Genomic DNA, 121896 nt, shown 5'->3' with positions numbered 1-121896 from the left:
CTCCCCAGGTTGTTTTAAGCCTTTTAAGGCAGGAGCGGGTGACCACCCTGCTACAGCCTCCTTGGACAGTATCCCTAATGGCCTGACTGCAGTATAGGCAGTAGGTGTAGTTGAAGTCCCAAACACTCCTGCTAAAAAGATGTAAGTACTAGGCAGCCATGGAAACTGGACACAACCTACGTCACTGATGATTTCCCTGCTGAATAAGCCTCCATGACTTCGGAGCCCAACTGTGCCAAGCAGCTCCCCTATGTTCCATGCTATGGACTGATTTTATGCCCAAGTTTCGGTCCAATTGCCAGGGGCGGCTCCAGGCCCCAGCACGCCAAGCGCGTGCTTGGGGCAGCATGCCACGGGGGGCGCTCTGCCGGTCGCTGGGAGGGCGGCAGGCGGCTCTGGTGGACCTCCCACAGGTGTGCCTGCGGGAGGTCCACCGGAGCCGCGCGACCAGCGGACCCTCTGCAGGCACGTCTGCAGGAGGGCCACCGGAGCCGCGGGACCGGCGACTGGCAGAGCGCCCCCCGTGGCGTGACACCGTGCTTGGGGTGGTGAAATTGCTAGAGCCGCCCCTGCCAATTGCAGGAACTAATGCTTAGTAGAAATCACTTACATTTATTACTAGGATAATATTAATTTTTTTCAGTTCAATACAACAGGGTGTTGTGGCACATCTCTTCATAGAACATGTCCCCAAACAATCTTCATAATTAAATAAATGGTGAGCGAGGAGGAAGAGTCTTAAAATACTGAATCGCTTAATTTTCAGGAATGGGAAAGACAATGTAATATATCCAATGTAATATATAGATATACACTCTATATACACATGCAAGTTATGCTGTGCAGAAGGAAATATATTTATTATTTCTCTTCTAAGATGAGTTCTAAATTTGTAAACATTGCTCTTCTACTTCAAAAGTGGCTCTTGCCTTTTTGAATAAGGTTAATATTTCTTAAACATTTAATGCATCAGGGAGCTGATCTGAAGCCCAGAGACATCATAGGGAGTCTTTCCATTAACTTCAGTGAGCTCTGAATTGCATTCTGTGTCTTTAATATCCTGTTAATGGGAAGTGATCAAACGCCTTGTTTTTTTCTCTCTTCTCTTGCTGGCGCACGCAGCTGGTGAATATGAGCAGCCCTCTTCGTTTTCGTGGGCTTCTGATTTGCAGAGTTTATTGTCCATAAGCAGTAACCTGAGAGGCTTGTGGGGGCCGGTTCAGTCACTTCAATCTCTCATCACCATTTTACACAGGGTGGCCGTTTCAGCTTTGAAAAGGCTATTTGGTGTCAGAACTTCGTCTGAATTATTCAGGCACTTTTCAGAGGTTAAACAAGAATTCCTTTACTTCTAAATTATTAACTATAGTGTATTTGTATGTGTGAAGGACAGTGAGGTATAAAGACAATGAATTGCATATAGCAGATATCTTTTTATTTCTCATAGTTTTTCAAAAGTAACCTGGATATGCTTGGGGACCATTCTTTCTGAATGTATATTCCTACATATATGAATTTCCTGTGGTTTTAAACTCTTCTGCTTATCAGAAAAAGTTTTTGGTTAAAAAGACAGACCAATCTTGAAATCTGTAAGATTCAAAGCAGTTAACCTTATTGATATGGTTTCAGTGACATGCTGGAATTAATTGATTCCATTACCTGTAAGTAGACTTTGAGTTTTCAATAAATGAATATAACACTAAGGGAAGGAGGGAAATTTTGTCCTATGTTTTCACTGGGGATCCATTCAGATGCCAGGATCTGCTTGCATGGATCCTGGTGCGGGATCTGGGCCTAAAGGTCAAATTCTGTTTGTCTGCAGAAAGCCTGGATAAAAGGGAGTCATGGGAGTCGTGAGATAAGATGGAATGCTTCCCCAGAAACAGGGCTTGTGGGAGTCCATTGGTAAAATTTTGCCTCCAAATTAAAGCAGGGTGGAGTGATTTCCTTGCCTCCTGAGTTCACCTCTCCCTGGATGTCATGAGATTTTTCCCACTAGAGATGACTCTTACCACCAAGAATCATAACAAGATTGCCCCAAGCATTACATATTTTCAGTATCCTTTCCCAAGGTAGGATACCTCAAACCCCTGTGCCAGGCATTCACTCCTCTCTTCATTTAAATTACACAGCATGAATGCTGTTCTACACTACTGAGTATATTTCTGGCCAAGTGCATCTTATTATAAGTTTCTTTTCCAAGTGGTGATGCCATTTTCCTTGGTTGTGAGAGTATTTTTGTTTTACAGAGAAACAAGTGGATAGGTTCCAGAGTTCCTTACTTCTCTTTGCAGGCACATGCATACCCAAGGCATGGAATTTATCACCCACTGAAGGGGAACATTGTGTGAGCCACTTGTTCAAATATTGGCAGCACATCGCTGGCCTGGTCACCCATGCAGTTCAGCTGTAGGTGTTTCTGTAGCCCTGAGCTGTGTTATTCTATGACACACTGTGTTTCCTGCTCTCCCCCACCTAACACATGATCGGTGGCCAGTGGATTCACACTTGTCTCTGATCTACTAACCAGGTCCCTCTGCAGTTCCACAGAGAGACTAGGGTGGTTTGGCTTTAGAAGTGTTAAGGCATAAAATAGATAGAAGGTCCTTTATAAAAGTGGCCAGGGCTGCTTTATTCCATGACGGCTGCAGCTGCACTATTCAGTGGGATTGAAACAAATCTAGAAAATCACCAGGTTGTGGCTGGCCTTTACGCTGGTGCGTGCAGGGGGAAGATACAAAGAGCCTTCCTGTTCCTCTTTGCATGGTTCATGTGAGGGCCAATGCTGAACAGCTGAAGGGGGATAGCAATGGGTGTGTGTCAGGAAGGCTTTCTGTCTTCTTGAGTGTTGGTCCTGTCACTTGAAATGCCCCTGGGACAGTGTGCCTCTGCATCGCCACCAAGACAGGGGCTGTGCCTAGCAGGCACAGCCAAGCCCCAAAGTGTGTGTGGAGTTGGGGGGTGGTGGGCAGAAATAAAGATTTTGCATTATTGGGTATGTGGGAAGCAGGGCCAACTCCTGGGTTTTTGCTGCCCAAGCGGTGAGAAAAAAAAGAAGAAGCTGCGATGGTGATCGACGGCAATTCGGCAGTAGTTCCGCTGCGCCAGCGGCACTTTGGCGGCAGGTTCTTCCCTCTGAGAGGGACCGAGGGACCCGCCGCCGAAGAGCCCGAAGTGCCGCCCCTTCCCCTTGGCCGTCCCAAGCACCTGCTTGCTGAGCTGGAGCCTGGAGCCAGCCCTGGTGGGAAGGTTGGTTCTGCAACACAGTGAGTGGCAATATACCACAGTGGACATATCATGAATCCACTCCGCTGCTGAGCTGGACCTTTTCAATGTTGGTCTTTCCGGAGGTGCTACTGTGGGAATTGCTTGTTCACTCAGGGCTGTATGTATTTATGCAGATATGTATATGTGTGCAGCCCATGGGTGTGTGTGTGCAAGGAGTCTCCCCCTCCAATCTTGCACTGTCTACATAAGAGACAAGTAGAACTGCAGTCCTCTTTGGGCAGGAGTTCCTCCTGTGCTGTGGTTTAGTTCTGCATTGTAGTTCTGCTCAAGGCTATTCCTAAATGTCATCCGCTGTCTGTGATGGATGTGGAGCAGCTCTGTAATAACTGATGAATACTGTATGATGACCTGGTTATTGGAATGCTTACTGTATGAATATTTGGTTTAGTTTAATAAGGAAAACAAGCAGAAGGGAAAAATAATGGCTGAAGGTAAGTCCCTTCTTTGCAGACATTTGAGGGCTGTTAAGAGACGATGCCAGGACACGAAAGGCCTGTGATCACAGATCAAAAGAACCATTGCAGGTTTATAAAGGAAATCTTTCAGGAAAGAGGGCAGTTCGGGCAGGCAGATTGACATGGGTACCTGCTGGGTGTGTGTGAAAAAGTTAAGCCTGCTAGGTTACCATCAGGGAATAGTGAGCTTTTGGGTAAGATAGATATGCATGTAGATTGTTTTAAAACCCTTTTCTATTTAAAAGCTTTGTTCCTACTGCAAAATAAATAAATAACATGTTTTGTTTTGTTTTGTTTTAAGAAGACTGTCTGATCACTATATACCACTGCTCACAGATTCCAGAAAGGAAGAACTCAGTCAGATCTGCAAGGTAAGCATAGTGAATACACAGGGTGTTGTAGCCTGGAGTCTAAGAGTGGGAGGATGGCGGTATTCTGCCCAAGGTTTGATAAAGGCCCATGGCATGCCATGACATTTTTAGTAAGACATACATGCAAGGCATGACCTCACATGTACGGTTCCTTCAGGCCCATCTGGGGGCCAGATGGAATCATCCAATGGGCACAGTTGGTGAGAGTCACATTCAGAGCTTTCATGGGCATGCATTGCATACATAGCGTGCCACCAATAAAGGTACAAGGCATAAAACCTTTGGGATTCGCTCAGAAAGACTCATAGACTTTACCAGGAAGGGGACTGAGGTGTAGCTAGCAGGGGTGGCTCCAGACCCCAGCACGCCAAGTGCGTGCTTGGGATGGCAAACCACTGGGGGCACTTTGCCCGTCGCTGCAAGGGCAGCAGGCAGGCTGCCTTCGGCGGTTTGCCTGCGGAGGGTCTGCTGGTCCTGCGGCTTCGGCGGACCTCCCACAGGCACCTTCCGCAGGCAAGCCGCCGAAGGCAGCCTGCCTGCCGTGCTTGGGGTAGCAAAATGCCTAGAGCCACCCCTGGTAGCTAGTCCTGTAACTGTGACACTATCCTCAATTAATTGTGTGGTGTCTTGCTGAAAAGAACTAGGAGAATGTTTGGTCTGCATACATGTAAATCGTTAACCAATAAGCTGTTAACCAATAATCGTTAACCAGTAGCTGGCGCACAATAATACATAGCATAGATCCTGGCAGAACTGTTTAGAAAATTGAATTTCCACCATGGGGAAAATTTTGTTATTTTGTCATTCATTTTCATTAAATGAAATGTCCTGAAAAATATTGATGTGGAAACATCTAAGTGAAAACTTGAAAAATGTAATCAAAATTGGCATGTTCCCTGGGAAAATGTACATTTTGGGAAATGACATTTTCCAACAAGAAATACTTTTGCTGGAAAATTTTTGACCAGTTGTAGTTCCTGGCATCAGCAGGACTAATAAAACTTGTTATTGTGTGCACTGCAAATGACTTCCTTTGCATGCAAGTCTTTAGATCAGGCCTTAGCAAAGGGGAGCTCCTATTTCTGTGTGTGAATGGATAAAGCTTGCATGTGTATGGTTGTTTTGCTTTGTTTTTTTCCCTTCATGTTCTGTGGTGGCTATTTGTTTTTAAGTCTCTCTTGTGTGTTGTGCTACTGTTTGAAAACATACTAAAGAAAAAACTGTGAGAACAGCAAGCACTGTCCTCCAGGAATTCTAAGTGCAGGGGAAGGGATTTTTCCATTGTTTCTTCCCTTTCATTGACTGACTATTCCTGGGGATTGTATTTCAAAATCCAATGGTGTCTCTGCACTTTGGATGGCATGGGGAAGGGAAACCTTCATTTTCAAGGGAGGGGTTTTGACATAATTAGACAATATACAGGGGTCTGGGATTGTATCTATGATATGGTTTATGTACATACTGTGCAGGAGAAAGGGAATAAGTAGCTTCTCTTTTTGTTGTTGTAATGTATGTTCAATATCTTGAAGTTTTCTGAATGATTCTCAGGAAATTGTTTGGGCCCTCTGTATCATAGCACACACTAAGGCCAAGAAATATCCTTCTTCCCCCCCGCCCCATTTCATGTGGCCCATAAGACAAAACTTAAAAAAAAATAAATCCCAAGCAGTTTATAAGAACTGTCTTTTGCAGCTCTGTTTATAAAGATTCATACAGCATCCCCAGAACAAATGGTGGTGAAGGGTTTTCTGCACTAAACCCAAAAGGGGCATTTGGCCTTTTTGGTGATTTTGAGAAAAAGCAGCAGATTGTTTCCTGGCTCAGAGGTGCACTCGGCCTTAGGATAGGCGGGCGCAACCATCGTCGGCTTCAGGGTTGGATGTGTTTGCAAATAGCTTCAGGGAGGAATCACTGCTTTAGGCATTGCAATGGCTTCCATGCTTATAAAGTTGTGCTGGAGGGTGTTGACGGCTGCCATCGGGCACATCTTTGACCTATAGTCAATCCCAGACCTTGTAGCTTTTGGTTGTGTGACCTTCATTCAGGTCAAATGGAAGAAGCAATTAAGCTCCTTTTCTATAGAGAAAGCTAGCTGGAGAAAACAGAAGCTACTGCCCAAGGCACTAAGCTCACATGCAATGCCAAGCAGCCGCAAAACTGTAAGGAAGGAAACTGCCTGGTGGTGTTTGTTCCTACTGTGTTCCAGGAAACAGGACACCATGTACTGTCATTGTAAATAAACAGGATTGCACCAAATAAACACCTGAATAATCAATTTCTCCTCCTAATGGAAATAACCGGACAAGGCCGTAGATACTGGCTAGCTATTCAGGCTAAGGAGCAACATTGTCTTACTTTACGGTCCCAATTCCCAAGTCAGGAAATACCTGACACTGTTAGTAGACCAAAGAAACTGATGGGAGCACTCACAGCATTAGATGGAATTGAGCCTCAGAAAAGCACAATTCCTCCCTTGCTCCGCCTTGCTCTGGGAGGAGTTGGCAATATGTTGCTTTACTCCTTATGGGTTGTAGCTTACTCCTTTTGTGTGCCTACCCAGCTACCCTGGTCTCTGCCACCTCCTCCGCTCCCACTTGCTCACAATGGAGAAGATATCAGGTGTTCCTGTTCTCCTGCCCTGTGCAGCTGGGGCCAGGGGCGGCTCTAGAAATCAGGCTGCCCCAAGCAGCGCGGTGCGCTGCGCCGCCCTTCCCCGGTCCTGCGGCGGGTCCCCTCTTCCCGCGGCTCCGGTTAAGCTCCCGCAGGCATGACTGCGGCAGGTCAACCGGAGCCCGGGACGAGCGGACCTGCCGCAGGCATGACTGCGGGAGCTCAACCGGAGCCGCGGGAAGAGGGGACCCGCCGCGGTCCTGCCGGCGGCAGGTCCGCTCGTCCCGGTGGACCTCCCGCGGGCATGACTGCGGCAGGTCCGCCAGCCCAGCCTCCCGCCCTCCCCGGCGGCAGGGGACGCCCCCTACATTTTGCCGCCCTAGGCACCAACTTGTTTTGCTGGTGCCTAAAGCCGCCCCTGGCTGGGGCCACAATCTGGGCAGCCTGTATTCAGCTAAGCCAGGTGGGGGCTCACTTTTCTGTGCAGCCAAGTAAAGAGCAAGGGATTGTCTAGCTCAGAGAGCGCACATTTATTTGCTACCTTAGGTTGTTATCAAAGACGATTGTGCATATGTTACCTCTGCTTACAGCCAGTTCATGATAATTTTGACATTGATTGAATTTCCACGGACACACTCGCAAATATTCCTTTTATTTGTACAAAACCAGGCTGTGTACTGAAACTGGATCCATTTCAAATAACTACAGACAAAACAATGTGGAGCCAGGTGGCAAATACTCCCAGTTGCCTGTATCACCGTAACTTGGATCTCCCTTCATCCCTGTTCTCAGCACTCACCTCCCTCAGTTAGCCTTCCACCACTCACCTCCAGTCCTTCATCATCTGCTTCTGCCCTCAGGCCTGACCCTGTGCTCTCAAACTGAAGAGGAGATGAAAAGTGCAACTAATTGTGGGGGAGGATGGGAACTAACAAGCATACACAGCTTTACAAAGTAGAGCATGTGATCTTATTCATTGTTACCCTCTCCCTTCCCGCTTAGCACTATTTGCCTCTGACATTGTTCACTGTATTCAATTGTATTTAAGGTCCAATCCTCTGCAGTGCTGAGCCCCTTCAAGTCCCAAGCATTTCACAGCAGGCATACAACAGCTTGCAGGGACGAGCCTTTAGACAGTAAACTTTGTGGTGCAAGGATCTGTCATACAGTTTTGAAAGCAACTGGGCACCTACATTTGAGTGCTATGTAAATATTTATTGATAATTATACATTGTTTTCTGTTTTTCTTTTAAAGATTTTATATCTTAAGCCCCCTCCCTTTTAAAAAAAGCTTTCCATTTCACTTTTAACTTTAACATTATTTTGCACCAATACAATCAAGTTGAGTGTCCTTTCCATTTCCCTAAGGGACAGATTGTGATTCTCTTCCCTGTGTTGAATAGTACCTTACAGCATGAGCAGTCCCACTGAAAGTCAGCTCTGGCTCATAGTAACACGATGGTACAATTAAGCACTGTTAGTTGTAACAATAATAATTTAAAAAACTCCAACTGTATATAGTTATACACTGACTTCTTATGGCACAGATTTTAGAGATGCTCCCCATGAAAGCAGAATAGATGCACACAGTTTTTGATATGTGAAATATAGATGAAAGAAAAGACTGCTATCAGTGACTGAGCATAATGAATACATGTTTGGTTTTATTTCAGACAGCAGCTCTTTCATACGCCATGGCTAGATACTACCATCCTTACTCACATTGGATCCTTGTTCCTTCTATCTGAGGTACTTGTATGGATCACCATAGCATGTGTGCACCTCACAATCTTCAATGTGTTATCCTCACAATACCCCTGTGAGGTAAGGAGTTGCTCTCATACCCATTTTACAGATGGGGAATTGAGGCACAGAGAGACTAAGTGACTTGCCCAAGATCACATAGGAAGTCTGTAGTGGAGCAGGGAATTGAATGCAGGTCTACCAAGTCCTAGGCCAGTACCCTAACCACTGGACCAAAAATGAATGGTTCTAGTTGATAGGTGAGATGCTATATATATATATATATATCATGGGTATGGGTATTAGACCATGGTCTTATGTTAAAAAGAATGATGATGTAATTTTTAGAGCTGGTCAAAAACATTTTTTTATTTAAAAATAAGGGAAATTTTTTTCACAAAACAATTGTCCTATCTGTTCTAGTGGTTTTTATTAATGTTGAGAAATTAACACTTTAAGGGCCGGGCTGGAAACCCTTACTTCCACTGAATATATCTAACAATGTGAAATATTTTGATTTAAAAACATTTGTAAAGTAAAAAGTGAACTTTTAGCTCTTAAAATCCTTGGCTGCCTTTTTAGCAATAGCACTTTTTGGCTGCCATACTTTATACAGCAAAGTTTACTGGAAGGCACAATTATTCTGTCCTTCAAGCAGGTCAGAATTCATGTGTAACTGCTGACCGGTTTTATACCTGGTCTGTAGTATAAAAACACAAAGACAGTGGGACAAATGTGAGCTGACCTATGTCATTAATCTAATTGGGGTTGCATAGGATGTAAGCAAATAAGAAACTTAAGTTGATATATTGTGTACAACTCATATGGAGCAACAGGGTGCACATACAAGGCCATATTCTGCTTTCAGTTATGCCAGTTGCACTCATTGAAGTCAATGAGTGCAACTGAGAGCAGAACTTAATATGCTGTATCTGGCTTCCTTTATCCTTCTGAAAAATACTGTGCTAGTGCTTAGGAATTCCTCTTTAAGATTTTAAAATGTCACCTTTGACTTCTGTATTTCAAATCATTGTCTGGAACATGACATATGCAAACTAGGGGCCCATTTCTTCAAACTCAGATTTGGATAACTTGAGTAATCCCCTGAAAAGTTACCCAAGTATGTGTTTGCAGAATCAGGCCTTAAGTAGGCAATAAAGCCACATGTCAGCAAGGTACTTAACACATGTCTGACTTTAAGCATATGTGTAGTCCCACTGACGTCAAAATTCTGACATTTCACAATTCAGTTCAAGGGCACTACTCATTTGCTTGCAGTTAGACACATTTGTGTGAGTACCTTGCTGAAACGGGCCTAAAACACTATAACTAAGGGAGCCATGAGGTACAGATTAACAAACATTACAGTCAGGGTCTCTGGAAAACTGGGGTGCATGAAAATGGAGGCTCTTACAGCTTTAATGTCGCTTCATATTTGTTGTAGTCTTCATTTCTTAAAAGACACTGCTGCTTGCCTTCTCTCTGCCAGCAGAACCATATATTTAATGTGTCACCACTGTTCCCCATAGGGTTGACTGGAATGCCCCATTGAAAAGGGGCCTTACTGGGCTGCTAAAAGTTCAGTTGGCGGTGCAGCAGGGCTAGGGCTGGCTTCGCGTGGCTCCCAGAAGCAGCTGGCATGTCCAGCTCCTAAGCAGAGGGGCGACCATGGGGGCTCTGCACCCTACCCCTGCTCTGAGCGCTGGTTCTGCAGCTCCCATTGGCTGAGAACCGTGACCAATAGGAGCTGTGGGGTGGTGCCTGTGGACAGGAGCAGTGTGCAGAGCCCCCTGGCTGCCCCTCCACCTAGGAGCCAGACATGCCGGCCGCTTCCGGGAGCCACATGAGGTAAGCGCTGCCCAGTTGCAGCCCCTCCTGCACTCCAACTCCCTGCCCCATCCTGGAGCCCCCTCCCATACCCTGAACCCCTAATTTATGCCCCAATCTTGGAGCCCACACGCTCAGCCAGAGCCCTCACCCCCTCCCACACACCAGTCCTCTTCCCCAGCCTGGTGAAAGTGAGTGAGGGTAGGGGAGAGAGAGCGATGGAGGGAGGGGGGATGGAGTGAGCGGGAGGCAAGGCCTCAGAGAAGGGGTAGGACCTCAGGGAAAGGCAGGGCAGGGGATGGGACAAGGATGTTCAGTTTTGTGCGATTAGAAAATTGGCAACCCCAGTCCCCCAGCCTACTTTTACCAAAAAATGGAGTCAAATCCTGTTTATTGCCCCCCCTTTTTTTGACAAAACTCCAGGAGACTGACCACAAGATTGACAAGCTTAGAATGAATTTACAAAATTTTGTAAATTAGGGGGGAATTGTTTACAAAGCCACTTTGTTTGTGAAATATCCATCCAGCTTTAGTAATGAAGATGATATATATAAGCTAATGGCCCAATTCTGGGAGTTACACCCATGTATGGCCCTAGTTCAGGAAAGCACTTAATCACATGCTGAATTTTCACTACATGATGAAGTCCCATTGCCTTCAATGGAACAGAAGCATGTGCTTAAGTGCTATCCTGAATAGGGATACTTTCCTGAATCTTGGCCCAAGGGAGGGCAGAATTAGGCTCTTGAGCATTCAGTGCAATTACTGTGGGTTCCATGGACTTACCTTCTTTGTATTACTCTAAATATTATATTCTATTGTTGCTCTTGAAGGTGAAATTTGACCATCTCCCAGAAAAAAACAGCAGAATTCACAAGTGGCTGCACAGTCTTTCTGACTGCTGAATCTTACACACAAGACACACTGGCATTTGAAATTTACACGTTTTTCACATTTAGACTCATTCTTTATCTCCCTCCAAAGACCTTCCCAATATGTTCTTTGTATGGCAGTAATGGTGGTAGACATATGGGAGGGCAAATCTTGACAAGATGACGCACAATGCATTCCAAATACCGTTTAGAAATCCTTTGTAACCCTTAACTTGTAAGCTCACACCTCACATGGACATTTCAAAGCTGCAAACACAAAACCTGATTCTCCTTTTGCTCACATAAGTATCAATGAAGAGTAACTCCACTAAAGTCAAGGAAGTTATATTAGGGTGAGAAGAGAATTAGGCCCAAAGTCGAGTAATAAGAAAAAGGAAATATAAATAAGGAGGATTAATCATTGGAATTTAAAACAAAAGGGATACATTTTACTTTGTCACATGTGTGTAGCCCTAATTAATTAATTAATGCAGTGAAGTTGGATGCAAAATTTGGTCTTCTCTGTTTTGGAACGTAATTGGGTTAAAGTGCCACTGTCTGGTTAAAATTCATATAGCTAATACGAAAAAATTCCTGATGTCTTACTAACCCTGTAGTTTATTAAAATGGAAAGAGGATTTTTAAAATCTAGTTTTCCATCATTATAACAATTTGTTTACATTTACTCTTTATTCAGCTAGGACAATCAAAATAGACTAGTCAGTTTTATTTTCTGGATCTTTTGCCCTAACACAATGATCCACAGCTTGGGTGCAAACAATGTACATAGACACAAAAAATTCACAATCAAATATTATTGTGAATTGTCTTCTTACAACCTCAAATTTTGCATCTACATTAAACAGACTTGTGACATCATGTGACATCATGGTATTCAGCTAAAACCTATCAGCTTTATACTTTGTGGAAAGTTTATAGATGCTGTTATTTTCAGTATCTCACACACATACCCCTCCCTTTTTTCGTATATTGCCGTACACTGTATTTATGCAAAATCTAACCTTAAAATCTCAGACTTTTTCCCTGACCTGGTTTGGTATGGTGGAGATAATACTGGAAGATTCAGGTCTGTAACTTTATTGGTATGCTTGAGTTGGACTAAGTTTCTCTTAATCTTCATGTTGTTGTTGAAAAAGGTTTTTGGGTTTTCTTTAGATTGCCTCAAACTTCTTACCATATGTGTTTGCTGTTGGGATATAGGGAAAATTGGTGGTCTTGAGCCATTGACCAAAAATGGAGGGGAACCACGTGTTGGTTGATGTGATGTTCCCATACATGAAATCTTTTTAACTATGGTGTCTCTCAAGGCAGCTTGTCTCAGCCTGGGCAAAGGGGAAAGCTGTGGTGTTTCAATCATTAGTAGATTAGGACTTTCCTTTTCTGAGTACAGCCATGCTGGAGTTGGAATAGTCTCATCCATTGCTTTGAGAAGGTCTTTAAATCTTGTATCTTGATGAGGCATAGGACTGTGGTCTATGACTCTATTTTCTGTTAGAGACCGTGGGGTTATTCTGCTTGTACATGACATTGCTGATCTTTGAGACTGGTGGTTTGCAGAATGTGTTGGGTTATTTGCTAATGTATGAGGTGGTTTCTCAGGAAGATATGATTTCCTCACATCAGCTAAGTCTTTATAATCATCCAAATTCTCCTGCAGATCCAAAAGTGGCTGATTCATTGGCTCATATGAAGTATTTTTATTTGGTGATTTAGGAGGTTCAAGATGAACCCATTCTCTATCTGCAAACTTGGAAACTAAATGGAATATAGAATGGATAAGATCAGTTCACGCTGAAATGAAAGCGTCAATAAAAGTAACAAGTTATTACTGAAAGTACCTCCCCTTGGGACTGTGAATTTTGCTGACTGTTGGTAGAGTTTTTAAAAAAATCTTGATATAATGCCATGTTTACACATAGGCTTTCAAAAGTAACTAGTGATTTCAGTGGCCAACTTTAGATGCTTTAAAGGGTCCTGATTTTCAGAGGAGAGGTGATCAACACTCTGAAAATCAGACCCCTTTTAAAATGCTGGCATTCAAGACTGAGGCACTCACAATCACTAGTCACTGTTGAAAAATTACACCTGTGTGTAACCATAATTGCTTGTAAGTGGCGTAAGGCTCAGTAGCAGTGATGACATGGCATAGCTCACATCCAAATGAGGAGGAAGCTATTGATGCTAAGATGGAACAGAAAGTGGACAGCTGGGCATAGTGTTGCCTACCTTTTTGTTATTTCTGTATGGCTATTATTGGGGCTATTACTCAGCATTTATTAAAGATGGTATGAATATAAAAAGTATTTAGGTGCACAATGATCGAGTCAGAATCAATTGACATTTATTGAGAGGTCAAATTCAGAGCGAGGGTCTGACTAACCATGGGTCTGCACCTTGCACTTGTTATTTACATCATTGCAAAGAAAGTGTAAACTACCACCTTTCTGAATTGGTGCAGGGCAATGGAGAGTGTAAGTGAGTGCAACCATGTTGAAGTTAACTAAGTTGTGACTCTTATACCAGACCTGGATTCAGCCTCAAAGTCTAAAGTCACTTTCTATCTTTCTCTCCCAGAATAATCAGTGTTTTGAATTTCTTGACCTTGGAGGTTCCTCACAATCCTTCGTAGGAAAACAATGGAAATGACTTGGAGAATGACATGTAATGGACAGTTACTTATAGTCAGTATATCCAGAGTAACAATTGGGTTGATGCTTAGTTATGGCTATTCTTTCCTACGTATACGTTTTCAAATTGATCACCAAAACTTGTGATCAGGAAGGAATTCCTCCAAGAGTGTAATGGCAAGGCCCTTGGATATATTGAATGATTTTTTTTGAGCATTGATCATTATCTATTGGGCATATCTCACCCAGTGAATTTTTTCTTGTTGCAGAGGAGGGTGGATATGGGTGGAACTTGTTCTTTCCCAACACACTCCTCTCTGTTTCAAAGATGGTGCTCAACCACTGACTTCAGTGAGTGTAAGATCAGTCCCTAAATCTCCTTCGCATTGACTTAGATAGGGGCGCGCACACTTTCAAGTCTTTAAAAATCTGTTCTGAGGTAACAAACAGAATGTGCCTGTAGCATAATGGTGGAGGTAGTTCTATGAGGGGAAAACTGTGTGAAGCTGGAGAACTAGAGCTGAGCTACATTTTTTGAACTCCCTCCTCCCCCTCAAAAAACAAACAAATGGAAAATTTCTAAAAAAAAAAATCATAAAATGTTTTCACTTTTTACTGACTTGCGCTAAAGGAACATTTTCAGGTTAATAAGCCATTAATAGATTTCAGTACAGTACCTTCTGGTATATTTTCTTGGTTATCCAAAGTAATTGCAATTTCATCTTCTTGAATGGCATCTGGGATTGCTGGGCTTAGTGCAGAAGGAAATGTCTTATTGTCATAGTTGTTGAGGTTTTCTGTTGTGACCAGTTCAGCCTTTTGGGAAATCTGAATATCTGCATCTTGATTCAGGTTTCTAGGAGGTTTACCACCACATTTTTCTATTACATTTTCCCTCTGAAAACATAACAGTCATAATTCATATTGTCTTACATTGAAAAGAAGCTTGGACGTACAAGGAAATGAAATACAACAAGCTCAGACACGTGCAAATGGAAATGTGCATCTTCCTTCCCCACCAGTCCTGCAGAAATCCCCTCCCGCCCCGTGCAATGTAATACAGAATGAGCCAGCACAGAACTTGTTCATTGGTCTCCCTCTAATCCCCGAGATCCACAGGGTTTGTGAGCTGGCAAGCCCTGCTTCCTGGCAGAACAATTAGGGAGAGGTCTGCAAAGAGACCCTAGTAGATTTACTCTCTCTTAGCCCCCTCCTGCTGTTTTACCTGCAGAAGGGGGTGATCAGAATCTGGAGTAATAATTCCTCTTGTCCATTCCCTCTTTGCATCTTTTTAAATCCTTGGCTTTAACAACCTCATGTGGGAACGAGTTCCATAGTCTAACTTTGTGTTGTGTGAATAGTGTTTCATTTGATCACTTTTGAATTTTCCACCTTTCAATTTAATTGAATACCCGCTTGTTCTTGTGTTATGAGATAGGGAGAACAGAACATCCAGATCTGCATTCTGTAAATTATTCATTATTTTGTATACTTTTATCACTCCCTGGACTATTTGTCTCCTTTCTCAGATAAATAATCACAGACTTTTCAATCTCTTTGTATATAAGAGTTTTTTTCATGCCCCCAATTAACCCCTTTCCTGTTCTACAGTGCTGCCGAGGAATCTGTCATCTACTCACAAGCAGAGCAATCTATAAATGCAGTGATCCTACCTCAATGATCAACGTAAAGTGTGGTTAGTCCTGTTCTTAATTCTAATGATTTTAATTTGAAAATAGTTGATTTGCAATATTTTAAGTGAGGGAAAAAAATCAATTTCTCTCACTTTTAAACTTTGGTTAACTTCTCCCCCACATAGGGGGTGTCTCACCTGAATGAAAACAAATTCAAAACACAAAATGAATGAAGAATGAAGAATGAAAAATGTTGTTTCTTTCCAAGGTTTTCACCAAGCAAGCACTGCTTTTTTTTTTTTGACCAGATCTGCTAGTAAAATGCTTCAAGTTGCAGAGGCACCTGCCTGTAGGACAATAATGTGCTTTATTTTTTAAGTAAAAAACAAGTGCTTTATTTTAACCTTTTTTCCTCTATTTTTCTTAGATGATTCCACTAGTTGGCTGCAGCCCCATGATAAGCAGCAGTAGGTGGGAACTTGGAACTTGCTGCTCCCTCCTCCAAAAGGAAGATCCAAATCGAGGTGATGCTGGGAAGCCAGCGGAGGGATGAGGTATACTCAGGCCAGGTTACTGGGGTGGGGGTGTAAGGAGAGATATTAGGGGTTGTTGGAGAGGCAGAAGAAAAGGAAATGAGAGAGGATGCTCTGAAAAGAACATTGGGTTTAGGAATGGGAGCAGCTGAATGTGGAGTGAGAACGAAAACAGACTGGGGAAGGGAAATTGCTCAGGGCTTGGCTACACTTGAGAGTTGCAGTGCTGGTGGAGGCTTTCCAGCGCTGCAACTTAGTAACTGTCCACACCTGCAAGGCACATGCAGCACTGCAACTCCCTGGCTGCAGCGCTGGCTGTACACCTGGTCTGCTTGGGTATAACGAGTGCAGCGCTGGTGATGCAGCACTGCTCGTCAGGTGTGGCCACACACCAGCGCTGTTATTGGCCCCCAGGGTATTAGGAGATATCCCAGAATGCTTTTAACTGATTACTCTCTTTGTTTTGTTATGCAGCCTCTCTTTGTTTTGTTGTGAACTCGGGGCTCCGGGAGCTGCTTATCTAAAAAACAAACACAGCTCCTGTTTGCTGTGATCAATCTGTAACTCACTGTGAACAATCAAATGAGATAACCCCTGTGAATGAGGCAGGCAGGGGGATGAGTGTTTGCTTGAGGACAGAAACAGCGGGGGCAGGGGGAGCAAGGGAGTCCGTTGGAGCAGCTGCTTATCTGGTCTGCAGGCTGTTTGCAGTTAAGAGTAAGGGGTCGGGAAAATTTTCTGATTTTGCAAGGCAGGGAGCTGATACACAGTGTTGGCTCCAAAAATTCACTCTCTCTCCCCCGCTCCCTGTCACACTACACCCCACCCCCCTCTTTTGAAAAGCACGTTGCTGCCACTTGAACGCCGGGATAGCTGCCCATAATGCATCACTCCCAACAGCGCTGCAAATGCTGCAAATGTGGCCACACTGCAGCGCTGGTAGCTGTGAGTGTGGCCACACACCAGCGCTTTCCCTACACAGCTGTACAACCAGCGCTGTAACTCCCAGTGCTGCAACTCTTAAGTGTAGCCAAGCCATTTTTGGGAGGGGAGGGGGAGAGACAAGGCAGCTGTGGACAGGCAGGAGAGGAGAGAAGCTGAGCTGGAGATAGCTTAGTTGAAAGGATTTGTTTGAACTCTTTTCCTCCTTGCAACTGCCCATCGGGCTCCACAGCGCTTTTTCCTGATCAACTTCCCTGCCAGCATCCCACTGTTGTATGCAGTATTGTAACCATGTTGGTCCCAGGGCATTGGAGAGACAAGGTGGGTGAGGTCACATCTTTTATTGCGCCAACTTTGTGGAAGAGAGAGACAGGCTTCTAAGTTCATACAGAGCTTAAAGAAGAGCTCTGTGTAGCTCAAAAGCTTCTATCTCTCACCAACAGAAGCTGGTCCAATAAAAGATGTGACCTCACCCACCTTGTCTCTCAAACATCCCACTGAACAGTTTCCCTGCCTCATTCTTGCTGAGCATCTGCTCCCTGCTTAGTTGCTCCTCCACTCAGCACCTTCCCTGCCTGGACCCACTGCTATTAGCAACCTCCTTCCTTTTCTCAAAGCAAGACCCCCACAATGACTGTTCTGTTTCTCAGCAGCCTCCTGAACTTGTTGAGTTTTGACTAGGGATTAGAAATACATTGTAGGGAAATCAGGACCTGGCAGTCTGAGTAATGGGGAGAAAGGAAATCCTGCTGTTCTACCATCGGTGCTTTAGCTCTTGAACAACTAGGGTTCCCACCATCAAGTGTGATGGAGTGAACTGGCTCGCTTGTTACTTGCATTGTGACTCTGCCCCCACCCTCCTGCTGTTCAACATCCAGCCAGCAGAGGGCTTTCTAAATCCCAAGGGTCAGAAAATGGAAGTACAGCCTGAGGTTTGAGGGGACTGGACTTGGAACAGAGCTGGAGGCTGCCTGGGCACTGGCTGCAGAGGGAAGGCCAGGCAGCAGGCATCCTGAAGGCTATAAGTCAGACACACACCCTGTTGCTGGCACGGGACTAGAAGTATCTTCAGCAGAAAGATACAGAGCTGGGGGCTACAGGCAGAAAGACGACGTAGAGAGCCCCCCAATGAGACTTTGACCTTATTACCACTGTGTGTCTAGCCTGCCCTTAGGGGGTTTGAATTAGCAACTGTTGGTCTATCTGATGTTGTAACTAGGGCTGTCAAGCAGTTAAAAAAATTAATCGCGATTAATCGCACGATTAAAAAAATTAAGCACGATTAATCACACTGTTAAACAGTAACAGAATACCATTTATTTAGATATTTTTGGATGTTTTCTACATTTTCAAATATATTGATTTCAGTTACAACACAGAATACAAAGTGTACACTTCTCACTTTATATTTATTTTTTATTACAAGTATATGCACTGTAAAAAACCAAAAGAAATACTATTTTTCAGTTCACCTAGTACAAGTACTGTAGTGCAATCTCTTTATCATGAAAGTCGAACTTACAACTATAGAATTATGTACAATAAAACCTGCATTCAAAAATAAAATGACGTCCACTCAGTCCTACTTCTTGTTCAGCCAATTGCTCAGACAAATAAGTTTGGTTACATTTGCAGGAGATAATGCTGCCCACTTCTAGTTTACAATGTCACCTGAAAGTGAGAACAGGCATTCTCATGGCACTGTTGTAGCCAGCGTCGCAAGATATTTACCCGCCAGATGTGCTAAAGATTCATATGTCCCTTCATGCTTCAACCACCATTCCAAAGGACATGCATCCATGCTGATGACGGGTTCTGCTCAATAACGATCCAAAGCAGTGTGGACCGATGTATGTTCATTTTCATCATCTGAGTCAGATGCCACCAGCAGAAGGTTGATTTTTGTTATTGGTGGTTTGGGTTCTATAGTTTCCGCATCTGAGTGTTGCTCTTTTTAGACTTCTGAAAGGATGCTCCACACCTCGTCCCTCTCAGATTTTGGAAGGTACTTCAGATTCTTAAACCCTGGGTCAAGTGCTGTAGCTATCTTTAGAAATCTCACATTGGTACCTTCTTTGTGTTTTGTCAAATCTGCAGTGAAAGTGTTCTTAAAATGAACAACATGTTCTCGGTCATCACCTGAGACTGCTATAACGTGAAATATATGGCAGAATGCAGGTAAAACAGAACAGGGGACATGCAATTCCCCTCCCCCACCACCACCCCCAAGGAGTTCAGTCACAAATTTAATTAATGCGTTATTTTTTTAATGAGCATCATCAGCATGGAAACATCCTCTGGAATGGTGACTGAAGCATGAAAGGGTGTACAAATGTTTAGCATATCTGGAATGTAAATACCCTGCAATGCTGGCTACAAAAATGCCATGCAAATGCCTGTTCTCACTTTCTGGTGACATTGTACGTAAGAAGAAGGCAGCATTATCTCCTGTAAATGTAAACAAACCTGTTTGTCTTATCAGTTGGCTGAACAAGGAGTAGGACTGAGTGGACTTGTAGGCTCTGAAGTTTTACATTGTTTTGTTTTTGAGTGAAGTTATGTAACAAAAAAAAATCTACATTTGTAAATTGCACTTTCACAACAAAGAGATTGCACTACAGTACTTGTATGAAGTGAATTGAAAAATACCGTTTCTTTTATCATTTTTACAGTGCAAATATATGTAATCAAAAATAATATACACCTTGATTTCAATTACAACACAGAATATAATATATATGAAAATGTAGAAAAACATCCAAAATATTTAATAAATTTCAATTGGTATTCTATTGTTTAACAGCACAATTAAAACCGCGATTCATCATGATTAATTTATTTGAGTTAATTGCGTGAGTTAACTGCGATTAATTGACAGCCCTAGTTGTAACATTGTAAAAACATGTTTTTAATCTAATGTCCCATGAAAAACGTTGGGTATAATTTGTGGGAAAAACAGGTCTCTCAAAGCTTGAATGCATTTCGTAAGTTAGTAAAATGCTTGGAAAAGTTTGAAGCTTACCAAACTTCTGTGAAAGTAGAATAAATTATATTGTAAAAATAAGAATGGATTAAAGAAATGTTGTATGTACCTTTAAGCAGAAATAAGAAATGTTGAAATACAGGTGCCAGGAAAAGAAACATTAGGCATAAACAATGGTGCTAATGGCAAAACATTAACAGAAGATGGGTAGTAGTTAGTAAGGGAATAAAATATGCATGCCTAACCCAGGTAAACTTATCTGATTCTGCTTCTCTTGTTAAGTTCTCATCCTTTTATCTGTATAAATAAGATAGTTTGTGTCTTGCATGGGGCTCACATTATCTGGGTGTTATTAGCAGAAGCGCTGTGCTAATAAAACAGAGTGGTCTGACAAACTGTGAGTCCTGAGTCTAACTTTGACACTTCAAACTCTTAGGTTAGTCCATGCCTACTACACATTTGCAACACCCAAATCACAATTAAATAAATTGTCTTTAGAGTGTATATAAAAACAAAATAAAATATGTTTAATTTGACAACATATTGTTAAAACCACACTATATCAACTGGGAATATGAGATGTCATAAGTGTTTTAGGCAAAGCAATCAAATAGTCTCCCAGGATTTTACACACTGCTTGTTAAGAAAACAAATTTTCATCTTATGTTTTGCAAGCTGTCACCTTATATACAGTACATCAGAATACTTGCCATGACTGGTTTTACTGCCAGACCTCTTAAGAGCTAATTGGTTAAGCACCTGGGCAGGAAGCCTTTTGGCAGAAACACTGTTTTCGACAAGGGCTAGCTATAAAGTTCTGGATGGCAAATTATAATCATTAAGGCTCTCTTCTACAAAAGAACACACATAATGCAAATACATTGCTTGGAGAAATTACCGTGCATGAAAGGACGGGCCATGTGTTATATTTATCCAATGGCTTATGGCTCAAATTTGAACATGGAAAGAATCTTTTAAGGGTCAAACTTTCAACAGGCTTCTGTAATTGCACTTACAAAAATTGGACTTGCGTCTATTTGCTTTCACCAAAACCCTTATCTTCATGTAGAAGAGTGTAAAACCAGCATTTGCAAACACAGCTACTCATTCAACTTATATAAACACAGTTTGTTGTACATGCAAAAGAATGCACTTGCAATTTTTGCAGTTGCAAATTAGAAGGCTTGTTGAAAATTTGTCCTTAAGAGTTTACGTTTTTCTTTGATTTTGGTGTGGAAACACTTTTGATTAATCTATTGATTGGAGCAGGTTGAATACTACAAAAATAATGTTTGTGAATATTTGTTTGAATTGCAAGCAGTTATTTGGTTTGACCATGTTACTGTCTTTTTATGATATGCCATTCATGAACATTGTTGCCAGTGTTTATGTTAATATTTGGTGAATCTTTTAGTTCTTTTTGGCCAGAATTTTCTCAAAGGAGTTAGGCACTGAAGTATCATTGAATTTCAGTGAAAAGTTGGGTGTTTTATTCCCTTATGTTCCTTTTGAAAATCTCAGCCTCTAGGAATATCCATGTTCAGATGAAAGCAAGAGTACATGCTGAACATTTTCACCTGATCCAAAAACAATGGAAATTTGTCCTCAATCAGGCCATATTTGCTGATTTTTTCTTTGCTATGCATTGGTTACTCTCCTAGTTTTGAAACGTTTTAGGCTCCAGTTCTGCAAACACTACTTTGTGTGCTTTCATTTTTATGCACCTGTATATTCTTATTGAGCTCAGGGAGACTACTCTTGCACTTACAGTAAAGCACATGCATAAATTTGCAGATCTGGGGCCTTTGTTATTCAGCTGTGGATTGGAAACTATATTTTGTGATTTAGTGACCAATCACAGACTGCGACTAACAAATAGCAAATATTTGGCTTTATTTGGAATAAAAAGAGCATCTATCTGTCCTCTTTAGGCACCTTTGATGAAATGTGACATACAAACATTAAATACCCACATCATTATAACTAAACTGCTGCAATATCGTCTCATGTAAATTCCAACCAGAAGACCAGACAAACTAACAGATGAAAAATCCTCCCTCTCCACCAATTAGCCACCCTCATGCCTCTCCCCCACTTTCAAATACTTATGGGGCGTGAGAGTGGGTGAGCTGGAGTGAGTGCTCTGCTGTGTGCTCTACAGGCCTTTGGATTTGGGCTATTTCAGACCAAAGCAGAAAGGCTGCACAGAGAGAATGTTGCAGTGAAGCTTCAGAACAGGTACCTTTGCAGGTGTTGGCAGCACAGTCCAGTGGCACTGGGCCTAGGACTCAGCAGACTTGGGTTCTATGTCTGGCTCTGACCTGCTGTGTGACCTCAAGCCAGGGGATGGATCACTTGATGATTACCTGTTCTGGTCATTCCCTCTGGGGCACCTGGCATTGGCCACTGTCAGAAGGCAGGATACTGGGCTAGATGGACCTTTGGTCTGACCCAGTATGGCTGTTCTTAACATAACCTCTCTCTGGTTTTGTTTCCCCTACTGCCCTTTGTCTGACCTGTCTCTTGGTGTATAGCAAGTTTTCTTTCTTTCCTTGATTATACTTTTATAGTTTTTGGCCTGAGTTTTGCCTTTTTGTAGACATAAGCATAAAATAGCTGTTGCTAAAGAACAGGCAAGGGAATACAGGGCAAATATGACCATATATTTAAAAAAAAGGTTGATCTAGATGATACATATTTTAGGATGTTAAGGGAATTGGCAAGTGGACTGTATCACTACTAGTTATGATTTAAGAGACCTCATTGCGAGGAATGATTAGAAGAGTTAATCATGCGTATGGCTTGGACAGGTAAAAATTAAAAGGTGAACATGATCAGTTACAAATATTTTTAGAGCATAAACACCAAGGTAGAGAAATTATTTATGGTCTTGCAAAAGGGTGTAACTAGAAGTAATGGGATGAAATTAAGAAACAAACAATTTGGGCTGAATATCTGGGAAATATCTACCAGGAAGATCTATTGAGTTATTGAATAGTCTCCAAATAGAACTGGTAGAAGGCTTGAACCTAGGAACTTTTAAATGTACACTTTACCAACCACTTATTAATGAACAATAGGGAATGGATCTGCAATGGCAGGGCTATGGACAAGATGGGACTACTCATTTTTTTCCATTCATAATTTTTGTGATTCTGTTATTCATATCTGAATCAGCTGCTAAGCGAGTCAAGGGATTCTTAAGTTACCTGGCTTTGTCCCCATTGCAGTAGTGACATGTGCCCTGTTTAAATTTATGACTCATTTTATTGCAGAACACATATACAATTATAGTGAAAATACCTATTATTTTTTCTCTTAATCTGATCAGAAGCCAAATGCTAGTGAAGTGTTTTCATTACATTAATTCCCCCATGTAGGATACATAATGGGAATCCACCCATTTAGGAAAACTAGTTTCAATGATGGCTTAAGAAAAAGTGATTAAAATAATGGGAATTTCCTGTGAAAATTCCTCTATTTATTCCTTATTTTTAATAATTTTATTAAAACGGAGTCCTGTGCTTCTATTTATTTTTTATTTGTAAATGTGTTGGAGGTATTTTGGCCACTTTTAAATATGATTTCTAATAATTTAACATCTGTAACTAAGAACTTACTGGTTTAAACTTTTATTACAATATCTTTTGGTGATTATAATTTTTAATTCCTAATTGTTCCTGCCCTCTCCCTGGAAGAATGGGCTATGCAGGCTTCTTCCTCCATTTTGCTGAGTAACCTTCATGAACTGGCTCTGAAGCTGCTCCGAGGCCTATGGATGGGATTCCTTCCCCCACTAGGTCCTGTTACTCAGGCTGGGCACAAGGTTTATGAGTTGAACTTGAAGCATGTATATATTAATTAATCTAAATGAGATTGTGAAAATGCTTTTCTGGGCCAGCCTGAATGTGCAAAATCCAATCTGCAGCTAAGCAAATCCTGCCATCATTTGTGCAGGGTGCACGTGTATCCAACCCACCCCTTCTACACCATGAGGGCCTGATCCCACACAAGTGAAGTCAGTGGCAAAACTTCCCTTGACTTAATGAAGTCTCTAATTTGCACTAGTAATGGGAAGGAGGAAAAGGTGTCTAAGGAACGTAGCTGAGACTGTGGCTGGCTTTCTTTTATCCATTTCCTGGAAGCAAGTCTGGTGCATGTGACAGGGTGCTTATGATGGGGTGGGGGAGGCAAGGCTAAACAGCCCTGGGGGTCTCTTTTGGTTTGTGTCCTATGTTCCTAAAATCATATACTTCAGAGCTTCCGCTGGTCGCCTGCAAGGGTCAGGAAAGGATTTTGCCCCCCTCCCCCTCAGTGTATTCCATTTTTTTGTCTCTTTTCTCTGAAGTACAAGGGATGACCATGGCTGGAGATGGGACATTGGACAGGGAGGGCCAGGGCTCTGAAGTGGGCCCAAGCATTCTCTCTCTAAGGTGTGCTCTCACGTGCTCAAGGTCTAATTGATTGCCATATGCGGGGTCAGGAAGGAATTTCCCCCCACATCATAACAGCAATGTCCTTGGGGTTTTGTTGCCTTCCTTTGCAGTGCACGATATGGGTCACTTGCCAGGATTATCTGCGTATCTCTGAGTTAGGCCTTGTCTGCGCTTGCAGCAGTGTGTGGGGTATGTGTAGCACATGCTGTAGTGAAACACAGGCTGTGTTCGCACTGTGGTGTGTAGCTACACCCAGAAGTGAAATGGTCTGGCAGTAGGAAGGCAGTGGAGAAAGGCTCCAGCTGCAGGTGTGTTTTCCCCCTTTCCCCACTGGTAGAGCCATTGCCCACTCCCAGAGCCTTTCACTGTGCCGGGGAAAGACTGTCGCTGTCTCATTGCTGCTAGATCTATGCTACTAAAAACAGGAGTGTAGATGTGAGAGGCACTGCTTGGGTGCATTGAGAGCCATGTAGGGTGTATACCCCAAAGTTCTGGCATGTCTGTACTCTGCTCACCTAAGCAGTGCCTGACCATCTACTCTGCTGTCTATACTCATGCTGTACTCCTGGGGGAATTCTGTGCCTCCACTCTCATTCAGTCCCTGCCCCAGTCTGTCCTCCCGCACTAGACTTATGAGCCCTGTCTGACCCTCCCAGTAGTTTCATGCCATCTGTCTCTCCATAGTCCCTGTCTCCTGACCTGGCCCAACAGGAGCAGTGAAGGCGGCACTTCAGGCTCTTTCTCTTCTCTAGCTGGCTGGGAGTGGCTGCTCTGTTCTAGCACCACAGCATGTCTGGTGGGCATAAGGCAGAACTGCAGCAACTTCCCAGCCAAAGTTATTTTCTGCAGAGGCTGGCTGGGAAGGCTGCTCGTTTTAGTGCTATAGCGCCCTCTGGTGAGCAAAAGGCAGAACTGCAGCAACTTCCCAGCTGAAACTATTAACCTGAAAAAAATAAATTAAAATATGTGCAGCACATTAATTATGTGTGTGCGCACTGGTCCAGAATCCCTCCAGGAGTAATGCTAGCTGGCATTCAGTGTCTGCGCTCTGTACTGTTCCATAAGTATAGACATACATTTAATCATTTCCCTGCCATTGCTGGGACCAGTAGCGCTGGAATTGGGGGGGAGGGACAGCGGGCCATGGCCCCCCCACTTTTAAAAGTGGGAGGGCTGTGCCCACCCACTTTTTACCAGCTGAAGGGCAAGCAATGGTGTGGGGAGGAGGTGGAGAGGAATGACTGGGGGGCAGGGTTTTGGGGGAAGGGGCAGTGCATGGGCAAGGTCTTGGGAGGTGGTGTTGCACAGGGTGGGGTATGTTTTAGGTGCCTGTGGGCCCCCACCACACTTTTAGGGCACTTCCACCACTCCTGACTGGGTCCTTGGCCACTGGTGCACCTTGATCCTTCTTGTTCTCTGTACTACAGTATAGCTTCCTGTGGGCTGTAACACTTTGGTCTAATATCAGTTGTAGGGTTTAGTGTGCAGGTACGGAGTGATCTTGGTGGCCTATGATATGCAGGAGGTCAAACTAGATGATCTAGTGAATCCCTTCTGGTGTTAAACTCTATGAAACGCTTCACAAACTTTTCAGGTACTCCACAACTTCAGGAATGTAGACCTGCACAATAGGATGCCAGGAGTGAGCGGGACAGGGAGTAGTGCTGCCATTTGCTTAGATAACTCTCTTTCCCTTGTTCATATGACCGCTTTCCCATTCCACCTCATGCAGGATCTTGCCTAAGGTGTTTGTGATTTGACATTAAAGAGCCAGATGCTCAGCTGGCGTAAATTGTCATCAGTTCTTTGACTTCAGTTGAGCTATATCAGTTGAGGATCTGCCTAATAGTCTTTCCACAATAGCTAGTTTTCAATTATTTATAATTCAGCAGATACAGTTTTTATTTAAATGAAACTATCAGGAGAGGTAAGGACCCCTGCATCATGACCTGCCAAATTTAGATTTTTGGGAAAAAAAGAAGAAGAAAACCAATTTTTTGAGTTTTGAATAAGACTATGTGGGGCTACCTCCACTCCTCCCCATGGTGAGATGGAATTAGAATGGAAACATGCATATGCTAGAGTAACTCCAGGGCTATGTGCTGGGATGCAGACCTAGACCTACTTAAGCTCTGCTCACTAATTTCTAGAGCAGTCAACTGGACCATCTCAAAATACAGTTTGTCCGAGGCTAAGACTTTGACTGGGATTCTAATCTCTGATGTGCATTGTTTAGTAATTGAAACATTCCCTACTGCACTTGTATGTTAGAAGTTGGAATCTGGCTTCCTGTCTGCCTCATTTCTGCCTGAAGCAAAATTTTTATGACTGAACTGTGAACCCCTTAGTAAAAATGGTTGTAAAAGAAAAGCTTACAGACTTTTTAGCTAATTGTGGCCTCAGCAATTATTGCTATATAGTATTTTCTAATCTTAACTTCCTTCTCTCAGTTAGTCGGAGTTAAAACCTGAACCTAAACTACAGTGGTAGAAAATCTACAATGCACACAGGAGACAAGAATGGAAATGTGTAACTTTTCAGACTCCCATTCACTTTAGTGAACTTAAAATTAGGCCCTCACTGACCAGTCACAAAAGCAAGGTGGTGTGAGGTCAGGCAGAAATGAACTTTCCTTTTTCTGATTGGAAAAATCATCTCTTCTATAAAGAAACAAATTCCCATTAACATTGCAACTGTCAGGTCCAATTTGATTGCTTGCAGAGAAAACAATATACATTTTCTCTGGGAAAAAATCTGTTACAGTAATCACCTCTGAGAATGCCACGAATGAGTCTCTTTAGACTGTACATGTGGCTGTACTTCTGTTACCAATTTTTCCATAGTTTGCAGCATTTGTGCTATACATAATGTATTTAAGGCTCACACAAGCCCTCCTATTGACTTTGTTGCTCACATGAGTAGAGTGAACAGAGGTTGGTCCTTAACATGCTGTTTATGAATTGATGTCTTACCTTCATTGTTTTGTGTTCTTTTTGATACTTGGCCAACTTCTTCAGTAATAAGCAATAAGAAGCCATGATAGAAGATGGTTTGTTATTTATCAAAACATTGATAACTTCTGAAAGCCTGAGCTCCATTGTTTCTGTCATGTAGTTTAGAACAACAGGGTTCAGTTCATCAGGACGAAGTCTGAAAAATTAGGAATGCTCATTTTAACAATAACAACAACAAAAAACTCAAACCAAAAAATGTACAAGTGTAGTTGTATGGATTTATAAGTGAGCAGTGCAGTCATCAGTGGGCTATAAGTAATTTGACAGTCCGGATACTCAACATACTTTACATGTACAAAACTTTGAGATACAGAGTTACATAACCTTAAATATTCTGTTGGACAACCTCAAGTTCATTGCTGGGCTAAGACTCAGTTACAACATTGTTAGATATTCCACTGCTGATGCAGAGTGGATGGATTAATTTGAAAGGATGTTCCCCAAGATTAAGATTGCAGCATGACAAAAAGCTAGTTAATGTTCTGTCATGATCTCGTTTGTTTGTTTGTTTGTTTGTTTGTTTATTTATTTTTTGGTCCTCAACATAGGAGTCTGGGAGGGAGTGATACGGAGAAAATCTGTGTGTGGAAAAGGATGGGAAGATCTGAGGAGGCTGGAGGATCTCGAGTAAATAAAAGATCTTAGGGAAGTTGGAGAAGATTTTTATACATAAAATTACTCAGTAAAGCTACAATTAGAAATAACTTCCAAATAGACATGTAAGTGTTTTCATAAGCAGATTGAATGAATTTGGAGGGGGCACTTTAGAAATGTCTAGATATCTGGTTTAAAAAATTCCAAAAATTCTTTTCCAAACATTTTTATAGTATTACCGGAAGCAGGGACAAAGTCAATACAGCTGGTTTGAGCCTCACCATAAAGGAACTGCAGGTCAGATTTTTTTTATCTGTTTCATGGGTGCAAACCCACTGACTTCTACAGAATTGGGCCTAAACATTTTCCCTAAATCAAATGATTCTTAGTTAGAAATAATGAAAGCTCCATCACTGAAATTAGATCTTTTAGAAGAGCATGAAAATACTAATATGAAACACTAATTACTAAAACTGTGAAGGTGGAGAATTCATGTATAAAGTGTCATATTACCTCTTCAGATACAGATAGTTAAGAAATAATAAGACAGTGGGCCAAATTTTATCCTCAGAGTGGGAGCTGCGTGTGCATATATATGAGAAAACAACTCGCCTGAAAAGGCAGTGTTTGGTGGTGTCTTGCATCTGTTTGCACACGTCTGCTGTTTAATAGGTGCAGTGATTTGACTGGGAAAACATGAAGTACAGTAGAGCCCAATTTTGCAGATATGTGAGATATCAACGTAGCAAATTCAGCATAAGTTTTTTCAAAATCTCTGAGATGGGAATATACTGTGTAATTTTGTAGTGAAGAAATAACTGGAATCAAACATTCTAGAAATTTAATGTCACCAATTAAACATATCCAGAAAAAAATTAATGCAATATATGCACATAGCAACATAAATGCATTTTTTGTGTACTTTTTATGTAAAGCAGAGCTAAATTAATGAAGGATAAAGTAAAATTTTACTAATTATTGGTAGTACTAGGATTGGCCAAAGTCTCTGAAACTCCACGGGGCAGATACAAGTAAATGGAAGAGAGATTTGAAATTACCTATTTTTATATGTAATAGAATTCAGTGATTTCCCGATGAATACTTCATTCAGCCATTTATCTTTCATTGCGTCTTTAACAGCAGGCCGCTTAGCAGGATCAGGTTCAAGTAAGGAATGCATGAAGTGCACAGCTCCTGTACAGAAATTCAGATGAAATGGCTTGACCTCTATAGTAGTGTCTGTTTATTCAAACAGTGAGAAGTTACTCATGTGCAGAGGCACAAAGTCAGCCCTATTCTGAGGATCTCGGGCATGGTCAGGTATTTAAGTGGGTTATATGCAGAGGTGCCTGGGAAAAGATTTTCCTGTCCTATGAAAAGTTTTGAGATGGCAAAATTTTTTCCCATCCCAGATCAAGATGAAAAGTCAAAATCTTGAATTTTTTTGCAGAACAATGGCACAAAAAATATTCCAGATTGGGTGGTCAATCAGAATGTTTCTTTTTGATAATTTTGAAACGTTTTATTTCAATTTCAACCTTTTAAATATTTTAAAACATTTTTAGTATATTTACTAATATTTTGAAGCAAAAAGTCATGTTGAACTTATGAAACTTTTAGTTTTGAAATTGTCAAAACTATTTGACAATTTCAAAACTTTCCAAAATTTTTCAAATCAGGAGATTCATCAGAATTGACCCATGAACAGTGTGAGTTTTGACGAACTGGCATTTTCCTTAAAAAATATAATAATTTTTTTTTGTTCAAAAATTTCTGACCAGCTCTAGTTATAAGTCTTGGGCTGATCCTCTGCTCAGTAGTAATTTCACTCACACAGTAAAGCTAATCTCACTAACAAGATTTATTGTTTTGTGTGCTTTTGGCACATTTTAGCACTCATGACAGAGTGCAACTAATAATTTGGCTTCATCCATTTGTAACACGCACAGATGAAGTACATGTAAATATCCCTGTCTGTATATAGTTCTGCTAATGGACCTCAGTCTCCTCTTTAATACTGCTAATATTCCATTTTTGGCACATTCCTGAGCAAAAAATGCTAAATGGGGAGTTTTAGAAGTGGAAAAAAATGTTAGATGAAGATTAGACTAGGACCATAACATTTATTTCACCTGTGACCTACCTTAGAAGAGCTCAGGTCTTCAGGTATGAAAACCTTGTTCATTACTTCCCTAACATGTCTAACATCCAAATAGGAAGGTTATCATTTGGAACAACTGAAATTTTCACACTGTCCCACTAACAATAGCTTTTAATGTAGAAAAATAGAGGATGAGATAATACACTTCCTGTTAACCAGCCCCTTTATGATGATTAAATGACATAAGAAAGCATTAGAATGATGAACATGTATGGTATTTATCCCATCAACGTTCTTTGGAAGCAATCATTTAGCTTATCATGTTACCTCAACATTGTAATTCTGAACTAGATCTAGACAGATTCAATGATCTGGAATTCTTCACTGCATCTATACATCTATACAGAGTTTGAGCTCAGGCAGATTCTGCTCATCCTGACCTCATGCAAAGTTAAAGTTATGCAACAGTGGAAAACTTTAATATATGCCAGTGGTGAACTGGGCAAAGCAGAGTCTTGCTCTACTCTGTGTCCTGCCCTTCACACCCTGCCCTTGACACGAATTGAAACCAATGGAGTTACACTCATAAAATTGCTGTGAGAAAACAACCCAAACCTGTAATGTGCAAGCCAGATGATGCTAAAATGTTATCAGTACAACTGGAAGGAGAATGTAAACTAAAACCAGAGGTACTGAATAAAAGAATTGTCGAAAACCTAATGCCAGTGAAAATAAATATTGGACTTCTAGCACCAAATTCATATTCACCAATATTATCTCTGGCTTTTAAAACCTAGGGCCAAATCCAGAGCTAGTGATTATGATAAATGCCTTTTGAAAATTGGGCCTAAAAGTCTCCATTGACTCTGCCTCACTAATGAAGATGATAACTACAGCTGGTGTAAACATTTTGAGTTTCAATTTTTTTAAATGAAAAACAGGGACCGACTTTTCACAAAAAGTTCTGTTGTCAACCAACTGTAGTTATAAGTCTGAACTTTGAAGAATTATGCTTAGAGCAAAAAGTGAGGGAGCTCTTTCACACCACTTATCAAAGGTTTTCACAACTCTGCTTTTGAGTGCATTAAACAGATGGCTTCCTAAACTGGCACACAGCCCACTAAACGAAACCCCATGGGTTTGAATCTCATTTGCACTTAAGGCCACTTTACATCACTCTGGCAGCATAAAGGGTCTTTAAAACGAGTGTAATTTTTATGTCCGCTCCAACTTTCTTTAAATGTAAATGAGAATTGAGCTCTGTGATCTCTCAAGTTTAGGCAACAATGTTATCGTCTCTCTCATCTCTGAGGCAAGATTGAGACAGTCCAGATAGCACAGGATCTTGCCCATAATAAACAGAACAAAGAAAATGGAAGAGGTGGCTCTTGTCCACCATAGGAATATGATCACATTACCTCCTGATAACATGGATGCTAAACACGGTAATCACACTGTCTTCCTTATTGTGAGGTTCTTACATTAACTTTGCTACTGAGGTTAAAAATGTTATCTTATCTATATTATGTATCTCTATATAAAATAGGAGTGGGTTACCAGAAGAGATATTGGATGGAATGGGGCTGATCTCACTGTTGACCATCTTTTGATGTAGTTGCTTGATGTTGAATGGTTCCACAATGAAGGGCAATGTGCCAGTTAGCATAGCAAATGTGCTAACACCTCTGTCAAGGAAAAACACAATAAATACATCAGAGCTACAGATAACTGTGGTAAATTCAGGAAACAAAATCCATGGTTCAGGTTTCTGAGTCTTGTCTTTTGACATCAAGAGCAGGTTGAAAATCATCTCTAAGTTGTGATACACATAGACTCACCAACTGAAATTATTATCTCTATGTGAATGCCATTTAGCTTTAGAAAAGCATTCTACAGCATAGACAGTAAACGAATAAATTGTGGGTGGATGGGAATATTAATCTGTTTGAGTGGAAGATGCGGGATGAATAGTATTGGAAGTGGAAGTCTGCTATTTCTTCACAAAAAAAGTACAGCACATGCAGTGACAGTGCACCATTCTTAGCCCATCCAAACCAAAGGCTTTGGTTCTGACATGGAATGACCACCCAACAGGGAGTAAGATGATCATTCAGTCCTTGGAGTATTTGCAGATACTACCAACCTAGGTGTGTGTTAGCACTTGTTGTCACTAGCAAATTTCATTAAAGGTCATAGATTCAGTGTGGGTAAATATCCACGTGTCTGAATGCTTATTCAACTGTCTTCAGTTTTCAGACTTGGTCTGAATATCTCATGTGAACAGGCCATTTCACACTATTCATGGCACTTCCTGAACTAGTTGGGTCAGAAAGACCACAACATCAGCCTGGTATTCTGTCATTCCTGCTTCCAACTGGACCAGAAAGTACCAAAGACTGTGAAAATGAAAAATCTGATCAAACTTTATTGACCGGGAAATAGGCTTGATTCACTTCAAATTTCAGGCACTTCTTATTTTGTTAGAGGTATACTTATTACTGCAGATAATTTTGATTATGATACATGTGATGCAGACAACTATATTTGAAGACCATTGTCTTTTCTATCAGAGGGGTAGCCGTGTTAGTCTGGTTCTGTAGAAGCAGCAAAGAATCCTGTGGCATCCGAAGAAGTGGGTATTCACCCACGAAAGCTCATGCTGCAAAACGTCTGTTAGTCTATAAGGTGCCACAGGATTCTTTGCTGCTTCTATTGTCTTTTCTGCAATCACACCAAAGAACGGTCATGGGATGGGATGGGTGACCTCTTCTGCTAGTTACTAGCTTGGACCAAAATTGAATCAGCCACCTCGAAATAAAAATCTTTATTATCCTCATTACCCAATCTTTTGATACAGCCAGTCCTTGAATGTAATATTTTCCCAAAGTGTCCTGATTAAGCTTTCAGCCAGAACAATATTAGTAGGGGGGTGTTGGTGAGTGTGTATAATATTGCAGTGAAACAGCATTGATGTTCACATTGATTTAATTAGTGGCATCCAAATTTCTAGATACACAGTATAATCTCATTGAAAATGGATTAAATTTAGCTGGACTGAAAGTGAGAGGGGTCCCTAAATATTTTCAGATAGTTGGAAAGAACACATGTTGTGCAAATGGATGTGTAATGGCATATAACATTATGTACATTTGTCTTTTAAACATTGTGAACACTTCCTTTGCCACGCACTTTAAATTGATGTTGATGATATACATGAGTGATGCCTTTATGACCAGCAATAGTTCTTTTCATCAGCTTACTGGATGTGAAATCCCCAATGTATGAGAATTTGGGAGTGGGTGGGAGCTACAACCATAATATCTTTTAAATATATATATATTTCTAAAAAGCAATGCACAAAATGTAGTTACTTAACAACAATGTATTTAACATTTGAAGCTGGAAATTGACTATACATTATGCTTAAAAATTTATGGTCTATAACAGACTGCTGCTCTTCCGTCTTGCTGAAATATCTGGCTCCATTTGAATATAGCAGCTGTTTTCTTAATTCAGCTGATGTATGAAAGCTAATAATTTTCCATTCCTCCAAAGAAGTTTAAAATCTGATGCACAAAACCCATGTATAGTCAAAGCTAGAGCTGGTGTTTCCTCAGTGGAATCCTAGTTGTATTAGTATTCAATCTGATTTGGTTGTCTGAACATGATTTTGCAACTCTTTGTTTCTGGTGACAACCATTACCTATCAATCTGTCTCTATAAAGTCAGCACTTTTACACAACCTAGTTGATATCCTTATTTCATGATAGTTGAACTGAGATAGAAATAACATCATGAGAGTTAAAATTTCACTCTGTCAAAGCTCTTTTTCCATGCTGAAGGTCTCAGCAATAACAAATCAAGTTGTAAATTCATTTTTTATGTCTTAGACACAGAAAAATGTCTAAATTAAATACCAAAGGCCACATATAAGTTTTATACAACTCTTTGTGTGTGACTCACTGACAGAATTACATCAGTAAATGGCTTTAAGTTTACTATTTTGCATTCATTTTGCAGACATCTCAAACACGAACTAAACTAAATCAGATTTTAGGTGCTGACAACATTCTCTGGGAGAAATTCAGCTGTGTAACTCCTTTGTAAATTTAGAGTAGCACTCTTGAAGTCAATGGCAATACTTCAGATTTTTACCAATGTAACTCAATACAATTTGTCCCTCTGTGCTTAACTTTCTATATCCTGTATGTTTGCGGGGGAGCAGGAAGGGAGAGATGTAAAGAGTCATGATTAGGCCACAAAATACTGTTATATGGTATGTCTGCCACAACAGTTCTCAAGAACAACTGTGCAGTTAGTGTATGCTATAAAGTCAGTACTGTGAAGGTCTAATTTACACTCTTGGTCACCTGCAGGTATGTAGCTTGGCAGGGAACTGTCTGCTTACATACATTTTTATACTTCGGTTATCTCCAAAGTGTCCAGCAATTCAAATGCAAATTATCACTCAGGGACTTGTTAGCATCCTGGTGGACTTTAAGTCCAAAAGCCAAAGAACGGATGTATTTTTATATGTATTGTAACATGTAATATCTGTCTCTGTCTGTCTATCATTAATACCTGTGTGTTTCTATATGCACGTATATATATGGGGGAATTCTGCGCCACTGCACACGTGCATAATTAATGTGCCGTGCATAATTTTTTTCAGAAGAAAATAACTTCTGCTGGAAAGTTGCTGCAGTTCTGCCTTTTGACCGCCAGGGCCCAGTGTAGCGCTAGACCAAAGCAGCCACTCCTGGGTGGGGACAGTCCCAGCTGCCCGTAGGGAAGGGAAGAGGTTGCCTGCCCAGCGCCATGCCTGTGGGACCAGCTCAGGAGACAGGGGCTATGGGGGGACAGACAGCGTGAGGCTGGGGTGGGGGTCACAGGCTGGGGTTCATAAGGGCTGTTGGGGGAGGACAGATTGGGGCAGGGGCTGAATAGGAGTGGAGGCACTGGGCCACATAGGGATGGGGAGAGGGGGTGCAGGGCCACATGGGAGAATGGGGTTGGCTGAGTGGGGGAACAGAGACACACGGGGATGGGGTGCAGGGCCACATGGGGGAGGGGGTGGCTGAAGGGGCATAGAGACACATGGGGACAGGAAAGGGGGTGCAGGGGCACATGGAGAAGGGGGTGACTGAGTGGGGGCACAGAGACACGTGGGGATGGGGGGAGAGGGTGCAGGGCCACAAGGGGGAAGGGAGTGGCTGTGTGGGGGCACAGAGACACATGGGGATGGGGGAGGGGGATGGATGAGAGGGCACAGAAACACATGGGGATGGGGTGCAGGGCCACAAGGGGGGTGGCTATGTGGGGGCGCAGAGATACATAGGGATGCGGGGAGGGGGTGCAGGGCCAGATGGGTAGGTAGGTGCCTTAGTGGGGGCATAGAGACACTTGGGGTTGGGGGAGGGGTGCAAGGACACATGAGAGTGGCTGAGTGGGGTGCTCATGGGGATGAGGGGAGTTGATGTCTGAGTGGGGGTGGAGGAACATGTGGGGGGAGGGGATGCAAGGACACATGGTGGCATAGGGACACATGGGGATGGGGCAGATGTGCCTGACTGAATGGGAGAGGCTAGGGGTCAGCCAGGGTCTGCATGCGGGAGGCTCCCTAACAATCCTTCCCTCCCCCACAAAAAAACCCTGTTTGATATTTCTCTCACCCACACCCAACAACCCTCCAGGTTCACTCCTATGCTCCTTCCCTCTTTCTCAGCTTCTCTGTTACCCCTGACTCCCCCAGGCCTTCTGAGGGTGGGCTGTGTGTGCAGGAAATACGGTTCTGTATTGTAGTTTAAATGAATTATTCAATTTATTATTCAAAATATTATTCAAATTATTATTCTGTATTTATATGGCTAGCAAGGAATCTATTTCACAATAAACATTTGCTGCATATTTTTCATTGTCTGTATTGTTACAGACATACTTGCTGACAGGTATTTTGAAATAAATTACCAAAATAATGGAAACTCATGTGATTATATTGTGTTATTTTGACAAATAAAATATGAAAAAATTTGCAGAATTTTAAAATATTGTGTGCAGAATTTTTAATTTTTTGCTTCAGAATTCCCCCACGTGTAATATACATGCACAGGTAGATGAATAATTCAGGGAAGTCCTGTGGCCTGGTTTATACTGGAGGTTGGACTACATGATCACCAATGGTTCCTTCTGGCCTTAATCTATAAGCTTTTGACCTGGGTCCATTTTCTATTTTTTTTTCTTGCTGAAAATTGGGTTTCTGGTGAATGAAAAGTTTTGAAAATGGCTTTTAATAAAAATAATGATAAAGAATGTTTGAAAGAATTGTGAAAAATGGAAAATGTTGATTAACGCTGACAATTTCCCACAAAAAGCCATTTTCAGTAACAAAAAACCCTTTCTGTTTGAAAGAAGTTGACCATCTCTAGCTACTAGCAAATGAAAATAGTTTTATGTTAGTGAACTTTTTCAGAATAGTGAATGAGATGCAAGTTACTTATACCAATAGATTTTTTTCAATATGTCCTGGCTGAATATGATGTATTTGTAGACTGTCTGTTATTGTTAGTAGTTATTGTTCATAGTATTAAAATATGGTCTATTCTTATAGTATCAAGTGTGCATGATGCCTTGCAGATAAATAAAATACATGGTCATTGCTCTCAGGAGTCTACAGTTTAGGGACCTAACCCTGAAAAGACCTATGGCTGGACTTACTCTGATCAGGGCCTATGAGTTATTCCACTGACTTCAGTGGAAATATTCACAGTGCACGAAGTTAAGCCCATGCATAAGTGGCTGCATGATCAAGGCCTAAAAGTAGCATAATGTCATAATGGCTAGAGGTTGCCCCAAAACATAAGTGCCACCAAATCCTGTATTATCAGAGTCTAAATCATTCAATTTCATAACTTTCTGATGAGTATATTTTTATAGATCTACTTACATGGACCAGACATCCACTTTTGGGCCATATTTCTTATGAGCTAGGAGTTCTGGGGCAGCATAGGCTGGGCTTCCACACTGGGTGTTCAACAGCTCCCGAGAGAGACTCTCAAACTTAATAGTATTGCTCAGTCCAAAATCTGCCAGATTCACAAAAACAGAGAGTTTGTAGTCTCCTCTGGGACTTATTTATCTTTGACATTTGGCCAAAGACAGGGAAAAAGATACAGAAATTATACACTGAAACAAGCAATGTTATGAAGGAGGCGACTAGGTATTATTCCCATTTTCCTTTACTTCTTTTTTAGCATTTATGATTAATATTGTAACTTTGTTCTTAAAATACAGCACAGCACTGATTGCTGAATGTGCTCTAAATTTGTAAATAGAATAAACATTTTGCACTTAGGGCTTGTGCACTTATACCATACATGCAACTTCCTTAAATTAGAATATTAATTTAAACCAATCTAGTGAAACTGATGCCAAAGACTATGAGCAATCTTAGTTCAGTCTAAGTGGCCTATTTCACTTTAGCTAAAGTTGAGTAGTGTGATGATTCTAGGGTGAGCTGTACTTTTGATGCCCCTCCCTCCACTGTCTCCCCATGAGCGCCCTTTCAAAGCAACGGGCTTGTACGTCACTCAGGGTTGATTTTCACAATTCAACCCACTCTTACAGTGGAACCCCAAGTCACACTACCCCTGTTAAACATTGTATTACCTCAGCAGGCCCAAATGGGTTTTAGCCTGCTGTACACTTCCCTCAAAGAATCTGGGACCTGTATAAAAATGTAATGTTCAAGACCACATTGTTAAATAATACTTTGTTTTGATCTATCCGTAAGAACAGAACAGGGAAGAAATGGCAAGACAACGAAAGCCTAAACTTTTCTCTATTTTCTTCTTTAAATTTGACATATCTCTCAAACGGGTAGGCCCAACAAGCCTGGGCACATCGTCACACCCATTCTCCTAGGGACCAAGTGACAGCCTGCTCCTCTTCAGACCCTCTGTTTCCCTGTGTGCTCAGAGGGGTAGTTTATAACCATTTTAAAGCTCTTTGTTTAAGAATTCCCACGTGAATCTCCCTGAGGACACAAGACAGGGTCTTACTGCTTCCCATCCACGGGATAAGCCAGACACCTGATTCCACATGTGGGGAGGTGAATTCCAAAGGAATGAACTCCTATATTGTCTGGTTGAGTACCAGCCATTGGGGCTATCTACAACCATTGAGTTTGATTTCTGCAGGCCAAAGCTAACTAAGGCTTTATCTACACTAGTGACTGTACAAGTCCATGCATGTGGTTGTGCTCTAATTCCCCTGTTGTGCACATCTAAACTCCAGAAACTTGTCTGAAGGTGAGTACAGGGTGAATAAGCTAGCACCTGCCTTGGCTGTGGTGTGGACCCAGACCCATATGCAGTGTGGACGGGGGGAAAAGGGCATGTACCAGGTCTTCAGGTTGGATCGTCCTCCATCCCCGTTTCCATAATGTAATGAATCCCTTTCTGCCTGACCCTTACCAAGCTATAAAAGCCCCTGTCCCCCTGTTTTCACCAGCAGTACTGAGGTGCACTGACCACGTCAGAACAGTTTTCTGCTGCACTGTTTTGATCTGAAAAAGGGAACATGGATCCTGCTCCAAGAGCAGCTGCTTGGCCTGCTGACCACACCCAGTTGCTGATCAATGTGTGGTCAGAGCATACTGTCCTCCACAACTTTGCCTGGAGTGACAGGAACATTTGCCTGTACTGGGAAATGTCATGGAGGCTGAAGAAGGTGAACACTGAGCAGACACCAGGCCCATACCGGCAAAGCACTTGAGGCTCCTGTACAGAAGGTCAAAAGATTCAAACAGTCATTCCCGGAGGGCTCGTTGTACATGCCCCTTCTACTATGAGCTGGCCCAGGTGCTGTCAAGGGCTCCCAGTACAGACCCTGAAGTGGCTTATGACCCCCGCTCCTCAACCCCTCTGGACTCATTGACAACTCAAGGAGAACTCCAAGCAGAAGCAGGAACCAGAACCCAAGGCTAGTAAGTTACAGTGGACCCCCCCACCCTGCCGAGCAACAGTCCCTCTTGCTCTGGTGCTACATTCCTGATGTTAAGCCCAGCCCCTGCTTCATTTCAACCCTTAAATGGCCCTGAGCAAGACACGGCTATAAATCAATTATTTTATTGATTTCTGATGAACTACTAATGCAATTGGCAGATGCTATAAAACAGATTATTAATGAACAATCATTGTGCCCTGTGTCTGTGCGTTTCTTGGACAACAATCAGGAAGTGATGGTCCTGGGGCCATGCCAACTGGAGGAAGGGAGTGGGTGGGTGGAAGGTCCTGGCTGGGAATGGGACAGTTGTAAAGAACATATAGTTGTTTGTCTAAAGTTAGCAACTGTTGTCTTCTGTCCCTTGGAAGATTACACAGTTTCAGTGCTTCAACCCTTACTTTCCCAATCTTATCATCCCCTTACAAATGGAAGCCACTCAGAATGGTGGGTGGGTTGAGTCGGAGAGGGGTTAGGTCCAAGAAGAGGAAGGAAACACTTTGCTTGTCTGAGGAAGTTAGTCATAGCCATCTTTTCTCCCTTGGAAGATTACAAAATTTCCCCATTCTTGTCTCTGGTTTTGGGCCTCTCTCCACAAGGAACCATGCTGCACAAGCCAAGGGAAACAGGTGTGAGAAGGAAGTGTGGTGTGGGGTCTAGTGGTTGGATAAACACAGTGTGGTGTCCCTTTGCTGTGAAGAGGTGAGGGGCTTGTGGTGCTGATCGGAAGTGGTAGGGAAGGAAATAAAGTTGTGGTGTGTTTCTTTTCCCCCCTGTCCATTTCACCATTGCTAGGCAGACATGTGAAAGATTTTCTGGTGATGCTGGGGATGAGATGAGGTGGGATGCATAGGCAGTGTCCGTGGTTCACATCTCTTATTGCATGGAAACTCTGTATGATAGCTGAGTATATAGTCAATTTCCAGTTGAAGTGCCTCCTAGTCCTGTAAGCATATTTCAGCAAATTTCTGGTGTAGCAGAAACTCCATCTGGGTCTTGACATTCAACCGCAGTGCAAATCTGCTTGGTCTACCTCCATAGCTGCCCAAACCCCTCCATTCAGCAGTACGTAGAGGGATGACCATCAGCAGAAACATCTCTCTGGCATAGGTTGCTGGATCTCCCCCACAGGACTGGAAAGCCACCTCTCTTCTATTCTGATACCTTGAAAACTGCTGTGTTCTTCAAATGTTGGCCAGCCTTTAAAGAAGAAATTGCAAACTGATAATATAGCTCCTGGAAGGAACTGCCCATCTTCCCCTCCTCCCCTTGAGACACTATGAAAATTTAAAATGTTTAAAAACATGACTCCATGTCTCTTACCATTAGTAGCCTCTGTTCCTTCCTTATGGGCTGCAAAAGTCTGAGAATTAAGGATAGTCACATTCCTGGAATGCTGAAAAATATCAAAATTGTGGCCTTCCACAGCAAAGTTTTTATGTGGGGGGATTTCTTGCCTCACTCCAAAGGAGAAAAATGTATAATGCTGCACTTGTCTTTGAATGGCAGGACCTCTGGTTCCCAAGAAGGAAACCAGTCTGCTGACCAGCAGGAGCAGCACCCCAGAGACAGCAGAGGCAGACAGAGAAGGACCTTAGAGGAGCTGCTCATTGGAGTGGACAGGAGGAATCAGGAACAACTGGAGTTTCTCAGGACATGGGAGGATCAGGTTCTTCAGCAGAAAGGTACTGATAACTGGTTCATGGAGCAGGAGGCACACTTTAGGAATGGGAGCACATCCATAGGGATCAGCAGCATTCCCTTATGGAGAGGCTGATAGACCTGGTGGCCAAATGTGTTCAGGGTGCATCTGCTGCCATGGCCACTATACCTGTCTATGTACTGTTGCCGCCACAACCACCTCCTCCTCTGGCTACCACCCAGCGTGCTGCTCAGGCAGAGGACTCCTCCCTCCTGAGTTTCTGGAAAGAGCCTGCAGGACTTTTGGGACCACACCCTCCATTGGAACTGAAAACCTCTTGCAGGGGAACCCTCCTGAGCATCCAGGAAGGGAACAAAGAGCCTGCAGGAATCTCTGAAGCCCACCAAGTGCCCAGCCTCCAAACATACACAGGAGACATCCCAGTTTGTTCCCAAGAACAATTTTCCCCACTTGTTCTCTGCTTGTCAGGGGAGGAGGAGGGCAAGGAGACAGGTTCAGAGACATTAACGTTTGCCCATTGTACATGGGTCCCATTATGTTTTATTGGTTTCCATTTCCTTTAAAAATATTTCTATTACCCATTCTATAGTACTTTGAATCAATGTTATAATTTCCTTGACACATGTGTGGACCCCGCTTCCTAAGTATGATGAGCATACAATGTTTTCAGGTTTGAGACTGGGCCACACAATTTACAGCACATGAACTGGAAAGGTGTAACTGTTTGGTGCCATCATACTGCAAACACTTTTCTGTCCACCTCTCCCTCTCACTTTCAGATTAAGAAATATCTGAAGTCCAAAGGGTCCACAGGAAGGATGTGGAAAATGTGTTAAGTGCTTAGAGAAAGCACTGCTAGTTGTAAAAGCAGCAGAACTCAGAACACAGAGCTGGGCTAGATAAACATCTTTATGGCTTAGGTCACAGGCTTAAAAATGAAACACAATTAAAGTAACAACACAGGCCTCTGCCACTATCCAATGATTAAATGCCCCCTCCCCCCATCTTGATCCATTTTAACATTGGGATTAATGCTCCATGACAACCGTTCTTAAAAAAAAATGTTGATAAGATCATTAAGAGATTGAGCACTCCTGATAACAGGTCTGTAAACAAGGGTGAACATTTAAGACAACAGCCTTGCACAATGACCGCATTACAGCTGGGCTGCCACCCTCCACAGCACAAACCCAGCCCTAAGGTGATAACCCAGTGGAGGTGCCTGTTATAATTGCCTACAATGGGTGAATAGTCACAGGAATGAATGTCTAATGGCCATTAACTACAGGGGAACAAAAACCCACACAAAGCTATGAAGCCCCACTAGTATGTGCCAATGGTCCCTCCTGTTTTTTTCCAGCAGCTGTACAGGGTGTGAAGCTGTCCCTTGGCACAGGCAGATGTCATCCTCTGTTTCCCTGCTGTGCCAAGATGTGTGCACATTTGGCATCCCTGATTCCCTTGCCCATTGGGAACCAGGACTAGTATGCATGTGTGTGGAATCCAGCTGCCTGTACAGCGTTTGTAAACCAGACTTGTCCTGTGCCCACTCAGGATGAAAGCACTCCCCTTCATCTTCACAAACACGGAGTGTGCAACAGCTGATGATTATGTGAACAGTGTTGGCCACATTGGTGTTGGAGGTTTGGTGCAAGCGTCTCACACAGCTCCATAAAGGTCTGTTTCCTCATTTGGAAATTCTGAATCCCATTCCAAAACAATGTAATCCAACCACACTGTGCTGGTTCTCCTGTATCAGAAGGGATGGACAGGCCATTGGCATACCGTAGCAATACTGGCATTCACTGTATCTGTTCCATGGGAGTCAAACTGGATTGTCATTGACCCTCAAGGTCAGCCATCTTTGTCATGTTAGAAAGTTCTGCCCAAAGTCCATCTGGCATCTCACCATTCACCCACTCCACAGAATAAACATTTGTCCTGCACTAAGGAGCAGGAGTAGAACCACATCATCATTTCGTTGATGCATGTCTTCCACCCAGTTTGGCAGGAGAGAATGGTGAGCAGGAACCACCGCTGGCAAATGCGTGAAGGGCTGGGATAGTACCAACAACATGCAGCAAAGCAGTTCCTAGAGTGTCTCCTTCTGATGCATAGAATCCTGTGATACCTCCGATGAAATAGTAATGCTAACATTGCTTAACAACTGCGGCAGTGTGGATGTGTGTATATGTGTGAACACAGTGTTGTATCCATGTCCAGCACAGTATATGTGGGCACTCGTCATGGCTATAGGGAACATGCGCAAGCATGTACAGGGTCTAGTAACCAAGTATGCACATCTAAGACTGATTTAACTGTGAGCTACTTTTTAGCTGGCAACACAATAATCACCAAACCCACAATGATATATATCTAACAGCTATAAAATAAATACAGATTTCACCCACGTTCTTTACAATTAGGAACAAGTTTAACTAAAGCTAAATAAGCCATGCTTAAAGTTTAAATAAGAGTCCACATAGCGTTTTGGAATTTTATCTCAGTAAAAGCTAAGTCAAGCTATGCTAGTGTAAGGATATCTCTATGCTACAGAGACTATGCTGGCATAGCTATGTTGCCACAGCTTTTTTGGCATAACCCTGTAGCATAGAACAACCTACACCAATGGAAGGGGTTTTTCCATTGAAACACCACCTCCCTGAATGATGGTAGCTAAATTGATGGAAACATTCTTCTGTTGACATAGCGGCAGCTACACCGGGGGATAGGTTGGCATAACTGTTTCAGTTAGGGAGTGTTTTTTTAATACCCTGACTGACATAGCTATGTTGATCTAACTTTTAAGTGTAGACTGTGCCTAATTTGAGTAAGTAATCCCTCAGGTGTAGCTCTGTAAGATGCTGAAGTCACTGGGAGATGAAGACACTCAGAGCCCTGTTAGGTCAGGTTTATAAGAAGCTATTACTAAAGCAGTGTTTCCCAAAGTGCAGGGTTGTATCCCATTGGTACAGTGATTGGTGGGACTTGAATCTAGGCCTACAAGGCTACCAGGCAACCAACATCCCCACACCACCACCTGGCAGCAGCTATAGCTTGCTTACACTCGGTGACCCACAATGCACAGAGGTTTAATGCCACTGTAGTAGTAGTATTTTATGTTTGTATTTTTTAAAAACCAAACCAAACCAAGTTATTTTAAACCTACAAAACAAGAGTTTTACAAACCAGGAGTGTTGATTTAGGTCCTTAAAACTCACATATTTACACACAGCTGTACATAGCTTACATTTGTATACATTTGGGGGCAGTTAAGTTCCAATAGAAACCCCTTGTGTTCTTTTAGTGAATTTGACTAAATTGTTCATAGTCAGATGATTTAAATCAGATTGTCTCTTTGCCTGGCTTATTTTCAGATGTTCCTTTGGAAAAGGGCCCATTTTTCCTTCAGAATGGCTGCAAAGAAACCAAGAATTCTCTTTCTATAACACTTTTTCTTTTGAACATTTTTACAACTTTCAACTGCTTAATTCCCTCCAGCCTCTGCAGAGTTAACTTCTCACTCTCTTTCCTTAAATCACTTGCTTATTTTCCAAAATGACAACTCCATCAGCCCAGATATCACCATTCCAAGTATTGTCCCAGGGATCTGAATTCCCCATGCCTGTACTTACTCCTTTCCTTACTCCTGCCACTAAGGGCTGCCAACTTGTTTTCCAATATCTTTATCTATTGCCTGCCTGTTTGTCTGGGCCTGATCCTGCTTTCTTCGCTGTTGCCATACTGGCAGCATTTTAGAAAATAATTGTCCCATTGCTAATGTTGATAAAGATGCAGTGATGGGCTTTCCCAATTCTTGTATTTTAGCTGTGGTGTGGACATAGGCTAATGCTTGTTCAGTCCATGGGCTGTGCCCAAACTTTTGCAAAATTTTCTTAAAAGGAGTAGTTTCCTGTATGAATGGTAATTTTTTCTGCTCTTCTTGAGCTTTGTCCCTAGGGGACTCTTTTCACTTGAACATATTTTCCTTATGAATCTCGTTTACCTTTTTAACTTTTCCGTGCCAATGCTTGTGCTGGGACTTACATAACAACAACAAAAAAAGTCTGTACCCACTAAAACCTCTGACTGACAGAGCAGGACGGGGGAATGCTAATCCCCCTACATTTTGGGCTCGATCCTGCTATGACCGAGAGTATATTCACCTATGCAATTTCCCCCCTGACAGACGGGTAGGAGCGAGGACTCTAATCCTCTCCCTTGGGCCTGGTACCTCTATGACTGGGGGTGTGTATACCTAGACCGTTTGTACAAACAGTTTACATATATATTTATCTGTATAGTTTTCCCCAACATATGGGTAGGAGCATCAAGGACTCTAATCCTCCCCCTATTGTTTGGTATCTCGATGACTGGGGATGTGCACACCTGAATGATGGATCACTTTATATGTATGGTATACCTTTTAGCAGTATTTAGCAGTATTTTCAACAATCATGGTGCATGTCTTCCCCCTTTCGCAATTCTCCACCAAAAATGTTATGCTTATAAGGGCAGGTCTATACTTACCTGCCAGGTCGACGCGTAGCGTTCGACATCTCGGAGTTCGAACTATCGCGTCTAATCTAGACGCGATAGTTCGAACTCCGAACGCGCTCCCGTCGACTCTGGAACTCCACCACCACGAACGGCGGTGGCGGAGTCGACGGGGGAGCCGCGGACTTCGATCCCGCGGTGTCTGGATGGGTGAGTACTTCAGGGGAAAAGGCAATACGCCTCATTTATTGGAAATACAATAATTAGCATATGCATTCACACACACACACACACACACACACACACACACACACAGAGTCGATGTTTTAGTTACCAGTTCAAAGTCTGGATCAGTCTAGTGGCCAGCTAGGTTGATCATGGGTAGGTAGGAGCCGGGTTCTGTTGGTCGCGACATGATGCTCTGGAGAAGTCTTGGCAGGATAAACCCAAAGTTTTATGGCAAGACACCTTGTTTATATAGTGATTTTCCTTCATTGGGACCAATGAGTTTTGCACCGTCATACTGTAATCAATTGTTGTTTGACGAGTGCTTGTTTTCTAAAATTTTTTAATTTTTAATTTTGTTTTTTATTACGTTTTTTGGGGAGTTATCCCATACTGGTTTCGATCACATCTTTAGAGTTGTCAATCTGCCCTCCTCTGACATCTCAATAGAGGCGTGTTGCAATCTCCTGGTCCCCTTCCATCTGTCCTCCTTTCTGCTTTCAGAAAGGGTGGCTGGCGGGATATGATCAAATCATACATCAATACATTTAATACATGCTACACAAGATTTTTTATCCTTCTTTCTGAATTATACAAAATACAAACATAAAATCCTCCTACTACACCACAGGGTGATCGGCCTTGAGTGATCTGACTGATAGGTCTTAGTGATCCCTAAATGGCTCCTTGTCCTTATATACACCCATGAGAGAATACCAGGAAGTGTCCAGGCCACAATGTGGATCCCTAGCTAGCTTTCACGACTGCCTGCCTCTCTGGACTTGAATGCCTGGTACTGATCTCAACTCTGACTTGGATTCTGACTCCCAAATGTCCTTTGGAACTCCAGCAAGGACCCTGATCCCTGGTATGGACCCTCAGCCTGATACCTGACTCTGTCTCTAGCTTTGACTCTTGGCTTAACTCCTGACTCTGGCTTGACTCTTGACCCTGATACTAGCTCTGACCCCTGACTTCAGTTCTGGACTTCAGTTCCTACCTTCACTCAGGTTTCTGAAAATTGGGGTGTGTGTGAAGATCTTGCCAAGAGGGGTCTGTCAGTTGTCCAGAGTTTTGACTTTTGCTTTTTTTAAAAAGTAAATCTCTAGCTGTTATATATGCAAAGAAAATCTTGACAATGTGGCCCAAGTGTAACTGATGAAGCAATATCTTAATGAGCCCAAGTTCTTAATGAGCCTGAAACAATAGCTCTGAGTATTAACTGTCCCAGTCATTTCAACGGGTGCTGGCTCAGGTCAAAGGATGACACATTAAATGCCTTGTATAATGACAGGTTTCAGAGTAGTAGCCGTGTTAGTCTGTATCCGCAAAAAGAATAGGAGTACTTGTGACACCTTAGAGACTAACAAAAAAGCTTATGCTACAATAAATGTGTTAGTCTCTAAGGTGCCACAAGTACTCCTATTCTTTTTACATTAAATGTCAGCATTATTATCTATTGCGCTGCTTATCAAAGCACATAAGAAAGGAGTGGAAGTGTTGTATTGTGAAGAGCTATGTAAGCATTTCCCCAAATGTGTAGGAGGGAAAGAGGGTTGTGAAGGACTAGCTGGAGGTAGGAAAGGTGTGCCTGTTTGGTTTCCTTTTCCTGATGGAAGCGAAGCTTTCAAAAGTTTAGGAAACTTGTGCTATGCACAGGCAAGTTTGTGTGCAGAATTCTGTGAGGTTTCTGTAAAATATATAAATGCCTTTCTGAGCCGTGTTAACTGCTTGGTGCAAATTCCCCCAATTTAACAGTAGTTTGCCTTACCCTTTAGCACTCTAGCAAAGCTTCCATTACTCATAGAAACAGTTTTCTTTTCAAAATGTTTAATGATAAGGGGTCCAATTGAGGGCATTAGTCCACAGAAGCCTATGGAGTTGTATGTGTTTAGTCTAAAGTTCATTTGCTTGTGTCTATAATTCACCTCTGCTTTTCCACACAAGAGATCTATAATTCTTAAATTGTTTCTTGCCCCTACAACACACAACAAAAGAAAACTGAATCCTATGCAAAATACTCTTCTTTCCATATTTTAAAAATAAATTGAATAAATGCACAAATACACTGTAAAGGCACACTTGGGCAAAGACTGTTCCATTTACATCTTATACATTTGTTAAATAATCACTAACTCATCCACAAAATTTGTAGTTTAATCAATGGTTGATAGTCATAGAAAGCTACGTGAACTATCAAGTCCAGTAACAGGAATCAACCTTCTATGTTCTTTTATGGATGATATGCACCTACCAACGATTTTGATGTTGTTGTTTTCATCCAGAAGAAAATTCTCAATTTTCAGGTCCCTAAGCAAATCAAGACAGAAAGCAAACTTTAAGATGTATATTGAAACTTAACATTTATATTCTAATTCTTAGCAGACGTTTTTTAACAAAAGTTTCATTACAATAAAGATAGTACCACATAGCTCAGAATGTACAATTATAACAGGGTCCTGCAGTTTTCAGTTAGTGGAATGGAAACTTTCATTAAATTACTGAATATCTTACTGAATATTTTTAATGAATACTCATCTTAGAAATCATCCATTCTGTTAATATCTTTGGGTTAAGTCAATACCATTTCATTATTATTTTGCATACTATAGTGGTACACTATTTATTAAGTGGCTGCATAGTAATTCTTCAGTGCTTCAAAACTTCAAGGAAAATATCTAAAATATAGATATTGATTTTCCTGTTACATTACTTCAGTTTCAAGACAAAGGCAAGTATTTTTATTTTTGTCTTTTTTATCTTTGCAAAGATATACTTTGAATATAAAGCACACAGATTTGCACTTCAAGTTTATGGAGAACTGAGTGTATTTTCTCTGTTGCATTAAAGAGGTGATTATATTGCAGTTGCTTTCAATGTGAGTAATTTAATTGTGTTCAGGCAGTGTAAAAGAAAGGAGGTAAATTGAGAAGTGAAATCTGCCTTGCGTATGAAGGAGAACAATCGGGTCAAAGAAGGACAGAGAATAGGGACACTGTAGATGGAACCGTCCTTGCAATGGTGTTCACGTAGACAGGATCAGCAAAAATCAACTCCTTATAGCAAACAGTGATGACTAGGTCAAAATTATAGGGGAGATACTATAAATTGGCTTAGCTGAACATGTGTTTATTATGGGAATATTTGATATCCTGAAAAAAACTAAGAACTATAACCTGGCTTCTGCTTTGATGGTGTCAAATGGGTAGAAAGTTTCCCCGAAAGGGCAGCTGAGGCATTTCGCTAGCACAGGGGAATCCTCAGCTGGTGTAATCTTGATATTGGGAGCATGTCCAGAGCCTCTTATGTTCCTATGATCCCTGCTGGCATAACAGACCTTTGGACACCATTGTAAGCTGGTGTATTTTAGAGCAATACTAGGGCTGTCTTAAAGTACGCTGGGGTCAGGGATGGCAGAAGTGGGATGGAGAACAAGCAGGTCCTTTGAAACTCCTCCCCTCAGTTGCAACCAGCACTTACTGGAGGCAGCTAAGGACTCATTCAGCCCTATAGCCCTATCTTGCAGAGCTTAAAATGTAAGGTGAGACAAGACGTAAGGAGGGATGGAGTCTGTGAGGAGGGTATGGGGAAGGGTGGTGAATTAACAATAAAAATAATCAAAATAGGGAAAAGGATTCCTGATGACCAATATTCCTTATTTTAATACTAGAAGTGGTCAAGAAATGGACCAGTGTTTAGTTAAACATACCACAAATTCAATAGAAAATGTTATTTGTTCCAAGGTATATTACAGAGTTAAGTCAAGTGTGTCCTAGTGCCATTCTTAGTCAAAACCATTGATAGCCAAGCTCCAACATGTGACATGTGCTAATGTCATGGCTACTTTGCAGTCAAGCTTCAAACCAGGATATAGCATGGAGGTGGCCTTAGGAGCACTAAAAGATGACCTTGTAGCAATAGGCTGAAAAGTTTGTGCTAATTGACAAATTTTCTGTTTTGTCATTAACAATTTGTATATAAGTATATCGTGAAGTGAGCTCATATTCGGTGGAACCGATTCAAGCTGCGGAGTTGCAACCCAGATTGGTATGTATTGCCTTTCTGTACCGTGCAGCTCTATCTTTGATTAATGAACATCTTCTATTAAAAATAAGGTGCACTATTTGAGTTCTCAAGCAATAATCTAAATCGAACCCATCTAACTCTGTATTGGTGGGCACTAAAGAAAAACCCTAAAATAGATTAGCTAGGAACCCACAAAGGCAGTGAGGTCAGACTGGGATAGTCAGTGAGGCTTCAGTTAGGACACATTGCTGCTTATAATACCTAAGCCATGATTTTATTTCATAATTTTGTTCAGTTAATTCTTTATTTTTGTGAGTAAAAAGATTAGTACAAAGCAACTGATACAGGCAGATATTTACTGTTGGATTACAAGAAAGCACAACATACCACGCAAAGCACTTGTAAGAGAGTTAATGTGCTACCTGCTAGATGAATATTTAATGCTGTTTGATGGCTATTGTTAAGTTACTATAAGTTTGATTAAGTGCGAGGGTGGCTAGAGCTTTATATGTGGATGTCTTTATTGTTGTTTAAAGCTATAATAAATTACAAATTATGTACAGAAATACAGAAAATGTGAAAGATCACTGTGCAAGGGAGTTAGGAGGCATAATGCACCCTCTTAGTCCATTGTGCCCTCCTCACACCCCATGATTCACAGCCTGGGGTAGGAGAGCAGCCTCCATAGAGTGGCTACCCCTCCATGAAAGTGGATGCACATATGTAAGCCTTGACTTTGATTCCACAACTCACCAATGAGCTCTGCCAGGCCAGCATGGAAAAGTAAACAATCTGTCACTGGTCTAGAGCAATGGTCCACTGCTTGCCTCTGGAGCAAGTGAGGAACAAGAAAATTAATTGTGACTCTGAGTCGCAATTTGTTCCCTGGTCTGCCCTGCGGACAACACAATAATCTACTGCCCCTTACTCAGGTCAGATTAAGTCACAATGGATCTCATCACAACTAAACCAGTATTTAAAGTAACAAATATATTGAATTACTTTTATTTGGTGTGATAACACTTTAACCCAAATTAATTTCAAAATAATCAAAATAACCAAACTTCCAGGTTAGTTCCCTAACCTACATTATGAAATTTGTCCTCTACCCTGGCCCTGAATTTCTCCACTCATCATAAAGACCATAAACATCATAAACACTTTATTAGAAAGGATTGAAAAGTGGAGGTAGGGGTTGTTTAAAAATATTGAGATGAAAAATGTTGATCTCTGGAGTTGACATTATCATTATCATTAGGGCAGGTGAAATAAATAATTTCCATAAAGAAAAATGCTACCCATTCTGGAATTACTGATATTGTCACTTTTATTTGAAAGGGGTGAAAGAACCCTACCTGTGGACAATCCCATGGCGATGCAGATGTTCAACTGCAGACATGATCTGCCTGGTATAGTCCCTTACTTCCCTTTCTTCCAGTTTCTTTTTGTCACAGATTCTGTCCATGAGGTCTCCACCTAGGCATAGTTCCATCACCATGTAATAGAAGTTTTCAGTCTCCAGTGTCTCATATAGCTGAACAATATTAGGATGCTTAATCATCTGGTGTATCCGGGGCTCCCGCTTCATATTTTTTAAAACGTAGGAATCCTGCTTGGCTTTTTTCTTGTCAATGACTTTTATGGCTACCTAAATTATAGAATATATGCAAATTGGCAACACCCATTTCAGCTTTGAGCAACACAGATCTATTTTCAAAATGCTTGGGGAATAAGTTTATTTTAGTGAACTCCTATTATTTAGATTGATCTTGACAATTTGATGGTGCAGAGAGGATGCATTTCCAGAGTGAAGCATAAGCTTCCTGTCACCCTCAAGGGTCAAAAGCTGCCATCTGATATCCACATCATATCTATATCTGTATCTCTGTATAGCCCACTGATTGCAGTAGGTAAGGTGCGCATGGAAAGCACACCTAAAGACAAAAAATAAATATGTTCCTTTAAATGATCTGTATACTGGAAGGTGGCCAATGTGTCCTTTTTCTAACATGCTCCCTTAGGCACTGATCCAAAACCCACCAAAGACAAAGGAAAGACTCCATTTGGCATTAGTGGCCTTTGATCAGGCTCTTTAGAATAAACAGAATAAAACTACATGTCATAAATAAAGAAATATCATATGTTGTTTAGAGCCATTCGAAAAATAAAGTTGACAACAAATACAAATTTAATAGTACATCATACAGCTCCATAAAGAAGACATGTGGCACATATTTTTGTATTTTAGCTGTGGAAAATATATATTAGCTAACTACATCCTGTCATCTAAGATATTGCTGTTGCAGTGGGTAGTTTTCCTATAAGCATTTCTCCCTAGCTTTAAGGATCAGATACAGGATACTGACTCAGGGAGGATTATTGGAGAAAATAAATTTGAGGTTGTAATTATGCCACTATCTTTTTCCTCTTTCAACAGATGATGGCTTTGCTGTCAGAACTAGCTCAATGTCCAGTTACATCTACATGAAAACAATGATACAAATTTACATTCACGTGTATGACTGGCTTTTAAGTGAACAGTAAACTCCATTTCTGAAGCCAGACAGGTTCAGTTTTAAGGCTTAGGGTGGTAGTTCACTGAATGACTGGTTTGTGGGATTAAAAACAATCGTCTGAATTCCTCCCACATACAATGCAGTGAGATTAGTGGCAATTATTAGTTAAACTTACTCCATTATGCGTTTACCTTCTCCCCCGTGGGGATGTGTAGTCCCTCCATCACCTTGGCAAAGGAGCCTTTGTTGATCATTTTGCCCACCAGGTAAGTCCCAACTTGTTTGGTGTGAGGGAAATTCTTTCCAGGCTCTTGGGGCATCTTGCTAAAACAAGAAGGTATCTGCACATCCCTGTTGTTTTTCTTGAATTCTGGTAATGTCCCATCCAGGTTGCTGGTATCTGTTGTTATGCCATCCAAAGTCGCTTTGATTGCTGCAGGCATCCTTGGGAGGGTCAGATTTACTGACCCCACTCTCTAAACAGTGCTGCTTTCCAGGTGTAGCCTGTGATCAATAACAAAGATGAGCATTAAATCTGTACATCTCGGGATGCAAGCACCATCCCATTGACCTTCCAGTATCTAATCCTTTCCCTCAGAGACTTCCTTTTCATCACTGATCTCTACCCCCCAGGCATTCAGATCTGCTCAAGCAGAACCAAGATGCAGATTATTAACCTAACCTGATACATGATGTCAATTAATGCCCCAGCGCTGCCAGCTCTGATGACACACAATCCCAGCATTAGCATGGAATAAACCACCCCCTTTCACATGGAACGAGACTGCGACCAAATGGCCAGTGCACGGGCAGGTAACACCAAACAACTAAATGGGACTGCAACCTTCTTTGTCTGTTTTTCAAAGACAAGAGCATAGCTGCTCATTGTAAAAACATCTCGTTAGTTTGCATTTAGAGAGAGTTAATCAAACCGAAGCTGGTAGTAAATGTCTAAATAGATCTCTTGCACAGAATCTTAGCTTGCATGTGGATTTTATTTTCAGGAGCCATTTTACATTTCCTGTCACAAAATTAGCTTCTGCAAAATATCCCCCATTAATTTATCATAGGAGGGTTTTCCTCTTTACAGAGAGGATTTCTAAAAGTTATTTAGAAAAAAAAATTGCCTGTTTTTAAATGAATGTAAAGACTATTTTGTTTGTGTTTTGTGACTCATGTACTTCAGAAAGGGGCTGGGCACTAGTCCCCAAACTGGGTGAAAGAGAGGGGATGAAAACTGTAATGAAAACCTAGGGCCTACAAACAGTTAACTCCATGCATGTGAATAGTCCCATTGACTTTAATGGGGCAACAGTTGCAAAAAATGAAGCATGTGTGTAACTGTTTGCAGGATCAGGACCTAGGTCAGCCATAAACAAAAGACACATTGTTCAAATGACCATCAAAAAGGTAGTTCAGATAATTTAATGTAGGCCACACTTGAATTTTTGATGAACTCTCCTTGTCACCCAGCTGAAATGTCAAGTACTGTTCTCTTCCTCTGACTCCCAATCACTCCCATCATTAACTGAAAGATAAGCTGCAGCTGAGCTGAGCAAACTCTAGATTTTCATAAACTATTTCAATTTTGTTTTCTGATGATTGTCACTTGCTATGCTGGGTAGTTGATATGCTGAATAAGGCTGTTTTTCTGCTCCCCACAGAGATTCAGAACCAGAGAAAACTGAATCTTCTAGACAAACTAGAGGATGGGATTGATAGAATTGAGAAATGCTTCCTTATTAGTGCTTAGTAAGGGCTGTGCCTCCTTCCCTGCTATCCATTCCTTTGTTACTGGCTTTCCCATTGAAAATCAAGACAGAAGAGGTAACATATTAAAAACAAAAACAAAGAGAGGAACCACAGCATGAAACAGAAAGCCCATATTTCTGGCACTTTTCAGAAGAAAGGCAAAAGCCTCTTAAAAAATATAACCAACCTTAAAACATGATCGCTGGCTAAGCTAATTATTGCTATTGTTGGGGAAAGGCCCAACTTGACACCTTGAAAAATCTTGAAGTAGAAAAACTACCAAATATATTTTTAAGTAAATTTTTTGGCATAGTGGAGAATTAAAAAGGGGTAAAAAGTAAGTATATCTCTGTGTTGGGGAGTATATTCCTAGTCTTGAGCACAAGCCAGTTGAAGCTGAAATCTTGTATGAGAAGGCAGCCGAAAGCCAATGCTAGTAGTGTCCATGTTCACTGTTATTTCTATTACATTCAGTGTGAATTTAGCAGCACAGGCAGGAATTTGTTTGGCACATCACAACCACCATACTGGATTTTCTTGTGTGACGTAGGAAAGTCTGTGGCCATATTTGAAGGTTTTATGGTCTTGAATGCAGCTGAAGAAACTTGCTCCTGGTTGCTCTCTTTCTGTCACTGCAGGATGGATTCCTAACTGCTTTAAAAGCTGTGCCGTACTTCAAAAATTATCCTTTGGTTGTTATGTATTATAAAACATACAGGATGGGGTTTTTGAAAGTGCCTGAGTGACTTAGGAACACAAGCCCCATTGAAAGTCAATGGGACTTGTACCCCTGTGTCACCTGGGCACTTCTGAAAATCTCACCCATTCCCTTTTGTGTGTTTCCCACTAACCACTGCCCTCTGCTTCAATGAATGTCTGTGGGGGGCATGGAGCAGCATTCATGTTGTGCTCCCTGTCAGAACCCAGCCAGGGCCAGGGAAGTTAATAATCCACGCAGCGGATCAAATTCAGTGAAGGGTCCTGGTCACGTGCTACCCGAGGCACATTGCGCACATGCTAAGAAGAAGGAATCTCTGTGAAATGCACACTGCTGTATGTCAGTCCCTTTGCTGGCTGAGCTAATGAAGTTGCTTCCTTCACTCACAAGCTGAGCCTGCAGGCTGTAAACTGTTCACATTTACACATGTTTTAGTTTAGCTGATGGTGGTGCATGAACACAGCCACATATGCTCCAAGAGTTGTTTTAAGACTAAAAGCTTTTGAAGTTTCATACTGAGAAGTGGAGATTTCCTCCTCAGAAGGAAATCCAAGATGGTGGCCTTAATGTGGTGAAGGAAGCAAACAAATTTTAAAAAATACTGTTTGAAATACAGGGTAGGAAATGTAGGACAACGTCACATTCTATATTGTAATAATTCTCAGGGTCTGGAACTACATCAATCTCATGCTTCCTAATGTACCTAAGGCATGGCTTTATTACACTAAAACACCTGCCATGCTGTATGTTATTTCCGACTTCTTATACAGCTTTTGGCAGCCATAGACTTTATTTTAGAAGTCACTGTATGTACAGGTTCAGCAGATTTTCTGCAGGATTTACTTACTGCAATGTATTTAAGAAGTTGAGAAGGCATAAAGTTCTGGTGCCTGATTCTTCTCTAGCACTGGTGTAAATCAGGAGTAACAGTTGAGATCAATGCAGTTAGAGTAGAATCAGGCCCATGGTATTTTATTTAGACCATGTTTTATCCATGTATAAACAACTAACTGCTCTGTTCCATTGTGGGAACAATGGAGATAGAAACCTATGGGGGTATTTTTTTCTTATTAGTGAGCTGATCCAACTCCCACTGAAGTGAATGGGGGTGCTTCCAGTAACTTGAAAGGGAGTTGGATCAGTCTTTAAAGGAACATAATGAGTTTGTTCTCTCTGATGTTATATTAAATATTAACTTGCATGTGAATAATTATAATACAAAAAAGTCTCTTGCAAACCTTCATTTTTACTCTCACAACCCATACCATTGCTAGACTCATGACCAATCCTATAGTGATTTCTTAGATTAGCCTTTAAACCAAAAGGATGAATGGATTTCCCTTGCTGATGTCTTTGCCTTTTTGCAACATTGCATGAGTTTAGTATTATTTGTTATTGGTTCCCCCCAGGCATCTGTGTGTCAGATTATTTTCCAGTTTTGAAAATAATCTTGCACTGTTTGTTAATCCCCAGCAACCTTCTGTGACTATTTTAGACTGAATTGATAGAAGTCAGACTTGTGTTCACCATGTGTGTCTTTGTGGAAGGATCCACTTTATTGCTCAAGTATGAATAGGGTTGGTGACTTGTGTTCTGCACCAGCTGTTCCATTTCTCAAAGTAGAAAGTTTGACTGTCTCTTCTCAAGGCAAAATGAAGGTTGTGTCAATTCCTAAATGTTCCCTAGTATCTGAGGAAGGTCCGTCAGCAGACAAATGCCAAAGGCCTGGAAACGTTCAGGTCAATAACAGACTAAGCTGCCAGATATTCAGCGTCAACATCAGAGGTTTCCAAATAGTCATCTTCTACTTTTTTTCTGTTTCGCTATTGCAATGTGTTCTTAACAATTATACATCCAATATATTTCAAATAGACTTCTTCCAAACCTCAGAATGGCCACAGTCTTGTCTTCACATTGAATTTGTACTAACGGAAGGTGTTATGGTGACAGCCCTGGAGACAGCAGTCTTTCTTTTATCTGTGGACTAAGCACAGAAAGAGTAGTAGCCATGCCTCAACAGCATGCATCAATTTTGCCCTGAAGATGTCTCCTGTAGGGAAGGGAAAACAGTTCTGGTTTCAAACACATCCAGTCTTTGGCTTCTCTACTGAGACAGCCAAATGTGCCAGCCAATTAACTGAACACCTAGCTGCTGGAAACTGGCTTGTATCTTCCACCAACAGAAGTTGGTCCTTTAAAAGATATTAACTCATCTACTTTATCTCTTGTTTTAATTTTGTATCATTTTAGTTTTTAATCAAAATGTCATGCTGTATCAAGTCAAATGCCTTGCAGAAGTCTTAAGTATATTACATGAACACTATTGCCTTTATCAAACAAACAATCAGCAGTGTGAATTGCATTTAGATTGGTGATAAAAGTGCAAAGCTCCAAAGTTTATCACCAAACCCCTGAGGCAACAAGTTCCCTTCTGTTAATTTAATTCCCTTTTTTGTTTGAAAAATTCTTTTACATTTTATATTTTTAAAATAATAGAGTTCAGTTGTTTCATGAATGTTGCCAGGACAAACCCGAGAAGACATTTTATCTGTTACTACACTGTTAAAAAAGCAGCCAGAAGCAGGGCATTTACAAATCACTGTGCTATAGACTCTAGGCTCCCTTGTCATAACTTAAAAATACATTTTACAGCAGAAGTACAGTTTAATATCACCCACACCAGGAAGCCATGCAATTTACAAACTCAAATCCCCCTTCCCCTCCAACAATTGCCCACCCTCACAACTCTCCCACATTTTCAAATGACTGGGAAAAAAGACGAGCTTCACAGAGTATCTTTGAAGGCCATCAGATTCCTGGTGAAATCTTGGCCCCACAGAGGTCACTGAAAGTTTTTCCGTTGATTTGATTGGGGCCAGGATTTCTTCCTTGCAGTGTTTCAGACCAAGTGGAGGGGAGTAAATTCCAAAGCCCTCCCAAAGAATGCCCTGCAAGAAGCCTCCTCTCATTTATAGCAACACGGCTCCAGCCCGAGCATCTCTGTTGATCTCCTCTGCCACACCATGACACAGGGAGAGAGGCAAGCTCCAGAGTGGGTAGCTCCTAAGATTTAGTGCTTTATAATGGGCTGGTCAAAAATGGGAATTCTTTTCCACAAACATTTTAGAAGAAAACAAAACATTTGTTTCCTTCAAAAAAAAATTTTGTGTAAAAGAATTTTTTGTTTCCTTTGTAACTTTTCCTGAAATCTTGTGATTTTTTTTTTTAGGAGAAATATTTGAAAATAAAATGTTTTGTTTTCCTTCAAGTTGAATGGAACCTGAAACTTTTTTTTATTTTGTTATTTTTCTTGGTTAAAAAGTGATAAAAGGGAGATGAGAATGGAAACTGAAAAACTTTCATTTAATGTCCATTCAGTACAAATGGAAACAGTTTTTCATATTGCATATTTTTATGAACATTTTCTTATCCTTCAAAAAGGCATTTTTCATTTGGAAAAAAACCTTTTTGATAGAAGATCATAACCAACAATGTATTCTTCACCCACTAATCCATTGGCCACCAGTGCAGATCACTGGATTAACGTGTTTGTGGCCAGACATTCCACTTACCAAGCAGACTTCCACCTTCTGCACTAGCTTCAATTTCTGGATGGTTTTAAGGTTTTTATATATATCATGCAATGAGAGACCTCACTGTACATTCACACAAGGGGGCAGAATTAAGTATTAGTCTGCAGCCTGTGGCATTTCCTGACTTTTGAGCGTATAATTGTATAATCTTGCTTGCAGGGTGAACATACAACCGGATAAACAAGCAGGTCCCTTCAGTTATCCAGCAGTGTAGAAAGGTGCCATTTGCACTCTGTGATAAACTCAAGGCTGAGCTTGCAAAGATGGAAGCAATGCAAATAACACAAAAAATTGAGGAGCCAACAGAATGGGTGAGTTCCCTTGTCACTGTGGAGAAAGGTAAAGGCCAGCTATGCATATGCTTGGATCTCAGAGACCTCAACAAGGCTATAAAAAGAGACCATTTCAAACTGCCAACCAGAAAAGAGATTATGGCTCAATTTGCAAATGCTCAACATTTCAGTAAATTGGATGCATCCTCAGGTTTTTGGCAGCTAAAATTAACTGAAGAAAGCTTAAAGCTATGCACATTTAATACTGGAAGATTCTTACGGTTACCCTTTGATATAGCTTCACCTCCAGAAGTGTACCACAAAATCATACATATGATCTATGAACATATTAATGGTGTTGACACCTCAATGGATTACATCATCATCTGGGGCTCAGTGAAAGAGGAGCATGATCAGAGACTTTGGGAAGTCCCGGATGCAACTTGAGCTGCAAACCTCAAACTAAGTAGGGAGAAATGTGTTTTAGGAGTTACAGAACTGACTTTTGTTGGGAACATTATTTCCAACGAAGATGCAAAACCCGATAAGAGAAAGATTTTAGCAATTGAAATGCCATGTCCCGAGTCAAAGAAAGATGTCCAGTGGTTCCTGAGAATGGTAAATTATCTTGGAAAATTCATACCTAACCTAGCTACCAAAGCAACATAAAAATGAATGGTATTGGAGTGCGGAACAGGAGGAATCATGGGAAGGTTTAATACAACAACTGATACAAGAACCAGTTGTTTTATGCACCAGGAAGGCCTATTAACATTTCAGCAAATGCGTCACAGTCTGGGTTAGGTGCAGTGATTTTATAGAAGCATGAAGATTGGCAACCAGAGGCATATGCATCCAAATCACTGACTGAGGCAGAAACCAGATACAAAGATGGAAAAGCTTTTAGGAATATTGATTGCCTGTGAGAAATTTGATTAGTATATTTATGGACAGACAGTGAAAGCTGAAATGAACCACAAACCCCTGATTGCGTTATTTAGCTGTTATAGTCAAACCATTCCCACAAGAGAAACCAGCCACACCAATATAACTGTATCTATGCTAGGGACTTGTGCCAGCACAGGTATGCTGGTCAGTGATTGCACATCTTCACACCCTTGACCAGCATAGCGATGCTGGCAGAACTCTGCAGCCTAAGAGAAATGTGTGTCATAAACTTATTGGCTATTCTTCTCGAAAAGCTCATGTCAGAGCCAACTGGCAGCCATGACCTTTGGTAGACGTATGACATCTCTCTTTATCTCTCTGTTTGTCTTAGCCTGGGGCCTGGTCTGCACTAAAAAGTTAGATCGACCCAGCTATGTTGCTCAGGGGTGTGAAAAGTGGATTACTTATACCAATGGAAGGACCCCTCCCATTGATGTAGGTCGTTGTGCTACAGTGGTGTAGTTGCAACTGTGCTGCTGTAGTGTTTCAAGTGTAGACAAACCCTGTGTTTGTAAGCATCTCAATCAGCCATTCTATCCAAAGAGGTATTGATGCAATTTTCTGAGCAATTTTCCTGTATCATACTCAGCCGTAAAAAGATAGGTTATCTGATCATACTTTCCTCTAACAGAAATTTATTTGATTTTGTTTGGAGTCAGGAAAAATGTGTTCCCCTTTTGGATTTCTTTTTATCTAGGGTTCTTCAGCTCTTAGGGGAGCAGTTCTGACACATATTTGATTTAGCTGCCAAAGTGGCATGTGTCTTGTCTCTCTGATGCTGAAAGAGCATTTGTCAATATGCTAAATGATTTAACGAAAACATAATATAATACCCCAAGTGAGTTGTATTTGGACTTCAGAGGTTTGGCCAGTAAGGAACAACTTTGACTGGCATACCTATTCCCTGGTTCTCCTCACTCCAAGGAACAGAGACACTAAGGCAGATTCATAGATTTTAAATGTGGCAGTAGGTTTACCAACCACTGTTTTGCAAGCTAAATAGTCAAAGATTAGAGGTTTACAGTAATTAGTGCTAGGAAACTCTTATTTCATTACTTTGAGTTTGCCCCACAGCAAAATTTCTATAAACCCTGTGGTAAGATTTATATGTCATATTTTTCCATCCTGAAGGCCAGAGTTTAACAGTCTGTTCTTGAAGTTCTCCATTTTGCAAAGCTTCCCTGATGACAAGTTTATGGGTGTGAGAGAATCTTTGACACAAACTTGTCTCTTTGCCCTCCCTCCATTTGGGGTGCTCCCTGCCCCTTTCCCAAAGCTACAGTGTAATAGGTCATTATAGCCACAGGGGTAGAAACAGGAGACACTGTTCTGCCCATTCTTCATTAATTTTGCAAGAACCAGGGTGTCCTGGGAGGTGAGAAAACAGACACGAGTTAACAGCATGACTAGAGGACTGAAAAATGTGCTCCACTCCACTACATTCTTGCTGGGACCCTAGAAGAATTTCAGAGCTCTGTGATTCTGAATGCCAGAAAACTGATCCAGGCCAAAGGTCTTCAAAGAGCATCACAACATGAGGAATAACTTGTGTATTTGTAAAAGGGCATCCAAAATTGGGCATGGCCCTTTGTAAACTAAATAAAAGACACAGTCCCTGCCCCAGAGAGCTTGCAATCTGTGACAGACTTCCTGACTCCAAAATCAAATAAATCTCCATTAGATTATGTGATCATGCTTTCCTCTATCTTTTTACAGCTGAGTACGATACAGGAAAATTGCCTAGAAAATTGCACCAATAAATAAATAAAGGAGGGGTAGAGGACAGGTGCTCATGGGTTTACTAATAAGTAATAAGCTCATGGAGTTTATTAATAAGTTTGTGAGCTGCTGGCAGCTGGTGTGTACAATTCTGTTATTTAAAGGCTTTTTCAGGGACAGGTGATGATTTGTTTTTATATTTTATTTTGATTAATGCAAAGCAAATGACAAAGGGACATTTCAGTGAGCAGCATCTTGATGGAGTGTAATGTACTTTTCTTTTTAAATTTGATTACAATATGTTGTTAATAAGAGGTTCAGGCTTTTGAACATCTATATATGGGAAAAGAATATCTACATTTGCCTGAAATCATAAGTGCTTGGCATGGTTTCTTCAGTGTCCAGCTGTTTATTAGCTTCTCATCAACTGCTAAGAGACAGGGATATCTACATGATATGTGGACAGTATGAAAGCCCTTGCTCCCACTGGAGTTAGAAACAAAACTCCCATTGACTTTAATGGGAGAAGATCAGTTCCTAAAACAGCTTGTCTAGTTGGGTGGGGTAATGTGTACAAGGGATGCGTGATTTCTAAAGCACACTAATGTGTTATGCATTAATTGGTCCATGTAGATCTAGCTGGTGTGCACTAAAGGTTGCTTGTGTGCTTTAATGGAGTACTGTGAACATGTAAAAGTGCATGCGGGAATCTTTAGTGTGCACCAGAGGGGTCTACGTGGACCAGCTAATGCTCAACACATTAGTGTGTGCTTTGGAAATCGCACCCGTCATAGTGTGCACTGCTGCTCCATGTATAGATAGGCTCTATGTATCTGTTACATGTGAAGAAGATATTCCCTTAGCTAACTAATTTGCTTGAATTAAAAGGGGACTAGACTAATCTAGATTTTTTTGTGCCCATCTATAAGCAAAGAAGGAGAAAGAGGGACTCTATGGTTGGGCATAAGGGTAAAAATCCCATTATATTCCTCTCTGAGTCTAAGCAGTCAGATTATGTAGTTGATCCCATTCCCTTGTCAACTGATTTTATAATTACCTCAATGGAACAGTTAAAAATCACCATTGTGGAGTTTTCTATACACCATCCTTTCTCAGCTGAAACATGCTTTACCTTATAGGCATCCCTTAGCCTACTGTACATATGTTGTTATAAAAGCTTTGATTGTCCTGAAAATCTCCCAGTGAATGTCATAGAGACAGGGCCGGTGCAAGGATGTTTCGCGCCCTAGGCAAAACTTCCACCTTGCGCCCCCCCCCTCTGAGGTGCCTCCCCCACGGCAGCTCCCGCCCTCCGCCCTGAGGCACTCCCCTTGTGGCAGTCGCAAGCCTGGGAGGCGGGAGAAGTGAAGCAGCTCACCCCTGCTCCGCCTCCTCCCCAAGCACGCCGTGGCTGCTTCACTTCTCCCGCCTACTAGGCTTGCGGCGCCAATCAGCTTAGGCGCTGCAAGCCTGGGAGGCGGGAGAAGTGAAGGGGCCATGGCGTGCTCAGGGAGGAGGCAGGGCAGGGGTGAGCTGGGGCGGGGAGTTCCCCTGCGTGCCGCTCTCCCCCCCCTTACATGCTGCAGGCGGCCCTCCCCGCACTCCCCTGCCCTAGCTCCCTCCACCTAAATGCCGGTGGTGACCGGGGTGTTCGAAGATCCGGCTGCTGCAGTCGCGGCCGAAGAAAATGGCGCTCCCCAAATCCTAGTGCCCTAGGCGACCGCCTAGGTCACCTAAATGGTTGCACCGGCCCTGCATGGAGAAGCACAAAGTTGGACCTGTACGCCTCCCTCCCCCCACCCTTCTCTGTACCTCATTTGGGCTGCCTGTTCGCCACCTTTCCATGATATCAGTTTCTCTTTGAATATGAAAAGAAGGAAGGGAATTAAAGATCATGTTCCCCTATGAGTAACTTTCTTGATTTTTTTTTAATTCAAAGCTGCAGAATTTATACCTACAACAGTGAGAAACAGAAACAAATTGAAGACAATCAGACAGATTTTGATGGTGCTTATACCCAGGAGCTGTTGGATTTATTTGTGGTTAGAATAATTGTTCTTTTACTCTGACAGAAGCACCTGGAGTATGAGAGGTGTGCCTTTTTTCAGAAATATTAAAAAAAATGACCTCAAACCCCTTTGTTTCTAAGAATTCTTGTTCACAGTTCTGGAAAACAGCTTGTACAGTACCAGGTTGTGACATCCTTCTGTGCATCAATAAATTAAGTAACATATCAATACCAGATAGCAAATGCATAGCTGCAATGATAGCTCATCTCTGAGGGCTTCTATCTTGGCATGAAAAGTGTTTGATCTAAGTGTGCGGTCATAAAAGATGGGAGCTACTTTATCATCTTCAGGGAGTTAGATTTACTGACCTTAACTTACAGGTTGCCTGTTTCTTAGCCCTAATCTGAAATGGAACATTTTTATTCACTTGTCCCTGTATTAAGAGGGTTTCTTTCTGGTGAAATATACAAAGTAACAAAATTTGAACAGCTGCTATGCTATTGCCAATAGGGTGCTGTCAGGGAAAAGGAAAATGAAAGTAAACAATCAATCTCTAAAGCATTATATACGCTAATAATGTTTGCCAGGGCCAGCCATTGTTAAATCAATACCGGATGTAGGATTTTGCCAAACGTTTAAAACTTCGCCTCATCAAAAGAACCCCCTGTGCCTGGCCTCAAGAAAGAGCCATAAAATTCACTGCTGTATGTGGGCTCTGGTATCTACACTATAATGTACAGCAATGGCCTGCTACTTGTCTAAAAGATTAGATGTCTCACACTCAGCAAGATAACTCCTTAATGTTTTATAACAGGAAGGTTGCCTGCAAAATACCCCAATTCATTTGTTGCCTGCAGGGTCTATTTTCATTTTTTTGTCTTTTGAAACCATACTTAGGCCTACTCAGCCCTAATGATTTCAATACATCATCAGTTGGATTTTACTCCCACTGCCCATGTGCTCTGGTTCTTTCTTGGAAACAGTCAAGGGCCAGCATTCATCCTCAAGAGGGAGTGTGTCTGTTCAAGAGGTGAGGTTGGCTGCCCTGCCCGTGGGGAGCTGACTGAAGTAACATGCAGCACAGAGACAGTGATTTCAGGAGGCTGTTAACGTTTGGAAATGTTAACGAAAAGATCTTTCTAAAGAGCAATCAAGGCAAGTCATTTGACGTTTATAAAAATCTGAGAGTATGAGGTGTGAGGATGTTTAGTTTTTTATCAGTAGAAATGAATTCTTGCTTTTATTCATTCCGTTGTGCTAAGCTGGGCTAGCCTGTGCCCATCAACCATTCAGGACCCATAATTTCAAACGCTGCATCTGCTGTTAGCCTGCCAGCTAAAAAGTACATTTGCATGTGTGCCTGTATGTGTAAACATGCAGCAGAGCTGGCGATTTGCTTATAAATCTGATAGCTGAGGATGTGACTGACTATAATATCTTAAGGGAGGTTTGTACTTATCAGTGCCTTTTATTTATGAGTTAATAGTTGAACGCGTTCTACTGTGTAAACCTTGAAACAAATTGGTTATACTTACAATGTGTTTTCCGAAGTCAACGTGCCTTCCCTACAGAGTCCTAAAACTGGTGAAAAATTGGTAGCATCAATAAACACTGAACCTTGTACCAATAAATGTGTTCCCCTCATTATTCAATGAGCCCAGAGGCATGGAGGTATAAAAGGCCCCATTCTCCCCTATAGGGAAATAACACGTGTAGGGGAGAGGAAGCTCAGTTAATTTCAGCATGCAGAGTTTCCTGCTTATTCTTCTGTGGGAAGGGGAGCCATTGATTGCTTTCCCCACAGAAAAAGCTCCAGAGTTCTTCTTCCTTAACTTATAGATACTTTGAGATCTGCAGATTCTGGGAGATCCACAAGAGATAGGGGCATTTGCTCGATTGCCTGACCCCACCAGCTTCTGCTATTGCTTTGACAGCTGTCCCTGGAATTTCAGAAATTGGGGCCTCAGTCTGTCCTTCCTATGGACACGTCATATGGGAAAGTCTTATAGAATGTATTAGATAATGAGAACTCAGGGTTTTTGGAACCATCTTATAAAGTTAAAATTATATTCTTGCTATGGAATTCTATAGCATGGTTCAAAAAACCTATAGATTGAATATCATTTTCTTAAGTTATATAGATTCCCTTCAGAGGCCTCATTCATTTAATCCTTACTAAATTCACTAGGATTTATTAATTTGTGGGCTGGCATCTTGACCCACACAATGGGGATTGAACTGGGGCCCTTTAGAGTTGAATGCTTACCTGAGCTCACCAGCCTGGCTCTGTAGCTAACCCCTATCCTCTGTGGATCAGGCACACAAGGGGCTGTGTAACAGACCCTGAACAGCCGGTTACATTACTTTATGCTACAGTTTGGGTTTTTGGATTGCATGGTCAGGAGGAGCCAAAACTCCTTCCTTGGGTGCAGGATCTCCCTTGCCCGTATATATGGAACCTGATCCAACGTCCATTGAGACTGATGGGAGTCTCTCCACTGACTTTGGATCAGGCCCAGGGAGGAGGAGTACTGGGGCCTAGGACGTATGTGTGTGAGAGAGAGAGCTAGATACACTACATGCACTTAGAGTTTTAAATATGTCAAAGTATTTTTAATTATTACAATATTTCACTTTGTATGATATTAAATTGTCATAAATGACTTTTAAACTCAACATGTTTTTTAATGTGTTTTCAGTCCGACTTTGCTTTTGATATGGAATATTTCTGGTTTCAAGAATTCCACTATTTGTTATTGCTGAATGGACATGGAGACTTTTTTCACCTCCTAGACATCATTCCTTCATGGTCAGGATGGAGGCTCACTGGCAAGGCAGTGTGGAGTGGACTGAACTGCCAATGCCTATGCTGTGCCTATGGAGAAAAGACTTTAGGCTCCAGATCTGTGAGTCTGGTATTTTTCACAAGCATGAAATTCACTTGCTTTTTTTTTTTTTATATGAGCTTCTTTTTTAATCCTAATCTGGTTTATGTGGTATAAAGATGACTTATCCATTCAAGGCTGATTTTGTTGGTTCCCATTCTTCTCTTGTTATGTTATTCTAAGGGCTGCTTTATACCAGTGTAACTGAGCATAATGGCCAGTGCAGTTATTTTGGGTTAATTCAGAAAGATTCACATCCTGAAAATATAACAGATCTCCTGGATTTCATAGACTTGTGTGTATATATACATATGGACTTTTCCCCCTTCATATGTAATCAACTGCCCCTCCTCAACCCCAGTTCTTACAATATCATACACTTAATGCCAAATGTGCCCCAAAGTGGTTTGCAAAACTATACACTTGCATGCACACATGAATCACTTCACCAGCCACAGGAATGCAGCCACTTCTGAGGTGGAATGTGGCAGCTGGTTTAGCAGACCAGGAAAGGCTCAAACCTGCAAACATTTGTGCACATGGGTACCTTTACTACCTTCAGTAAAGGTACTCGTGCGTAAGTATTTGAAGGCTCAGGCTCTAAGAGATTATTATTTTGATCTCTTAACACTATCTGTTAGTGACAGCAGGAATCAGGCAGCAGGTTTTTTGGTTATTTGCCCATTGCTATAGACAGCTGTAACAGCTACAATCATTTTGAGCTTTTGTTTTCCACACTTGGAGAAGGCCTCACTACCAAAACATCACCTCTGACCTTCTTTTATATTTCCAGCATGTATTTTATTAACTCCTTTTTCATATGGTACACTTGGTGTCTGCCACTAGACAAGCAGGAGACAAACTTTGGACTTTTGATTAAAAGAACAGCAGTGAGAAATAAGACTCGCTGCCAACAGTTTTTGCAACAAATGTGTTATTTGGGGTGATGTGAATTATAGCTGTGCACACACACATTTTCCTCTTATACCAGGACAACCCTGTGGAAGTCAATGAGGTTGTGCTAGTGTAAATGAAAGGGGCATTTGGCCCACACTGTGCATACATGTTACATAAATGTGGTGCATTTCAATTAAGTGTCCAAAGAGTTTCTTTCCAGGGCATCTCCTTGCTTCTGGGGTTAAGAATAAAAGCAGCAGGCTGGAGGTTTTGCGATTATATAGTCTGAAATAGTATATGTTAATGAAACTTTACTGAACGCTGCAGTAAAAACAAAGAGAAATTAAGATACAGCCTAGAAAAATAAAATACATACTTCTTGCATACAATTTACATACTTCTTGCATACAATTTTATTGATTTCTAACAGACATGTTATTTTCAGGGCTGCAGCAGGGAAAATAATTTTTGTCCATGGCGGAATGATATACTACTTTTTTAAAACTAGGCTTACACGTTTTTTGTCCTGCCGTATGCATGTGCAGAGGGGTGTCTACCTAATTGGCCACAAGAGGGGATTAAAGTAAATAAAATCACAATCCACAGGAGGCCTCTAAATATGGCTTTTTAATTTGAAAAATTTTGTGGGTTACAGTGTAATTCAAGCTTTATTAGTGCGTAGCTGTTCATACAGCTTGCAAAGCTCAAGTCTCGGCGAGTTTGATATGCCCGCCACTGTTAATGCAGAAGACAAACTGTTCTCTTCAGCTGCAAAACATGCTTTGTGACATAACAAAAGACCTACTGTAAATAAAACACATGTTAATAAAAGTGACAGGAGGGAGTGGAAGCCAGCAGTCCATGTCCAGGCCGAAACACCATTTGAAAGCATAGCTAAGTAGAGGTAATGATAATCAGAAACCACCCTGGCACTCTGTATGTGACAAAGACGTTGCTAATAGATATACGTAAATACCAACGATTTCACATGTTCACTGTAATTAAAGTCAAAATATGCAGCTCAGTGTAACTAATTGCTGTGGAAGGAGAAAGAACCAATAGTGCTCGTTACTGTGAAACTGTTAATGGAGAACTTATGGAGAGAAAGTCCAAGTCCTCTCGTCCAAATTGGAATGTGAAAGAAATCTGTTGGAAGGTGATGACAGAAATGAAGTAAAACAGTTGTTTCCTGATCCATGTGCCAGATGTGTCACATACTGTGATAAATAAGATCTGCATCTTACACTCCTGAAATTGGGGAATATTACAAGCGTTTATTATAGTGAGGTATAAAAAATGTACTTGAAATGCTTTGTTTCTCCTGGCATCAAGCAGTGAGCAGTTATTGCACAATGCCTGGAGCTGCTAATTCTTTTGTTTAGGTTCAAGCCAACATAGCCTATTAAAAGCTTAAAGTCAATTTTATTGTTAAGGTATTTATTAACTGATTATGAAAAGACATTAAAGGGCTCATAATTAAACTACTAAATTGTTCCTTACCTAGACAAATTCTCTTAGTTTCCAGGGTTGACTTCCATAGTATAAAATATCAATGCTTTAATTTAGAGGTGAGATCTGGTCGCTATTGCTGTATTTTTTACTGCACCTCCTGACTCCATCTCAGACTGACTTGCTGTGCTTCTTAAACTAAGAAGATCATTGCAGAAACGCCAATATATTGTTTGCATTTCTTAGTAGCAATATTATGTAGTATTGCTGTGCAGTATTAGACAGATGCAGGATTTCACTCCAGAAATAGCTTCATATTGATGATGGCTAAAATAGTATATTATCAGGAAAACTCGCACCGACTACAGGATTTAGGTTTTGGCCCACATTATTAACAACTTGGTATTGCAAATAACTCCTGGAAGCCCCCACTGAAATTGAAACCACATTGTGCTAGGCAAAGTATACTCCTATAGTGAGAAATAGTCCTTGTCCTGGAAAACTTACAACCTAAATAGCCACAACAGACAGAGGGTGGGAGGGTTCAGAGAGGTGTATGACTTGGTCACATGCCAGGTCAGTGGTAAAGTCAAGAATTGAATGCAGGTCTTCTGACTCCTAGTCCAATGCTTTCAACACTGGACTATGTGATCTCTAGATCCAGATTGGTGCCTCTTAGGGGGAGGGGGATGTCATAAGCAGAAGTCAGCAAGGAGGAAGACTGTTAGGTTTCCTCTTTGGAGTTTTCCCAGATCATTCCGTTGGAGGGATGGAATCTCCTGTGAGTCCCCAAGATCAGTTGGAGGCCATTGCCATCTGCATGAAGGCCTTGTGCTTCTGCACTGGCTCTGGGACCCTGCCTCCTGACCAGCTTTGCCAGAGCTGTTCTGACAGGGAGTCTCCTGTCCCCAGCTGCTCCTGAGACTCCTTAAAAGGGAGGGCTCCGCAGAAAAGCTAATGCAACAGAAGGCCATGATTCAGCACAGAGGTCTAGGCTAGCAGATTCTGAAGCAGGGTCAGGACATTAGGGCTGTATTAACTTTTCAGTGGGTTCCTTGTTGGTTTCTGAATGGGAGGGGGCAATGCCTGTCAGAAATGATGCCACAAGCAGACCTGTGTATCTCACTGAAGTTAGATTGCAAGCTCTTCAGAGCAGAGGCCATGTCACCTTAGTGGTATGGTGAAGTGACTAGCACATTTTTGGGTGCTGTCAAATAATATAATAGCAGTAATAACAAGATTGTAGCACCTCTGGCCTTTTTCTTGGCTGTCTCTTACTGTCATCTTCCCCCTGAGAATCCCACAGCCCATGGAGGGTGGTTTCTGCAGTCTGGAGTCGGGGGTGCAGACAGGTGTCTAACTTGATTTGCATTATAGCTAATGTTATAATGCTGGATTCAGCCAATGATGGGGCAGACTCAAGACTGGATTCTAATTTTAGATCAACACCCTGGTCTATTTTAAAAACTCCTTGTATCAGGTGCATGTATCTTGAAAACTCTACAAATGCATATGCACATAAAAGCCTAGCGGATTTGTTTTTGCAGCAGTTGCTGAATGAGTAATAATGTAGGGCTGTTAGTTATTTGTGCACACAAACCTTCCATTGACGTCAACTGGGTGTGAAGGAAGGGAGGATTGGCCCTTAACTAGTTAATGTTTGAGCATTTTGAAAATGCAAAGTGCTGTAAAAGCATGATTTAATTATTTAAAATTAATGTTGTTTTTACTATGTACATCCTCAAATTAAAATCTTCCTTTTATAGCACTGGCAGAAAGAATCCCCAAAGTTGCTATGGTAAGGATAAAAAACAAGAGCTTTGGAAGAAATACAGACCCTCATACTTCAGGGCATGCAATAACTTCTATTTAATGGGGGTTAGAACGTTTCCCTGTTTGCTGCAGGGGGTTCTTACACCTTCCTCTGAAGCATTTGGAATTAGGCACTGTTGGAGATAGGATCCAGCATTAGGTGGACCATTGGTCTGATCAAGTATGGCAATTCCTATGTTGCTGGGTGATGGAAGAGTTCTATAGGTTGCTATTGAAGGTTTTACACTCCCTGGGCCAAATTCTGCTCTCCCTTACACAGAGAAGCCAGTGCAGTTACTCTGGATTTTCACTGGTGCAGCTGAGAGCAGAATCTGTCCCTCTGTCTTCTAATAGTAGCATAGCAACTGTATTCTGTTCATCAATATTTTCTTGAGACATGTAATATCAGTTGTAAGTAAAGGAAGAACCTCTTTAAATAAGGGGTAGATGGGCATCTTAACTAGTGTGCTTGCCACAGGCCATAGTTATACCAAGGAACAAAGTTAGCAAAAACAATTGTCACGTGCATGTACTATATGTTAAGGAAGGAAGTTAATGTGGTCGATGTAGTCTAGTCTCTATTGTGAGGGTCTCATGTGATATCACTGACAAAGATGTGAAAATACCATGGCTTTGCAATGGTGAAAATATCAAATGTCCTGGTTTGTCACTAAATAAGAAAATACCTATCAAGATAAATAAATCAATAGTTTTACAGTGATTGAGAATTGTGACACCTGTGTGCATTGTCCAAGTCCTAGATTGTGAGGTTTCTGGGGGAGAAACTTTACTTGTGTCACTTGTTTGTACGACTAATACAATTGGGCTCTGATCCCTGACCAGGTTCCTTGAGAACCACCGCAATCAACCTAACTAACAATAGTTCTGGATTATATACATCAGTATAATTGTTGGACACACGGAAAACCTTCTCTAAACTCTTCGTACTTTAGTTTGACTTCCTCACATTGAGACATCCTGTTATTACTATATGGCTTGATCCAGCACTCCCTGAAGGCAATGGAGCAGCTCCTATCAACTTCAGTGGTGCAGAAGCAGGCACACAAGGTGAAATCCTTGCCTCACTAAAATCAGTGAGGGTCTTGCCATTGACTTCAGTAGAGCCAGAATTTCACCCATAATTCATGCCAAGAGAATTAAAAAAAAGTCAGTGAAATATGAAATGACCAAATTTCACAATTCCCATCGTTTTAGCCTTTAAAAAAATGGTGTGCTCTCCTAACTTTATAAACACAGATTTATAAAAGCGTAAAGAGCTCTGCACATGTGGACCCGTTGCAACATTAGGGCAGTATATTGTGGAGTGGTAGAATATGAGAAATTCACCTTTTCCAATCAGAACCTTACCCCACTGTCAGTTAAACTAAAGAAATGCACACTGGAACTTACAGTTGCTAGGTGGTGTTGACTAGCATAACTAGAGAGGAAGAAAAGTGTAGAAGTGTTAGTAAAGTCAATATTATTGAGACCCTGTACTGTGTGTGTAAAAGTAGTTTCTAAAGTGTGACCAGTTATATTCTTTTTTTGACCAGTCACAAATGTATTTTTTATTAGCTGATTTATTCAGTGATTTGAATGTATAGACTTTATTTCAATCTCATTTGAGTTAGAGGAAAGTATGGCTAAATGACAGGGCAATTGTCTTGTAGAGTAGAATTCCTCTCCTTTCAGTGACTTTTGTCTGTAAATTAGTTTGCAAAATGGTGTTTATTGCTATATTGGGAGGCTAAGACAGCCTAATTGTATGTTTGTACAGGAGAAAACATCACACCAGATTCTTGAGCAATTATTCTTTCTTTGTCCTTGCACTGTTCAGTCTTGATACTGTTCAGAAGGAAAAGGAGATGAGTTGTCTTTACCGCAGAGTTATTTAACAGTAACAGTGCATAATAGCTAATGCTACATTCACTGAAGTGGCAACTGCCAATAGTGAAGACAGGATTAATATAGCATGCATCTAGAACCCATCCTAGAGAACTGTTTTGAATACGTTTCAGTTCAGCCAAGGGTATCTTAGACTGATTTACAAGTTTGAGCTAAGGTCCAGCATGTGACAGTATTCAGTATGTTTCTTCTCTCTGTCTCTCTCCAGCTGCCATCTCCTCTTTTTGGAAAAGAGTGTCATGTGGATCAGTCTATTTAACTCCCTGTTACTTTCTGTCTTTTCAGAATTGATAAAGGTGAATATCCCTGGGGACTATTGTTCTTTTTCAAGAAAGAGATGTTAAATTTAAACCAGAAAGAGAGCGACAGGTCAGTGTCTTCTTTGAGCTGGTCATAAAATGTATCACAATAAAGACAGTCCAGTGGTGCTGCCCAGCCCGGTGGTAAAAGTACCTCTGCCTCTGTCCTTGGGCACATATGATGCACAGGAGTAGTAAACCTCTTTCCCTTCAAAGGCATTTTGTCTATGTAGCCCATGTGTGCACATAAACAGAGTGCCAAAATCATACCTAGTGTAAGCAACTGACTTCAGCTGAGCTGAGATTGTTTACAGCAGGGCTGTGTTTGGCTCAGAACATCTAGAATACCATGTCCTTGAAAACATACAAACTGTATTTATATTTACAAAGCCTAGGTTCTCTTGAAGTCTTTATTCAGTGATTTACAAATGCTTCTGTTATAAAAGCTGTGTTAATTACAGTGAGACTGATCATTCCTGCATTTGCATGTGCACAATTCCCAGGCAACTCAATAGGGCCCCAAATCAGCAGTCTGGCTCTATTCAAAAAAAGTGCTTACCTACAAGCTAAGCTTAGGCACATGCTTCAATGCTGTGCTAAACTGAGGACAAGGAGCTGAGTGTATGCATCTGCAGTGAGGATCTGTCCCTATGTTTTAAATGGCTAAATTCATCCCTGATGTCAGGGTTGACCTGTGTCTGCCAAAAGTGTGGGGGGGCAGAGGGAGGGCAGCCAGCTTCAGCAGTGTTACTGAGCGTGTTCAGTCTGTGTGAGCGTGCTCAATACAAGCCAGGCAGCAAATCGGGAGGGTGGAGAAGGACATATGACCCTGCATACCTTCCCATGCATTGCCTCTTAGGGTTGCTGACTTTCTAATTGCACAAAACCGAACACCCTAGCCCAACCCCTTCCCCGAGTCCCCGGCCCTTCCCTGTTCCTTCCCTGAGGCCCCACCCCCCACTCACTACATTCCCCTCTCTTTCCCCCACCCTCCCTCACTTTCACTGGACTGGGAGATGGGGTTGGGGTGCGGGCTCCGGGGTGGGGCCAGAAATGAGGGGTTCAGGGTGTGGGAGGAGGCTCCAGGCTGCAGGGTGGGGCCGAGGGATTCGGAGGGTGGGAGGGGGCTGTGGGTTGAGGCAGAGGGTTGGGGTATGGGAGGGGATGAGGGCTCGGGGCTGGGGGCTCTGGGGTGGGGCTGGGGATGAGGGGTTTGGGGTGCAAGAGGGGGCTCTCAGTTTGGGAGGGTCTCAGGGCTGGGGCAGGGGGTTGGGGTGCGGGTTTGGCCTGGTCAGCAGCGCAGCAGGGCTAAGGCAGGCTCCCTGCCTGTCCTGGCACCGGCTGTTCCCCAGAAGCAGCCAGCAGGCTCTGGCTCCTAGGCGGGGGGAGGGCAGGAGGATCTGTGCACTGCTTTCACCCACAGGCACCGCCCCACCAGCTCCCATTGGCCGTAGTTCCCAGCCAATGGGAATGCAGAACTGGTGCTTAGGGCAGGGGCAGCGCGCAGAACTTGTGGTCCCCCGGCCTAGGAGCCGGACCTGTTGGCTGCTTCTGGGGTGCAACACGGTGCCAGGACAGGTAGGGACTAGCCTTTCTTAATCCCACAGCATCATCGACGCCTGGCAACCCTATTGCCTCTGCCTGATGTGACATTACACCAGAGATGAATGGATCCAGAATCGTTACTGTAGATGCTATGAGAGAAGGCCTATGTGCAGAAAGATAGAATGACCATAAAACCCTCATTGCCACTTCTTCATCATCCTCCCCTATTTGTGACTGGCCTGATGAGGCAGAAAAGTGTGACCTTGAATGAAGGTTTGAAAGCAGTGATTTTGGATTTTTGATACTAGGAATGTTAGACATTTTCAGAGAGAGGCTATTTGCTGGGAGGAGCAGGAGGGAGAAGCCAAGAACAATTTAATCAAATGCTCATTATGGGAAGTATCAAAGAACAAACCACTGGCTCCCCTCTCCCTCTTCAAGCCAACAGTCCATTTTGAAAGCTTTAGCATTCATATATATGACATGTTCTTACATTTCCAACAAAGGGGAGGTGGTGGAGCTTTCAGAACTTGTGGTTTGCAAGATGGGAATAGGGCTACATGTGAGATGGATCTAGGAAACATGGTTGGCCACGCAAAAGCTGCGTTTCTTTTACCTTTCTTCAGTGAAAAAGTACTTTATATGAAACCCTCAGATTGCTCATTTTTCAGAAAAAAATTATCTTTTGCCAAGTAGTGCAGTCACTCGCTCATACTCCATATGTCTCTGCCAGGGGGTATATGCCAGGCTTCATGTGCTAGTGAAACTGGTAGTGTCAGTCTGGGTAAGCTGCTTGACCCAAGCCAAGTTTAGTGATGTGAAATGATAAAATAAATGCTCTAAAAGCTCCATCACCTCAAATTATGCCCAGGAACGCAATCCTGTGTGCAATGTTGTAAACCACGGAGGCATTGCTTCTTGGAGACAATAACGCTGTCACAGCACCATTTGGTCACTCTGAGCTCTGTGCTACATTAATGTCAGTCACAGGACTACCAATCTTCGGGAAGAAGTTCTGGAAAAAAAGGTAAAAAATGTTACAGTTTCCAGCATTGGGTAGAGAAGGGGTTTTAGGCACTCACTCCACATCCATAAGGTACTGTGCCACTCCTATGTCAGGTGTCTGAGTTGTTAAAATTGGTTCAGCTCATGTTTCACTCAGGACTGGGTGTCAGGAATTTTGGAGTACTTATTTCAGCTCTGGCACTGATGCCCTCTGGAACTAGGTCAAAATTTCCAAACATGAGTGTCCAAAGGTATATAACTAATAGGGCTGGCCTGAAAACAAGATTTCTGTTTGGTGAAAGACGTTGAGGTTTTGAAATTTGTTTTTTGTTCTAATACAGAGTATAAATGGGGCCTTTCAAATTTTTTTGCAGAAACACATGAGAGAAATCAACCCATCTTCAAACCAACAGGCCAGTGGTTAGGACTTTGATTTGGAGCAGGGATTTGAACCTCACTCTCCCAGCCAAGTGCCCTAATCACCAGGCTATTGGTTACTCTGGAAGGTGTTGCTGTCTCTTTCTGACCAGACATTCCATCCTGGAGCTTAGGAAATCTTCCTAACAAAATTCTCATTGGAACTGATACATTTCCAAAACATTTCTGTTTAACAACCTGGCATTTTCTGATGGAAACAGTTTTGTTGAGAATTTTCCAACTAGCTCTAATAACTAATTACACATTTATTATTATTTCTGTTGCAGTGACAGATAGTAGAGATGTCTTTAATTCTATAACTTTGGCTAGCCAAGTTTGAAAATGTTGTCCTTCACCTCCGACTTGCTTTCCCACGTCTTAAAAAAGTGATGATAATACTAGAACTTCCTTAGCTAACTGATGGATACTGAGGATTAGTTAATAGCTGTAAAGCCCTTTGAAGATAATAGTTGTAACTAGTACTGCTGTGAATAAATGACACACAGACCATGTAAGCACTGCTGTAATAGAAGATACAGTAAGTCTGCAAAATATAGGTACTAGTGCCTCAAGCTATTTGAACTGTGTCAGTGAAGGATTAGTTTACAGGCAAGGTCAGGAATGGGCTTATTTTAGGCTCTGGCACAACAACATGAGATCATACATAAATATCTGATTTGAGTTTGCCCAAGTTTTCTGTCAAAGCTTTGGTAGGTTCTTGTAGGTAAAATGAGCCAATATGAAGTACAATAGAGATTGGGCGCAGCTGTGGGTACCATTCCTAGCAATATTCAATATCCAGTGCTTCAGTTCTACTACAGGACATGAGCTTGCATTTGCAGGGAATACTACAAGAAACAGACTTTTACACAGAGTGCTACATACTATACCTACAGGTGCAGTCTGTGAACTTGTAAACTCTTTCCAAACTCATTTGGGGCTTTTCCAAAGCCAAATGAAACTTCTGTAGACAAAATAGATTTAGTACCTGTTTCCGGAAGGTTCTACGTCTCCTTCAGCTACCATTGAAGCCAGTGGAGTTAATACTGAGCTTTCAGTATACATAATGCATATAATAGCTCCATTCTGGTTAATGCTAGGGTTTGCCATCTTTCAGCCCAGTGAAAAAGCAAGAAACGATATAAATTCCGCCTCTAGCTGTGCCTTGGCTGCTCTCACCAAGCCAAGACTATGGTACTTTGTCTTGGTCTGCAGTCCAGGGGGCCATGTGGAAGGCAGCAGATCACAGTGAGTTTACTGGGGGAGGGAAGTGATTGCTCTCCTCTGGGCACTGGTGACTTCTGCAGGGAGCCCCTTAATAATGATCTTTTTATAGCGATTTCTATTTTCATAGCACTGGATAGAAATTAGCTAGTTAATCCTCAAAGCCCATCCTGAGGAGTAGATAAATAAGAGTTCTTCCCACTTACTAGGTGATGAAACAGAGAGAGGTTAAAGACACAGAGAAGTTAGGCCAAAATAATCAAACTAGAATGCTAAAGTTAGGTCCCTGAATCCATATGTAGGCATCTAAACAAAAGGGTCTGATTTTCAGCAGGGCTAAGCATGTTGAGAATTAATGTTCAGGTTAAGAGAGTAAGGCACAGGAAACTGAATTTACCTTTTAATCTTTAACTACAAGGCCCACCACCTTCTGTTTCCTGAATGTGAACATTTCCACAGCTGCATAGGGTGAAAAATAAATTGTTTGCTTCTTTTGTTTAGAACTTACCAAAGAAACAAACTTCCTTCACTGGATAGGAAAATAGTTTTGTAACTTTACTGTCTAGGGTCTGATTCTCAGCTACACTAAAGACCCCCTTACACCACTCTGGCCTTGTAAAGTGGCCTTAAAATGGGTGTAATGACATCTATTCTCAGGCTATTTGCCTTAGGGTAAATGAGAATCAGACTTTCTAGTTTCTAGTTCTACAGCATACTCTCTGGGACTTCTACAACACAGTGCACATTATCTTCTGCATCAGTGGGAGATAATGACCTGGTTGCCTTCAAGCAGGCCAGCTTGAGTTGGCTCCTATAGTTGCCATAGTTTCTTATCGAAAACAACCATTTCTGACTCCAGAGACTTGAGAAGACATGCCGGGTAAAATCGTCACCGTTGTACTTTGGCTCCACTTATTTTCCTTCTATTTATCCAAATCGAAAACCATCTGTTTATAACACTCAGATTACTTGGCTCCCCTTGGTGTTATAAAGAGTGTGGAGTGCATGTACTAATCGGATCAGTCCCACTGGGAAGGCATATTTCTAACAGGGAATCCAGAGAAGGTGAAGGATTAAAGTAATGAACCACTTGTCGGCTCAGGCGCAGGGCGAGGAGGGCTGTATTGTTCTACATTCCATCTCTCTGTATTTGTACCGAGATGCACTCTCATTTCCAGTGCACGGATGCCTGCTCAGAGGCTATGTTGTTGTTGCAACACATTGTAAGGCTATTTCTGAAGAAGTAAATTACATTCTTGCAGTGCAGTGACAGGGGTCAGGCAGCCATCTCCTCCTGCCCTCCACACTCATATCTACAGCTGTTAACAGTTGTACTACTGTCAGTTAAGCTCTGATGGGCTTCAGTGAGAGAGGGAAAGTTGCACGGGGCCAATGGGACATTCCTTGATCTTTTCAGATAGTCTCTTTTAGATCTAAAGGAAGAACAGAACTGAAAAGAAGCAGGCAGATGAAAAAACATATCAGTTAATTTTTATCTGGGGATTCAGAGCTGCCCTCTCTGTAAAATTGAATGTAATAATGAGTCTCTGATGAGGCAAATGCAGGACTTAAATCTTCCAGTGCAAGAGACTGAAACTGCTACCAGTTTAGCCACAAGATACCATACACTTTAATGTAATCATCTGAACTCAGTTCTAGCAAAGCAACTTACTTTTGAGCCGTCCCGTGGTAAGTGGTAATGCACAATGGTGGCCAGTTAGTAGGGACTTAGAGGGGCACTCTGTCCGTAACTGGAGCATAGTCTTCTTTTGTGTACACAGGTAAAATTTTAGTGTGTTCTATGTTTACCAGCTTAGTTCCTGTCTCTGTTGTTCCTACCTCAGGCTGTTGCAGCTAAATCTGTATGGTCCTGACTCCCAAAGTCCTTTAACAGTGCTGTTTCCACTGTCAGTATCCTACTGCATAGTGTGGGTTCAGACCATTCATTTTAGAGCTAGGTGGGGCTAATATCAAATAGCCCAGCGACAGAGCTAGCAGTGGCTGGTGGGTAGCAAAAATTCCTGTTGCCTAGCCACATCTTCTGGCACACAAGCTACAAGAACACAAGTAGCTGCACAGATATGAACAGGGCTTTTGGGGAGTTACATGCAGGAGAGGGAGGGTGACGTGTCTTATATAGTGATAGACTCAAGACGCTCAATCTAGTTAGCTAAACAAAGAGAAGGTTAAGGAATGACTTGATTACCGTTGGTAAGTGCCTACATGGGGAACAAACCTACATGGTTTGAACTTGAAGCTAGATAAATTCAGACTGGAAATAAGGTGTAAATTTTTAGCAATGAGAGTAATTAATCATTGGAACAATTGTGGTGGATTCTCCATCACTGACAATTTTAAAATCATGGTTGGATGATCTACTAAAAGCTCTGCTCTAGGAATTATTTTGGGGAAGTTCTATGGCCTGTGTTATACAGGAGGTCGGACTAGAAGATCAGAATGGTCCTTCTGGCCTGGGAATCTATGAACTTCACTAAAGCCTTGCCCCCATTGCTGTAATATACCAATCTGCAAATGTTGGTATTTGTAAACTAATATTTTTGCAGTTGTAGGAATTCACATACTTGTTACCTTTCCTGATGATCATGAAATTCCCAGCACCCTGTAAATCTTGGAGAAGTTGACAGATTTCCACAGCTGGCAGTGGCAAAAATGATGAGTATAATAGTTAATCCTTGATTTTGACGAACAAAGATGATCAAAACTTAAGTTCCCTTAGTCTAATGACTATAAAACAAAAGCTACTTTTTAGCTTGTAAACTAGACTGTTTTAGACTGTAAACTCTTTGGGGCAGAGACCACATCTTCTTTTATGTTTGCAAAGTGCTTAGCTCATTATAAACACTACCAGAAGCAAATAAAGCCAGTTTAAAACTGTTAGTATACAAGCCAGGATATAGAATTACACATTCAAATGAAAGGATTACATGACACAATGACTCTGATCACAATCAATCATTTTTAATACCAATCCTGAGTCAGTTGTAGTTAACATTATACACACTGGCATCTATGAGTGTTTGAATTCACATATAGATGCAACTTTTATATTGTAATTCATAAAGGATCTTTCTAGTAAGCAGTCTTGACCATGTTTCTAACTGTATTGAACAGCAAGCAATTAACTGCAGGGGACTGGACTAGAAGACCTCTCGAGGTCCCTTCCAGTCCTTCTCTTCTATGATTCTACTATAAAAGGACTCATAAGCCATAAAACAATAACTCCCTGTCCCTGAATATTTATAGATTCATTGAAAGGCCTGGAAATGTGTGCTTTAGGTCAGATTTTCAGCTGGGGCAAATAGCTCTGATGACTTCAGTGGAGCTGCATCAGTTTATGCCTGCTGGAGATCTGGCCCGTTATTTCTACCAATGTTAATGTGAGCTAAGTGCATCAATCAAAATGAAAATGTGATTGGGACGGTGCTAACCTCAAGTAAAATGCCTCACCACAGTGTCATGGTATTTTTCCTTTTAGGTGTTTCCAGCAACTTTAATTTTTGCCATACATTTTTATTTCTGTATGTGTATATGAGATTGGGGTTATCCCTCGGCTTTTATCTTAAAAAATGCAGCGCCTCAGAAGTGGACTAGAGCAAAACAACCAAATCTGTGGGGACCATTTTCTCAAATGCAGAAAAGTGCATGAAAATACATGAGAGGGCTAGGGGGCTTCTGAGAGAAGAGACTTGCCCCAAGAAATGGTGATTTGGCTGCAGCCATGGGTCTGGGTGTCCTGGATGAAAAGTAATGTTAAGAAATAGGTTGTGAAACAAGTTCCTGAGATATCAGATCTTCGGGATTTGGAATCCATGACTGTAATAAAAAATTGATTCTTTTGGCCCAAGTTTGCTAAAACTGACGGAAAGACTGCATTTATTTGAAAGAGAAATTAAAAAAAAAACATGAGCAGCAATAGTCCCCACGACACATACTATGACAGTATTACAATTTATAATTGGGTTGGGGTCAAGTATCCTACTAGTTTGGGGCTATTTCCCTTTACATGGAAGATCATTTATAGAGGATTCTTGAGGGATGATATAATCTGAAACTATATTGGAAAAAAGTTTGCATCTCTGTTAAATTACTAGGGCCTTTTGAGTCCCAGTGAAAAACTTTATTACTCGATCTGGCTCTAGAGAACCAGTGATTTCACAACAAACCTTTCCCAGGAATTTAATTATTTCCTTTATTTTATCCTGGAAAAGGACTTCATTTCTGATTTTTTTCTGGGCAAATTAATTGGAATATTTCCTTATACTACACAATGAGTTCAGCTATTATAACTGGCATATTTAAGTAATTAGGAATGCAGTGGTTCCATCAGAAGACTCATAGGTTAGAATCTGATTTCAAAGTAAGAGTTCTTTGCTGGTGTAGAGAATCCTCCATTTTATGATGCTCTAAAAACACGCAGTTCCCAAGTTACTACTGTAGCTTTCATGCACTGTTAAGGATTCTGGGTGGAATCTTCATAAGCACCTAAGGGTACATCTACACAGCAAAATAACCCCCAACCAACCAAACAGACCTCCCCTCCACCCCCCGACCCCCGCAATGGTAGTGAGTCTCAGAACCTGGGTCAACTGAGTTGGGCTCATGGGGTAGAGGCTGTGAGGCTAAAAATAGCAGTATAGATGTTTGGACTTGGGCAGGAGCCCGGGCTGTGAAACCTGATGAGGGCAAAGGGTCTCAGAGCTTGGGCTCCAGCCCAAGTCTGAACATTTGCATTATAATTTTTAGCCCTGCAGCGCAAGCCTGACTCAGTTGATGCTGGCTCTGAGACTTGCTGCTATGGGTTTTTTTTTTTTTTTTGGCTGTGTAGATGTACCAATGAGTGACTTAGGAATAAAAGTCCCATTGAAAGTCAATGCTTCTAAATCACTTCGGTACTTTAGCAAAATCTCACCCACTTGTTGTTGCATCAATGTCAAAATAAACTATCCTGCATATAGCATGCTTATTGTTTCAGCAGTTATGAATTAGTGGTACTGTTTGACCAACCCCCATATCTTGGCTGAATTCTGACATTGCCCCTTCTAAGTGTTGTGCACGCCATTTGGCACACAGTATCTGGTGAGAGCTACAGAAAGACATTCCAAATAGATTGTGTGTCAAAGTGTACCCCACCCTTTAAGGTGAATAGGTAACTCACAATCCCACAGCATGTAAATCTAGTGAGAGCTTTTGAAGCACAGGCAACAGAAAAGTGTAAATTAAGTTACTGACTGTCATTTCACTCCTATCTATTTTGCTCATTTACTTTTTTTTACAGGATGCTCATTCCCACAATCCTCCAACAGGGTGTGGAAATCTAAATTAGAGTTAATTTGAGTCCATTTTGAGCTCAGCTTGACTCTGGGTATGATCACCTGGCAAGCCCATGAGCTTGGCATGGCCCAATGAGCTCTTACTAAGTGACTCTGCACCCTGATGGGACAGAAAAGCCAGCAGATCGTCACGGAAGCCTTGTAGCAACAGCAGCACAGCAGTTTCTCAGTATATTCCATGCCCAAAGCTGCGCCAGACCTGCTTCTTGTTCTGGTCCATGCTCCAACCTGTGCCTATTTCTGTTCCAGCCCTAGTCTCTACCTTCTTCCTAACCCTCTCACTCCCAGCTCCAATTGCTGGCTTGTCTCCTGACCATGAATCTGGTTCTGTTCTGACTCTAACCATCGTTTTGTCTCCTGACTGGGACTCCACTGTGTTCTGACTCCTGGTTTCTAACTCTGACCTTTGGTTATCTCCTGACCACGACGTTCTGTTCTGACTCCTGACTTCTGGCTTTGACCATTGGCTTGTCTCCTGACCATGACTCTGGTTCTGTCTTCTGTCTCCGTTCTAGTCACTAGGTCTCAACACCTACACCCTGGTGTCTAACAGAATCCTGACCAAGTATTTGCTAATCACACAAACAAGAGGGTTTTTTCCTAAACAGTAATGGTAAATGCATTTGAAATTAAAAAAACAATAATACCCTGGTTACCTATGGTATATGCTTTTTTCATGTGCAGCTTATGATTTACTTCCACAAGAAATAAAATAATAAAAAACCTAAGCCACTGTCTCATTAAATTATATATATATATATATAACTGTCCTCATTATAACTAGCATCCTACCTACTGTAGTATTGCCTTATATTTCAGGGCATTAGTAACTTGTCATTTATAAAAATACTTTGAGTGAATAATATGTGGTCCCTGATTGACTGCATGGTTATAATTCAACCAAGGGCTTCTACTGACATCATGAACCACAAGGGTACAGCTTGAGGGTTTATTAATGGCAGGAAAGCTCTACGATTGAATTATAACTTTGTTATTCAATCTGAAAACACGTTTTGTTATTTATACTATACAGAAAAATCATATGGACTTTTTTCAGATGAAAACGATAAATCAGAGTAACAAAATAACCACTTCTTATTTCCAATGTAAAATCTAGGGTGTAGGAGGAGAAAGATTAATGTGCACATGACGTAGGGTTATTGAAGGTGTGATGAGGAGGGAAGGGGATTGATTATGGGGAAATTAAAGAGAGTATTTCACTGGAAAGTAATCATTTTCTGTAGAAGTTATTAGATGACTATTACTAGACCTAAAACCGTAGTAAAATAGCCCAAAGAGAAAGACAGACTTCATCCATAGTTTCTCTCTTCTGAAAAGCTCTGGTGCCATGTTTTTGCATTTAAATGTTGTTTAGCTAATTGCCAGTGATACTACCATGTGGTAGCTTTTCTGCAAGGTGGTTCAGGAATAATCCCAAATATGATTTTGCCAATAATTAAGATATCTTATAGGGGAAACCTAGTAATTATTCTGGAATGAACATATTCTTATGAACACTTGAGAATGTGAGCCTAAATGTATTTTCTTTCTCTTTGTTTCACTTGGGGTATTTTTATGGTTAGAAAAAGCAAATGGTCATTATTGGTTAGTTATTATTTTAGGTAATGATTTCCAGTGATTGGTTCTTTGGCATGTGAAGCATGGTTCTTCAGTATATCAGTTTTAAATTTGTCTGTGGTGGTTTTGCAATCCATTTACCTGATCTTTCTCCCCCACCATCTCTTCAATACTTTGAACCTCATTTCCGATATAGCAGTTAATAAAAACAAACTGGCAAGAACGCCTCCTTCCAAATTTATGGAATTTTTGTCTTGCTGTTATTTCACTTTCCTCCCCCAGTCTTTGATCGCCTGTCAAACCCACTGAGTCCAAACTTTTTTGAATTTTGGAAACCTAAGTTCACACAGTAATTGGAATAACATTCTCATAATTTCAGACTCCTGAGGGAAGCTCTACTGAAACACACAAAAAAGTCACTTAAAAGAGAAAAAACCTGGTCAAAATAAAATCAAAGATCATTGATTGAAAAAGTAGACAATTATTTCTAGCATTTACAATGAAGCAAGACATTCAGAAGAAACCTCATAAATGTGTGAGACCTAGTTCGCTAGTCTTTAAATTTAGAGTGATAAATAATTATACAAGCTCCACTATATAAGAAGTTGATCCTCTGTGTGTGTATGTATGTATGTGTATATAGTTGTGTGTGTATAGTTAGTTATATGCCCTCGTTCAGAAAAGCGTCCTGGTGCTAAAAAACAGAGATGAAGAGCTTCTTGCTACCTATCCTTCTTGTACTCTTTCCATACTCTGCTTTGCAAAACTATGGCAACCATATAGCTTATCTATGGCAAAATGGGATTATTATCATATCTGTCCTTCTTTCATTTAAAGGAAGATATATTATCAACCTCATATTCCTTATTGCAGGTGATTGGCAAAAAAGGGGTCCTATCAGCACCATTTTCAGCTTACAGTGCGCAATATAGACGCTAGAAGAGTAGATAGTATGTATCAGAGAGAGATCAAACTCCATGAACAGCACCTGGAATGTAGGAGGGCCCCCACCCGCTTCTGCACTTGCCCAAGACTCATCTCTCAGGCCCAGGTGAACTCAGCCTCAGTCAAGCCTGTGCAGACTAACGTAGTATGGCCCCCAACTATTCCTGGGTGAGCAAGAGTGCAGAAGATGCTCCTGCTTCTATTGTGGAGTGTGCAGTATCCACATGCCCTGTCAAAACCTCTGCTAACCCGATGACTGGGAAAATTCTACCCTCACACTCAGTTGGGGTCCTGAGCCTGGGTACCAGGAGTTCCTCATCCATTTTCCCTTCTACAGACTCATCTGCAACTGTAGATCCCACAGGTAAAGCAGGCCTTTCCTAGACAATGGACCTTGATTGATTTGGGAATGGGGACAATTTTATGGCTGTTTCTGTGAACTGGGTCCTCTGTCTTCCATTATGACCCAAGATTACCCCAGATCTGGTAGAAAGAGTAGACAGGTCTCCACTGGCTTCTGATCCAGTTACGCAGGAGACCACACTCATGGACGTAGTGATTGAGGAACGCTTGGAAGTCCCACAGTTTAACTTTATTTCCTCCACATCTCACCCTGATTTTAGGAGCACCCTGGATAATCCATCATGACACCCATATTCTGTGGTCCAAACTCGCCATTTACTTCCTGTTGAGTTTCTATAGGAAGAACAGACTTTCTGTTCCAGAAATTGGACCCCCTGGAAACCAAACCCACTCTGAGAATCCAGATATTCCCCCAAATGGCAGCAACCCTGTCGGACCCAGAAATGCCAATTCCACATGATGTACCATGTCTTCCTGTGAAATACCAAGACTACTGGGATGTCTTCAAAAAATGCAACACAGACTCACTACCCTTGCATTGTGTGTACGTTTTCCCCATTGACCTTCAGCTCAGAGCCACAGTTCCATTCTGGTGTATATATTCTATGTCTAAACCAGACCTAGCAGAATACCTAAAGGAAAACCTAGATAAAGGTTTAAGCCCCTGCTCTACCGCCCCTGCAGGTGCCTCAGTACTCTGTTAAAAAAAAAAAGGATGTCTCTCTGAGACTGTGCATGGACTACAGGGCATGTAATCACATAGGCATATGCAACTGGTACCCCTTACTGTTAATCTTGGAGTTTTTCAATCAAATATGGTTGGCTTGGCTGTTTACCAAGCTGGACTTTAGAGAAGCATATAATTGAGTTCAAATCAGGGTGAGGGATAAGTGGAAGACAGCCTTTAGAAGGTATGGACACTTTAAATTTTTGGTAATGTCCTTTGGACAAAAACGCACCTACCACTTTCCAGCATCTGGTCAATGACATATTTTGAGATCTCTTAGATTATTTTGTGGTGGAACAGTTAAATGATATCTAAGAGTTACTTCCCATCAAGACTGGATTTGAGACATGGGAAAAGTACCTTGAGGGCCACCAAACACCCAATCTTAGTCTTAACCCACCATAAAAATCTAGAATATCTAGAATCTACCAAGGCACTGAATCAGTGGCAGTTACATTGGGCCTTGTTAGTCTCGAGATTCAATTTCACAATCACACACCATCCAGGCAACAAGAATGGCAAGGCCCTTCACAAAAAGAGGAATACAATACATAACCTGCTAGCCTCAAAGATCCACCACTTTCCATATTAAAATCATGTCATTTCACTTGTGGGTCTGTATTCTTGGATTTTCTCACCATACTTCAAGCAACCCTCTCTAATGACCTTTTTTTTAAACTTGTAACATCATTCAAGGAGGTCTCTCCAGTACCACTGTATCCTACTATTCCTGGGTCAATGACCTCCTCCATGTCAATGGCCCCCTATATGTTCCAGCACTGGAGGTGCTGAGCATACACAATGTCATGGCCTGGATAGGTCACTTTGGACAATTCAAAACTTCATGCACTGTATCCCTCTTGTTCTGGTAGCCACACGTGGGATGATGTACAGTCCTATGTCAGGACATTTGTGCTTGAACCAAGACTCCATGGAGCAGGCCGTTAAGCCTCCTAATGCCACCCAAGACCTCTTCCCAGCCCAGGTCTCATATAACACTTGACTGGTATCGTGGAACTACCCAAATCAGAAGGCAGCAACACCATATTGACTGTTGTGGACCAGCTTACCAAAGTGCCCCATTTTGTACAATGCACACATCTCCCACCTGCAGAAACTACCACAAACCTTCTAATTATCCATGTCTTGTGCTTCCATGGCTTCCTGACAAACCTGGACTATGGCTCCCAGTTTATATCCAGGTTCTGGAAGGAGGGGTTTCACCTCTTGGACGTTCAGCACAATGTATCCACCGCACATCACCTTCAGACATACAGCCACTCAGAATCAGTCACCCAGGTGCTTGAACAATACCTGTGCTGCCTCATGAACCATTTGCAAGACAGCTGGGTTTGTGTAACAACACAGAGCACGCCTCGACCTGATCCAGCCCATTCTACTCCAGCTATGGTTTTCATTCATGTTTCTACCTTTCTGTTCCCTCCTAAACAATGGTTCCTGCTGCCTCTTATCTGGTACAGACCATTCATGAAATTCAAGCCAACCTAAAGGAGCACTTGAAAGTGGCCAACAAACACCATGCTGACAAACACTGCCAAGAAGCTCCATTTCTAAAAGAAGGCCAAAAGATATGGCTGTCCTCAAAACATCAACAGATTGGCCAACCTGCACACAAATTAGATCATCAGTATGCAGGCCCTTTCACTGTCACATCACTTCAACGATGTTTCAATTATAGCTCCCTCAATCCTGAAAGGTCCATCCAGTATTCCACATCTCCCTCCTGAAACCTATCCTTGACAATCTGTTTCTTGGCTAGTGTTCACTACCTCACCCCCAATTCAAGTAAAGGCCACGAAGAGTATGTTGTCCATGACAATCTGGACTCCCAAGTATGTAGAGGGACCCTGTATTATCTGATCGATCAGGAGGGTTGTGGGTGCAAGGAACACTTGGGGAGCCAGCTCAACATGTGTATGCCACTGAAAGAGTACAGGCCTATCCACAGGAAGCATTCCGAGAAGCCTGGCCCTGTGGGATCGCACTGTGATGGCAGGTACTAAGGGTCTCAAACCCAGGTCTGTGAGGTTGCTGAGCAAGAGTCTTACCCTCTGTGCCACCAAACCACAAGAATGGATGAGGGTATTGTAGCTAACACCCCAGCACTAGAGGCTATGCCCACGGGCTCACCTGGATCAGGTGACTAGCAGCAGACTGCTGATTGGACACTACCCAATAAAGCTTCCTGTTCCTGTCCCACCCCTTGTCTGTTCAATTAGTTGCTAGACCTGCTGCTGACCACAGCCCCTGAAATCAAGTTCCTGTCTCCTTGCCTGGTTTTTGCTCTTTGTTCCTATTACTTCTCCTGGTTCCTGGTTATTGCTTCCTCTCCCTAATTCCAGTAACTAACTCTAGCTTGACCTTTGGCATCACTTCTGACTCCAGTTATGGCTGAATCCTTGGCATGGCTACTGACTCTGACCCAGGTATTGACTCTTGGCATGATGTCCAACTTTGTCTTTGACCTTTAGTGTGGCTTCTGATTGTGATGCCGACTCTGCCCCATGGCTCTGACCACTAGGTCAGACCTCCCTGTTATGGGCCCTGACAAAACCCAAGAAATCTTGCAGTAGCATCCTATTAGATTTCTGAGATTCCATAGTTTAATTATGCAAGCAAATGTGTTGATGTGGCTATTGACAAATTCAAGGCAATAAGCCCTGCACACGTTCCCAGCATGCATGCTGAAAGCCAGCAAACCAAAACGGCATGTGACCTAGTTCTGCACTCAGATTGATTGACAGCATTACCAGATTGATCAAATGTGGTTACTAAGGGTAGCCAGTCTCTTCCATGTTTGCTCTGTTTATTGTGCTACATATAGTAAGTTCTGTACTGTACGTCACTATATACATGCTAGGTGACCTGGAGAAATGTATCTTTTTTGAATGGAAACATTTCTCTCACAAAGAGCTGTAGAAACGTTATCAGCATGTGGTATTTTTATTACTCTGGCTGGTGAAGCTGAAATATCCACAGAGGCCAATGTTCCTGTGAATCATGGAAGTTTGGAACTAAGTCTAGGGTTTATTTATTTATTTATTTTTATTACTTTTAGGTAGTAATAATTCGGCTTTATGGCACAGGCCGTAGACTCTAAAACCTGCACTCTTCTCTGTGCTTACAGTTATTTCTTATTTTTCTTTATTGTAGAAGATTAACATTGCTGTAACCTCTGAGCACTGACAAATGTTTAAATGAAACTGACAGAACTTGTTGAATGAAAAAACTCCCCAGTGTTAATAGTAAAAGACTCTCATCCTCCTTTAAACTCTATGCCATACTCATAATCACACCCTGAGGAGTAAGCCTGAGAAGACTTATTCCATGTGTTGAAAGCCAAAGGCGAGGTCTGATAGATGATGGAAAGATCAAATCCAAAGGATCTTCAAGTGTCCTACCCTAGTTACCAAACATCTAATTCTAAGACCTGTTACTGTAGTTTGAGTTCCCTAGCTGACTCAGCTGCCATGGTAGTATATGGAGATAGAGTCAGTCTCTGAGGTAGCCAGCAACAAAACTGTTCAGGGTTTTATACATCACAATTAACACTTTAAATTGCTCCCAAAGCAAATGATAAGCCTGGGAGATATTAAAAAACCCAGTGAATTGAAAGAGGTTGGGGACAGGTATGTGTACCTGATGGTATGGGTCCCCTTTCAGGGCCTGGAACACCAATTGCACCTCCTCCTCTCTCCACTGTTGAATAGCAGAGCTAATTTTGATTCCATTAGGAGTCTAGCAAGAGGCTACTGAGCTGAATTCACTTTGGGCCAATGGTGCACCAGCACTGGGGCTCCCCTACTGTAAGCTGAAATCACTAAAAGAGCTAAAATTACTGAGCTGAGATCACTGAGTGCTGTGTTAACGAGTGGGAGAGCCTGATGATATATCGCTAAGTGGCTGGCAGAGCGGACCAGTTTGCAGGATGGTTGGTGCGGCCCACGGAACAGTGAGTGGAGTGGAGCTGAGCAGTTTGCAGGGACAGCTGGAGCGGTTCATGGGATCGCTGGTGGAGTGGAGTAGCTGGCAGAGCGCAGCAGTTTGTGGGACAGTTGGAGCGGCCCATGGAACAGCGAGCGGAGCAGAGTGAAGCAGTTTGTGGGGACAGCTGGAGCGGCTCATGGGATGGCTGGAGGAGTGGAGCGGCTGGTGGAGCGGGGCTGTTCATGGTGAAGGTTGCAGCAGAACTCCACGGAGAGGAGAGCAGTCGGCCTCGGACCACGTAAGGTGCCCCTTAACACCCCGTATGCCCCCCTCATTTCCACCCAGGCTGGGTGGGGGGAAACTCTTCAGATAAACTTTTGAACTCTGGGGCGGCACTGACCAGGGACAGAGACCTTTGGGTTGTTGGACTTTGGGGAATTGCACTTAAGACCCTGAGGGGAAAAGGACCCTGCCAAAATTTACTTGGAGGTGGGTCTTTTGCTTATGGTTTGTGTTATGAATCCTGTTTGTGGTGTTTCCCCAACATGATGCTGCATTGTTTCCCTCCTTTATTAAAAGGATTTTGCTACACTCAGACTCCATGCTTGCGAGAGGGGAAGTATTGCCTCCTAGAGGCGCCCGGGGGGGTGGTATGTAATTGTCCCAGGTCACTGGGTGGGGGCTTGAGCCGGTTTTGCGTTGTGTTATTGAAATGGAACCCCTGGATACTGAACCTGGCCCTTGTTGCTGCCAACTCAAAGGGGCAGAAGAGTTACATGAGCATGAAGTGGTACTGGAAAAGATCCCCACTCAACCTTACACACAAGTACATTGGGCAGATGACCAACTCTCTGTGGTCTCTCTAGAAGAAAAGAGCAGAGCCATTTAAAAGAGATCCTATTTAATCCAACCATGGTCTGCAAGCAGCTCAGCAGAAACTTTTGGGTTTAACAATTTCAAAGGCTGCTGCCAGGGCTAAACAAAAACAGGATCTCCAACTAACGTGACTACAGTGTATGCCAGACCCAGCCTGGAGGCAAAACTGAAAGGGATGAAGAGAATCTGTCTGGGCTAGGCTGTGGGCAGCCTGCATGCACTGGTCATCTGCTAAGTTATAGTCAGGAGATGAGTAATGGGATCCGGTGAGTCGAGTCAAAATGCCAGGAAGTCAGGGTCAGGTACCAAGTTGCAGGAGGCGGGCAAATAGAAAGGTCCAGGACAAACCAGGGTCAGAAGTCAGAGTCGAGGGTCTGCAACAAGCAAGGTCTGGAGCACAGTCAGGCAGTCTGTATTGTTGCTCAGACTGCTCCCCATAGTGGCTTCCTAGTTTAAATATTCATATAACCCTTCTGCCAGGTGGAGTCGCCAGCAGCAGGGGTCAAGTTCAATATCTAGGGGTTCCTCTTAACAATACAAAACAAAACCGGCTTAAGCCCTCACCCAGTAATCTGGGAAAATTAAGCATCTCCCCTGGGTGCCTCTAAGAGGCAATATTTCCCCACTCGCACACACTGTCTGTGTATAACAGAGACAATTTTTAATAAAAGGGAAAAGGAACCCAGCATTAATATGGGAAAATGCCACAACCATGATTTGAAAGCATATGACTGTGGTCAGATGTTGGCTGCATGTGTTCATTTAGTGTGCAGTCCCAGCTCTGCACAGATAGCGGAGATAGCAGATCTAAATTAAACTGCCCAATAAATCTACAGACTCGGTTTGTAGTGAAGGCACCCAGCCAGGTTTATTGTTGACAAAGCACGGTAATAGGACCTGGGAGACTCTACAAGGATACTAAGACATGTATGCTTCTGACAATGGACACAGCTCAGCCAGTAACCGGACTTTCCACTGCTCCTTAGGCTGGCCAAAGACACTCCCTCTGAGATACATCTTTATACACAGATACAAACAAATTATGTATTGCCCCTGACATATCAGGTGCCACCCTCTGATGTATTAGGGCGCCACCCATTGCCTCGTACATGTTGGTTTGACAAAACATTTCTATTCATCATGCTGTCATCCTGACCTTATCTTTAGGATGGGGCAGTGTGTTCCTGTTATCTTTGGGGAATGTGCTGGTATCGATGTGTTTTGCTACCACCATTCTGGAATATGTGCTTGCCAAATCCTGTGAGCAGGGCCTGCCTCTTGCTCACAACATGACTTTGCTTCATATTGGCAAAGTTTTTACCACTACTTTAGCTCAGGCCTCATGCCTAGTACCAGACCTCTAATACAAGGGCTTATGTCTCAGGCTGTCTTCCCACTACAATGACGATGAACAAACACACACCCTGGAGTACATTGGGCATTGTTCTTTGCCTCAGTTTCTCACCTTGGAGTGTGAAAGTCCAATGAACAAATGTTCCTTTAACAATCCACTCACAGTTGCTGTCCTTGGTCAGCGAAGACCAAGAGCTCAGAGGTGTATTCACCTCCCACCCCATAGATGGGGGCAGAGAAGTATCAAGCAATGCCTCAGCTTCTGTGGCTGCCTCTGCAATTGGCTTACAGCTGCCACCATTCACTCTGCCACCACCCTCTGCTACTACCGTGGCTCTGCTATGAAATCACATTCTGAGGTTCTAGCCTGAGGTTTAACCTAGCTCTCAATGATTTCAGCAGGTAATGAGGAACCTCACTGCTAGTACAGGTTGGGCAGTCCGTTTCACTGCAACACTGTCCCACACCAGGTCCAAGGCTCAGCACCTGGTGATATCAGCTCTAGCAATCACTGAGCAAAATGAGGACTCTCAATTGAGTCTAATCCGCTCTATCTTTAAACAGTAGAGGGGAAGCATCAAATGGTGTCTGTCTTCCTTCCTTCCCTGGATTTTGGCATCCCTACTCCCTGTTTAGTGAGTGAGGTTCAAATAAGTGACCCCCTCAATCAGGGCAGGCTAAATACAGGTCTTCTGCCCTTTACTCATACAAGGATAACAACATTTCATTACCCCTGTACTCAATACTAAAGTGATTTGTAACCCAACACCAGCCAAAATTGATCACATTAGCAAAACAGCTCCATCATTCTGCGCACCTAGGTAGAGTAAGTGTGTTTATGCAAATACAGTGTGCTCCTGAAATCCCCACCCCCCCGGGTCATCACTAAATGTCTGGGGAGAGCTCATTCAGACTCTGCTTATATCAGCATCAGCCAGTCAGTGGACTGTAAGAGGCTACCACTCAGGCCCTGCTGGGCGGTACTTCCTGCAGAGCCTAGCTTCACAGAATCCTCCAGTGGAATCCTAGACTAACCTTCCAGAGATGCTGCAGAAGCATCAGTAGCCCCAACCCCCCATGGTTCCAGTCCCACAGGGTCTCACACTGAGGATTTCAGGTGGCACTAAAATTACCTTGTTACAATTTGTTCTCAATGTTGTTACCCATAAGGGAAGGTTTAGAGACCAATTGATAGGATTGGCATCATTAAGGGATGGTTTATTAAGCAAGGACCTATGAATTTAGGGAACCTCCACCATAAGATTCTTTATGGCACACAGAGAGGTTTAAATGCCCTGATCAGACTGGGAAACTGTGTGGATATTGATGTATTTCTTGTGGATCTTGAACCTGGCAGAGCTTTGGCAGCTAGGCTTCTATTAGATGCCAGGATCTATTTTGAGGATTTGGTTCAGGAGGTCACAATAGTTAGAAAACCTGGCAAGTGCATTTTGTTGCTGCTAAAAGAATCTATTTCTACTCTTGGGATACTGAAATATTTTTTTCCAGGGCTAGAGGGAAATGTTAGGGCAAAGCTGGATTTGGTTTTGGGGCACAGATTTGTGGAAATAAATGAAGCTGACAAGAAGAAAAATCAATGCCTGGATGAATCAATGCTTTCACGCCCTTGCCTATGAGATGCTGTACTGAACTGTACTGCAGTTTTCTGTTGGTGATATAGATAATGCCATCTGTAACCACTAGGGGTATGTCTACACTGCAATAAAATACATGTGATTGGCCCATGTCAGCTGACTCAGGCCTGTGGGGCTCAGGCTGTGGGTCTATACAGTTGCAGTGTAGACATTTGGGTTCAGGCTGGAGCCCGAACGCTGGGACACTCCCCATTTATTGCAGTGTAGTCCTACCCTAGGTTACTCACTTTAGGGTTTCTGTTATGTTTTTCCAATTTATGAAAATATATCTATTACTGAAGTACATGTATAAGACTCCACAAATATACAATGGCAATTATGATATTTGCCCACCTTTGAAAAGTGCTTTGCGATCTGTACCTAAAAACTGCTATGCAAGCATAAAGAGTGAAATCTTTGCCCACAGAAATCAATGGCAAAACTCTTATTGCCTTCAATTAAGGCCAGACATTCCGCAATTAAAGTATTGTCATTCCGCAATTAATGAATTGACACAACATCAACAAATAAAGAACTTTCTAACCACAGACCCACCCCCATGTCTGAGCTCTCATGTAAGGCTGTGAGAGGCTTCCTGGCAGGCCTCATTCTAACTGGAATTTTGCCTTTTTTCCTTGTCAAAGGAACAGTCTATGCTATGTCTCTTTCACTTAGTGAAGTTGTTTCTGGGAATGCAGAAGCTGCGAGCAGACTTTTCTCCAGGTGCTTTCTCCTACTAAGCTGTTCTTAATCGCTACTCTCTATTCTGAGCTAAACAGGCAGCTGGAAACTAGAAAAAAGGAAGTGGTTACTCCAGTGCCTGTGGGAAAAGCATTGATTTTGCAACAGGGCTTATCAACAACTTCTCCACATACAGAATTCATGGAATGGTTACCTCCCATGGGGTTGGCAAAATCAGGTTCCCAGTAATGCTGCTGCGTAGGCTAGCCCTACTAGGAGCTTGTGCCGGCATAGTAACATCAGCTAGGTTAGTTAGGAGTGTGATTTTTATGACATTTCTATAATCCTTGCGGGGGTGGGGTTGTGTTGTGTCCCACAAGACATTCCTAGTGGCCACTCACGTGACAGGAAAGGAAAAATAAAAAGAATCCAGTAGAAAAATGGATCTAGTCTACCATAAGTCATCAGAGCATATAGGACGTTTTGATTACAATGCTCAATTGACTAAGGGGCCTTAACCAGTCTGAGCCAGGATTTCTAGTACAGCTCATTATATTCAAGAAAGTTTCTTATTACGTATGGTTAGTTCAGCTTTTGCACAGAAAGATCTGCACTAATGTCTTTGCTTAATTAAAAGAAGTAGAAGCCTTGTCTGTTAAACTGATGCAATTCCTTTTATTCCCCTTATTTCATTCTTTGCTGTTGAATAGTTTTCAAAATAAAAAGTAAAAAAAAAATAGTGGAAATATACAGCTTCTGCTCCCCAATCTCCATCTCTTTGCTCACTCTTTGCTGTACTAAATGGTTCATAAATACACATAAAACCACAGGGATCTATGACTACGAATTGCCTTGAAATAAATACTGGAGACTTCTATGGTTCTGATATAAAACATGTTTTTATTTTATATGAGCACCTAAAAATAATTTACAGATAAATGTAAGGATGGCAAACATGCCAATACCATATCAAATATGTGGAAAGCACTGTTCAGGTCTAAGACTGTCTAAGAAAGGCCTAAGACTTTAAGACTACTATTCAGAAAAAGCACTTCAGCACCTGCTTAACTGGCACCATGGAACTTAAGCATGTGCTTAAAGTTTAGCATGTGCTTAACTACATTGCTGAATTGGTGTTTAAATTAATCCCTCTCCTTGCACCTCTTCAATTCCCCCCATCTCTTTTTTAGTTTCAGTCTGTCTTTTGCTAATCTAATGGTAAAGTGGAATTTGTCAGAGACTTTCCCTGAGAAAAACATGGAAATGTATTTCACACATGATACTTAGACAACTTATACATCATATATATTGCAAACTAAACATCAGGATTATAACATTTTATACATTAAAATACTGCATTGTGATTTAAAGTAAAATTATCCAAATATATTGTTTCTAATGTGACTTTTTTTTGGTGTTTCAGGTCTGTTGCGAGGTTCAATCCAAGGTATATTATATTGCAGATTATTGTATAATGGGATTTACTGAACTGCCAAAGGTGAATGAGGAAAAGAGGGAGAGAACTGAATGAAGAGATACATATGTACAGAAAAAAACATTTCCCAGCCCTGTCAAGTTGAACAAATACCTAACAGGAGACATTTTTGCTACAACTAATTTAATGAGAAAAAATTTACTACAGAGCTGGGACTGAGACATAAATGCCAGTGAAATAACCTACATTGTTCTATATTGCCTCTGCTCCAAACCAATGCATATGAACTATTTCTGCTTGATAAGACTTTACTCAGATTTCTCCTTCCAAAGCTAGATCCTGAACTGCTAACTGCATTGGTTCAATTTGAGTATTTTTCTCAAGGCAATGGGTGAAATCCTGACCCTATTGAAGTCAAGGGGAAACTGCCATTTGGCGTTAATAGGGGAAGGCTTTCACCCCATGGACAATTTGATTTGTCCTTGAATATTAGCTCATTTAAAAATATTCTAGAATTTTATTCTTTATAATCAAATTTCAATCTTCTAAAGTAGCTACTCAGGCAAAATACTTACTCCGTCAAATAATCTAAAACCATGTGCTTTTCAGATCACCCTAAAAGGGTTAGAGTCCTCATACAATTTCCATCATGCTTGGATTGTAAAATGTTTCTTAATTTATGTTCCTTGGCTTGTGCCCAGCATCTTGAGCCTTCGATATTGTATTGATGCCATCCTCTAGAAGGACATTGATTTGGTTTCATGGGGATAAGATTACAAGTTAAAATGTTTTTTGAGTACATGTGATTGTGCTGAAGTACAGGAAATTATTCCATAGTTCTATGCCCTCCCCCCCAGTGTTATGAGGCAGATTGAACTGTGCGTGAGTGCAAAAATCATGCACTCGTTATTGCAAACACTTCTTGAATCTGCCTTAGCTACCATTTGAAAAAACAGGAGGTGTATTCCATGTTGATTTTATCTGTCTAGGTGCCACATGAGGGAAATTGACTAGCGTAGCTAGTCTGGCATATTCTGTTATAGCTATTCCTGAATAATTTAGCTATTTCAGAAGGAATAAAATCACTTTTATTTTGTAATAGTGTCCACATGGGGAGTTATTCCAGAATAGATATAGCGGAATAGCCATTTTGGAATAGTTTGCTCATCAGTTTCCCTATGTAGACAAGCCCTTATACTGTGCCCATCTGAACATTTCTGTTTTAACAAAAGCACTGATCTCTTTCAGGCAAAATATTTTTGTACAGTACAGAGAAGACAAAAAATCAGTACATTTACTTTACATTCAGACAGAAATTTCACTTAAATTAAAAACTAACCCGAATAAGGATAGTGTTTGCCTTTGACATTTCTGTTAGAATCAGAGTTCAGAAGAGTTGTAAATTTGGCCTAGTTCAGGGTTGTTCGAAATGGTTGCAGCACCACAGTTTGAACTTGCTTAGCCCTGGTCTACACTATGGGGGGGATCAATCTAAGTTAGGCAACTTCAGCTACGTGAATAATGTAGCTGAAGTTGACGTACTTACATTGACTTACTGTGGTGTTTTCACCATGGCGAGTCAACTGCTGCTGCTCCCCCGTTAACTCCGCCTGTGCCTCTAGCGGTGGTGGAGTACAGGAATCGATGGGAGAGCGCTCGGGGGTCGATTTATCGCTTCTAGACTAGACACAATAAATCGATCCCCGCTTGATCGACCTCTGCCCGCCGATCTGGCGGGTAGTGAAGACATACCCTTAGATAAGCTGTGATCTTGGAACCTGATGTTGGACCTGATCCAAAGCTTTCTACTGACTTCACTGGGCTTTGCACCAGGTCAAATGAAACTGAAACGCTTATTGATGTCATTGGACATTAGATCGGGCCCTTGGCCCTTTGACATTGTACTAAGTATCTTTTACTCAGTGTAGAGGAGTCACTGCAGAGATTACTTGGTGAACACAGACATTTTGATCTGTGAAACTCTCATGTAATTTATAGTCATATTGCTTAGAATGGTTTATAGCCTCTGTTGTTCAGATTTTCAAATAATCCACCTTTTGAATATTTTATTTTTAATTGTATTTTATTTTTTGCAAAGCACCTAAAGCATGTTGGAGTATGTGTGAGTTATTTATACATATAACTATCTTATTATTTTCTTGCTAATGGTAGAATGTTGGGCCGATTATTATTGCATGCTAATGGGACACAGCTGACTATAAACAGACTGAGGCCAGTTAAGGTATGTGGGAGTCTGAAAATATAAATTAAATTATATTTGAATAAACATAGAGCCTAGAGACTAGAATTCTCATTTTAACAGCTGATTTTATTTTGATTTTGTGGGTTCTTTGAGGACAAGCTGTACATTGGATTTTGTTATCTGTGTAATAAATACCCAGTGTTTGCATTTCACATTAGACAAACTGTGATTCATGATGTCGAGTATCAGAGGGGTAGCCGTGTTAGTCTGGTTCTGTAGAAGCAGCAAAGAATCCTGTGGCACCTTATAGACTAACAGACGTTTTGCAGCATGAGCTTTCGTGGGTGAATACCCACTTCTTCGGATGCAAGCAGTGGAAATTTCCAGGGGCAGGTGTGTATATATAAGCAAGCAAGAAGCAAGCTAGAGATAACGAGGTTAGATCAATCAGGGAGGATGAGGCCCTGTTCCAGCAGCTGAGGTGTGAAAACCAAGGGAGGAGAAACTGGTTCTGTAATTGGCAAGCCATTCACAGTCTTTGTTTAGTCCTAAACTGATGGTGTTAAATTTGCAGATGAACTGGAGCTCAGCAGTTTCTCTTTGAAGTCTGGTCCTAAATTTTTTTTGCTGCAGGATGGCCACCTTAAAATCTGCTATTGTGTGGCCAGGGAGGTTGAAGTGTTCTCCTACAGGTTTTTGTATATTGCCATTCCTAATGTCTGATTTGTGTCCATTTATCCTTTTCCTTAGAGACTGTCCAGTTTGGCCGATGTACATAGCAGAGGGGCATTGCTGGCATATGATGGCATATATTACATTGGTGGACGTGCAGGTGAATGAACCGGTGATGGTGTGGCTGATCTGGTTAGGTCCTGTGATGGTGTTGCTGGTGTAGATATGTGGGCAGAGTTGGCATCGAGGTTTGTTGCATGGGTTGGTTCCTGAGCTAGAGTTACTATGGTGCGGTGTGCAGTTGTTGGTGAGAATATGCTTCAGGTTGGCAGGTTGTCTGTGGGCGAGGACTGGCCTGCCACCCAAGGCCTGTGAAAGTGTGGGATCATTGTCCAGGATGGGTTGTAGATCCCTCATGATGCGTTGGAGGGGTTTGAGCTGGGGACTGTATGTGATGGCCAGTGGAGTCCTGTTGGTTTCTTTCTTGGGTTTGTCTTGCAGTAGGAGGCTTCTGGGTACACATCTGGCTCTGTTGATCTGTTTCCTTATTTCCTCGTGTGGGTACTGTAGTCTTGAGAATGCTTGGTGGAGATTTTCTAGGTGTTGGTCTCTGTCTGCGGGGTTAGAGCAGATACGGTTGTACCTCAGTGCTTGGCTGTAGACAATGGATCTTGTGGTGTGCCCGGGATGGAAGTTGGAGGCATGAAGGTAGGCATAGCGGTCGGTAGGTTTTCGGTATAGGGTTGTGTTAATGTGACCACCACTTATTTGCACCGTGGTGTCTAGGAAGTGGACCTCCCGTGTAGATAGGTCCAGGCTGAGGTTGATGGAGGGGTGGAAGCTGTTGAAATCATGGTGGAATTTTTCCAGAGTCTCCTTCCCATGGGTCCAGATGATGAAGATGTCATCAATGTAGCATAGGTAGAGAAGGGGCGTGAGTGGACGGGAGCTGAGGAAGCGTTGTTCCAGGTCGGCCATAAAAATATTGGCATATTGTGGGGCCATGCGGGTGCCCATAGCGGTGCCACTGATCTGGAGATATATATTGTCATTAAATTTGAAATAGTTGTGTGTGAGGATAAAGGCACAGAGCTCAGCAACCAGTTGTGCTGTGGCATCATCAGGGATACTGTTCCTGACAGCTTGTATTCCATCAGTGTGTGGGATGTTTGTGTAGAGAGCCTCTACATCCATGGTGGCCAGGATGGTGTTTTCTGGAAGGTCACCAATGCATTGTAGTTTCCTCAGGAAATCAGTGGTGTCATGGAGATAGCTGGGAGTGCTGGTAACATAGGGTCTGAGTAGAGAGTCCACATATCCAGACAGTCCTTCAGTGAGAGTTCCAATGCAGAGATGATGGGGCATCCAGGATTTCCGGGTTTGTGGATCTTGGGTAGTAGATAGAATAACCCTGGTCGGGGTTCTAAGGGTATGTTGATTTGTTCCAGTGTTAGTGTAGGGAGTGTCCTGAGTACATGGTGCAGTTTCTTAGTGTATTCCTCAGTGGGATCTGAGGGAAGTAGCCTGTAAAATTTGGTATTGGAGAGTTGTCTGGCAGCCTCCTTTTGGTAGTCAGACCTGTTCATGATGACAACAGCACCTCTTTTATCAGCCTCTTTGATTATAATGTCAGGATGGTTTCTGAGGCTGTGGATGGCATTGCGTTCTGCACGACTTAGGTTGTGAGGCAAACGATGTTGTTTTTCCACAATTTCTGCCTGTGCACATCGGTGGAAGCATTCAATGTATAGGTCCAGACTGTCATTTCGACCCTCAGGAGGAGTCCATGTGGAGTTCTGTGATTCATGAATTGACTAGTATAACCAAATGCTATTACTTTTATATACTCTCTGAGTTAGTTTCTTAACTGAAAGCTGGTTTGTCAGGGATACTGAACATTTTCCTGATTGTCCTTATTTGTATTAACCTTTTCAATCTTTTAACTATTAGAAGTAACTGAAAAAGGAAACTGGTTTTGTGCCTATTTTTTATATTATATACAGAAGGCCTGAAAAGTTTTTGTCCAAAAATGTTTTCTGTTAGCTTGTATTTTACATCAGATATTCAAGTCTTGTCTAGCCTGGAAGACTTTGTGGTGACTGGAGAGCTATGAAAGTCTGACAGTCACAAGAGACAGAATATTAAGTGACTGACAGAGGAAGAAAAGTTTATAAGACTGTTTCTTTGGCTTTTGTTTGTCTTGTTAACATGTATTTAACTTTAGTGACTAATGCTTCAGCATGTTCAGCACAGTGGCCTGCACCGGCCTTCATGGTGTGCTGGCTCGCCCAATTAATGTGGAGTTTGGGGGACTCGGGGGAGGGCTCCTCACCCTACCACACCCCTTGGGGTGGTGTTTACTACTAGGAGTCAATGTACTCACGTGAACACAGGAACTATAATGGTGACAGCAGGGGCAGCTCTACACATTTCGCCGCCCCAAGCACGGTGTCATGCCGCGGGGGGTGCTCTGCCGCTCGCCGGTCCCGCGGCTCCGGTGGACCTCCTGCATGCATGCCAGCGGAGGGTCCGCTGGTCCCGCGGCTCCGGTGGACCTCCCGCAGGCATGCCCCCCGCAACATGCCGCCCCAAGCATGCGCTTGGCGTGCTGGGGCCTGGAGCTGCCCCTGGGTGACAGCCTCTGCACAGATAGGATGCACAGGCAGGAGAGCCTGCTTGCATCCATTTCTCTACCCCCGCACCCTCGCACTTTCTTTTCTTGGTGCCCATCATCATACTATTTAAATGCTTCTGTGCACTCACACAAAGGTCTGGTCTTTATGATTTTATGAGAAGTGACAAATTTGGCCTAGGGTGAGATTTTGCAAATGCTGTTGAAGACATTGCTTTTCATGTGACACCGTGTTATTCTAGAGTGGAATATATCCTCAATTGTCACACAAGTGCAGGAGGTGAAATCACCTTTTTACAGCAAAATCAACTTAGCACAGTGAAATGACAGCTTTTCCTCTATAAAAGTTGCCTTTCATTTGTGTGGAAACCAGTGAATTACTCAAGGCCAAACCATGTTTGGTCAGTAGCACAATCGTTTTTAATGTAGCATAACCAGATGCAGGGACGGGGAAGAATGGAAATTGGAGGGATGGCACTATTGGGTGGATGAACCTCAGAGTTCAGATAATCGTCACAAGGTTTTGGGTCCTTTCTAAAGTGTTTCTGAATTTCTTAGCCCTCTCTTTACCTCTTTCCCCTCTCTTCCAAATTGCATCTTTTTTCTCAGCCAAGCCAGAGCCTTCTCCTTTCCCTGATCCCAAACTTTCATCCCAGGCTCTTCAACTCCCAGCTCCTTCTCTTACCTCTCTGCAGCACCCCCTACCCACCATCTCCCTCTCCCTGTCCCTAATTGACCCTCCAGTTGCCTTTCCATGGTGATAGTTCACTGGAAGAAATGCTGTCACTCTAGGTATAAATGTAGGAAGGGTGTTCTCACTTGCTTTAGTTTTACATGTGTTCATTATATAAGGGCCTTTAAAAGCTACCCCTCGATGCTGTGTTTAGGTGAACAGGATGATGGGTGCTGCTGCTGTTGTTTTATAGCCTCCTACTGGAAAGTGCGCCATGCTGTGTGGGGTGCCAAACCAACTACCCAACATCTTTCATGTGGGAGAACTATTCCGTAAAGTTAGTAGTTCTGACTTGCATAGAATTGAAAGGAAGGTACATTTTACTCTGATTTTGTTCTAATTTTTCTGAGTGGGTAGAAACCGCAATGGCGTGAGAGGGTTTGTTTCAAGCCAGTCTCATCTTCTGGCTAGCTGCCCTAAGCCATAGCTTGTGTACTCTATCTGTTACAGGGTGACACTGGCCCTTTAAGAGGAAGTAGGGCCAGTGCACCTGTGCCTTATCAGCACACTCCAATTCGGCCAATTAATCGGGCTTAAAAGAGAAAACCTGGGTCTCATGGAGAGGCGCTCCAATGAGTCACGGCTGCCTGGGAGAAGGAGATTGAGTAAGTGATGAGAGCTGGCAGAGACTGTGCTTGGGTCCTGGGAAGGCTGAAGGCAGGAGAGTGGTAAATGGGGTTTGCAGGCTGCTGTCCTCAAGCCAGAGAGCCAGGGCTGGAGACTGAAGGCCAAGGGAGCAGCAGAGGCAGTTTACTGCTGGCTCTAAGCTGGAGAGCTAGAGCCAAGGACTGGAGGGGCTGCAAACTGGAGCAGTAGAGGAGCTTACCCCCTGGCATCTCCAGGGCTGGAGAGCTGGACTCAGAGGTACTGTGAGAGGGCTAGGGGCAGTCAGGGCAAGGATGCTCCCAGCAGAGAGGCTGGGGATTCAAATGGGGAAGAGTGGGGTTGCAGTCCAGCTGGAAGGGCTGGGGTGGCTGCCCAGGGCCACAGGGTTAGACGAGGAGTGACAGAGTCTGGATGTGGCTATAGGTGCAGTATGTGGGGCATTAAGGGGTGGGATGTCAAGTTAATTTAATGCAATTCTTTTGGATGTATCACAAACTGATACCTAGATGGTTCAGCCATCTAACTGCTCCACCATCAAAGGCAGCAGAGGGTTACAGTCCACCTCCAGATTCTAGTTGTGCACTCCTCCACCACAGGTTTGACTACTTGCACTGAGGATGATAAATGGCTTTTATGTTGAGACTTCTGCTATGGACTATATTGAGAAGACAGCTTGCATAGCAATATCAAGCTGGGAGGGGATGCAAGTGCTTTGGAGGATAAGATTAAAATTCAGAATGATATGGACAAACTGGAGAAATGATGAAAGTCAATAAGGATAAATGCAAAGTAGTCCACTTAGGAAAGAATAATCAGTCGCACACATACAGAATGGAAAAGGACTGTCTAGGAAGGAGTACTGTGGAAAGGGATCTGGGGGTCATAATGGATCACAAGCTAAATATGAGTCAACAGTGTAACACTATTGCAAAAAAAGCAAATGTCCTTCTGGGCTGTATTATCAGGAATGTTGTAAGCAAGACCCAAGAAATAATTCTTCTGCTCTACTCTGCACTGATACAGCCTCAGCTGGAGTATTGTGTTCAGTTCTGGGCACCATATTTCAGGAAAGATGTGGACAAAATTGGAGAAAGTCCAGAGAAGAGCAACAAAAATGATTAAAGGGCTAGAAAACATGACCTATGAAGTTTATTTAGCCAAGAGAAGACTGAGAGGGAACATAACAGTTTTCAAGTACATAAAAGGTTGTTACAAGGAGGAGGGAGAAAAATTGTTCTCTTTAACTTGTAAGGTAGGGCAAGAAGCAATGGGCTTGAATTGCAGCAAGGGCAGTTTAGGAAACATTAGGAAAAGCTTCCTCACTGTCAGGGTAGTTAAGCACTGGAACAAATTGCCTAGGGAGGTTGTAGAATCTCCATCGCTGGAGATTTTTAAGAGCAGGTTAAACAAACACCTGTCAGGGATGGTCTAGAGAATACTTAATCCTGCCATGAGTGCAGGGAACGGGACTAGATGACCTCTCGAGGTCCCTTCCAGAACTACAATTCTATGATTTTATGAAGTTATTGGATTACCTGTGAGGGGAAACTGAGACAGGGTGACACAACACCATCTCTGGCTATGAAAAGGGTTCTCAGAAGGTGGTTGGCCCTGTTACACTAACACTTTCCCAGGATACAGCACCCTAGAATGTAATTTTCCCACCAGCCACACATATAATCCTCCCCTCCCTCAGGGCCTTGGGAAAGCAAAGTCTATGGAGTCTCCAAAATAGATTCCCACAGATGTCAGTTGGGAATCAGAGAGTTACTCAAACTCATTCATCCTTAAAGTGACTCAGGATTGGTTCAAGTTTTGGATGAATTGTCTTACCCATCTTTAGATGGTATCAGCGCTAGAGGTGGCCTGGGAACCCAGAACAGGAGAATGGTGGCTTGCTGTGGATGAAAGGGCATCAGTAAATGAAAACGTAAACATGCTCTATCATTCATACACTTGTGGGTTTAGCCACATGTATATGTGTGTGTGTTTAAATAGAGAAAGAAATGTGTTGTGTGCAAATATCTGTTATGTTCTCTCTAGCAGGCCTGGTCATGAGTACGTCAAGTTTTTTTCAACCTGCATCTTAGTCCAATAACCAGTTTTCTAACCACACACATCTCTCTCCCCACATCCAAATTCTTATGTTCTGAAGCTTTCAGGTTGGTCAAATAAAAAGTACCAGCCCTCATCTACTTGTTTGCATGGCGGACCAATGGTTTTTCCACTTTAAATACCGTTTAGAGCTCTCTTTATGAGCTTCAATTAGGATTTTGCTATGGAGGGCTTATTAGAGTAGTTTTATAGGTACTTTAACACATTTTCTTTGTTAAAAGCTAGTTTAGAAGCTAGTTTAAGAAGCTTGTAAATGAGAACTGCAGTGAGCTGTCTAGCACTGACAAACTCCTATCAACAGGCCTCCCAAAGGCTTTCTGAAACTCACCTGAGCCTCGACCGTCATGATGAGACTGAGCTCCTGCTGGACTCTCTAGGAAGGGTAATTCTGATGAAACCATTAAGGGATAAATATTAGCTGGACTATTTTTGGAATATTTGCTCCTAACAGAAGAGCTTTAAGTCAGGCAGAAACTTTAATTTTGATCTTATCTAAATATTTATATGGCATCCAATTACTGTGATATCCAGGGGGCTGAACATAGGAATACAACTGAGCTGATGAAGTGGAAAAAAGTGATATTACTTTGAGCAATATCGTGGGATAGCAGCAGCAGCAGCAGTAGAAGTCAGACAAAGTTAGGAGTGCAACAGCTCTTCTGATAAAAAGACCCTGTTGGCTGTAGAAACAATCCCCAGATAATGGTAAGAGAACAATGCCTGAGAAGTCCAGACAGACTGTGGAGAGGAGGTGGCATCTGAAAAGGATCTGAGGCGGTGATGTCTCCTCTCCTGTCAGATGGGTTGCCGAAGGAAAGTATTCTTCTTCTTTTTTTTTATGTTCACTTAAACAAGTGCACAGGGTGTTTTTAACCTTTGATTTCATGGTTTCTTCCCTCTTTCTATTTTTTCCAGTAAAAATCTGATTTTTTTTTTGAAAAACAACTGGAAGTGAATACTTTTAGCTGGGGACAATTGCTGGTAGGAAATGGCGCTTTCCTCAGGGAAAATAAACACAAAAGGGAGCCCAAGTACAAGGTCAGTGGTTATGGTGGCTGGTGAGAGACAATGTGCGCCTGGAGAGAACTGGCCATCCTGAAAGGTACTAGGCCCAGTTAGAGTGTGAGATCATGCCCTCATTGTGAATACCATTTCATATCCCAGCAGGCTGGCTGGCTCTTGTGCTTGAAACAGCAGTAAGGTAAGGTATATGAAAATTAGCCAGGTCTCTTCTGTCTTTTTCGGAGGGCAAAGTGCTGCGTAGGGTACATATTTCCTGACTTCTCTCCTCAACAACAAATTAATTCACACTGTAGCAGGCGTCACGTAGGGGCCAGCAGGCCTAATGGGCAGGTGTGACGTTATTGATATAAATTGGGACCATATAGAACATGGGTTGCAACCAAGGTCCTGCAGTGGCACCAAATCTTAGGTAAAGGGGTTCATCTAAGGTGTCTAAGACCAGGTTATGGGTTGCTGGTTATGATTATGCTGTCTGTGTGCATGTATCATTTTTAGTTGAAGTTATGTATATTGGCTCTATACTGTCTGTATTTCAAGTTGGTGATGTGCTTCTGGGTGATATCCCAGACAAGTTGGTGTTAGCTCTGCTTAGCCTGCTTGATGGCCCATTAAGGACCATCAGCTACACAATTGACCCATGGAGAGAAGGCAAACACGCCTTGTGACTCAGCGAAGTATGCAGGGACTGGCCCATGTGACTCCAGACTCCATTTTGCTGTAATTTTCCACAGTAAGGACAAAGAGGTTCTTACACCTGGAAAAGCCTATATAAGGCTGATGCATCATTTCCATCTTGTCTTCAATCCTGCTTCTTACCTCTTGAGGGACTTTGCTACAAACTGAAGCTCTGCACAAAGGACCGATGACCCATCCCAGCGGGGGATGTATTCCAGAGACTTGATTTGAACCTGCAGTTTGCTCCATCACTGCTACAAGCCTGAACTAAGAACTTTGCCATTACTGTATGTAATTGATTCCATTTAACCAATTCTAGCTCTCATCTCTACCTTTTCCCCTTTATGAATAAACCTTTAGATTTTAGATTCTAAAGGATTGGCAACAGCGTGATTTGTGGGTAAGATCTGATGTGTATATTGACCTGGGTCTGGGGCTTGGTCCTTTGGGATCGAGAGAACCTTTTTTTTTTATTGGGGTGTTGGTTTTCATAACCATTCATCCCCAGGACGAGTGCACTGGTGGTGATACTGGGAGACTGGAGTGTCTAAGGAAATTGCTTGTGTGACTTGTGGTTAGCCAGTGGGGTGAAACCGAAGTCCTTTTTGTCTGGCTGGTTTGGTTTGCCTTAGAGGTGGAAAAACCCCAGCCTAGGGCTGTGACTGCCCTGTTTGAGCAATTGGTCCTGAATTGGCACTCTCAGTTGGGTCCCGCCAGAACCGCATCGTCACAGCAGGTCACAATTCAACAGTCCCCTAAAGATCTGGGGTGGCCTTGCTAGGCAATCTGAGGGCCTGGTGGCTGAGTTAGAGCCCTGTGATTCCCAGGTTCTTCCTTTTGGACAAAAGGTGGAGGGCGGAGTACGGAGACCTGGGCCCTCCCTCTCCACCATTCCCAGCCCCTCTAGCTGATATACCACACCAACCTCTCCTGGGCCACTTCCTATCTTCCCTGTGCTCTCCTCAGTTTGGGGCATGGCCAGGGCACCCTGCTCTGTCCCAGCAGAGAGCTGCTCAGACAGGCTCAATGATGCACACAGTCAGTAGGGACTTCCCAGCTCCCTTCTCAGTGTCCATTGATTCCACCTTGTCAGGGAGAAAGGGGGAAAAAGAGGGGTTGGATCAGGCCCTGGCTGTCTAGTTGGGCTTTCCCCACGGTCCAGGCCCTTCCCCTGTGGATTCCTCTGTTCCAGAAGCTATTAATTGGCTTCCTTCCTTCAGACAGCTTCTCCTTCACTCTCCCACTGCCAGAGTCCCTTTCTAAGCAGGTCCTCCATCATATGCCCTTGCAATTTGGTGCTTATCACTTGAGTTTGTATCACTAACTAACAGCATGCTGCTACACTGGAAGGAAGAAGAGTGACTTCATCAATGCAAAGGACTGGGTTATTTGTCAATCTGAATTGTGACCTGAGCAAATCATTTAACTTCCCTGTCCCCCGGTGGTCCAGGATTGCTTACATGAGGATTCCTCAGGATCTAAGAAGTGAAAAATCAACAAGTGTAAATGCTTCAAAAAGAGAAGTTGGAATGTTTGTTATTCAAGTCTAAATTGCCCATGATTCTGATAGGGCACATTTCAGTACAAAACCATTTGGCATTATTGGATGAAACAGTAGATATCCTCTTGCATTTGATATTATGCACTAAAGTATATACCCTTATTCCTTTTGCTGGATAATTCATTAATGAGATTAGCTATTAGATAAATAACTTATCCTCACGTTTAGCCCACTTGCCCAAATGTCCAGCGCTAGCTTGATGGAGTGTAACATAGAGGGTATGCTTTATTTAATATTGGAAGTGACTAGGACGCTGTCAAACCATTACCCAGAGTGAAACATTCCGATCAAGCAAAAGGAAATGCTAATGCTGCCTAGTTAATCATTTCCTATATAACTGCAAAGGGCTCAGAGGAGGTAAAGAACAATAGCACAGTGAAGTGTATCTAAACAGCTGACTGTACGCCAGAACTCAGAGGGCCTGTCTATGTTTGAGAAATCTTCTAAAATCAGTTCAGCTAAACCAGACCCAAAACTGGTTGGAGCCATAGTGGAGACCCAATTTAAGGCAAGCTGACCCATTTTGACTGATTTCAAGACTACATCAAGATGAAATGCCTTTAAAACTGGTTAGAAAATGTCTCCTGGCCCTACGGGAACACATACAGAATATATAAAAAAGTCCTATGAGCCACATTTATGTTTTTCTATGAAAAGGTAAGTATGTGAATAAATATTTTTCAGTCAACTCCCCAGACTTTTTTCCCTATCCTGTTCTTTTCTCCTGGCCATATTTTGTTTCCTAAATCTACAGTACATCACTCACAAAGACTTAATAGTGAAAACTGTCCACAGTTTATCTAAGGATCAAACAGCTGTTGTCTTCACAGGTCTTTCTTTTACTAATATGAATTAATGTTTTCCAGGGTAGTTTTCTACATTTCTGATGGGAAGGCTAACCCTTCCCAGAAGTATTCTTTGGCACATAGCAAAATAATTAGAGTAGCAGATATATGATTTTTTATTTTCCTCCTGGATAGATTACAGATTGGATATTGGCTAAAAGTGGATGAACACAGTAAATATTTTAATCTTGCAATGATTAAATACTACAGCTGTGCATGCTTTCCAAGGTATGAACTACATCCTTAAGCTCTTAAATTATCTCTAATTGCAGTGTATACTGTGTGGCCCAGTCCTACTATAATGGGAGAGGGAGTGGACTGTAGTGTTTCCATTTCAGTGTCACTATAGAAGTTTCTAAGCACTAGACACTTGTCTTAATGGTGTTTCTCTGCTGGAATACTTTGGAGATCAATGTACAAGACATATTCAAGTCCAGCAACTGCTGCACTTGTTTTTTTTGGATAAGAGACAACAGTGCATGTTGGATGGAATACACACGCATACCTATCACAAAGCCAGGGGTGGCTCCAGGCCCCAGCACGCCAAGCGCGTGCTTGGGGCAGCATGCCACGGGGGGCGCTCTGCCGGTCGCCGGGAGGGCGGCAGGCAGGCAGGCAGCCTTCGGCGGCACGCCTGCGGGAGGTCCACCAGAGCCATGGGACCGGCGACCGGCAGAGCGCCCCCCGCGGCATGCTACCATGCTTGGGGCGGTGAAATGTCTAGAGCCGCCCCTGCACAAAGCCTAAGTATATGGGCTTTGAATGGGGAACTCTGAAGGGATTTGCTGAGAGGTATAATGCACCCCACAACCTGTAGGGAGAATGGGGCAGCTCCACATTCCTCTGTGGTTGTTTGTAGCAAGGGATAACACCTGTAAGACTTTGTACTTCCACTATAGACCTGTTCCTCCCACCCCAACACTACTCCACACTTCCCTATGTTATATCCTTGGGGGGCAGCCGGTTTAGGAAGAAATCACTTGAGGCCAGACAGCAGACAGCTAACAAAACTACCATTTTATTTACAGACACAGAGCTCACAAACCGACTGAAACCGGCTGGGCTATCCCCTAATAATCTAACTCAGTTGCCATAGGAACAAAAACCATGACAACCAAATATACAACATATTCCTCCCCCCCTAATAAGAACATCCCCTAAATAAAACACACACTAGACTACAGAAGGAGGGTAGACTGCCTCCATTCCTGGCTAAACCCTGGGGATTATTTTGCCCCATAACCGTGGGTTCGCCCTAGCTAAAGATCCAGCCGATGAGGAGGCCTTCTGTCTCTAGGTGGATTACGGCGAACTTCTGGTGTTGTTGCACCCGAAAGTACCATGGGCTCTGGGTCCACAGCACGAACAGGTGAGGAGGTGGTATCAGCTCGTGCTGGGCAAAGGGGTATCTCAGCCGCCGGCAGTAATGGAGGAGAACAGTCAGAAACAGGTGATTCATGATTTGGTGTCTCACCAGAAGTGGTGAAGTCAGACCACTCAACTGCAGATGTGTCCTGAGGACTGGCATGACCTGGCAACAGCTGATCTACATGTCGCCGCCAGGTAAGTTTCTCTGCAGTCCGGACTGTGTAGGAAACAGGTCCTGTTTGAATGATGATTGTGGCAGGGACCCATTTAGCTCTGGAAGTATAATTCCGAGCCAAAACTGGCTGTCCCGGGCTAAAGGTTCGCTCTTTTGCTCTGGGTGCCCATCTGATAACTTGATTTTGCTGCTGATGTTGCACAATTTGTCGGGGTTCAGAAGGTTTCAGCAGATCAAAGCAAGTGCGCAGCTGTCGTCCCATCATTAGAAAGGCTGGAGATGCCTTGGTCGTAGCATGAGGTGTGTTTCTGTAGGAAAGTAAGAAGGTATCCAGACGCTTTTGAATGGAGTGTTGTCCCCTTGCTGATTTCAAAGCGTGTTTCATTGTCTGCACAAATCTTTCAGCTAATCCGTTGGTGGATGGATGATATGGTGCTGACGTGACGTGGTGTATCCCATTTGCCTTCATAAAATTTTGAAACTCCTGAGAGACGAACTGCAGTCCGTTGTCGCTCGCAAGTTGTTCTGGCAAACCAAAACGACTAAAGAGTCCTCGTAGTTTTTGGATAGTACTCTCTGCAGTAGTGGACTGCATTATAGAGACTTCTGGCCATTTAGAATGGGCATCTACTGCCACCAAGAACATGCTTCCTTCAAGGGGGCCAGCGAAGTCAATGTGAATACGTTGCCACGGGTTTTCAGGCCAGTCCCATGGGTGTAGGGGTGCCCAGTGGGGTGCATTCCTCACACCCTGACATGACATACAAGCTTTTGCCTTCTCTTCAATAGCACTGTCCAATCCAGGCCACCAAAAATAGCTTTGTGCAATTTCCTTCATGCGCACTATTCCACAGTGACCGGAATATAGCTGTTCTAACATCTGTGATCTCAGTGGTGGTGGAATAATGACACGTCTCCCCCACAACAAACAACCAGATTGGACCGATAACTCCGTCCTCCTGGACATGTAGGTAACAAGGTCGGGTGAGACCGGAGAGGTTTGTCGAGATTTTCTATGCATCACCAGGTCCATAACTTGGGACAATACTGGGTCAACGTGAGTTGCCTTCTTTATCTGAGTAGCAGTGATGGGTGTATTCTCTACCTGTTCAAAGTAGAAGATTTCCTTTTGGGCACGATCTTGATGTTTGACCAGCAAAGGCAACCTTGAGAGGCCATCTGCATTGCCGTGCAGAGTGGATTTCCGATATTTGATTTCATATGTGTGTGCTGAAAGTAACAATGCCCAACGTTGCATACGACTAGCAGCTAATGGGGGAATGCCTGTGTAGGGTCCAAAAACTGACGTCAGAGGTCGATGGTCTGTGAGAAGAGTAAACTTTCGCCCAAACAGGTACTGATGAAACTTCCGAATTCCAAAAACAATTCCTAATGCTTCACATTCGATTTGGGCGTAGTTAGTTTCTGCTTTGCTTAGAGTGTGTGAAGCAAAAGCAATAGGTCTCTCATCTCCCGAAGGCATAATGTGTGACATGACTGCTCCCACTCCATAAGGGGAGGCATCGCAGGCCAATTGTAGGGGTAAGGATGGATCAAAGTGCGTTAGAACTTCAGAATTTAGCAATGCATCCTTAGCTTTGTTAAATGCAACATCACAGGCTTCAGTCCACTACCAGGCCTTGTTCTGCCCAAGGAGCTCATGAAGTGGTTTTAGCAGTGTGGCTAACTGTGAGATGAACTTTCCATAACAGTTCAGTAGTCCTAGAAACGAGCGCAGCTGGCTTACATTTTGAGGTCGGGGAGCCTCCACAATAGCTTTAACTTTTGCAGGGGCCTTATGAAGACCTGCAGAATCAATGATGTGTCCCAAATATTCAACAGAGGGCTTGAAGAATTCACACTTATCTTTGCGAACTCATAGGCCATACTCTTCCAGTCTTTGTAGGGTAGCCTCTAAATTCTTTAAGTGATCCTCTTCATTTCTTCCAGTGACCAGGATATCATCCAGATAGCACTGAACTCCTGACAAGCCACACAAGATCTGGTCCATAGCCCTCTGGAACAGGGCGGGAGCAGACGTTATTCCGAAGGGTAGGCGACAGTATCGATAAAGCCCCTTATGAGTCACAATAGTCAACAGCTCTTGGGACTTTTCATCGACGTGCATCTGTAAATATGCTTGACTCAGATCAATCTTACTGAACTTTTGTCCCCCAGCCAGGCCTGCGAAGAGGTCATCGATGCGGGGAAGCGGGTATTGCTCTGCACACAACACTGGGTTGACAGTGACTTTAAAATCAACGCAAATCCGGAGAGAGCCATCTTTCTTCACTATTGGAACGATAGGAGTGGCCCATGAGCTATGGGTAACTGGTATTAGGACTCCATTGGTGACCAGGCGCTCCAGGTCCGCTTTGACTTTCGGCCTGATGGCATATGGCACCGTTCGGGCTTTCAGATATTTTGGTGGACTGTCAGGTTTAATGTTCAATGTCACAGTGATTCCCTTCATACTTCCCAAATCATCTCCAAAAACAGCAGCATGTTTCCTTAGTATAGGGGTTAGACTGGTTTCTTCTTTAGTCATCTGGTGCACTTCTGCCCAGTTCAGTTGAATCTTCCCAAGCCAAGACCTACCCATTAAGGCTGGGTAGTTACCTCTCACCACAAACAGTGGCAATTTAGCAGCCTGTCCATTGAGCTCCACCTTAACATCAATAGTGCCCAACATGGGCACAGCTTCTCCCGTATACGTCTTCAGAACAGTTTTTGTTGCCTTAAGCGGAAGATGCTGTAGCTTTTCTTTATACACAGTCTCGGAGACAAGCGAGACGGCTGCACCGGTGTCCAGTTCCATGTGTATAGGTTTGCCATCCAACAATGGGGTTACCCAGTATTCATGTGAGCCCAGCCAAAGACAAAACATGCAGTGGCACTTCCTCTTGCGATGAAGTGTCACCTTGATCATCCTGGGTCTGCTCTAGGGTATGCAGGGTTCCTCTTTTTGTCGGCCAGACCACCGGCCTCTTTTTCTTTTGTTTACAGGCACACTCAATGTGTCCCCTTTTGCCACAGTGTCGACACACCAGGTCCTTACACCAGCATTCTGATGTCTGGTGACCTGGCTTACCACAGCGGTAACATTCTTGACTCTGCACAGTTTTGTGGGTCGGTTCTTGTGACACTTTTTGCACCCTAGGGGATGCACCGATGTATTGCGCCTCCCTTGTAGCCAGTTCCATGGAGACAGCAATATCAACAGCCTTCTGTAAGGTAAGCTGAGCCTCTGTCAGTAGGCGCTTCTGTATAGCTTCACTGTAGAGGCCACACACTAACCTGTCACACAGGGCATCATTTAACACCTCCTTAAATTCACAGTGTTCTGCTAGCTTTTTTAAAATTGCTACAAATTGTACAACTGTTTCATCTTCCTTTTGGTCTCTTTTGTGGAACCTATATCTTTCAGCAATTACCAGTGGTTTTGGGGAAAAATGGGACCCCAGGATTTCCATAATGTCACTGTAAGATTTAGTCGCTGGCTTAACAGGGTGTAGTAAGCTGCGTAGCAGGGAGTAGGTTTTAGCCCCTACACTTAAGAATATTGGCACCTTCTTTGCTTCTGTAATGTCATTTGCAATAACAAAAAGCTCAAAACACTCAGTATACACATACCATTGCTCTATATTCTCATCGAAAGGTTCCAGTGGCCTGGTCAGAGTAGCCATGATTTTTAGTTTCACTTTCACAGTCAGTGCAAACAAGCAGCTTTTTTGTTTGCTTGTTCTTTACCTTGACTTCTACTTCCTTCTGTTACTGGAGCAGCACCGCAATCCCATCCTCGTCGCCACTTGTTATATCCTTGGGGGGCAGCCGGTTTAGGAAGAAATCACTTGAGGCCAGACAGCAGACAGCTAACAAAACTACCATTTTATTTACAGACACAGAGCTCACCCAACCGGCCGAAACTGGCTGGGCTATCCCCTAATAATCTAACTCAGTTGCCATAGGAACAAAAACCATGACAACCAAATACACAACACCCTACTCCTTCACATGTAGGAGATGCCGACTGCCCTTTGCACACAAGATAAGAAGTTCATTTCAATATGTTTCCCACCCTCCAAGTGTTCAGCTACTCCCAGGGCCAGAGCTAGACTTCTTCCTTTTGGTCTTGTAAAGTGGGCCTGGAGTCAGAGGTGCCACATGATGTCTTTTACATGCTGCAATATTATCTTGGCTCCTAAGATAACTCCCCAGAAGAGCCTGGAATCCTGTTAAAGGAGGGCAGGCAGTTTTACTCATGTTAACCTCAGTCCCTACATGTGCCTCAGAGACTTTTACTGCTTAATTCAGCTGGTCTTGGCCCCTTTGATTAGAGCCTGGGCAGGACGTCAGGCTTAGCAGTAACTTTAACAGTTCATGACATGCTGCCTCTACTTTTATGTCTTTTACAGATACAAATGGGGACTTTTCTTCAAGCAGGAGCTGAAATCCTCCATGTCTCACTCCTCTGGGAAAGATTTCTGCTGCTCAGAAAGAAAGCAAAGATGGCAATGTGACTGGGGACTCCCAACTCCACCTACTACTTCCACACAAATGCTCGATATAATCATCTATCTTATGAACAGCAAAAGTTTTTCCAGAAGTGAGTGGTGTTTGGTTTGGTTTTTTGTTGGTATTTGGTATTATAGGGTTCTTCAGAGTCTGTGTGTGGTTCTCCTGCCCAAGAACTATCCTCCTTTCATGCTCTCTTTCCCAGGATTTACTGTGTGATGAGGGCAGGGCCAAAACCACACGCCATTTTGAAGTAGCTAATTCCCCGGTCTGTTTCAAAGTTTGAGGCTTGCTTGCTGGTCTTGTTCCTTCTATTCTGAGGATTAGTTTTTAGTGAACACCTGTATCTAACACGCATTTGAATATTTAGCTATATTATAATGCAATCTGTACTTATCAGACTTTCCTTTGCATTCTTTACTTTTGCAGTGATAATTGCCATAATTAAGCAGGGGTAGATAAATAACTACCCTAGTGTTAATACTTGGATAGCAAAGAAAGCAGTCTCCTCCACACAATGCCCTGTCCTCAAATCTCACGTCTGGAAATACAAGTATTAGGGACTGATCCAAAGTACACTTGGAGTCAATGGAAAGACTCCCATTGGATCAAGCCCTTGTTGGACATCTGTTTTCTTGTTCCATAATAAAAGCTTTGATCAGCCATAGAATAGTTTGGAATGCTTCTGGGAGAGCCTGGGTGTGGTACTCAAGGACTGTGCTGTTTACTATCTTGCTCCTGACTGAAGGTTGATCTGAGGGCCCTACCGAACTAAAGCCAGGGACCTCTGCAATCTGAACTAAAGGATCCAGTCCCGTAGCTAGCAGCTGGAACAGATTCATAGCCTTTGTGACTTGAAGACGGGAAGAGGGATGCATAACACACAGTGAACAGCGGGTTGCACTATGATACTTCATCTTGGAGTGATTTATTGAAATCACTCTCATTTTTTCTCCCTCAATTCCACATCCTTTCTTTGAATTGCCACGTCTTTTTGCTCTATTTTTCTATCCTTGCCTTGATTATTTTCCTTCAGAATTTCTCTTCTGTAACTAGGTCACCAGGAGCTACTAGGTAAAAAATGCAAGTACTTTATTTTGCAGGAGATCTAGCATCTCACACTGGCCTTAGGAGAGCTGAGTTCTGAAAGTCTCCTCCTTGAGGCCTTTCTCTCTGCAGTGTACTACTGAGCAGGTTTCCCCCCGTATCTTTAATCAGATTTCAAGACACTATAAAACATATATAAAAATTCCTTTTGTCTCAACCACATACCTTAACAGTAAGAGATGTATCTTTAAATATTTCCTTAGGAAAAATTAATGAAGTGAATTAAAAGAAAAATTCTTTCATGCCATTCCAAACAAACTCCTTTTATCAAGACTTCCTTGCCAGGTGGGAAATTTATTTAAGTTATTAAAAAAAATTCCCTAAAATTTTCAGCTGAAAAGTTGGCTTCTGTGTTTTCTACAAAGCTAACTCACCTGATTTGTCAGAACAGCTTGAAAATGAAGTGCTAACTGGTGGGTTTTATTGAAAGGAAACCAAGTGGAACAACATATGTATTTTCTTAGGAAACTAAAAAGCTCACAGTCCCATGGTGTTCCTTAGGGTAAATTCTTTGTTATGAATTACAACCTGCTTACTGATGAGTTGTTAATAAAAAAGTAGACCTGCTGGGCCATTATTTTTTTCCACACAGTACATCCAGTTTAGTTTTGTAAAAGTTTTCATTAATGTACAGAGTGTGAATAAATCTGTTTCCAATTTGTAATTGTTTTCCCTTCATCTGGACATTAATTTATTGCCAAATCTAACCCTCTTCTATTTTTAATATCCCTCCAAACTGAGTAGAAAGAGTGAGAAAGATTAAAAGATTGCAGGATAGTAGGAATGATCTCTCTCTCCCCCCTCACTTAAATATCATCCAAGTATCTGGGAGCATGAGAAAGGGGCACCAGAACTCATAGGGGGCCCCACCATGTTTGGCTTTAAGAGCTGCCAGCTGTACTTGTATGTACTTGACAATATGGTCTGAGGAAACAGATGAATACAAGTAAAAACAGATGGTAACCGAAGGTGGCAGTACAACTTTATTTAACACAGTGGTGCATTTAATTATTTATTTATTTGTTTATTTATTTTTTAAGCAAGCATCTGTTCATGCTAGGGAGTCTCCACAGTCACTCATAACTGGACTGTAATCTAGTGAATAGCACATCCTATTTGCCACAGAAATTTAGGTGATTAAGCTCAGTGCAGTTAAATAGGTGCATATTTCACCAGATGTTAACAAGTGGCTCACTTGATTATTTAATATAGAAAATGTAGGCATGTGGCGGTTGGACGTTGTTTTGCTCCTAGTATGGCTGTAAATTAAGGATGCAAGGCTGGCCTTTCATAATATGACTAGGAGACACTGGTGTATCAAATTATGAAAAACTATTAATAGCAAAGTGTAAAGCTGTAACTCCTTTAACAGGCCTCTCTGCGAGGAGAGGCAGGTTCCAGGGATGAGGAAAAGGAGAGGGGAGGTTCCCAGGGTCTTTTTAGAAGGAGGGGCTGTTGGAGGTGGCAAAACTCCCCACAACTCTCAAGAGCAGGAGGGGTTGGAGTGGGGGAACTGAACCTGGCTAAAATAAAAGCAGCTGTTTCTAGTTCACTGAAACAGCGTGAACTGAACCCAGAAGCTTTTGCACCATCCTCCTTCGCCTGGTGTCGTATGACACAGTGGACATCCCAAAATGAGAAACAGCTTCCTCAGACACTTGTTTTTTGTTTTTTACAATTATATGATTTGAAATTGGAGTGAATGTTTCAGCAGCCCAGAACTACCAAGTGTCCGAAAGCCTCCCACACTGATGACAGAGTGTACGAGCGGGTACTTGTTGTGTCAAATTGCATGTTTTCCCCCACTTTTTAGTTTTTTTGGTTTACGTCGCTTCGATTTCTCCTTTAAAAAGGTAAAACTAAGAGCCAGAGGGCAACAGTTGAAGCACCTGCCATACGTGAATTCCATGCTTGTCATGAATGCTTGAAAAAACACTACGGGCTGGCCTGTGCAGTGAGGCACAGTCCCTAGTGAAGGGTGTCATGGAGCTGCACTGCCCCAGTGCAGACTCCTGCCTGTGCAGAGGTACAGCCCCTACCCCTTCTCACGTGGCCTGCTAGCTGTAAAGCAGGGGAAATTTATCTACCTTGAATTCTGCTTCTTTCTTTGAAGATAGCACTTAGGATTCCCACTCATTGACCCACCTCCCCTCAGAGTTTGGGGTTCTCTGTTCCTAAGTGACGAGTTACATCCAGAGTCAGAGCTGTCCCTTGGGTAGGGCAAATCGGGGCGACCGCTCCAGGCCCTGTGCTTTGCGGGATCCTGAGGGTTGGTGCGATTGGCCGGTGCGGTCAGTCCCAGAAGACATAGGCGTGGAAACTAAGGGTGCAGGGGGTACTGCAGCACCCCCCGGCTTCTGGCTGCTGGCCCCACAGCCAGGACTCTGCTGCCGCCCCATATATGAGGTCTTGGCTGCCACCCCGCACACCCGGGACTCTGCCCAGCCACTGATGCAGGGCGGGGCCCCCAAGCCGGCAGAGGCTGATTTGTCCCAGGCCCTGCACCCCCATATGGATGGCCCTGTCCAGAGTATACAGTAGTTGTATGAGAGGGATGAAGCAATGGGCCTCTGTCCCCTTTAGGGAATGATGGTCACAATCTTAAATATCTTTGAAGTATCTAACTTCCATTGATGCCTACCTGCCTTTGAGGATCTGAGCCCGTGTGCCCCCAGGGAAGAAAAGAGGAAGCAGACCTCACAGTTTTCTGAGCATAGGGACTGAAATTGTGCCTGACTATAATGTCAGCTGTGTAAAGCAGCAACTGCTTGAACCCTCCCTCCAGCTATATACTTGTATAAAGCCTGGGCAGAATCTGACCCTTGGACAGTACTTCTGTTGTTTCATTACATATTAAACTTATTATTCAGATAGATGAATGTACCAAAATGCATCTCTATATGTACCATAATTGCAGTGCAAAAGAAGTGCTTCTATCTTTGGGTATGTCTACACTGCAGTTAAAAACCTGCGGCTGGCCTGCGCCAGCTGACTCAGGCTTGTGGGTCTCAATCTAAGGGGGGGGGCGTTTTATTGCAGTGTAGACATTCAGGCTTGGGCTGGAACCTGGGGTTTAGGATCCTGTGAGATGGGAGGGTCCCAGAGCTCTGGCAGCAGCTTGAGCCTGAAGTCTACACTGCAATTAAAGAGCTCCGTGAGCCCAAGTCAGCTAATTGCAGTGTAGACATACCCTTAGCCAGCACTTTTGAGATGGGGTGGAGAAGGGACTGTTTTAACCCTAAAACTTCTGGCATTGACTTCAAATTCATCCCAGTGTATTGGGAGGGAGGGGGTGATAAAGACTGTATCATACAAGATGAAGGGAAAGAAAAAAAATGCTTACAAACCACAGAACTCTACGTTGGTCCCCAGAAGTGGTGACTGTGTTCATTTATTAATTTATATAAATGTATAATTTATAGGGACAGTTTCAGCACTCCAAGCCCTGGGGTGGGAGGTAAATCACAGGCCTTAGTCTCTGACTAACTTCTTACAGTTTCTCTCTTGTCTTCTTTGCTTTTGACAGTGACTTGTTGTAAGCTGCTTCTACTTTCTGAAAGATGTCAGTTTTCTCACTGTGTACAATGTGCCGTTTGGCAGGCTAGAGAGACTCATGCAGATACATTTTATATCACAACTTTTTTTTTTAAACCACAGTTAATTCTTCCCTTTTGCTCTGGGTTATAGGACTTATGTCCGGAAACAATAGGAGCCTAGCACCTTCCCATATGATCTCTTTCTTCATTTTAGCTGCTTGTAAAAACCTATCCCGGTCCCTGGAGTCCTAAAGTGTAATACGTATAGTGCCTCCAGAATTGCCTCCTCCAGCTGGGACTCTCATTGGGGATTCAGAATGCACATTCAGTTCAAATGGGCTCTTCAGAAAAAATCAATAAGCAACATTCCTGGCAGCAGTTTACTGCACGCTATCTGTGGGCAGCTCCCGAACAGGACTCTCCAAACACTGACGTTCTGTTCAGTTGGTGGTTTTCCAAGGTTTCCAGCCATCTCACTGTTGCTGCGTAGTTTTGTGTGTGTGTGTTAAATCTGTAATCTAACTGTCCTTGTCCATAGATAGTGTTGCCTCTCCTGCTTTGCTGCTTTCACTGCATGCCTCACACAGTTTTCAACTCTCACAATGTGGCTCTTGGTGTTACTGAGTCATGTCACTACTTCTTCCTATTTAGTGTCCTGGGAAGCCACTGGTGACTGTCATCTATCAGGGTTTTGGTGAGTGCTGTACACACTCTATCATGCTTAGGGTGGTGAATGGTGGGCTCAACAATCCTGGCTGGGGAAATAGTGACTACTGTGTGGGTTGCAGTCCAACAACATATAGTGTAAGCAGAAGGGGGAAAAGGCATTTTAAACACTATTCTCAGGTCCATGCAGCTTATCAGGCTCATCCCAATGTAGTAGTCCAGATTCCAGTGGATAGCTGGCAGGAAACAGTGCTGTCAGCTCTGGAACTCTAGTGAAATGGACTTTCCTTCTCTGTTTCCAGGCGAGCTCTTCCCCTGAATCACTTCCTCTTGCTATTAATTAGGGAATCACTATTTGGACAACTTGGTTTGAGGAAGATTCAACTTTTACTGCAGTGGTTTGAAGCAGATTTGTTTAAGTATGGAACCAGATGTTTACCTGTTATCAATTTGTAGCACAATCGGTGTACACAGCACTTTATTAACACAGGCATCAACATGTCCCCCTCATCTCCTCACAAACATGAATTCATCCTAACACCCAGGGGAACTCGTATCCCCATTTTACAGACACGAGGAACTGAAGCACAGATAGATTAGCAGTCGGCGTTTCAGCTGTGCTGCATGTCTACAGTTTTGATTGACCTCAGCAGGATTTGTGAGGTGTTCAGCACTTCTAGAATATCAAGCCTTAAGTGATTAAGGTCATGCAGGAAGTCTGTGAGGAAGAGCTGGTAATGGAACCTGGAGCTCTGTCCAATGTCTTAACTACAGGACCATCTTTCCTCTTCGGAAGTATCCTCTAACAAAGGCTTTTTGGTGTTCCAACGTGTCTGTGTTCAGTTATTCAGGTTTCAGAAGCTGCCCTCTGAATTACAGCTAAAGAGAACTTTCGAGTCTGTGGCCAGCAGGAGGCATTTGGTTTGTGTGTTGAACTTTGCTTACTCAGAGCTCCTGCTATGTGAGTAAGAAATCTGTTAACAGCCTACCTGTCGGGTTATTACTAGCAACACAGGGAGAATTAGTTTAGCTGGATTTTGTTTTACAATTTCACTCACCTCTGCACTTCTTACTTTCAGTGGGACTGGAAGGGTGAGTACTGAAATACTCACAGAGAGGCTGTTTCTGCAGTGTTTCAAGCTGTCTGATACGAGGAAGCACTGGAAACACTAATTCTGTGAGATTTCCAGGCTGACCTCCAGACTGTAGGGTTTGGGATACGTTTTGATAAGCTCTGGATAAATATCTCAATGTTAGGGGATTATATGGATCCAAACTTTTGATTACTTTTGAGTCAAAGAAAGCTCTATTAGGTCATCTAGTCTATCTCCCTGCCAGTGCAGGATTGTTCCCTAATGCACATTTTGTAACGCTTTGGCCAGCCTTCTCTTCACAATCCAATATAGTCCCCTGCTGGGAAAATTTCCCCCATATTCAACCTAGATTTTCCTTTTCTTAATTTTATCCCCTTTTCCTTATTTGCATCTCCTTCTGTTATGCCCTAAATAGTCCCCCTCTCTCCTTGGTATTTACCCCCTTCACAGTGGTAGACCATTATTAAGACCCACTAAATACCAGATCCTGATCTCAGTTACATCCATATAAATTGGGAATAACTCCATTGCCTTCAGTACAGTTATCCCAAATTGACACTGGTGTAACAGATTAGAAGCTGGCCTTTATTCATCATTATACATATTTTCTTCCTTTAATAACTCATCATAAGTCAATTTCCTTGACTTTTTTGTTGTTCTCATTCTCCGAACCTCTTGACATTTGTTATATATCTTGCTGAAGTGAGTGCCAAGCCATGAAGGCAGCATTATCCTGAACAATCTCATCATGTATATAGATGGACTACCACCTCCCTGGTCCACGATGTAAAGCCTCTGGTTGTTGTCTTTTATCATAACAAGGGCCAACCTTTTCACATGGGGAGGCCTACATTTTCAAACCCCTATTTAGGTACTTAAATAAAAGCAGCCTGGTTCTGAGACTGATTTCTGAATGCACAGTTCTTCCTATTATCTTCTCTAGAATTTGGGGTTGCTCAGTACTTCTGAAAGATCGCATCTTTAGACGCCTAACTATGGATTTTGGGAACCTAACTTTGATTTGAAGATGAGGGACTAAGAACCTGATCCAA

At 42.5% G+C, this 121896-nt stretch overlaps 1 protein-coding gene across 2 annotated transcripts; it reads right to left on the bottom strand.

The window, feature by feature from the left end:
• Window positions 1–11649: 11649 nt before the first annotated feature.
• On the bottom strand, window positions 11650–52555 carry LOC123365905 (hormonally up-regulated neu tumor-associated kinase homolog A-like). 2 transcript variants are annotated; one of them, XM_045008931.1, is made up of 9 exons: window positions 52170–52555; window positions 50818–51110; window positions 47691–47746; window positions 36995–37133; window positions 31609–31736; window positions 29009–29144; window positions 27315–27492; window positions 14492–14711; window positions 11650–12942 (listed from the first exon to the last, which is right to left on the bottom strand). In XM_045008931.1, exons 1-9 carry the CDS (start codon window positions 52419–52421, stop codon window positions 12173–12175), a joined length of 2172 nt encoding a protein of 723 aa, XP_044864866.1. In that variant the 5' UTR covers window positions 52422–52555; the 3' UTR covers window positions 11650–12172. The 2 variants fall into 2 exon arrangements, with proteins under 2 accessions (XP_044864866.1, XP_044864867.1); XM_045008932.1 differs by having other exon boundaries at window positions 52154–52249.
• Window positions 52556–121896: the final 69341 nt, after the last annotated feature.

This window comes from Mauremys mutica, chromosome 3, assembly GCF_020497125.1.
Source record: "Mauremys mutica isolate MM-2020 ecotype Southern chromosome 3, ASM2049712v1, whole genome shotgun sequence".
Lineage (NCBI taxonomy): Eukaryota > Metazoa > Chordata > Testudines > Geoemydidae > Mauremys > Mauremys mutica.
This window is presented reverse-complemented; position numbering and strand designations above follow the sequence as displayed.

Coding starts and splice junctions, on each gene's coding strand:
- LOC123365905 (XM_045008931.1), bottom strand. CDS start 52,421: ATGCCTGCAGCAATCAAAGCGACTTTGGATGGCATAACAACAGATACC. Junction 37,134..47,690: donor CAACAACATCAAAATCGTTG/GTAGGTGCATAT, acceptor TGAATCTGGCAG/ATTTTGGACTGAGCAATACT. Junction 29,145..31,608: donor TCCATCCAATATCTCTTCTG/GTAACCCACTCC, acceptor ATTTCTGTACAG/GAGCTGTGCACTTCATGCAT.